At 31.6% G+C, this 140695-nt stretch overlaps 19 protein-coding genes and 3 long non-coding RNA genes across 41 annotated transcripts in view; 13 read left to right on the forward strand and 9 right to left on the reverse strand.

The window, feature by feature from the left end:
* Positions 1-29853: 29853 nt before the first annotated feature.
* On the forward strand, positions 29854-50338 carry LOC122718282 (ataxin-2 homolog). Of its 3 annotated transcripts, XM_043943179.1 has the most exons (3): positions 29854-30781; positions 44754-45133; positions 45194-50338. In XM_043943179.1, the coding sequence occupies exons 2-3, from the start codon at positions 44774-44776 to the stop codon at positions 46136-46138; spliced, it is 1305 nt and encodes a 434-aa protein (XP_043799114.1). In that variant the 5' UTR covers positions 29854-30781; positions 44754-44773; the 3' UTR covers positions 46139-50338. The 3 variants fall into 3 exon arrangements, with proteins under 3 accessions (XP_043799114.1, XP_043799111.1, XP_043799113.1); XM_043943176.1 differs by having other exon boundaries at positions 29856-30781; positions 44754-50338; XM_043943178.1 differs by lacking the exon at positions 29854-30781 and adding an exon at positions 43613-44681 and having other exon boundaries at positions 44754-50338.
* Positions 50339-50876: 538 nt separating this feature from the next.
* On the reverse strand, positions 50877-55304 carry LOC122718281 (ubiquitin carboxyl-terminal hydrolase calypso). Of its 2 annotated transcripts, none has more exons than XM_043943175.1 (8): positions 55177-55304; positions 54620-54834; positions 53775-54535; positions 53543-53673; positions 51697-51801; positions 51283-51599; positions 51069-51217; positions 50877-50989 (listed from the first exon to the last, which is right to left on the reverse strand). In XM_043943175.1, the coding sequence occupies exons 1-8, from the start codon at positions 55232-55234 to the stop codon at positions 50911-50913; spliced, it is 1815 nt and encodes a 604-aa protein (XP_043799110.1). In that variant the 5' UTR covers positions 55235-55304; the 3' UTR covers positions 50877-50910. The 2 variants fall into 2 exon arrangements, with proteins under 2 accessions (XP_043799110.1, XP_043799109.1); XM_043943174.1 differs by having other exon boundaries at positions 51283-51602.
* Positions 51900-53523, forward strand: LOC122718283. Its single transcript, XM_043943180.1, has 2 exons — positions 51900-52247; positions 52351-53523. The coding sequence occupies exons 1-2, from the start codon at positions 52080-52082 to the stop codon at positions 53521-53523; spliced, it is 1341 nt and encodes a 446-aa protein (XP_043799115.1). The 5' UTR covers positions 51900-52079.
* A 474-nt stretch (positions 55305-55778) lies between the features above and the next one.
* On the forward strand, positions 55779-57543 carry LOC122717863 (chitinase domain-containing protein 1). Of its 2 annotated transcripts, none has more exons than XM_043942319.1 (7): positions 55779-55925; positions 55988-56134; positions 56235-56415; positions 56486-56595; positions 56678-56832; positions 56931-57260; positions 57347-57543. In XM_043942319.1, the coding sequence occupies exons 1-7, from the start codon at positions 55809-55811 to the stop codon at positions 57468-57470; spliced, it is 1164 nt and encodes a 387-aa protein (XP_043798254.1). In that variant the 5' UTR covers positions 55779-55808; the 3' UTR covers positions 57471-57543. The 2 variants fall into 2 exon arrangements, with proteins under 2 accessions (XP_043798254.1, XP_043798253.1); XM_043942318.1 differs by having other exon boundaries at positions 57339-57539.
* Positions 57544-57546: 3 nt separating this feature from the next.
* Positions 57547-62765, reverse strand: LOC122717865 (estradiol 17-beta-dehydrogenase 11). Of its 4 annotated transcripts, none has more exons than XM_043942324.1 (10): positions 62010-62102; positions 61616-61822; positions 60399-60677; positions 58895-59140; positions 58698-58822; positions 58518-58628; positions 58298-58459; positions 58118-58200; positions 57924-58040; positions 57547-57837 (listed from the first exon to the last, which is right to left on the reverse strand). In XM_043942324.1, exons 4-10 carry the CDS (start codon positions 59130-59132, stop codon positions 57690-57692), a joined length of 984 nt encoding a protein of 327 aa, XP_043798259.1. In that variant the 5' UTR covers positions 59133-59140; positions 60399-60677; positions 61616-61822; positions 62010-62102; the 3' UTR covers positions 57547-57689. The 4 variants fall into 4 exon arrangements, with proteins under 4 accessions (XP_043798259.1, XP_043798258.1, XP_043798261.1 ...); XM_043942323.1 differs by having other exon boundaries at positions 60399-60701; XM_043942326.1 differs by lacking the exons at positions 61616-61822; positions 62010-62102 and adding an exon at positions 62737-62765.
* Positions 62766-65922: 3157 nt separating this feature from the next.
* LOC122717864 (epidermal retinol dehydrogenase 2-like) lies at positions 65923-77133 on the forward strand. Of its 3 annotated transcripts, none has more exons than XM_043942321.1 (8): positions 65923-66070; positions 68147-68534; positions 72745-72869; positions 73389-73499; positions 75322-75483; positions 75579-75661; positions 75742-75858; positions 76015-77133. In XM_043942321.1, the coding sequence occupies exons 2-8, from the start codon at positions 68306-68308 to the stop codon at positions 76205-76207; spliced, it is 1020 nt and encodes a 339-aa protein (XP_043798256.1). In that variant the 5' UTR covers positions 65923-66070; positions 68147-68305; the 3' UTR covers positions 76208-77133. The 3 variants fall into 3 exon arrangements, with proteins under 3 accessions (XP_043798256.1, XP_043798255.1, XP_043798257.1); XM_043942320.1 differs by lacking the exon at positions 65923-66070 and adding an exon at positions 66078-66226; XM_043942322.1 differs by lacking the exon at positions 65923-66070 and adding an exon at positions 66078-66226 and having other exon boundaries at positions 68185-68534.
* On the forward strand, positions 73507-74044 carry LOC122717867. The gene is made up of 2 exons (XR_006347259.1): positions 73507-73707; positions 73788-74044. It is a non-coding gene; the product is annotated as an uncharacterized LOC122717867 (long non-coding RNA).
* Positions 77134-80678: 3545 nt separating the features above from the next.
* Positions 80679-88854, forward strand: LOC122717850 (short-chain dehydrogenase/reductase family 16C member 6-like; the record flags this gene model as incomplete). The annotated part of the gene is given in 10 exon segments (XM_043942298.1): positions 80679-80708; positions 80711-80784; positions 81081-81235; positions 81305-81811; positions 85931-86055; positions 86574-86684; positions 87616-87777; positions 87872-87954; positions 88035-88151; positions 88299-88854. Coding segments are annotated over 10 exon segments (1545 nt in total), but the record flags the coding sequence as incomplete, so codon positions are not given.
* A 1140-nt stretch (positions 88855-89994) lies between these two features.
* Positions 89995-94515, forward strand: LOC122717848 (integrin beta-nu-like). Of its 2 annotated transcripts, XM_043942294.1 has the most exons (12): positions 89995-91047; positions 91164-91405; positions 91612-91897; positions 91976-92140; positions 92253-92711; positions 92800-92965; positions 93049-93215; positions 93284-93456; positions 93558-93757; positions 93836-93948; positions 94009-94097; positions 94176-94515. In XM_043942294.1, exons 1-12 carry the CDS (start codon positions 90886-90888, stop codon positions 94315-94317), a joined length of 2364 nt encoding a protein of 787 aa, XP_043798229.1. In that variant the 5' UTR covers positions 89995-90885; the 3' UTR covers positions 94318-94515. The 2 variants fall into 2 exon arrangements, with proteins under 2 accessions (XP_043798229.1, XP_043798230.1); XM_043942295.1 differs by lacking the exon at positions 89995-91047 and having other exon boundaries at positions 91267-91405; positions 91626-91897.
* LOC122717851 (phosphatidylinositol 4-phosphate 5-kinase 2-like) lies at positions 94338-95147 on the reverse strand. The gene is made up of 4 exons (XM_043942299.1): positions 94946-95147; positions 94799-94886; positions 94546-94732; positions 94338-94436 (listed from the first exon to the last, which is right to left on the reverse strand). The coding sequence occupies exons 1-4, from the start codon at positions 95103-95105 to the stop codon at positions 94338-94340; spliced, it is 534 nt and encodes a 177-aa protein (XP_043798234.1). The 5' UTR covers positions 95106-95147.
* Positions 95148-95375: 228 nt separating this feature from the next.
* On the forward strand, positions 95376-98337 carry LOC122717849 (dihydrolipoyllysine-residue acetyltransferase component of pyruvate dehydrogenase complex, mitochondrial). The gene is made up of 6 exons (XM_043942297.1): positions 95376-95810; positions 96202-96356; positions 96450-96865; positions 97008-97402; positions 97492-97791; positions 97862-98337. Exons 1-6 carry the CDS (start codon positions 95689-95691, stop codon positions 97989-97991), a joined length of 1518 nt encoding a protein of 505 aa, XP_043798232.1. The 5' UTR covers positions 95376-95688; the 3' UTR covers positions 97992-98337.
* A 467-nt stretch (positions 98338-98804) lies between these two features.
* On the forward strand, positions 98805-100398 carry LOC122718092 (U5 small nuclear ribonucleoprotein 40 kDa protein). The gene is made up of 6 exons (XM_043942783.1): positions 98805-99023; positions 99093-99222; positions 99332-99645; positions 99749-100021; positions 100088-100253; positions 100340-100398. The coding sequence occupies exons 1-6, from the start codon at positions 98910-98912 to the stop codon at positions 100396-100398; spliced, it is 1056 nt and encodes a 351-aa protein (XP_043798718.1). The 5' UTR covers positions 98805-98909.
* A 482-nt stretch (positions 100399-100880) lies between these two features.
* Positions 100881-102883, forward strand: LOC122718263 (serine/threonine-protein kinase RIO3-like). Of its 2 annotated transcripts, none has more exons than XM_043943142.1 (6): positions 100881-101024; positions 101371-101498; positions 101556-101737; positions 101804-101904; positions 101991-102272; positions 102725-102883. In XM_043943142.1, exons 2-5 carry the CDS (start codon positions 101404-101406, stop codon positions 102255-102257), a joined length of 645 nt encoding a protein of 214 aa, XP_043799077.1. In that variant the 5' UTR covers positions 100881-101024; positions 101371-101403; the 3' UTR covers positions 102258-102272; positions 102725-102883. The 2 variants fall into 2 exon arrangements, with proteins under 2 accessions (XP_043799077.1, XP_043799076.1); XM_043943141.1 differs by lacking the exon at positions 102725-102883 and adding an exon at positions 102342-102483.
* Positions 102884-103144: 261 nt separating this feature from the next.
* LOC122718088 lies at positions 103145-104497 on the reverse strand. The gene is made up of 3 exons (XM_043942778.1): positions 103665-104497; positions 103342-103579; positions 103145-103271 (listed from the first exon to the last, which is right to left on the reverse strand). The coding sequence occupies exons 1-3, from the start codon at positions 103852-103854 to the stop codon at positions 103208-103210; spliced, it is 492 nt and encodes a 163-aa protein (XP_043798713.1). The 5' UTR covers positions 103855-104497; the 3' UTR covers positions 103145-103207.
* A 549-nt stretch (positions 104498-105046) lies between these two features.
* Positions 105047-109057, reverse strand: LOC122718262 (FAS-associated factor 2). Its single transcript, XM_043943140.1, has 8 exons — positions 108670-109057; positions 108501-108581; positions 107916-108141; positions 107651-107837; positions 107386-107559; positions 107194-107289; positions 106817-107129; positions 105047-106746 (listed from the first exon to the last, which is right to left on the reverse strand). Exons 1-8 carry the CDS (start codon positions 108730-108732, stop codon positions 106582-106584), a joined length of 1305 nt encoding a protein of 434 aa, XP_043799075.1. The 5' UTR covers positions 108733-109057; the 3' UTR covers positions 105047-106581.
* A 353-nt stretch (positions 109058-109410) lies between these two features.
* Positions 109411-110020, forward strand: LOC122718089. The gene is made up of 2 exons (XM_043942779.1): positions 109411-109619; positions 109792-110020. The coding sequence occupies exons 1-2, from the start codon at positions 109528-109530 to the stop codon at positions 110018-110020; spliced, it is 321 nt and encodes a 106-aa protein (XP_043798714.1). The 5' UTR covers positions 109411-109527.
* Positions 110021-110111: 91 nt separating this feature from the next.
* Positions 110112-114799, reverse strand: LOC122717988 (2-hydroxyacyl-CoA lyase 1). 4 transcript variants are annotated; one of them, XM_043942599.1, is made up of 12 exons: positions 114661-114799; positions 112857-112998; positions 112665-112721; positions 112025-112206; positions 111769-111945; positions 111444-111685; positions 111198-111383; positions 111052-111127; positions 110728-110965; positions 110539-110646; positions 110345-110468; positions 110112-110277 (listed from the first exon to the last, which is right to left on the reverse strand). In XM_043942599.1, the coding sequence occupies exons 2-12, from the start codon at positions 112889-112891 to the stop codon at positions 110182-110184; spliced, it is 1521 nt and encodes a 506-aa protein (XP_043798534.1). In that variant the 5' UTR covers positions 112892-112998; positions 114661-114799; the 3' UTR covers positions 110112-110181. The 4 variants fall into 4 exon arrangements, with proteins under 4 accessions (XP_043798534.1, XP_043798535.1, XP_043798536.1 ...); XM_043942600.1 differs by lacking the exon at positions 114661-114799 and adding an exon at positions 113576-113704; XM_043942601.1 differs by having other exon boundaries at positions 110113-110277; positions 112637-112721; positions 114661-114705.
* On the forward strand, positions 113621-122755 carry LOC122717989 (vesicular glutamate transporter 2.1-like). 2 transcript variants are annotated; one of them, XM_043942602.1, is made up of 5 exons: positions 113621-113759; positions 119804-120641; positions 120811-121130; positions 121237-121481; positions 122563-122755. In XM_043942602.1, the coding sequence occupies exons 1-5, from the start codon at positions 113708-113710 to the stop codon at positions 122704-122706; spliced, it is 1599 nt and encodes a 532-aa protein (XP_043798537.1). In that variant the 5' UTR covers positions 113621-113707; the 3' UTR covers positions 122707-122755. The 2 variants fall into 2 exon arrangements, with proteins under 2 accessions (XP_043798537.1, XP_043798538.1); XM_043942603.1 differs by lacking the exon at positions 113621-113759 and adding an exon at positions 118108-118245.
* LOC122717990 lies at positions 118066-119794 on the reverse strand. The gene is made up of 3 exons (XR_006347292.1): positions 119445-119794; positions 118288-118848; positions 118066-118198 (listed from the first exon to the last, which is right to left on the reverse strand). It is a non-coding gene; the product is annotated as an uncharacterized LOC122717990 (long non-coding RNA).
* A 2257-nt stretch (positions 122756-125012) lies between the features above and the next one.
* LOC122717948 (arginyl-tRNA--protein transferase 1) lies at positions 125013-128280 on the reverse strand. Of its 3 annotated transcripts, XM_043942517.1 has the most exons (9): positions 128046-128280; positions 127702-127828; positions 127475-127608; positions 126870-127294; positions 126448-126609; positions 125986-126141; positions 125598-125770; positions 125272-125533; positions 125013-125186 (listed from the first exon to the last, which is right to left on the reverse strand). In XM_043942517.1, exons 1-9 carry the CDS (start codon positions 128140-128142, stop codon positions 125031-125033), a joined length of 1692 nt encoding a protein of 563 aa, XP_043798452.1. In that variant the 5' UTR covers positions 128143-128280; the 3' UTR covers positions 125013-125030. The 3 variants fall into 3 exon arrangements, with proteins under 3 accessions (XP_043798452.1, XP_043798454.1, XP_043798453.1); XM_043942519.1 differs by lacking the exon at positions 126448-126609; XM_043942518.1 differs by lacking the exon at positions 125986-126141.
* A 2780-nt stretch (positions 128281-131060) lies between these two features.
* Positions 131061-137733, reverse strand: LOC122718068. 2 transcript variants are annotated; one of them, XR_006347314.1, is made up of 8 exons: positions 137505-137733; positions 136865-137110; positions 136430-136746; positions 135883-136116; positions 135524-135638; positions 133488-133630; positions 132426-132605; positions 131061-132103 (listed from the first exon to the last, which is right to left on the reverse strand). It is a non-coding gene; the product is annotated as an uncharacterized LOC122718068 (long non-coding RNA). The 2 variants fall into 2 exon arrangements; XR_006347315.1 differs by lacking the exon at positions 135883-136116.
* The window catches only part of LOC122718067 (prohormone-2), an 8779-nt gene continuing 1621 nt past the window's right edge, over positions 133538-140695 (forward strand). The window contains exons 1-10 of one of the 2 annotated variants that reach the window (XR_006347313.1): positions 133538-133665; positions 135355-135472; positions 135552-135647; positions 135738-135849; positions 135935-136144; positions 138718-138819; positions 138933-139015; positions 139106-139350; positions 139466-139643; positions 139768-140695. The exon at positions 139768-140695 is cut by the window's right edge and continues 1621 nt beyond it. Coding sequence is in view for 1 of the 2 variants with exons in the window: in XM_043942742.1 (XP_043798677.1) it covers positions 135355-135472; positions 135552-135647; positions 135738-135849; positions 135935-136144; positions 138718-138819; positions 138933-139015; positions 139106-139350; positions 139466-139552 (1053 nt within the window). In the remaining variant the exon portion in view is untranslated. Of the gene's footprint in view, positions 133666-135354; positions 135473-135551; positions 135648-135737; positions 135850-135934; positions 136145-138717; positions 138820-138932; positions 139016-139105; positions 139351-139465 lie in introns of both variants that reach the window. The other variant, XM_043942742.1, reaches the window with a different exon arrangement.

The raw sequence follows: 140695 nt of genomic DNA on the forward strand, positions 1-140695 counted from the left end.
CTCGTGAAACTGTGCCGATATCCCGAAATTATTTACTTTCCTTGCTTCTTCTTTTTCTTCTTACAGGAAATGGAAAACTAATTTAACATTTTTCCCGTGACGAAATATAATAAATATTTAATCTAGAAACGAATAAAATTGGTTATGAATGAAGAAGAACGAGCAATGACGAAAAGCGTCTTGATTAATTTACAAGATTCATTTCCCGGGGAAAAGATTCGTCAATGGGGAAGACAAACGCGTAATCGTACAATTTCTTCAATGGCTAACCTTCATGGTATCTCGCTTTCACAAAATCAAATAAATCCACGTATTTCGTATTTCCTTTCGAATAGTAACCACTTCCTTGATCTTTATGCCAATTCAATGTCGTTCAACTTTGGATTTCATCGGTAAAAGAGTCAAAGACGAAATTTCTAACTCTCTAATCGATCGATCCATCAAAATCAAACCAATAAGAAGCAAATATACCCTTCATAATACATTGGATAACGAATATATAGGATAAGAGACAAAATTTTTAAATTAAAGAAGAAGCAAATACATCCCGCATAAACACTTGTATAACGCATAAATAAATAACGAATAAAACAAACATGGCAAAATTGCAAAAAATTAAACGGTCGTAAAAATCGAATCGAACGACGGGAGAGAGAAGGACGCGTGGAAAGGAAGGGGCGGCGTCGAAGCGAGGCGAAAGAAGAAACCATGACATTGATCGTCACGCGATCCAGAAGAATCGCTCGTAGCGCGACGGTTTGTTAGTTAGTGACATAACGCGCTCGTCACGGATGAGCGCGCGCACCGGCCCGTCCCCGCCTGCCCCCCCTCCCCGCCCTTGCTTCGCTGCCGGTGCAAATATTACGAGACCGATTCGGCGCTTGGAATCGCGATCGCAGCACAACGAACAAACGTAAAGGAAGTAAAGAAGGGGGTGACGGTGGTGGAGAAGAAACGGTGGAGGGGGAAAGGGAAATGGTAGTGGAGGGAGACATCCACCTGGAGGGAAAAAGAACGAAGGGAGAAGAGAGACTCTCTCTGGCTGGTTGCGGCCAGTGTCAGTGGCCTTGCTTTCTGCGACCCACTTTCTCGACCGATCTATCGCGAAAACTGATCGATCGCCTCAACCTTTTTTCCTTTTTCCACGAGTCGAAAACGAATAATAATAAAAACGAATAATAGGACGAGTAGTTTTATCCAAGAGCAAGGGATCTCGAGCGCGGATTCATTTTTTAAACAGACATAAATCTAGATACAGAATCATCTATAAATATGGTATTTTTTCACGTTTGTCTCGACGGGTTTCATTATTTCCCCCTTATTTCGCGTTCGTTAGAAGCTACCTACGCGTTTGTATCGCGATTCCCCGCGCGGAAGAATGGAAGAAAAATGGAAGAAGAGAAAAGAATGGCCGAGCATATTGACAAGCATTAGACAGACGCGGGGGTTATTGACACTTGTCCGCAAGAAGGTCGACGGCGGCCGAAGGTGACGCCGTGATCGTTAGAAAACGCGGCGATGCTAACTTTCCTATTAGCATTTCTATACTACTATAGCGCACACGTTGCATCCGATGTCGTAATCGCGCAAAGCTCGCGCCGCTATGTAATTGAGCATAATCGACGATCGAGAAAGCTTGGCGGAGCTAACCGAGTCCCTGTTATCCGGTAGAAATCCCCAATTTCTCTACTTTCTCCTCGTTACCAACTAGGCTACCCGATATAATTAATGAAACTTATACGCGAGCGGGCGCACGCGCGTAGAAACGGCTTATTTAAACAATTCTGACTGCGTGCAACTTGTTATTGAATCCTATTTTACATTGAGCCTATAAATTTAAATAATCCAAATTTGAATAACACGAATAATAACTTTAAACGTAATCTCTCTCTTTTTCTCTCCGGTGAAATTTCCTTTTAAAAAACAACAGTGTTTTTCCCGTGACTTTCTTTCGAATCTCCTTAATTCAATCTAAACCTAAAGTAAAGAAATAAAGATAACTGTTGTAACTCCTTTGTAACTGAGAGATTATATTCGTAACTAAAATTGACTCGATAAATCAATTAAAGCGAAAGGAAAACGAAATCCGGCTTGGGGAACAAGAACGAACACGAGGATACAAGTACAAGTACATGGGGACGTAATAACTTATGTACCGGGACGGAACTCGTCGCGTGTGCCGTTCGTGCCAAGAAAAGCGCAGGAGTAGAGAAGAGCGGCCGTCCCGTTCCCATTCGCGTGCTAATAGCCCGCTTGGCGTGGAAACGCGACCGAGCATGCGCGAGATCGGATATCGAGCCTCGATCGTCTTATCTCGCACGTGGCCGCGACATATCCCCCCTCCCTCCATCATTCGTGAAGGCACGAGCGACCGAGGAATTCGCTGACACGCGCCAACGCGAGTGGCTCGATAAGGGTGGCACTCGATCCTCGAATCGATCGTGAATCATATCGTATACCGTGTATCGAGCGAGTTTTTGCTTCTAGGATAAATAATCATAGACAGTATATTTGTAACTCGTAAAATAAAATATCCGTTCTACTTTGCCTTCCATCTTTTAAAAATAGAATTACATTGGAATATATACGACTATCTATTTCACGATAGAAACGATCCCTACAATACCGAGTGTATCGAGCCTTTGCTTCAAGGATGAATAATCATAATCAGATGTATCATCAGATGTATTTATAACTTCGTAGAATAAAACATTCTTGTTGATTAAAATTTTCTATTTTTCTAATCTTCTAAAAATAGAATTGTATTGGAACATATAATAAGTCTATTTATTTTACGATCGTGAAATGTATCGTGAAAAATACTCTGTGTTTAAATCGTGTTTCTTTTAAATCGTTCTTCATTTCGTTCGATGCCGTAAAAAGGAAGAAGCGGCGAAATAGAAAATCTACGAATCGAGACGATTCGATCAACCCTTCCAACTCTTGTTGATGAACAGAGAGGAGAAGATGGACGGAGCTCCTTTCACCTCGATCCTCCCTTACGTTCCTTACGCATTCTTCGCGCATTCTGAATGTACGCGACGGCTCGAGAAAGTGGGTAGGCGTGCGGGGTAGTGGTCGATTAGCGTGCACAAGCGTGACTCGTTGGCGTGAGTCGCGCGCCATCTTGCACGGGTGATGGAACGTGTTACGTAAAGAAGGAAACGTGGATGTTGTGCGTGGAAGGCCAATGTCCTGACCACGCTCGTTAACGGCCGACGTCGAATGCAATCTGGAGGAGATCCTCGCGAAAAAGCAAGGATATCTCTTTCTCTCTCTCGAGACAGAGAGAGAAGAATTGAAATGGCGGAGAGCGGAATGAGCTACTTCGTTGGAATTCGCGCGCGCTTTCATGAAAGCGCCCATCCATTTCCTGGCCTTCCTTTCTACTTTTATCGATCCCGCGAGGAAAAAAGGGAAACCGTCAGTCGAATTAGAACGACGATTATTCTTAACCTTCCAATTCTTCGACTCTTGAACTCGTTTGGAAAGATCAGGAAAGGAAAAGATTGCTCTAAGGAAAAAAAAACGAAAGCCAAACGTAATTTTGTGAAACAATAAGTGGAAATTGAGGCATCGACTGCGTGGAAGGTAAGCATAACGAAGACTCGTCCTGTCGGATGAAAATCGATTTTCGGAAGGCGAAGGTAAGAAACGTGGCTGCGTTTAAGCAAATTTAAGCGCGATTAATTTCGAATGTGTAATTCTTTATCAGATGGCTGGAGTCCTTGAAAATAAAAACCCGTTGTATACATGTGCGACGCGTATCGCGAGCTCGCGGGAAGAATTTTTATTAATATACCGGGTGTAAAATATTTCAGGAAAAATAAGCGAGCAATAAGATAAGATTACGTTCATCGTATACACGGTTTTATTTATTGGAACGCTTATCGTTGAAACGTTGTGCGATATATATACGAAATGAAACGTGCACCGATATACGTACACATACGAATATACACAAACAACGAGTATTCAAGAGAAGTAATTATACATCGATAACAATGCAAATGTAAACATTTGAAGCATCCAGATAACCGCTTTTTTTTTTTTTTTAAGGTAGAATACAAAACGACGGGAACATAAATCTCCGTAAACGAGGTCGAATAGAAAACGCATAGTTAAATTATAACGAACTTGGATAATTGTCCAGATTAATTCCATTGGCCTTGAAACATATTTTTTTCTCTCTCTTTTTCTTTTTCTTTTTTCTCTTATCAAGGTCAACAACCTCCTCCCACGCGCATTAATATCAATCTCCAAACTTTCTTCTTGTTTCTCATTTCTGAATTAATTGCTTCTTACGTAATACGCTTTGAGACAATTAGAAGTAACAAAAAAAAAAAATTTATTGTTTCAATTTCCATTTTCCAAATCGTCGAATTATTATTCATTTTCTCCTCCTCTCGTTTCTTGATTATTTTTAAACTTTGAAAAAACAGTAGATCAAAGAATGGAAGGTTTTTAGAAATTTCGTTTTCAACGATGATCAACGAGGCACTTTCGCGCGGGGAGAGGCGCTAATCGATGGGGGGAAGGAGGGGAGGAAAGGAGAGAAGGAGGAGGAGGAGGAGGAGGAGGCGAAACTTTCGAACGTTGGAAATTGCAGTCGCCGGCGGAAACTTTCTTTCACGGACGGAGAAAGAAAGCAACCGGCCGCATTTCATAACTGGTCAACGTTCCGTAACCGCGGAATAACCGACGCTCACGTTCGAGCGACGGCGACAATAACAACAACAACAACAACACAACGGTCGTGTCCCGCGATAAAGAAAGGCGTAACAAGTGTCTGGTTATTCGTATACTATTCGTTCACCGCAGAACAACCTTGAAATTTATTTTTCTTTCACCGTTTCGAATTTCGATGATTCTTTCCTAATATCGATCCTCTTCGTTCGTGATCATTTTATTAATAAAGAAATAAAGAAATCTAAATTACAAATGAATAGATGAATTTAGCATAAATCATTCGCCTCTCGAGCACAATTTTAAGATTAAAATTTATTTAACCTTTCAACTGCGAATGTGATTTATAAAATAATATATATATATTAAAATAATATATATAAATATATATATAATAAAAATATTAAAATTATGAGCGGGTATATAAACAACATGCTAATTTTTGCTAATATCAAATAACAGCTGTGGCTTGTACATCGATGAAATAAAAATAGAATAAATAAAAATCTTTTAAAATAGAATATTACTTCAATAATATTATTTGAAAAGTATAAACTTATTTTCATTTCATTTTTCTTGATTATAAAATGTATACTTTGTCGGTCGGTTTTATTTTTTATCCTATTTTTGTCCTAGTTTTTTTATTTTGACTGATATTCGAGTCTCTTTCAAAGTATATTTTTGTGAACTTTTCCTAATATGGATAAGGATAAGTGTCTCGTTGATCATCGTTGAAAACGAAATTTCTAAAAATCTTCCATTCTTCGATCTTCTGTTTTTGCAAAGTTTAAAAATAATCGAAAGATGGGAGGAGGGGAAAATGAATAATAATTCGACAATTTAGAAAATGGAAATCTACTTCTTTTTTTCAAGTTCCTCAAGAAAAAAGGCGCGTTGAACGAAATGTTGACGAATATAGCGATAAAGTTTCAGTGTAAATTTTGATATTTTAAGTAATAACAACGCAATTGTTTACGCTTTATTATACGATACTTTCTTACTTTGTATACTTTTTGTAATTTACAAAATGATTAAAATTATATCTAATATTACTATTTAATTTTAATAAAATATATATTTTTTTTTCTTGCATTTAGAGACCTCACCTGTGCTAAAAGTACAATTAAAGAATTAAACCAAATAATATCCAAGATTATACCCAAAATTAGATCGACAAAATTGTTAAATTCGTTCCTTAATCCGAATTTCTAATAAGAAAGAATCGAGGCTCGAATGAGAATCCCGACCACGAGTGGCAAGAGTGGCTCTGTTTCGTGAGAGAGCGGCTAGAATTATTATCTCGAAACCTTGGCCGAGGATCGATCGATCGATCGGGGAACGAAGGGGTCGTTAAACGGTGGTCAACCGTTTCGAAATGATCGGTGTCGTCGAGCTGACAGGAATTTCGCCGATTCAGGGTCCCCTCGGCCGTGTGTCGCAACCGCTCGTCGGGTTACAAAGTGAACGGGGTCGACGACTTTCTCCGATTACCTGCGCGTCACACTGTCACTGAAACTCGCCAATTTGCAATTTACAGCCCCCGTGGAGAGGCTAAAACGGCGGGGGGGGAAGAGGGGAGATGTTTCCAATTTCGGTAATTTCAATTGCGTTATTCGAAATTGGCGTTGAATCGTTAACGAAAAAATTAGGAATCGTTCGAACGATTGATTAGATAACAGAGAGAGCTGTTTGGATTTGCCTTTATATATATATATATATATATATATATATATACTATCACGTTGAAATTATTCGAAAATTAATTTATAATTTAATAATAAAATCATATAATACAATAAAATTAATAACTCGTTGAAAATTTGACAAAAAATTTTCTGCTTCGTAAAAAATAATTATTTTATCCGAAAAATATAAATTAATATATAAATAATTAAAGTATTTATTAAAAGTATTAAAAGTATTATATCGAATCTCTCCTCTCAAAAGATCGTGAAGAAGATGTTAAAAATAATATATAAATTATATATAGTATAATAATATAATATAATAATATAATAAATAAAATAATATAATAATATATATAATAAAAATAGGAGTAGAGTTAGGGAGGATGGAAGATGAATTCGAATTCCTCCCGCGTTGCTCTAGAAACTGCAGCGTGAAAGAGAGGAGGAGGAGGTGGCCCGGAAGGGTAAGAAAGCGGAACGGCAGAGTTACACGCAACCACTTGGTTGAAACTTGAACTGGTGGGGCTCGTGACACGATGCCTCGCGCGGACGCGTATGCAGTTTCCTTCGCGTATCCGATTGTTCTCTGCTCCCGTAACTGGCCCCAACCTCGCCCAACCTCGAGAGACACGAGTGTTTTCGAAAAAAAAAAAAAAAAAACAAAGGAAAAGTAGCCAAAAATTTTGGAGAATCGAATCAATTTTCAAAAATTAAAATCCCGAATCTGAGGCGAAAAAGTGAAAGAAAGAAGGGGGAAGGAATGCGTGGAAAGTGGAGAAACTAGAAATCGAACGCTATTACTCAACATCGAAAAACGTAATATATATATATATATATATAATAGAGTGGAGAGCGACTTTTCTCGGTCGTGACTGGGAAGAATTTCTCTCTCTCTCTCTCTCTGTCTTTCTCTCTGTTTGGGAACGGTGTTTTCGTACGCGGATCTTGGGAGAGCACGCGAACGGAAACGGGAACGAGGCTGTCTCTCCGCCATCTGTAAATGGCGAAGAATTGCAGTTTCTGGCCGGTTTGATAACGGGCCGGATAATTACGCGAGATACAACGGCCTCGCTTTCACGCCTCGCGTCCGTTCGATTGTAAAAGTGTCGTGGCCAATGAACCGTGGCGAAAACAGTGTCGCCCCCTATCGGCGACGACACGATATTTTCAATTACCGCGATACTTTTCTCTCTATGCGCTCGCCCCTCGGTTGGGACGAAAGCGGTTCGAACGATCCACGATTCAACTGGACAAAATTCGTTTTCGAATTTTCGCTTGAACAATAGATTGTTCGAGATTAAACGTGCATACGCGCATACAGATTAAACGAAATATAGGCGGAGAAATTAATTAGATAACCGATCGTATTGGATAATAGATATTGAGATGCGTTTAAATTTCGATTTTACAACATCTATTTTTAATTTGATCATAAGTTTCGTTTAAGATTAAACTTAACGAGTAATTAGTTGAGCATTAGAAATTTATACGATGTCAACGATTCGTCGATGATTTTTCATACGTTCCACATCGTTCCACGCAACGAGAAACTTTCTACTTTTTTTTTACCGCCATAATTTTGCAAAACTTGTGTTAAATAGTATATTTATATTTTTTTTTCTTATATTACTTAATATACTGTATTTTCTTTTCTTCCTATATATTAATCCTATATAATTACAAATATCTTTTTATTTACATTTAATTATATTTCTATCGTGTATAACGCAATAGATGACAAAGGATTCGAGAATTTCGAATGAAAACCTTGGACGCTCGATGCAACGCGATCAATCTCATAAATCTCTCGATCGAACGGCCAAATGTTGTTGACACGTGAAGGGAACGTGTTTAATTTCTTCGAATCGATCGCGTTAATTAATAAGAGGAGTCGAGAGAGAAACGGAGAGGCTAAACGCCAAGCGGAAACGAGTTGGCCGGCCATTCGATAATCGACTCGTCTCCGCTTCTCTCTCTCTCTCTCCCTCTCTCTCTCTCTCCCCTCATTCTCGCTCCGTCCTTTCACTCGAAAGCGTATCAAATGGAACGACGCCGCGCCACGCCGTTTTTTTTCTTTTCTTTTTTTCGCCCAACATCGTTTCCACTTTCTTGAACCTCTAAACCTCCTATAACGTAACCTTTATGGGCTCACGTTTATTCTCTCGAATCCCCCGAATTTTCTCCTCCTCTTTTCGAACACTTCTTAAAAAATTCTTACTCCAAGCAAATTTATTCCTGCTTGAAATTATCTTGTAATTTATCTTGTGCTTCTCTCTTCTTCAAATTCTTATATACGATTCCTCGAACGACGAATCATTCGAATTGTGCGAAGAGGAAAGAAAAGGAAATTGTTGAAAATTGAGAGATCAGGGCGAGGAAGTCGGGATGGTGAAAGACGAGATTGGCCAGGGTCCTTGAACGAGAACGACGATAGCCGACGTGTCTTTGCCCCGCGATGCTCGTTATCGCCGTTCTTAGTGAGGAACTCTCTCTCTCTCTTTCGCTCGCTCGCTCGCTCTCTCTCTCTCTTTCGCTTGCTCGCTCGCTCGCTCGCTCTCTCTCTCTCTCTCTCTCTCGCTCGCTCGCCTCCCGCCAGATCGCGCTCGATCCGTGGAATTTTTTTATTTTATTCTCGATTCACTCGCTCCATTGTCGAGGAAATTTCGAGGTTCCTCGCATCCCTGGGATCCCTCCGGAGGAAAGAGGAATAATTACTTGTCCCGGGCAGATGTTGAAAAATGGCAGCCACCGCCAGCCATTAGTTATTCCTATCCTGTCGACGTCGTCTCACCCCCTGTTTCGCCCGGAGAAATTATGGGCCTGGCCTCGTTTCCGTCCATGGGATTTCCTTCCCCCCTTCGCCATCTTTCTCTATTTCTCTCTCGTGGGGATAAATTTGTAAATTTTTAAAAATCGTTAAATCGGAAAAGTTCGTACGGAAGAAGTAGATGATGAGAGAGAATGGTTGGTTGATTTAATTCCAACGAACGTTGGATCGATGACAAGTGTGAAAGAAAATTTGTGCAATTGATGTAAGGATAGAGAGATTCGAGGTGGAAAATTTAAGGATTTTATTTCGAAGGAAGAGGAAGAAGTTTTTTTTTTTTCGGTTTGGAAGAAAGTGGCGAGAGCGAAAATTGATGCTAGGTATCGAGAGATAAGACTGCAAAGAGAGCGTATTCTAAGGTAAAACTTCTTCAAAGTTACTTTCCAATAGCAAACACACCGCGCTGAGAGTGATCGTTGAAGAGTAACTTTCACTCTCGCGCCACAATCCTCCTCTGTCTCGGGAGAAATACTCTCGAAAGCTTTAGAAGAAACATCGGTAATTGAACGATTCAATATCGAAAAATATTCTCAAAAAATTCTTCGAATGGTAAACTTGCGTATTATTCAAGTAATTCGAAAATCAATCAATATCGATGAAAATAAAGCTGGAGAATTTTGGAGATCGAAAGGTTTACCCTCAAAAACACTGGTAATTAACGATCGTTCCGATATCTCAAAAAATATTGTCAAAAGTATTTTCATTTAATAACGTAAAGTGTGCTCGAGTGAACTCACTGACGCAGTGCACCAGTAATTTTCCCTTTGAAAAATCAATCGATATCCCAAAATAAAATTGGAGAATTTTTAGATCGAAAGTTCTCAATCTCAGTTCACAAAAACATCGATAACGATCGAAAAATATTCTCGAAATATTATTTCGACGCGGTAAACGATCGTGATTCGCCATTTTAATTCTCCCCTCCCAAAAATCAATCAAAATACATCCCAAAATAAAGCCAAGGAAAATTTAAATTTCGAAACTCTGCCACTTTCGAAAGAAAAACACTCTCGAAAGAATCCGTCCTAAAATAAAAACTCGATAAATTTTCGATATAATTTGCGTCTAAATCGCGATTCAAAAAAAAAAAAAATAGTCCTCTCCGCATCAGGATAAAAAAAAAAAAAACTTTCTCAAAAGTACTCCAAACCAATCACTTTCCCCCTCTTTCGTTAAAGCTTTCGATCCCGCTCCACCTCGAGGAACGCTCTCTCGAGAGCGTTCTAACCATCGAAACAGATTCACCCTCCTCGCTCTTGAAATCTCGTTTCGTCCAGCTGGATCCGAGAGCTCGATCGCTGAAGAGAGCTTGAGTTGAACGACCGCGAGTTGCATCAGCTGCTACACGAAGCCGTTTCCCCGCCTTCGCGTTTATCATTACATCATCGCGTACGGACGTAACAATAATTCATTTTAGCCGCTCGATTCTTCTCCTTCTATTTCTTCTTTCTTTCTTTTTTCTTTTCCTTCTTCGAGCGAGAAGCGACGACGAAGGAGACGAGTCGCGATTGCTGCGAACCCGGGCCAATTTATCGGGATCTCCCCTTATGGGAATAACGAGAGGGAGAGAGAGAAAGAAAGACGACAACGACACGCGCGGAGAATTACCGCAACACGATTAGGAGGCAAAATTTACGGCCTCTCGTAAAACGGCGAATGAATGAATTACCGTGCCTCGTAAAAGTACACTCCTTACGCTTCTTACGCTACGTTTAGCTTTCATTCGTTGGATGAAAAACTTTGCCAAGCTTTTTCCCTTCTCACCTGTCCACGCTTATCGTTCAACGGTGGTTAAATAATTACTTACTCGTTATTGTTGCCCGTCGGTCGGATGAACCGATCGGTCGGTCGGTCGGTAAGATAATTCTTTGGAGGGACGACGGTAAACATCGATCGAGGGCAGAGGTCTCTCTCTCTCTCTCGGTGGAATCGGTCTCATCTTTTTTTTCGGGCGGGCGAAAAGAAGGGTGAAAGATGAAAGAGGGGCTACAATTTAATTAGTCTTATTATTTGTTTATTCTTATTTATTGTTATTTTTGATAACATCCCGATCGGATGGACATTCCGTCCATCCAAACAAGCGAGTTATCGTTGAAATTATATCATATTTTTATCTTAAAGCTTTGTTTTTTTTTTTGTGGCTTCGCATTCGCGTCTATTATTGTAATGTTATCTTGTTATTGTTGTTATTCTCTGCGCTCGACTCTCTTTTTATCCACCTTTCCATCGTTCTTATCGCGAAAAAAAATGGCTGCACGCTTTTCGATCATCGAAATCACGAATGGAAATCCCGAATTATATATATATATATATCTTTGTTTCATCGATAGAAACAAAGAACGACGAAGCCACCTATTTGAAAATTTTAGTTGAAAAATTTCTAATAATAATACCTCGAGTGACATTTATTCTTCCGTTACACTGCTTTATTCGTAATTTCGAACTGAATAATCGCTTCCAAAACGTGGTTCATTTTCTAAGAACTCGGGCAAAAACAAAGAGGCGGGAGGGGGGAGGCAATAAACGCAACGAACCTTGGACACCTTTTAACGGTTTCCAGACAAGGAATGTTTCCCTATCTCATCTCGGTTACGGTCGCGTTATCGACTCTCATCTCTTCTTTTTTTTCACCCGAAGAGAAACAGAGAGAGAGAGATACACATTTTTCCACGACTCGTGACACGGAAAGTCGCAGCAAGTTCCACTTTCCTCGTGGCTCAAATCGGATTCAATTCTTGCATCTTGCAATGATGGATGGAAGAGAGAAGATAGAATTTCGAGGAGCGATGGATGGAAGACAGGGAAGATATATTTCGATTCTTTGTTAAAAATTACGCAATTCGAGGTTTGGTGAGAAATAAAATATTGGCCGAGAAAGTAACGAAAGAAACCGGTTGCTTTCTCATTGCCAATTGTTGAGAAAGAAGATCGATTAAAAGAAGAGTGACCATGGAATAGAGTAGAAGAAGTGGTACGAAAAAACTAATGAAAAAGTGCATGAAAAAGTGCGCGGCAGTGGCAACCGCTAACGATCTAAGAAAAAAACTTTAAACGACTCTTATCTTTCCGTTCCCGAATTTCGTCTTTGTCGATTTTACGAAAGAAAAAGAAAGAAAAAATTGCCCGATTCGAATCGAAACACAAATAGAAAATTAAAATTTAAAAAGAAGAGATCTTGATGATGGATCTAATGATTGGAAACATTTAACAATCGAAAAATACTTCGATAATAATTATCGTATATAACAATTATATAGCGGCAAACAAACAAGATATTATACGAAAAAAGCGAATCGACTATAAATAACTAACTAATAAATTTAAATAAGTTCGATTAAATTTAAACTTAACTTTACTCGAAATTTTTAGCTTTATTATCAACTGGTTTCAATACCTGGTAAACAACTCTGCCCTGTAAACTTCGTGCAGATGATTAAAAGGAAAGGAAGAGGAAAGGACGAATTTATCCGTTCGACGACTAATAATAAAGTTTCGACGAAACCGTCCTTGTATCGAAAAGACGGGAGACAGAGAGAAAGAGAGAGAGAGAGAGATAGAGAGAGAGAGAGAGAAAGGGAGGAGTTTTACCGTTTCGAGGCGGCGTCGTCGTCGTCGATCCTTGCCGAGCGGAACGGTATTGAGGAAGGTTACGGCGAGAGGGCTCGGATGACGCAAACAACGAGCAAGGCATATAACCGCGGGCAGAAGCGGGCATAACGGAAGAAGGGAGATAGCACCCTGGCGTAGGACGAGCGGGGACGTGGGCGAGGGGAGGGGGGAGGGCGCGCGGGGAGACCCTCCCGGCAAGCAGGAAAGAGGGTGTCGGGACAGAAATAGACGGGCACGCTCGTGCTCGGGCCTCGTGAAGGCTCAACCTTCGAAAACGCGATAAATGTAAAACCCCGTGGACGCACGTGAACCGTCCACGAAGCTTTTCCAACCGACGTTACAATTTTAGCCACCGCCCTGCCACGAGCCCTCTTTTCGCTCCGTTTACTCACTTTTGGGATAACGTCCAAATTTTCGACGATAACCTTTGGCCTCTCCCTTCCCCTTAAAAAAAAAAAAAAAGTGCGTTGCTCGTGGACAATCTTGGTCTTTCGACTCGATATTTCTTTATAAATAAATAAATAATATCCTCGAAATCTTAGATTTCGCACTCTTTCCTGGCAATTGGCTAACCTCTCTCGTTGGATATAAATTGGTCACTCGGCGCGATGTAATAATAATCCGCTGTTACGGCCAACGCGCTCTTTATTACCGGCCGAGCGCAATAGTGAAAAAAACGATCTCTCCCATTTCGCTTCTTCTTTCTTCTTCGTTTCTTCTTCTTCCTTCGCGCGAACCGAGAGAAAAAGAAGAAGAAGAAGAAGAAGAAGGGATTTGCATTCCGAGAAAAGAAGCGGCGCCGCGCGCGTTGTAAAGCGGAAACGTAAGTCAGTTAAGTAGCGTAATGTATGACTGGTCTGACGTGGAAGGACCGGGTTCATCGACCACTTTCTCCGACCCCGATCCTCCTCCCCTCGCCTCCAATCGCCTCGATCGGTTTTTTCCGCGCGCCGTTTTTTTTCGCGACCGAAGCAATAACCACGCGCGTCTTAACCCCTTGAGTCATCATCCGCCCCTCCCCCTCCACCTTCTTCTTCACGTTTTCTGTTATATTCTTCAAATAGAGGACGTTAAGCATGAATTTTGCATCGTTCACAATTAATTCGTAATTCATTCGATCGACTTTATCGTAGAATCGATATTTATTCGAGTTTTTTCGAAAAAATTCTGCGATCGAATTTCGATAAAAATTCGACAGCGATTTAACACCTTGAGTCATTCACTCTTCGCGTTTTCAAATGGATGCCGACGAATTTTGTAATTTATTCGATCGATCGATTATATATCGTAGAATCGATATTTATTCGAGTTTTTTCGAAAAAATTTTACGATGAAAATTCGACAAAATTTAGAAATTTCTGAATGATGGACGCTCGATGATAGAATTATAGTTCGAAAATTCTACGATCGAGTTCTGCACGAAAATTCGAAAATTTTCTGAGGGGGAGGAGGACTCTCGTAACGAAGAGAAAGGGGGAGACGCGTTGTCACTTTCGATTACGCGCGTTGTTTCCGCGGTTGGGCCGCCCACGTAATCCGAATCGAAGCGACGGATTCATTCACGGCGAGCGGGGAGGGGAGGGGAGGGGAGGGGAGGGGAGAGAAAGAAAGAAGAAGAAGAAAGGAAAAAAGGGAAAACGGGTACGCGATAACCGTTTGGACGCCACGTGACCGCGATTTAGCGCCGAATTATCGCTGGACGATTCCGTTTATCGCGCGGCCAGCACGAGGCGGAGAAAGAAATACGGTCCAGGATACGCCAGCGACGTATTCTATCAACGACGTTGCGGACATCCTGGATGCGTGTTCGGAACCAGCCTCCAGCCAATGGTCGGATGGTCGTTAACCTTAGCTACGAGGCATGCGTTGGAAGCGCTGATAATCGGCCTCCACTTTCATCCGTTTCATCGTCGTGTATATATATATATAATTTTTCGTGGAAATATATATACACGTAGCACGCACATGGATTTTCCATTTTCTCTCGCAAGATACGACAACGATTTTTCCAAGAGGGAAAGGGGGATCGAGAAGTCGAGATGAATCAGAATTTCGATTCGATGTAAAGTGAAAAGAATATTTTTAACTACGACCTAGAAAAAAATTGGAATCGTAATAAATAAATAAATCTTGTTATATTCGGAATTCGTTCGATGGTGAAAAAGGAAAAGGATGAGGGAGGGGAGGAGGGGAATCGAGACGAGACGAAACGGTACTCGACACGATTTCCTTTTGCTCGATCGTTTTTAATCCATAGAAAAGAATTCAACGGGAGGAGTACCCACTTGACCCACGTTGGATCGAAAGGGAATCCTCCTGTGGGGGATCGATGGATTCCTCTTCGAGTCCTGACTGTTTGCTCGAAATAAATAGAGAGAGAGAGAGGCTGCGCTTGGAATGCATAACTGGCCTAACCAGGAGGTGGAATCACATTACCATTAACCTAGAATATAATACCGCTATTAAACCGATGATCGATGACTGACAGCGATAAAAAATATATATATATATTATTTTTATTTTTATAAATAAATTCTTTAATAAATGTTAATAAGATTGGAAATATTGAATAGTTAAAAATTAAGATATATTTGATCCCTCGAAAATCCCGATCCACTTAATCCTCTTCCTTTCCCCGGAAGGAAATGGTTGAAAGGGAGACAGCTATTTCAGAAATATCGAAATAATTAATCGTTCTATCATAAACGAAAGAAGAATTTTAATCAAAACCATACGCATATATATAATCCTCGAAAAAAGATCCGCCAAATATCCGAAAAATCTCCCTATATACATATATATATATATATATATGTACGTACATACACACAAGGATAACGCAGGACAAACACGAATGTTATTAGAACGGAGAATAGAGAGAGGAGATAGGAGATTCATCCCCGTCCCGATCGCCACGCGTGTCGGTAACGTCGCGTGAGGAGAGGAGCGACGGAAAGAAAGAAAGAAAGAAAGAAAGAGGCAGAGGAGGAGGGGGGAGGCGAGGCGATTTCTTGGACGGGAGGAGAAGCCGGCTCTGTGTAACACGGTGCCAGTAACGAAGGAGCTAACGGTGTTCTGCCCTCGATACCCGCCATTGTGAAACTACATATTATGACAGAGGATCCGTCGCGTGTACCGCTTCACCACGACACACTTACGCCACCTCGTCTCGTCTTACTTCTCCTCCTTATTCCGGTGAGTTCGTCCTCGCTCGCCTTCCTTCCTTCCTTCCTTCCAAACTCGTTCGACGAATCGCTTTCCACGTTTTACCACGTTCGCGTAATTCGGTTCCCCTTTCCAAGCTATACACGATTTTGAACATCTCGATGGAAGGAACGGAAGGATAATTGATTTCGGAGGATTTTAATTCGATGGATCGGATAGGCAAGATTCATCGAGATGGATTCATTTCACGTGAGAGAGTATTTGAAAAAAAGGATTGCAACATCGGTGACGAAAGAAGAGTTTCGCGAGCGGATGCGATGCAAATCCGCTTAAGAAACGCGATGACCACCTAGTTTCCCCTCTTGGATGATCGAGTTTCAACAATCTTCAACACCTTTGTATGTAAATGCGAAACGAGATTCGACGCAATTGTTTATCGATCGTTATCACAGGCCGACGTCTCGACACGATAACAATCGAATCTTTTAATCGCCATTTCCTAATCGATTTCTTAAAAGACTCGAAACCGTATTTTATTCCTATTATTCGAAATTACATTACGTATGATAGCTTCGAACAAACAAACTTCCCCTCGAAAGTGGAAACATTTCGCTTCGCCAAGCGAATTTCACGAAACTCGCCTTTTTCTTTTTACGAACGAATCGATGAACTCGAACACATCGACGCGTCTCGAATATACGCAAACTTTTTCTCCTCGTTTGCGGTAACGAAAAAAGCGGTCTTTGTGCAGGAGAAAAAGAAGAGAGCCACGAATGAAAAATATGGATCCTTGGGCTGCGAGGAGGAAATATCGTGTACGATATTTGAAAGTAACGTAAAAAAACTTGGAGAGTCGCAGCGTGGAGAAAGAGAGAGGGGAGCGTTGCGCGGTCGCGATGCCCGTTTATTTCGAGCGTTCGAGGGAGATGCCTCCTCCGAAATGCGAAGCAAGGTTAAAAAGCTTGTGCGGCTTGTGGGATCGAGAGAACGAGACCGCAACAGTAAAGGAGAGAAGATTGACGACTATTAAATCATTTTTCTTTTTCTTTCCTTCTTTCTTTCTTTCTTTCTTTCTTTCTTTTTCTTTCTTTTCTTTTCTTTTCTTGAAAGACAGGGACGACAATCGAATCGAAAGAAGAGGCATCGAATGTGGTACGAGGTACCGTAACGTATTGCGTATAAGAGGGCGACGCAACGAATCGTTCGAGAAAATTTTTCTTTTTTTTTTTCTTCGTTTCGCGATGGTTTCGCAATCGCGACGATAAAGAGACGATAAAAAAAAAAGGAGAAATCGATCATCCGACTATATATTTCAATAAACCGTGTTTAACAACCGATACGCCTCCCATTTATTCGTACGTTGATCGAAAACGAGACTTATTATATTTAATTGAGCAAACTTCAAATTCCAATCATCAAAAGTAAATATCGATTAGATTATTTTTTCGCATTATCAAGATTGCCGATTTTTTGAAAGAGGAAATAAATTAGATTCGTGTGATGACCAGGGTCGAGTTTCTTTTCAATTTTGCAAAATACTCTTGCTTCTTGCAGAAAAGGAAAGGAAAGGAAGGAAGCAGCCGAAAATCGTCACAATGCGCGTGCACGTACCTCCTCCTCCTCCTCCTCCTCCTCGTCGTCTGAAAAAACGTAACGGGAGATCGCAAGGTACGCGTGTACACCCGCAACGTTGTTTCGCGAAGAGAAGAAGCGTGCAATGAATGGCGACGACACAAAAGAGCCGATCGAGGGAGATCGATCGAAGGAGCGAAGCACCGTTCGATCTCCTCCCTTCATCCGGCCGAGATTCCCGTTCTTTTTTCTTTTTTAAAGCCACCTTCACCCTCGTGACCTCGATTTTCCTAAACAGAAGAGGAGCATCCTCTTCCGCGTGTCCTTTGTTCCTCCCCCCCTCCCCACTTTTTATTAAACCCGTATGGAACATACGGTGAGTCCAAATAAAACCGTTTCCTTCCTTCCTTCCTTTCCTTATATCGAAATCTCAAAGTGGATGGATCTCAAACTCTGATTAATTTATCCTCGATCGAAAATAAATATATTTCGATAATTTCGAAAAATTATTTATTTTTTGGATAAGTAGAGTCATATCGAAAGAATTCGATGAAAAATGGCCGGTTAAAACGAGAGAGAGAGAGAGAGAGAGAGAGAGAGAGAGAGAGAGAGAGGAGGTCGCTTTTGTGTCGCTTCGAAACCGGCCAAAAATAAAAGGAGGGGGAGGGTCGTAAATTTGGTTAGGCCGGTAGTAAACGTTCATCTCTCAGCGAATTGTCCACATTGTTACATTGGCGCGCGATATGTTGCGGATATTTCGAGGAGCAAGAGGAGTTGTTTAAAGGCTGGCCCGCGACCAGAACAACGTAAATAACAGCCCGATATCCCGCGTTACGTAATTGCGCGCCGACCTCGAACTCGGTCGAGTGTACGCTCCACGTGCTCCACGTTGCCCCAGTTTCCCCGAAATCTCGCCTCCCGTTTACCCTTTTCCCGCCCGATTCTCGCTCCTATTAATACCACGCCGACCTAGGATACCACTCCTCTCCTCTCGTGACACGGATCCCTTCCTCCTCCTCCCCCCTCCTCCTCTCCCCAGTCGACGAATTCGCACAACGATCGACACACGAGGTAAAAAAAAAAAAAAAAAAAAAGGAAAAAAAAAATATGGGGGACAAGCGAAGATCGATCGACGAATTACTTGCGAATAATTCGTTCGTTGTGAAATTATCGTCGTTGCTCGGCTTAGTCATAGTCGCCATTATCAATATTCTCGCAAACGTGACGAACGACAAGGATCCCGACACGTTCGTGTTGTGTGTAATCACCCTGAATAATGCTCACTGTAGTGTCTCTGTAGAGACATAGTATTTCCATCCTTATCCCCGCAATAATATATAATACGGGTGATCACGCGATCAGCCTCGTTTGGTCATCGTTTTTTTTTGAATCATCGTCGCAAGGTTTCCCTGTTTGTCAGCCGGAGGCGTTAACACCGGTGGCTGATTCATCCGAGAGGTCGATCGAGAGGTTAGAGATTCGAGACGTGGCTGACGAAGGCCAAGGCCCTCGAGGTCCCCGAAGGCTCTAAGAAAAATCGAAGTACGTATTATTTTCCCCTGTTGGGGAATATAAATCAAGCTTTGAATTAAAGCGGAGAATATCTTTTTCCGTAGGGTTATTATTCTTAATATTTCAGACGCGTTACAAACTATAGACAGAGTGAGAACGAAGGTTCTCGAGATCGTAAGATTGTAAGGAGGAGGTCTCTCGATGAGTCACACGGCAGACACCCTATCCTTAGGGTTAACCGGTTCTCGTGGACGATCGGGACCGAGCGGGACGTTCCCGAAATTTTTGCCTTAAAAAAGAAAAGAAAAAGAGAAGAAATCACGAGCAAAACTCCAACAACAACAGTTATCGATCGAACAAAGTTGAAAATACTCGAAATCCTATCCTACTACGTACTAACGGTTGGCTACGGCTACCTGATTCCCCCTCCCTTTTCGCCGTTTTCTTTTCTAGACGAAAAGAAAGGAGTTCGGGTTTCATCGAGTGGGCGCGCTCGAAAGAAAGAGAGAAAAAAAAATTGAATCGTGCGGCGAGTTTGCATTCGTTCAGAGCTAGCCAGCGAGAGAAGATAGCGCTACTGCTTTCTCCGAGGTGTTTCGCCTAGGATTTCCTGCCTCGCCGGCACGTGATCTTGGCGTTATATACGCCTCTGCGGTTACGAGCCGTGTTACGTGGAACGTAACTCGACTTTGCGCGACAAACAGGACCGCTCTCTCTCTCTCTCTCTCTTTCTTCCTTTCCAAGTGAACGAACGAATGAACGAACCACGCCAAAAACGAAGTTATTTACGAAGTTGAAAACGAAATGGGTAGAGCGACGACCTTGCTAATCGAGAGACGATACACGCTTCTTATTATACCGCAATTATATTGTAATCGGCGAGAAGTTGATAATTCTTATCTTTTTCGTTGCGCAAAATTATAAATTGTAGCTTATACGAATTTATTATAATTTTTTTCTTATTTATATAAGTATATATAAATCGTGAACAACGACAGTTATAAATATACTAATAGCGATTTAAATTGAGCGCATAAATTGATCATAATAAAAGCAAAAAATTATATACATTCGGAAATATACGAATGTATTGCAAAGGTGACCAAGTAAACAACGTAAAAGGAGAAATGACCCAAACGACAATAAAACTTCCTATCCGTTGGAAGAACGGCTATAAAACGATCCAAATGAACGTTTCAAAAACTTTCGTTCAAAGCACAATTTCCAACGATCCTATCGATCCTATCGAGAAGAGAGAAACATTCGCGATTTCGTTCGTTCGAAAATTGCATAATAACCGACGGTGAGCGCGAAAGGAGGGAAAGAGAGAGAAAGAGAGAGGTGGAAGTGGAAGTAAAATGTAACTTTCACCGTGCGTAGCTTCCGCGGCTTCTCTCCATCCATCCATCCACGCAAACACTTTCTTCCACCTTTTTTCTTCCACCATCGATTTTTCCGCGGGGGGGTTAAAATCCTGCCTGGTATAAAATTAGCCCTTTCCCCTCCCCAGTGGGCGAAAGAAAAACACTGTTAAAGCGGCCCTCCGTGTATTAATAGCCGCCTCTGCGTTCGATGGTGTTAATTAATCGGCGATCGCCGACTATTTATAATGAGAGAGGGGGAAAGGGAAAGGAGGGAGGAGACGCGGATCCCCGTGCATCGCGCAGCCACCTGCGGAATTAATGAGCGATTGTCGGAATGGTAAACAGGCGATGAGCAACCGTCTGTTGACCCAATACATATCCGAGGCATCGACAACCTGCTATCGCAAGCGATACATCGACGACCGGCCAGAGCAAACTACCAAACTTATTTGCTTCGATCGTGTATTCGGCAACCATTTTACCAGTTTCGTGTGCTCGTATTTTTTTTCATTCTTTTCGATTCTATTTAATATTATTAATTAATATTAGAGGTTTAACCGTGAACATAAAGTTATAAACTCGAAGAAGAAAAATTTTACGAATGATTCGGTCTTATTGATTTTGAGTAAAATTTAACCAAAACTTGATTATTAGTTTCTACGTGTTTGAGACATCGATTGAACGATTAATTTCTACAAATTTAAGTATTAATATTAGAGATTAATATTAGAGGTTTAACCGTGAATATAAAGTTATAAACTCGAAGAAGAAAAATTTTACGAATGATTCGGTCTTATTGATTTTGAGTAAAATTTAACCAAAACTTGATTATTAGTTTCTACGTGTTTGAGACATCGATTGAACGATTGATTTCTATAAATTTGAGTATTATAAATTCGATTTATGGAAATTTTTACAACTCGAGATTTCGAATAGTAGTATTTGGACAAAGTATATATATATATATATATATATATATTTTTTGAATAAAATTTAACTAACAAAGACTTGATTATTAGTTTCTACGTGTTTGAGATATCGATTGAAAGATTGATTTCTATAAACTTGATCGAGATATTTGAGTATTATAAATTCGATTTATGGAAATTTTTACAACTCGAGATCTCGAATATGGACAAATGTATGTATGTATATATATATAATAGGAAAGATGCAGTGGAGAGATGAGGGTTCGGTTCGAGGAAGGTTAAGTTTAGGCAAGTTTGGAGAACGTCTCCGTGTCGGAATCACGAGCGGTTACGGAAGGTGCCGCTCGAAATGCATTTTAATGAAAGCGAGGAGGAAGGCGAGGAGCGAGGGGGGGCAAGGATATAGCGGGCGCAGCAGAAAATAACCGCATACGTAGAAAGATACTCGTGGGTCAATCACCACGAAGCCAGCCCACGAGTATGTAACTCGAACAGAGGTGCATAACTGGAAAGCGTTAACGATTTTTCCCTTTTAATCCCGAGCGCGACGCGACTTCAAAGCCTTGTTTACCTTCTCCCTCCGAGTGCTAGAGGCGCGCGCATCGATTCGTGAAAGTGGTTGATACGAAATTCGAAGATTCCAACGGGAATTTATTGCAATTTATTGGTAACGGAACGACGCGTGGGGCGATATGCAACGTCCACTTCAAAGCGTGTTTACCTTTTCTCTCGATCGAGAAACGCTTATCTCCTACTGTGCCGCGCATAGCACCTCGATTCGCGAAAATTCTTAGAAAAATTATTATAGAGAAGTGCGTAATAATTACTGATCGAACGTTTCGACGTTTTTTGAGAAATCGAAAATTGCAACTCTCGACGACGCAAATTGCGCGCAAATTTTCAAAAATTTTAATTACACTCTTGCACTCTCGAATAGTTTCCTGAATCGATATACTTAGATACTCGAACCGTCACAATGTAATCACGGTATTTCTAGAAACCTTATCTTCCAACGTTACGATCATCATACCTGGGATGGATAAGAGCGTGGAAAGGCGTATCCCGAGTAGGAAGGAATTCTACGCAGTGTAAGTAACGTTACGTATTATTATGTAGAGGATAAACATTTTTTTTTTTTTTTTTTTTTTTGAGTATCACGAGAAAAATCCAGAGGATTTCACGGATTTATAGTGTCTAAAGGTCCGACATAGGACGCTCGAGTAATTGCACCGTCGATCGAAATCGACGATTTCGCGTAACGAGCGCGGAAGCGAGGCGAGGTAATATCGAGTCAGTATTTTTCTCTTCGTTTTGCATTCGAGAGAGAAGATTCTTCTATTTTCCTTTTATTTTTTTTATCGCGAGGGAACCATAAAAAAATATATAATATATATATATATAATATATATATTAATATATATTAATAATATATATAATAAAAAAATATATAATAAATATATATAAAGAGAGAGACAGAGAGAGAGAGAGATGTCGGATTAAGAAAAATTGGAAAACGTGATTCGTTGAAATTTTGATTTTTCACACGTTTGGGAACGTGTCTAAGAATAGTATTGGAAAAAAGAAGAAAAAAAAAAAATAAGATTAAGAATCGTTAAACGGCTTTCCCTTTCTTCTGCCCGTGGTCGAGTATTATCGAAAAAATGGGAGAGTTGTCACTGACCCGTGCTCACCCGTGCCGAATGAAATAACTCCCCTTCCCTTCCCCTCCGTCGCCGATAATTTGGTATCCAGGCCCGATAAACGCTTATCGCCCCGCTCGTTCCAATGTTACAACAATTTAGCAATTACAAATCGAGAGAGAGAGAGAGAGAGAGAGAGAGGAGATATAGCATCCCCCCGGAGCTCCGCTAATCTCCGCTTGAAAATATTTATAGTGGCACGAGAGTGGCGGAGAGGCGTTCCGGTGCAGCTATCGACGCTGTTCAATAATAATAACGCCGCGGCCTTCTCTAAAAATTAACCATCGATCCTTGCCTCCATCCTTATCCCCATACCTCTCTCTCTCTCTCTTTCTTTTCATCCATTCTTTCTCTCTTTCGAAAGAAAAAAAAGTGAATAAAACGATGATAATTCGAAGCGAGGGAAAAGATGACGCGGAGAAGTTGAATCGTGAAAGAGAAATGGAGGACGAGAGCGAAGAAAATTACGCGTGGGGAACGTTACGTAAGGAAAGTTCATAAGGAATGGTTACGTACGTGCGAGAGAAGGAACGAGGCACCGTTGACCTTAGTCACTAAAATCAAGGGCCGTAGCGGGCACTGGCTGTCCGTCCCTCTCTTTCTTCAGCCGTAATAGGCCTCATCCTTCCCCCCTCCCGTCCTCCAGCCCCGATCGCCACTGCTCCATCGCGCGAGCTGCTCCTTTCCTTCGCTCTCTTTCCCTCCTTCCTTCCTTCCTTTCTTCCTTCCTTCCTTCCTTCTTTCTTTCTTTCTTTCTTCCTTTCTTGCTTTCTTTCTCTGTTCCACAGCGCAACGCGGCTGTTCAAATGGGTCGACCGTGCGCACACACGCACACGTAACGGCTTCGCCTTTTTATCGTACATTTCACCTTTCTACTTTGCAATCAAGCACTTTCATATTGCTTTCACTTGGTCGATGAAAGTATCGTCCGCGAGCCAAGTAGGCGAGCCGTTCGTTTATACAAGGTGACCGAGAAGAAACTTTATATTTTATATTTCTTTTTTTTTTTTTTTTTTTTTTTTTTTTTTCTATTAAAGTAAAACTTTAAATTTTCTCCTCCGATTTTAAATGCGTTTTGCGTCCTTGCTTCCATTCGATTCATAAGTTTCGTAGATAAGATAAGATAATCGATTTTTTTTTTCTTTTCTTTATTTTATCCTCTCTTTTATTTTATATTTTCAACGATGATTTTCAACGGTTTTAATATCGAGAATTAATTAATACGCGGTGAAAAAAAAACGATAAATTTTTCTAATTTATATGTATATATGAAAAATCGTGATAATAAATGAGTCACTCGTAATTATAGAACGTAAGTAATTAACGCTATATTATTACGCGATTATATTTATGTCAGTTCGATTAGAAATAAAGAAAAAAAAAAAAAAGAAAAAAACGTTATATGCAAAACTTTCTTTTTTTCTCGAGGCTACGAAAGTTCATCGAAATTCATATATATATATATATATGTGTGTGTGTGTGTGTGTGCGCGCGCGTGTGTGTGCGTGTGTAGGAATAGGTGTGAAATATCACGACGAATAAATGATTTCGTACATGTTCGAACATCCATCCGATACGAATGGAAGCCGGCGTGTAACTGCGTACAGGCGAAACGTTACGTATATATTTTTCGTCCTCGAAATTCGGAGGTCGATAAACTTGTTTACGTAGCATATGCCCCACCACCGCATGCCCCAACCTTCGATATCTCGCGTAATAGATCGTATTCGAACGCGAGACTCGTTACTAATAAACAGCAGATAAGAGGAAGGTAAATTAAGGGAGCTCGGTGCATCGCTCCGGCACGTTCCGTTTATCGATCCGATGCATCGCCAATTAGATTACTAATCCTGCGCGACCACACGTTTCTCGACGATCCGCGATATGTATTAACCGCAAAAGTTTATTAATAAACGAGAGGTTTAATTGAAAAGCTTATAAGCATGCTCCGATAATAATTATTAACCTTCGTAAATGTAATACTCTACGAAAGAAAATATAAAAGTAAAAAGAGGAGTGGCAATAAATTTCTTTATACGGTTCCTCCATTTCTTTACAGAATTTTTTTTTTCTATAGAAAATAAAGAAAAAAAGAAAAAGGAAAGAAAAAAAGGGAGGAGAGAAATATTCAGATAAATCGTAATCGTTTCCCTTTTTTTTTTTTTTTTGCAGATGTCATTCCATTTAATTTGCGTTCGATTCACGGATTAAAACGACAATATCCGGATATTATAGACGGAACGATTCGATTACACGGGGACGTGGGCCAACGTTTAATTCGATAACAACGGCGCCGCGCAAAGCCAATTAATTAACACTACGTCGCTAATAAACGACACCCGTGAAATTCGCTCGGGAATCGAATTAGATATCCCGCTGGATTGATTCTACGCAGAGTTCAACTTTCGCGTGGATTGCTCGCGTTGCAGAAAGGAGGACGATTTTTGCGACGAATCAAAACTGCGAGGAACGCAATCTTTTGGTTAACGAAAACGTTATATCCACGCGATGGGGATATCCGATGGTTGGAAATTCTCCGCGATGCAAATATCACGTTATCCACGAATATCGCGTACGGTATCGCGTCATCGCGAATAATGTAACACGGCCAAATACTGTTTCGTTATTATTAATAATCCGCCATGGCTGATTCACGTAGTGACGCAAATGTCGCTAATCACCCGTTGTATACAACCAATCGTTCGCCTCTCTTAGTTACGGCCTGCTCGCAAAGAAAACCATTTACTCGCCGTATTATTTTTCCACCGCAGAAAACGGGGAATAATTGGAAGATTATCTACATGAGCGACTTTCCCCCCTTTCGTATCCAGGTGACTAAGCGTCCGACGATTCTTTCCTGCCTTCTTTTTATTATCTTTCCAGCCTCGTTATATCTCTCTAAAAAAAGTGTTGAAATATCTTTCTCCGCGTCGAAATAAAATGGAATTTCTAGTTAGACACCGTTTTCTTCGCGCACGAATAAAAATAAATGATCGAAAATTTCTCGGTACGAAACGTCGAATTCGAATCTTTTTCGGATTCGGAAAAAGAAGGAAAGATTATCCTTCGTATTTTTTCCTTTGCCTTTCGCGTTAATCTACATCGGGCGATTTCATCGCGTTTCGAGTGCGAAGTGAAGTCCGCGCATGCGCGTCCATCCGGCGTCGCTGTTTTGGAGAAGGGTGGGGGGCTGCGCACGCGGGTAATTGAAATGCAGGCGCACACGCTATCTAAAACATTCGCACGCGCAATCCGGATTACACCTGCATCGTCACTATTACTTGAACAGTTACACTTTCTCCTCCCCGACGTGTGTCCGCTCCGCGAGGAAAGAGAGAGAGAGAGAGAGAGAGAAAGCATTCGTAGTAGAACGGGAAAATTATCGTTGAAACGAGCTCCTCTTACCGGCGTGTTGATCATTCCAAATGTCCAACTTTCTCCCCCTCCCTCTCTCCCTCCGTGTAACGATGTTGCATTTGCGATCGAGCATCGGCGTCGCAATGAAAATAATTCTTAGATAATACTAAGGCAGTAAGTTTCGCTCAACTTCGTGTTTCCATAACCGATCGCGAATATATTACGAAACAAGCCGTGCGCAGAAATCGATCGATTCGAATTATCATTTTATTAATCATTCCACAACTGAACCGGAGCGGAATATTGGAAGTCGACCGATTTCCCACGTTCGGCTTCCAACACGTAGAAACTCGATTTTTCGACTCTTGTACGTACTATATTTCGATTTTCCATATTTTATTTCATCGAATAAAAAGTTCGAATCTCGAGTCGATTTCGAGATAATATTTCAGCCGGATATCATATCTGGAAAGATAAAATGGCGAAATAGTCGATGATGACGCGCGCGAGCCTGATGCATAATGCATCGGCCGCTTTCTTGCGATCGTTGCAAACTCGTAAAGCGAAGATAACCGGCGTGTTACATGTAATTATGAATCACTCTGTTTGTTTCGCGCGAGTTTCATAAATTATACTTAATATTACGTCCACCACTTCCAATAAAACTTTCATTTTTCATCATTTCGAACGAACGATCTCCCCCTCCATTCTTCTCGATCGAGGATATAGCGACGAAACGTTTCGAAAATTTTCCGGCGAGAAGAGGATCTCGTCACGCGGTGCGAATGGTTTGGACGAACAATAACGCGAGCGCTTTGGAAGACATCTGACCGTGGCGAGAAACCGGTCGCGCGCCACGATTTCGAAACGTGGAAGAAAGCTCGGTTCAATCGAGATATCGAGGTCCCTTCGCGGCCTTGCGCCTTTTCAAGAGGCGATAAACGAGGTGACTGGCCGAGCCGCCTTCGGCTGACTTTCTTTTTTTAAAAACCTGGAGAATTGAATCGAGGGGGATCGGCAGCCTCCTAACGATTTCGCGAAAAACAATGCGGAAATTTTCTCCTTTTCGCCTCTCGAACGCGGAGGATTTCAGGTATTGTTTCAGCCCGGGCGATTGTCCTCTTTGGATGAAGGAGGAGGGAGAGTAGAGAAAGGATTAATTATAACGGGCTTCTTTCCACGCGTAAAGTTGCCTCGATGCAAAATAAATCGTCGCGGATTACGCCGCCGATGAAAGTTGAGAGAAAACGCGACTCGATATCCACCTAAGGAGACTGGTACACAAGGAGGATAGGACTATCTCGCGTTTTCTTAATTAATCGGCTTTCGTGCCATTGGCGTAGAATCGTTATTTTTTTCCCTCCCCCAAGTTCTATCAACGATCCCTCCCCCCCCCCTATCGAGCGGTTAAACAGCAGTTCGAATCGAGTCACTCCTCGGCTTATGTATTTTTAGATACGCTTCAACCCTGAATTTCAACCCTGAATTTTCAACCCTTCGCGGTTACCATCGACGTCCCCGTACACGCTCGATGGTATATTTAGATTGCAACCCTCCGACGTTACCTATTTCCGGAATTTCGCATTGGGCTTAACGGAAGATTACCCGGAATAATGCAAAAGAAGCGTAAATAGTGTAAACGCGGTGCTGAAAATAACCGGGATTTACGCCCACTCGAACAATTTAGAAATTCCGATGATAATCGGGAACAAAGAAATTCTACGACTCGTGTAAACATTGTGTAATTCGCGAGAAGAGTGCCATTGTCTTGTTTATGTTTTAATTTACGATTTTAACGAGGGCTGCGTTACCGTTATCCGCCTCGTAAGTAAGACGGTATAAAGAGCCGATCACGTTCCCAAAGACGAACGAGACCTCGTTTAGAAATAGTTATTGCGCAGAAAAGAGAAAGAACAGAAGTGGTTTCGGCACCCGTAAATTTGTTACGCAGTACACAATAGAAATAAATATCGTATTCACGGGAAGCGCGCGATACGAGGTGACCGATGGTCAACGCCGTTTACTACTTTGGATATTGTCGAACCCTGCCCCCCCTCCTCCCGACGACTCTGTTTTCATCGCCGTCCGGCGAGATGCGCGGTTGAATCCTCGACGATCCATTTACTTATTCTCGCGACTGGCATCGACCCAATCGATCGATGCCGGCAACAGCCGGCAGTTTTTATTTTTATCGGCACCGCCGATTCAACGGAAAAGAAAAAAAAAAACCCGCGAAACTGCAACAACAGCCATATATCGAGGCAATGCACGTCCCGTTCTCGTCCTTGAAATTCCAAATTCGTCCGCCATAAGCACGATCATTATGCATATAAGCGATCTATGCAAATAGAAGTGTCGAATCGCTGCAGAAAGGCGACGCGATTAATGTATATGATGATTTATAGCGTGCATATACCGTTTTCGATAACGAAGCATCACGTTCAACGTGTCTATATTGGAAATTATTATATTCGAAGCGAGGTTATACACGATGAATTAACGCTTCTTTGAATCGTTGATCGACAAGAAAGAATCGAGGAGAAAAGGCGCGCTTTATTTTCTCTACAGATATTATATCGTTTCGCTTAAATTCCAGAGAAACGAGGTTTAGAATCGTGATTACGTTGCAACGCAAATTTCCGTATCGATCCTGCGTCAGAAGGCACGAAGATTCGTTCAACCGGCGAGGCCGGGTGAGAACAAGCTTACATAAAAAGTGAAGGTGACCGGCGGTGATTCATGGGGGCTGATGCCCTCGTTGTCTGGCATTCGGTTTATAGAGGACGGAGGTGGAGCAAGAGGTGGAGGGTCCTTGCAACAGACTCGTCTAAGTGGCGCTCGCTCCACTCGGCCCGGTCTATAACTCTTTGTTTTTCGTTAGCCGAAACTACGCTTTGTTTATCTCCTATCTCGTAATTCTATCGAAATAAACATTTTCTTCCCTAACGTCGTAAAAACCAAAGACTATTTTAAACGAAGCAGAAAGAATCGATTATCTCGTTCGTTGAGAGGAAGGAAAAAAACGGAAAAATATTTATTCTATAATTGTAAAACTGTTTTAGGGTTATTTCAAACGATACAAAAATTACAAAATAAATAGAGGAATTGGGGGAAAAAAAAAAGAAAAAGAAGAACGTATTACGAGATTTCAAACGACGCATCGCGGGCGAAGCGCACAACGTCGTCGCGCGACGCAATCTAATCGCGAGTACGGCAAAGCGTTGCGTGGTGTTGGGGCCGACGCGGCCGAAAGATCTGACGCGATGCACCTACTACTAAAGTATCGAGTGGGGATGACACGACGTGGAGGGGATTAGTCGCGGCACTCTGACGCAGAACGCAGAACGCTGGCACTGTGTGCGGACTGGTCGAGTGGTAGGGAGTGCACATAAACCGAGCATAAACCAGGCATAAACTTCCCCCGGCGGGTGGACCTGTTCTTCCCCCCCCTCCCCACACTAAAAACCTCGTCACTACCACGATCGAAGCGCACCGCCGGCAGACACGATCACGTACACACCGACACACGTGACCGCGTCAGCCTTCTCGCATCAAACTCGAAGCCAGACGACATTGGGGCCAAGACGGCAGTAGTCTCACGCAGCGTGCAGTCAGTTTGCAGACCGACACCGTAGCGATCGGACGTGTGTTTCTGCGCGAAAGATACATCGTTACATCTTGACTCGAGTAATCGGATGATCAGCAAGGGGCTGACATAGACCAGTAACACGCATCTACCTGTCACCTGCTCCGGACAATAGTTCAAGTTCATCGTGTTTCTCTACGGAGGAAGAAACGAGTCCGATGGATTCGCGTATTTGATCTACGCAAATTTCTACGGTTTCACGCGAAAACACGCTCAGTGCTATCATTAGTTTTTCGACGTGTGCCTTTTTTCCTATTCTTTCCATCGGAGAAAGAGAGAAAGAGATCATACAATTTCACGGAGAAACGGATACTGTTTTTTGCCGCATCGTACACACGTTACGAAGATACTCTGTTTTTCTTCGTACTTTTTTTTTTTGGTATTATAATATTTACCGTTTAGTGTGACATAAATAACACGATACGATACCGTCACTCTTGAGGGATTCGCTTGGATTTACCCGTAGAAGAGGGAGAACGGTTTCAATCGCGAGCCGCGATAACAGGCGTTATTATGACGGTGACTCTCGTTACATTGGTTCGACGAACGGGATACTCCACGCTGAGCCAGTGACTATCTCCGTGTCTCGCGGATAAACTATACATACTATTCAATCGTTTGCTAATCGACGAGTGCAGCGCACCGTCAACTTTCATCAAGTTCGACGAGGAAAAGTGGATCGCTGTTCCATCGTTCGATCGTGTTCGACAGAATCTTTCAAAATTGGTGAGTAATCTAAAAATAAATTATTTCGTCGACTTTTTTCTACTCCGAAATTATTTATCCACCTCCATTTCGATCGAGAACGATTCTTGAAGAGAACACTGATCGCGCACGGATCAAGACTGTCGCGATCAAACGGAGACCGTTGTTTTTTTCTTTAAGCGGAAATACTCGTGATTACGCGTGAAACGGCCTTGTAATAATTTGTAGAATAGAACGTTATCTACTGGCAACTTGTCACGCGCCAGGACTTTGAACTAAAACTCATTGGAATTAACTATCGCGGGTACGTGCTTCGATCGAGACGAGTCCAATTTCTCATTTCGAAAAGTTATATTATCCTTCGAATCATACTATTATAATTATGATAACGACGAATCCTCGTAATTCGTGTTAAATAAAAGTGAACTTACGATATTTTTAAATACCAATTGAAACGACAAAATGTGCGTGTTCGTTAAATCGATCACAGATCATCATTATCGATTTCAACCGGCGATATTTACGAAACGACCCTGAATGCTCGGAGACTCTGACCTTCAAGAACGATTCGGTTGACGCAACGTCTGACTGCAATTCGCGGGCACAATAAACTCGTACATTCATTGTTTTCATTCCAATCTATTTGGCGTATCTTATCTCGTTATCGACGAGATTGTATCATAAGCTCGTTTCTCGAACATCAATCCACTTTATAATAAAAATAAAAAAATAACGTACAATTGTCTTTCTTTTTTTTTTTTTTTTTTTTTTTTTTTTTTGCACTAAAGACACACGATGAAAAATTATTTTATGATCGTCGGTATTAGGACGGGTTGAAACGATCGACGAGTATGAAGCGAGGAAAGGCTGCGCTTACGAAAGTCTCGTGCAACGCGTGAGCAACGCGGCAGCGGTCGTTGCGTCATTCGTGACGAAGAGAAGAGGACTCTGATCCTTATCTCGTCTTATACCGCAAAGAATGCAACCGGACGATGATTCGTTTCCCAAACGAATTTTCAACGGGACGAATTCCTCGTTATACAAACATATTATTCCGAGACTTTTTGTATTACGTGTCATTTCCACTCGGTCGATGAGCGATTTATACGTATAATATATACGTCGATTATAAATAATTTTTATAAAAATGAAAATGACTACGATTATAACTGTCGTTTCGCACGTGGATTATTGGCATCGTTTCGAAGATCGCTCGATCGATCGTGATCCTCGTTTGAAACGGGAACTACTCGTCCATCCCCCCTCCCCCTTCTCGTTCGTGTTTCGCGCTCTGTATACTACCCTTCCCCCTCCCTCTCCCTCTCCTCGATCGATCCCACTACTCTTCTCTTGCCACGCCGCCGCCTCCGCCACAACCTTCTCTCTATCGTTGCCGAAGTGGGCCACGGCCTAATTTGCAGAACTCTCAACCTCGTCGTAGCGTAAAACGTATGTGCAATAAGCTTCACGGACTTGGAGCGAAGGGCACGCACGTGTACAAGATATAGTGGCAGGCTTCTGCTCGGTCGAACGTCGAGTCGTTTCAAACGCGGTCATGAAAGGGACTAAAACCCGGCCGATGGGAACGAAAAGTAACGGATATTCAGTTTAATTGTCCAGTTTTATGATTGTTGCCGAGTTAATGGCTTCTTTGAAATTATCGTAAATCAAATTTCATTATTGAAATTTGATTCTATATTTGATATAATTTGCACCGTTATCGATGAATATCGATAATGCAGGTTAACAATGTTATCAATGGAAATATCGATAAACGAGTATTAACCTAAAATAGAAAATTGCGAAATATGTTTAACGATCGTTGCAAGCAAATGTTTGAAAATGTCGCGTCAATCGAAGTCAAAATTACTGCAATTTTTTTGATCGATCGTGTATATTTATGAAACGTGATATCGAAATATAATGTGCACTCCAAAGTGTACATTACACTTTGTTACAAATATTTTCGTTATCGCTATAAACGGTATCAATATTATCGAGTAATTTATATATTAATAATTTATCTATCCGCACATTTAAGCCCTGAAATCCATTTATCGTGAATCGTATCGTTAACATGACGCAATCTGGATAAAATCTGGAGGTCATTATCACTCACTTCTTAATATTGCGTAAAATTTCCAAAGTTATTAATTATTTTCGAACGATATCGATTTGTTATATCTGTCAAAGAAAGGAAGGAATTAACACACGTTGCGCTCGTTATCTCGATATACCGGCCGATCTAGATTGTTTGTGGTGTCACATCAATGTGATTAGCGGTATCTACGGTTCGCGGAAATGCATGACACGGATATTATATTCGCGTGGATAGATGCGTGCGAGCGCAGTACAAGGGTATGCATAGCCGGCTACGAATCGCCAAGTACGTGTAGTATTCCCGATACGATTTCTTAGATATCCGTGCGTACGTGTAGAACACGATATACACCTATACGCTCTGGTATCCGCGAGTGCGCGCGCGCGCGCGTACGTGTGTGTGTGTGTAAGTAGCTGTCTCGGATATTGCGGATTGTGCATTGCGTCATCGGTCGTTCATCGATCATACCGAGTTGGAAGAAAATTTTCATAACGCGATATCTGAATTTTTTATTCGGATCACAATGAAAGGTAATAATTATTTTTAGATATCTAACCTCTTCGAATTTATATACGAACATTGCAACAAAAGTAAATCAATTAAATTAAATTAAATTAAAAACTAGGAAGAGAAGAAAAATAAAAAAATTCGAGATCGATTTAATTAATATTGAACAATTGCGAGCAAGGTTTATCGAATAAATATGTAAGATCGGATTGTGATCGTTCTCGTCTCGTTCACCGATCGACGTGATCGAGCTCGCTATTTATCAATCATATTAGGAAATATCAGGCTCCGTTGTTCCCGATGACCTTTTCGCGTTTCTATTATGCAACGAAGGTGAATGGTCTAGCATAACACAGCGTGCACGTGTAGGAGTCACGTGGCGGGAGAGCAGCCATAGAAGAGCGAATAAAGGGAGAGAGGGAGAGAGAGAGAGAGAGAGAGAGAGAAGGCGCGCTAGGCTAGACCCGGCGCGAATAGACGCGCGCGAATTGCGCGAGCATTTCTATGCTGTGCACCGCCGCGGCAGTTGCATCACGCACCGCGTGTTATTTCTTAAGCCGGCTGCGCATTGTTTATCAGTCGAAACGCCCACTCGGCCGGCCCGCTATCGCGCCAAGTTTCCCGTCGAGATTGATCGGGAAGCGCCGATGTAACCGGTCGATCGAAAGAAATTCACGACGCGCGCACACGTATGTCGTCGTCGCCGCCGTCGTCGTCGTTTATTCGTCATTGGTATCCGTTCCACGTGTTCGTTACGTAATACGTATTCGCGAACGGGCAACACGTTACCTCAGGTCACGTGTCGCGAGACGAGAAACGCGACCAACGCGATCACGCCGATGCTCACGTGGAACGCGTGAAAATTCAGATAAACGGGAAATTAATACCGATGACTCGTAATTATTCGCCGTATATTTGTATTCGAGCGTTCCTCGTATATCTTTCTTTTCCCATGGTGTTATTTTTACCGCCGATATATTTTTACCAACGATTTCATTATTGTTTGCACGTCTCGAGATAACGAACGAAATACACTCTACTATCATCGCGCGTGCTTCTAAATGGGCCACGAATTATCGCGGACGAAAATAGTCGAATGGTGGCAGTCAAGGTTGAGCCGGCGTATCGTATTGAAAGAACGGGCGTATAATAGAATAATACGATTTGAATTGATCGTAAGAAAGGCGTAAGGAGAGAAAAAAGATAAAAAAAAAAAAAACAAGATAAAGATATTTCGTCTAAATTCCGGGAATTTATTTCGCGAATAAATAATAATTCGATCTCTCTCTCGCTCGATTTATAAACGCACAGAGTTTTCGATATGGCGATTCTATTCGGAAATAAATGAACCGGCTTATTGAATCGATCAACGTCTGCGCTCCAACTTTCAGTTCATTGCTCGTTTATCTGGCTATTGTATAATTTCCCAGACGTCACTGTTTCTTATACACCAATACTCCACTATTCATCCCAAGATTTCAAGATCATTTCATCATCAATCGCACGTACTGCGTATATTTTTGCCCCCAATGACCATACACGCGTGAGCAGACCGTAACCGTTTCGTTTAACTGTATATAAACGAAGTGCTCCAAAATCGAACAGGATGCGCGAAGTAACGTTGCTCACCGAGGCGTGAACAATGGAAGGCGAGAACTCGAGGTAGCAAAAAAAAACGGAGAAAAAAGAGTAGAAGAAGAAGGAGAAGGAGAAGAAGAAGAAGAAGGATGTCGTTGCGTGTCGCGTGTTCTGCCTTTTTGTTTTTTTCGGTTGGCGATCGCGTTATCGCGGGCCAATTGCATAATGAGCGGGAAACGAAATCGGAGACCGGTTCGAAATGCCTGTGTCGGTCCGATAACGGTATCAGCGGTCGGCTGTTACGTGAGCGCTGACCGCAATCGTAACACGCACGGCCGAGCCGTATCGAGTGGCTGGCATTGTGCACGTGCCTTTATGTACTGTACTTAAAGTTCGACGTACTCCGAGAACTATTTCAGGCCCGCGCCGCGTTTCTATCCCCGCATTTTTGGAACGCTCGCTCTCCTCTCTATCGTCCCCTTCTCGTTTAAATACCGCCTGCCTCTAACCGCTAAAAATGTCTCGCGAAAAAAAGAAAAAGAAGAAAACGAAATACTTGCAATCCAACCGCGATAACGCCAACGCGTTATCTTATCCACGTTTCTCGACTCGATCGATCAAGATATATATACCGATCGTCGGTATAATCCTAAAATTGACGCTCGGTATGATACAAGATCATCTGAAAATGGAGACTTGAAGCAGATTCTCGACCGATGAGCGTGCGGCGAGTGAATGAAGGGATTTTGGAACACGTCCACGCACGTATAATATTACGTAACGCGTCTATCTATCTGACAAGTGTAAATCCGACCGACTCGAAAAATTTCTCCGGAAGAAATCGATCGATAATGTCGTTCGAGCACGAGGAATTTGGTAACTCGCGTGTCCAGTTTCAGGGTAATGGGATATAACGGTCGTGTCCTTAAGATAAGAGAGAGGTGGGGAATAGAAGGAATAGAAAATCTATGTCGGACGAAGAAAGAACGAGAAAGCGGAGGATGGGTAGAAGGGAGGGAGTGTGTTATATAGCATTCGGTGTATAATGCGCACCGTCACCACTGTTACGGAGAACAGCGTGCTTTTGTCGTTACATAACCGTGCGTCACGCGGCCGAGTTGAGACAATTTGGAGCAAACAGAAGAAAAGAACGCGAACAATGCGCGCCTCGAAGTACGGCAAAGGGCGATAACGCACGTTTAACCCTGCTACGTATTCTTCGTATTGTATTTCACCCAGTCGTCTGTTTCTCTATCGCTAACAGTCTCGTACATTCGAGGAAAATACGATAAGATCGTTATTATGTAATGAGCGTGATTTCTTCACTTTTGCTTTTTACGATAGTTTTTCTATTTGTTGAGCAAGGTCATAAATATAATAATAATATTAATTTCTTTTTCTGTCACATATCTTATATTAGTATATATATATATATATATATATATATATATATANTATATATATATAATCCAATTTTTCAATTTTCAACTCTGTTTAATCACGATTCGATCATCAATTCGGCCAGACGTTTAACCGTGCACCTTTTCCATGATTTCCAGTTAGATCATGCAACGTATTCGGCGAAAAAGTAATTCGTGTGGAGGAAGTGAAATAACCGTGAAATAAATTTCTTCGAAGACCGACGACTGGTGTATCCGTCTGTTCGTTGTAGTTGCATGCCGTATTCGCCGAAAAGCTGGCGTCAGAAGAGAAACAAATGCCTGGTTGGCATCGGGTCAACGGATCGTCCCTTCTTCGCGCCGAATTTCCAGTACGAGATTATTAACGAGACAGGCGTCATCTATCTATGCACCCGTATAAATATTCGAAAAAATACTGATTAACCAATCTCTTAATTTATCTAGAAGATTAAAAAAAATACTTCGAATATGGAAAATAGAATTTCCTCATCACCGTGATTCATGGGAAAAAATGTTAATACACGTCGCGTAAATTTGTTCGAGATCAGTGCGCATGCCATTATATTGCGCAATCATTTGTGACGATTCTAAACGTACACGCGTGACAACGAGACCCGTGTTCCTAATCGTGCATAATCTTTTCACTGCCTTGAAGAGATTAATCAAATATTCATTTGCCGTGTAACCGTGTTTTCCTCGTCGAAAGATAATCGGACAGATAATCGGTAAATTGGTTAATGTCCATCTTGAACCTCGAGATTTATAAAAAAAAACGTGACCGCAACAAAATTATACTCGTAAAAGCGCATTAATGGCTAATTGATAAACAGCTCGTGATCTTATTTTCCCAATCGCACTCCCCTTCCCCTCCCCTTCCCTCCTCCTATTTATAACGTTATCAGGGGGTCAGCTAATATCGCATGGAACTTGATAATGGTCTCTCAATGATAATCTCAATGCTTTTGCTTAATACGACACGCTGTCTTCAGTGTCTAGTGTGTAGCTATCGATTAAAAATAAAATATCCGCGAATCAAGATAAGAAAAAAAAAAACAGGAAATTATATATATGCAATTGCGTCGTACGATCATTCATCGTGGCCGTTTAATTAAGTCATCGCGCATTATTAATAATATTGTGGGAAACAGTGTATTTCGTTGAATTGAATTTCAACGACATTCAATTATCAATCCGTATATCTTGAATCCGTAATAAAAATCATTTTAATTAATTCGCTTATTCGTAAAAAAAAAAAAAAAAAAAAATGTCTATATCGTTTATATGTGTTTGCATATGCATATTCGTGTTTACGTATAGCGTTGTCATTTAAATTGCATCATTAACTTCTGGGGTAGTGTCACGTTGCGCAACCGAGCGACACGAGTAGGCCGGTGCACGTGACACTCGAGAATCGATCTAATTGCGATTTATAATTCAAGAATTGAACCGCGAATTCAGCGTGTTATTTTCGCTGTAAGACATATAAGAGCGAATAACGCGTGTCCATCTATGCTTTTTAAACGGAAACGTGATTCTTGCGATACGCGCAACACGTGTGTGTCGTTTACGTCACGTGGTTTGTTTCTTGCGCCGTTGTAATCTGTCTACGCATGCGCGAATCGATCCCTCATTTATCGGTCGCGATCACTTGAATCGCGATAGTCGATCACGAGTATCGAGTTCTCCTTAAATACGAAATATGAAACCGAAGAGTTTATAAGTCATTATAAATATAGATAGATTATTGACACTTCAGTAAGAAAAAACAACAAATTTTCTTCTCAATGCACTCAAAAAACAGGAATTCCTGGGCAGTACATAAAAGTATATCCTATACGCGTCGTTTCGTCGTTTACGGATATCGTGGCAATGTTATTATTTCATGGAAGCGTGATGGCCGAAATGTGAATTCGAGAATAGGAAGGAATAGTAATAACGTTTAAACGCAACTCACGCGCCAGTCGGATCAATTCCAACGCTTGCCCAATACTACGTAATTATTTTATGTGTGCGTGACGCGCGCCAAAGGTTTGCTATTATTATCTCCATGGAGAAATATTGACCCCACACGAGAACGAAAACGGCACATATACACGTACACCGTTTATCGATACGATCTTCCCGTTATAGGACAGTTTGCACAATCGAATACTAGTTTCGCTATGTTCTCGTGTTTATAATTACCATTTTCCCACCGAGACGTGGAAATTTTTGTATTTTTATCGATCGTTTGAGGAAAATTATGTACAATTGTTAACGTTGCAAAATTATTCTAATTACGATTCTACAGCCATTCGATAATTTCGCGTTCAGAATACCGGTCTCTGCGTCTATTATTCTCTAACGAATCGTTCACCAGCGTTTACGAGGGGCCATAAAGTTTTAGGTCGGGCAGCGTGTGTTCGCTGCTCTCGATAAATTTTCCAGTTTCACGAGAAGGGGGCGACAACCTCGTCCCTCCGTATTACGTTCCTGGTATATGCGCGCACGTGCGTGCGCGTTTCACTGTATTTTCATATACACGATCGCGTCACGCGTAAGTACGAGCTCTTAGGGCTCCCGTTAGTGCACGCTAATATACACATAAAGAAACATGTAATGGCTAAATATGACTCACCGAGAATGTGTCGTGTATCCGAGTCGAGTGATTCGGTTCTTCGAAGTATGTACTCGGAGAAGATGGCCGATTACCGGTGATCAGAATGGAAGTGTAATTTTCTTCTCCTCCTTCTTCTCTTCTTCGTCTACAATAAAACAGAATTACGTTAGAGTATGATCAGGTTAGGTTAGAAAACTTTTGTTACTCGAATCGTCACGCAGCGGAATTGGACGAAATTAAAAGAATCAAGCGGAAGTGCATGTGGGCTCGATTTCAAAACACGGTAACGTGTTTCGTGGACTCGTGTTACGTGGATGGAAAATTCGATGATTCAATGAGAGGTTATTTGTAATCGTTTCGAGAAATTACGCGGTATATACCGATAGAATAAAATACGTAGGTTGGCGTGCACCCTGTCTACGTGCATTTCGTCACGACAGAAATTTTATGTGGGCGATGTTTTCTACTCTAGCAAAAATCGTCGGATCGATAGAACTGGCTGCGACGATGTGAGTCACGCAAGCCCGTGTATACGTAACTTCGCGAGTGAAATTCCAGGTGATTGCTCAATTTCGAGCGGGCTTCGTGTCTCAACTATACACCTCTCGACATTGCAACGGAAATTAAGAACCCATTTACCGAACTCGATACTCTATCTTTTTGAATCACTTTTATTATTCTGCTCGTGTATTTTATCGTAGATTTTTTAAATGGGAAATAAATTAGGATTAAGCTGTGCTCTTTACAAATTTACCCGAGATTTTTCATTTTTATTTTTTTATCAATATTATAAGTAGCATTGTCACTTGTAGCATAATAAATATTATATTGGAACTATTTACATTGTATTTGCTAACAATCAGATGCAATTCGAGATTTAAGCGTCAGAATTTATAGAAAGGATAGATCTAATTAATTCTTATGAATATCAAACTGTTTCAAAGATCTTTGTTTATCGACTTGAGTTATCTCTTGATAGCAAACACCTGTTATAGCTAGTGAGTCCAATGATTTATATTATATAATATATAATTCAATAAAAAAAGAATACAACGTATACATATAGGAAAAATTATAAGAATGGCAAGTTTAAGTGAAATGAAATTGAACTACAAATTTTTCCCATGTGAAAATATAATACAATATTCGTGAACCGTAACACGACTTATACCATGATCGTAATAAATATACCGAGGTCTCCAACGTGTTTCTTTTAAATTTTTATTACTGCCCTCTAGCGAAAAATGTCGAAAGATTATCTTCAAGTACGAGAGGCGTAATTACCTTCGACTCTGCATTATGAAACGTCGATATTGGTCGTGTTTCCCAGAAATATCGAGTGGAACAGTTTCTAACTAACCGTGACGCAGCCAACACGAAGATAATTTAAGGTATAAGATACATAATCGATAGAGGGAAGGACAGGCGGCAGACTTGACAGATTGTAAAACTACAACTGTGCGAGGTCATAGAAGCACGTTTCTCGATCAGAAGTACGTGATTAGAAGAGATTCACGTATACGTCGACATATTTACCCGGATGGTAAGGGGCTTCCGCGATATAAGCGGCTGACATTCACTTCTAACGAGCGCGTACAGCACGTGGATAGAAGAAACGCACGCGTACACGATGCAACGAGACCCTTACGTAACTCTGCCCGCGTGTTTCAACGGTTAATTCACAAGTTTGCCGTTTCGATTTCTCTCTTACTCTTTCTTACGCACATGAACGTGTTCTCTCACTCACTCTCATTAAGTTGCAAGTTCGATATTCTAATCTACTCGAATCGCACATTTTGTTTCTTACCGAAGTTAAATCAATATATAGTGTTAATACAAAATTCCTTAGAAGATTAATTATTCGACAAACGTAAATAATTGGTAAAAAAGTATGATGAGACTCACCTTTTGTAGACAGATTTGATAGAAGACAGTACGAGGGAAAGTATATGCTTGCTTATTCCTTCTCCACACAATAAATACACATATTATAAATTAAATTTCATTCACATACACTTCCCGTATACGTAATACAAATGACAGAAGCGAATATTTGGATGCAAAACGGTATTTTTTCAAATTTTTTATCATAGCGTCACTATGCTGTATCCGTTAGAAATTCCACCATGACACTCCTTCGATTATCGAAATTTTACTTGATCGCGATTTTTTAATTATCGATTATCGAAGAGATGCGCGCGTCGCTCTGCAGCGTGACGTCATAAGCATAACTTTAAGCAAATCGTTTGTTTCTTTCGAAATTAGATTATTTCAGTAATTAAGAAATTAAACCGATATATAATATTAATAAAAATCCGTTAGAAAATTAATTATGAGAAAAGAATACGATAAATACGTAAAATTGAGATATATAAATATAAAAGGAAAATATTTTTCTGGTCGACTGGTAGAAAAGAAATCATAATTTATAATAAGAGTTTAAAAAAATACAACAGACGTAAATAATTCGTGAAAAATACGAGAAAACTTACTTATTCATTTAGGTGTCTTTGATAGAAGACAATACTAGGGAAAGTATATGCTTCTTTACACAATAAATACACATTATTAATTAAATTTCATTCTCACGCACTTCTCTTATGCGCAATACAAACGACACAAACGAATATTTGGATGCAAACAAACTGCCTGCAGTTTTTTCTCAAATTTTTTTATCAAACGTCACTGTGCTGTAACGACACCTGTTAGAAATTCCACCATGACACTTCTTCGATTATCGAAATTTTGCTTGATCGCGATCTTTTAATTTCGATTATCGAAAAGAATGCGCGCGCCGCCCTGCAAGATGACGTTACGAGCATAATATTTCAAATCATAATATTTCCTTCGAAAATAGACTACTTCGTTAATTTCACTTACAAATACTGAAATATAAAGTATGATTCACAAAGGAAATTAAATTTATTTAAATTTAATTCTTTTCATATTGATTGACATTGATGCATAACAATAATAAAGAATTATTGAAAAAAGGAAATTACATTGCATTTCCATTAATCAGCACGTATATACATAAAATCCAAACAATTGTATTATTTGTATTATAAATATCGAAGCTTGAATAAATAAATATTTTTACGTTGTAATCCATAAACGGCTGGTGTCATTAGAGCACGTGGCACGTTTTGCAGGGACACACGTGCTTTCTTACATAACTATCACTTGGATTATACTCACACGTTTCCTAACGATAAAGTCAACACGAAACATTCGAGCATTTTAACAAGCACACGTGAACACAAATTATATCTGACTGCTTAGAATCATATGCATTGTGTATGTAATAAATAATAAGATAGATATAAAAAATCGATAATTCAATAAATACTATTAATATTTCGTAGATCGCGGGTTATCGTAGAGCTTTATTTTCCCTCCACAAGTTACTAATGACAAAGTTACTAAATCAAAATATTATTATTCCAGACGTTTATCGTGGCTAATTAACACGTTATGAGAATCCGTCGCGTAATATTTAACCACACGATGACCGATCGCGCTTGATATCTTATATAATTGTACCGCGTGCCCTGGCAAAAGTTCACGCGTATGTCATCGTTATATCGCAAACGTTTTAAATTTTAACATCACAAACGTTATGCGAGCACCATTTTCACTCGTAACGACGCTAAACGAGACTGGTCAACTTTTGCTCACCACTCAAGTCGAATATACGCACCATATATAAAAAATGATTAAAAATATTTGTATCCTTTAATAATTTAAGAAAATTCAACACCACGTCCATACGTACAATCGCGATCAAACGATGTTGTACGAATACAACAATTCGTTTGACTCGGTTCGAACTATCGTTGCTGTAACAAAAAAAAGCGCCAAAATTTCGAACGTTCAAACGACGAAAACGTTTCTCGTCCCAATTATTCGTATTTATTTCCGTAATTTTTCCATAATTAATATCGAAAGGATCGACGGTAGATTTTTATTCCTCGTCGAATGGCGTTGGGTTCGCTGACACTCCCGACCTTGGGGAATAGCCCGACCTTACCCAAGGCTATTTTGCGACTTGTACCCGGACCGGTATTGTTGGCAGTACGGGCACGTCCCTCGATCTCTCGGAATTCTTCACCTTTGCCTTTCGTCCCGAGCCTCTCTCTCTCTCTCTCTCTCTCTCTCTCTCTCTCTCTCTCTCTCTCTCTCTTTCTTTCTCTCTCGTATAACGGTCACGAAAAACTTTACGGGAGGAGATATTCGTACTTGTTGTCGAGCATCTTCCACGTTGCCACGCCTACGCATATTCAACAAAACGATCGTCCTCGAGGGCCCGAAATATGCGGCGTATCTTCGCCACGTTGCCGGTATAGGAGATCGGTTGTGTAAACGATTTAACGCGCTCACCGTGCAAACACGGCGTTAAGGCAATGATCTTAGGTGGCATGCATTACGCGAATACAAATGGCCTCTTGATGTATACACAGTACGCGCACCTTGAACGTACACTTAACGACGCGTGACTGTACTACTACTTGCCAACCGTCCTCGGTGATTTTTTTCTTTTTCCTCTTTTTTTTTTTTTATTAATATTTGCTTTCGTAGATAAGATACTGTAAAAACGAGTATCTTATAAGTATAACGCAAACAACGTTATTTCGTTTATCGTGTAACGATGGTCAACGATGTCTATTATTTTATCTCATAGTTATATAGATCTTTTCATTCAAAAGTCATCGATAAAATGATTAATCGGAACGAAGGAGCGAATCGTTCTGGGAAATCGTGATTATCATCGAAGAGTTATTCGAAGTCGCGTTAGCTGTTCTGACGATCAGTTTTCATAAATCGCGCGTCATCGGATTAGCCAGGATGGTTTGATTACAGTTTCTAACACTTCGGATCGTTGTTATAGTTTATTACGCGGTGTGTCATAAGGAAGGAATGAATTACATTGAATCACGTCGTCGTCGTCGCGAATCGCGGTCGATCGAATTGGAGTCCCTCCGGTTTCGAATAAGGAAAGTGTACAGTGTACACACGGATCGGATCGATATGGATCGTATAATTCGAAACACCGAGTGTAATCAACGATCGACAACGGTCGGTGTGTGTGAAGAAAAATGACGACATATAGGAAGGAGGTCGGCTGTTAGAAATCTCCTCTCACGAGATTGTTTTCCTTCTTCCTGATTCCGTATCGCGCGACCTTCTTTTTCACAATGGCCGCCGTCACTCGACAGACGTTGCGTGACGGACACTTTACCGTACAAGGATTACATTTCGTACGTGGTTAGGATCGGAAACGCGTAAACGCGGACTAGACGTTTTGCGTCACTGTACACTGGTTGGATCTGGATGGAAATGTTCCATTGAAAAGAATCTTCGAAAGGGGAAATTGTTCGTGTCGAAGAGAATATAATTTTTTAATCCCCATGTATGCCAATTTGTGTAAATAAAACGAACATATAACATCGTAACGGAATGTTCGAGAAAGGAAAATGTGCAGAATTTCACGCTCGAGCGAATTATCGATTGCAGATTATACAGTCGCATCCCCCGATCTATTTGCGTCTTACGTGACTAGCCATGTCATCGAGTCGGTTGGCACGACTAGCCGTTGGCACTACTCTCGTCACCGCCGTTAATAAACTCGTGTGTTGACTCGGGAATCGTTCTCTCCTCCGACACATTGAAATCATCGTCGTAATATATACGATCCTTATTAATCCAACAGTCAGAGTTAGTTAATATATCCGTATCCGTACAGTGATATGTGCGTTCTACTAATCCATCCATTTCTCGTTTTCGCAGATGTACTAAGAAGACAAATTATGGTGGCAGAAATTGTCGCCCGTCAGAGTGGATCGCCCATCAATGGTGAGACCGCGTGTCTGAACAGCAATATGCCGGCCACTCACACGATAGCGCACACGAGCCACGGTGGCCACGGTGGCCACGATGCCCACGGGCCCCTGCCGCCCCTCACCCATCCGGTCCACCACGGCGCGCCACCGTTAACGTTGCAACAACAGCAGCAACAGCAGCACCAGCACCAGCCCCAACACCAACCGCCGCCGCCTCAACAGCAAGCCCCGCAGCAACACCATCACCACCATCAACCGCAGCAACAGACGCAGCAACAGCAACAGCAGCAGCAGCAACAGTCGCACCACCACCACGACGCCCAACAGGTGACACATCCAGAAAATTTCCCCCCGAACTTCGACATCAGAAAAGAGCTATTTTCCCAGCGCAAGCAACGGGAGTTCATCCCGGACAACAAGAAGGACGACAGCTACTGGGACCGTAGAAGGCGTAACAACGAGGCGGCCAAACGATCGCGAGAGAAGAGGCGTTTCAACGATATGGTGCTCGAGCAGCGAGTGATGGAGCTCAGCAAGGAGAATCACATTTTGAAGGCGCAACTCGAGGCGATACGCGATAAATTCGGGATATGCGGCGAGTCCGTGATCAGCACCGAGCACGTGTTGGCGGCGTTGCCTACCGAGCCACCGATAGGCGTGAAAAGGGCGAAGATACCGCCCTCTGCGGCCCTCCTCTACGCGAGAACTCCGAGCCCTGTCCACACGTCGGTCATACATCAGCCGGTAAGCGGCGCGAGATCGCCGAGATCGCCGGCGCAGCTGTACGTGGCCGAGACGCCCTCGTATCCTGAAACGGAGAGTTTCCAATACACTTACCCCCACCCGGCCATGCATCTGGACACGACGAGCGCCCTCAACTTGTCGCGCGGTCGACGCGCCCAGTCACCGTTCGAGTTGTCGTCGGGGAGCGGGGACGAGGGGCCGCAATTGGTCGTAAGCTCGCAAAATCCGGCAGCCAACAACAGTCTACCTCACAAATTGAGGCACAAGTCGCGCATAGGCGACAAGGATGCGGCGAGCGCTCTGCTGGCCCTGCAAGGTATTAAACAGGAGCCGGGGCCGAGGGCGTCACCGCCGTGGGACAACGAAGGCTCGAGCGACGAACGCGATTCGGGCATCTCATTGGGCGCCGAGTGGACCGGTTCGACCGTTACCACCGTTCCCGAGAACGAGAGGGAGGTGAAGTCGAGGTTGGATCGTCTCGCCTCCGAGGTGGCATCCCTGCAATCGATACTTCGCATCGGGAAACCGGCGGAGAGCAGTCTGGTCACGGGTCACTCATTACCCCCGAACGCCGTGAACGGGCCGTGAAACGAGCGGGCCTCGTCGTATCCTCTTCATTAAATTTTTCGAAGGAAACGGGCGAAACACGTTGCTCTTTGTATCGCGACGATTTCTCGAACGCGAGAATGGCGAGAGAGAGAGAGAGAGAGAGAGACTTCTTGATCGCACGCGCAAACGAACGTGACGATGACGATATTGATTGATAGATAATAGATGGGAGTAGCAGTCGAGTGATCGTCGCTTGATCTATACGTTCTTTCTTCATATATGCGTATAAAGGAATCGAAGCAGAGAGACGAAGAGGAAGAAGTGTATCATCTGTCGAACGATTACGATTACCAACTTTTTGCAGTATTGGATCAGCGTGTACTTGGTAACGGCGGCCAATTGAATACATTTCTTCTCTTGTTTCTAATAAGGACTAAGGAACTAAACACGATCGACGAGACGAATCGAGGATACGTTTCTCTGTTTTTTTTTTTCGGGTGCCCTGTTTGCCAAAATGGGACTCCCTCTTCTGTCCCACGGTATCGTAAGGATTAGATGATAAGATGCGATATCTGTAGGCTATAAGTAACTTATGTAAGTAAGACTTTCTTAGGTTATTTTCGTTTAATTATTATTATTATTATTATTATTATTATTATTATTATTATTATCATTATTATTATTGTTATTATTGTTATTATTATTATAATCATTGCTGTTCATTAGCGAGTTCATTTTACTTGATTGGAAAAATGGTGCGGCGACTAATCAGGCCGATAATCTATTTGTGCACTTAGATTCGAAGCAACGATTCGAATATTCGATAACTGGAAGATTCGATATATTCAATTCGATGCGACGATTCTTTGGCGAATGAGAAAACCAAACTCGTCGATTCGAAGATCTTCGGACGACTCGTTTTTATTTATCCTCGTTGAATTAAAATTCTTATATTATAATATATTAATAAACGCGTCTCGTGATGAAATTTAAAAAGAAAAAAAAAAAAAAGAAAGAAAGACTTCGAAGATCTTCCAATTAACGAGTCCGAGGAATTTCTCTTCATAAAAAAAAAAAAAAATGAATTTATTTTTCGATTAATAATTGGTCGCGCAACCGGCTATCTCACTACCGCCAGTTATCCTTAACGAGTTAACCTTTTCGTTCTCTTACAAACGTTATCGAGCAAAGCAATAACATCTTTGTATTATCGTTCATGATCTCTTCTCTTTTCTAAAAATCGTTCAATGTTTTCGATCGAATGTTTGCGCGGCGCAACATTGCCACGAATTCGTGGTAAAATCTCTGGGAGCTAGTGTTTATTGATGTTCCAATGCGTGGCTTCGATCCCGGTTTATTTACACGTCCGACGATTCTTCTTCTGTCGTCCTCCTCCAAGTCGAATGCGCTACTTAATGTCTTCTTGAAATTCAACCTTGCCACACGAGTCGATCCACAAACAACGCAAATTCCCATCCCAATATAAGTCAATTGCGCCTCGAAGACATCAATCAAAGAGCCTTTCCATTTATCAACCGCGTTACCTCGTCGATAAATCTTTTCTTTATTATATATTCTTCAAAATCACCTCTTCTTTCTCTTTTATTCTTTCTTTCTTTCTTCTTTTTTTTATGATTTCTTTTTATACATTTGTTATTAAGCTATTAACGTGACCACGTGTGTATATATATATATGTACGTATAAACGAGAAAGTGTTTTTTTGAATTTGTTCTTCGTTCGCTGGTGCTTCGTGCTGTCGTCGAGAAACGAAGGATCGAGCGGAAGAAACGAGACGTTAAACGCGTTATTTCGTCAGCCTTTTTTTTTTTTTTTTTTCTTTTCTTTTTCATCGTCTATTCGATTCTTTTTCTTTATTCGTTGAGACGGATGGACCGTTGTTGTCCGGTACCACGCGGTATCTAAAGTATTAAGCGAGCCTATAGGTGTTATGTAATATATAGGGCACATAAGCAAGGAATATACATATATACATATAGGTATATGCATATACATATGATATATATATATTTTTTTCAAATTAACGTATTTTTCGATATCGTGAAAGTATAAGAGGAACAGTCTCTGTGTATGTGTGAATGTGAGTGTGTGTGTGAGTATATGCGCGCGTACGCATGCGTGCTGTGCAACGCTTTTGTGTCATACATAAAGAAAGGGCATAACACGATTCTTTGTTTGATTTGACCGCACCGAAGAAAATCGAATCTGCTGGAAAGGAGAGAAAACCTGTAAGAGAGAGCGCGTTATATAATCGAAGGGATTTCTCTTTTCGAAATTTCTAGAGGACGGTCGGAAGGGTCGATCGAACGCCATTTTCATTGATTCGCTACGAAATTCGAGAAAAAACGATGAAAACCAAAGCGATGGATCGCGTAAAAAAATCGCGATCGATTCGTTGTAACGAACGTTTCTATTTATTAAAGTTGAAGAAAGGTGGAGAATTTCGTTCGAATCATTCGAAATGACACGTTCGTTCACGCCTCCCATCGTGCTTCAGTGTGATAAGCCACGAAACGTTAATCTAAAGCCACTATATTTGTAAAACATACCTTTATTTATTATTAATCGTCTGCGCGGAGACACGTAAGAAATAATATTTCGAGCAGAGAATAATATAAACGTATAGATCACGTTGATGATCTCTATATATATGTTTCTTCTTTCACTTATCGAAATACTATTTTTTTCGTTGATCTGTTTATCACGGGAAACAATTGCGCCAATAAAGATAAGTATAATTTAGACGAATGAACGATACAGCATGTTATTTACTATTAAACGCGACGATCGCACTACTTTATGTGGCATTTATAATGTCGGAGCAATTATATTATCATGGATTGGATTGGCTCAAAATTATGATAGCTCGATTATTTTCGAACAACAAAAATCTCTGATCAAACGTGTTACAGGGATCTGCGGCATAAGCGTGTTTCTTAAAGATTTTTAAGACGCATCACAAGACTGTAATAATCGTGATCGGCGTTATTCGCGGAAGGATCTCGTATCTGTGTTTATTCCGCATACTTTCTATACATCTTATTTTCCTATTTTCCCTTTGTTTTCACTTGTTTGTATCTTTTTTTACGTTACTTTCCTCGCGTGAATTTTCTATATTTTATACTACATGTTTATATTATTATTATTACTAATTTTCTGCGAATTATCGCCGATAACGATGCTCGATGAATTAGTTTTTCCTTTTCATTGCCGCCCCTCGAGTTACACAGTTTTGCTCAGAATGAAAACGAGTCATTATAAAGATCACACGTTGAGTAGTGAGACGAGTTGTGTACGATTTAATATTTCTTTTGTCAACTGTCGGACAAACGTGCTTATTTATAACATTTCAATGTAAATATAGTTTCTTTTCTTTCTTTCTTTCTTTCTTTAATTCGGTATTACGTAAATGTGGAACCCTCTGATTTCAACGACTCGATAGTCACGATTTGCACTGTTCCGCAGTTGATTTATTGTAACATACCACGAGTGCCTACAATAACAGCTGTATGTTCTCTCCCATAGTTCATGATAAAGTTTCAGATTTTTTAACAGCTCGAGATTAAAAGCACACACAGTTTATCGAGAGAGAAAAGACGATGTTCGAGAAGGAGAGAAATCCGTATATTTTGTAAATAATGAATGTGTTAACTCGATCACGTTTGTGATCACAGAGAGAATGCCACAATGAACTATGCGTATGTGATGATCGTCGCAAGGTTCTCACTCGCAAATTCCAAATAATCTTTTATCTCACGATTACTTGCCCACAAGAAAATGTTACCTTCGACCACGGCGACTATAAATCGATATTTGTACATAATTGCACTTTTTTTTTCTTTCTTTTGCCAAAAAAAAAAAAAAAAAAACACGCTACTCGTGCCGATGAAACTATGGCAAATATCAAAGGCGTTAATAAATATCGGCCGGAGAAGGAACTTCTACAAATAGCATTTTTGATCTATCGTGTCTCCTCTTATATATTTGTACTCCTGAAATAGCTTCTTTGAGGACGTTTCAAATACAGTTCCTATACAGTATGGTAAAGCGACTTAGAGACTCGGTCGGCCGTTGTCCACATGATAAACATGATTCCAAGACAAGTTTCGATCCTTCTTTCTCCGGCTGTACGGAGATATAAGTATTTAGATCTAAGGAACATATCCACAGCGTGTAGTGTACTTGTATATGAATAAATATTTTCAATGTTTTTGACAATACTTGGTAGCATTTTTTGTTTGTCGTTACCCCAAACATTCTGAAATATTAATTTTAAAGATATAGAATGCATAATATATAATATAAATAACATGTATTCGTATCTAAGAAACCATATATTTCATAAACATAATAAATGTAATGATAAAAATTACTAATGCATATTTAAAAGAATATGCACCAGATTTATGATATTTATAAATATAATGATAGTAGATACCATTAATGTAAAAAAAAAGATATATAAAAAATATATCATAATGTTAATTTGTACAATTCGTGCAGGGATTGCATTTATGACGAAAGAAAAATTATATTCAGTGCTGCTGATGAATATATGATTGTCTAATAAACATTTGAGTGAAAAAAATAAAACAAATATTGATAGTTCAGCGCTATCAACGTTGTAAGTATTGTAAAGAGTGATATAATCCACGCTCCATTTTGCTTTAACAATCATATAATTTTTTTATATGTTTGTTTTATCTTAAAATGTCCTTTTTTAATAGTTCCAAAATTCTTGACTGATAATTCGATAGGTGGGATAACATTCCATTTATTTATTTTACGAAGATTATTTTCGTTTTTTACATTTGGTTCTACCTCGACGTCTACGAGAGGAGTTTGGACGAGTATCTGCTTTCTTTGAAGATCTGTAAATAATTTTTATATCGAACAATTTGTCAAGCTAATTTAAATTATAATATTTATTATAATAATAAAATTTCTTACCTATGAACCCTGTTCACTGAGACGGAAGTGTGTTTCTTTAAAGTCAAGTGCTGTTGGACCAATTCTGCTAATTTGCCTTGTTGAGCAAGCATCGAAAGGAAAGTACAAATAAATTCGTCGTAATTATGTGTTCTACGACAATCATCAATCTGAAATAAAGAATAAAATAAATCTTATTCATAATATTAATAAATTTTCATTAAAATATATTTACCTTATATTTATTTCTCTTGTCATTTTCATCTTTTAAACTAGTTTCACAAATATTAATTTCATGTTCTAAATTCTTTAATAATGCTAAAAGATCTTTAGGTGCAAATGTATGCGGTTCGAACAATTCTGGATATTTCGAACATAATTTTGGATCGATCTTTTCGACTTTCTTCTCTTCGGTAACAGTATCCCCGTTACTAGTTTTTACTCTGGCATGAGGTATCCTAACTTCTCCTGACAGACAGACCTTCTTATGTAAATGACCACTGTCAGAAACTAATCTTTTTCCATTTATATTAATATTTCCAAGAGAACGACCTACTTATGGATATAAATTTTATGTACCCGCTTCCATAAAAATATGAAGATAAGTATCACATTAAGGAAACAATGAAACAATAAACAATGTACGTACTTAAACCCGCTTCATTCTTTTCATCTCCAGACACTCTAATCACGACAAATTTTTTGAAATCTTTTGTCGATGTTGGACTGCTCTGACCAGAATTCCATCCCCATGCTATAAATAAAAAAATTTATTTATTACAAAGAAGTATCTGCATTTGCTTTATTATTACATTTTATACGAAAGAAATCATGATATAATACCTTTTTAATTGTCATCGTACAATAAGAAACAATACGGAAATATTGAGAAACCATAGGTCATATAACTGTATCTCGAAGGTGTCAAAGGAGACGAAATGAGGGGGAATGTGCGAAAGTCAAATAATATCACCTACCGAACTACAAGAATTTTAGTCTGTTGTATGACAGTACCCGTGACAGTAGAACAAAATGAAATTGATAGCTTTTTTTTTATATTCTATTCTAATCACAATCGAATCATCAAAATGTCCAGAATCAAGGAAACCTCATCTCACTAGCTGTACCATATTTTATAATTGCGTGAATTTGCCTAGTGGTGGTTACGTTTGGATACCTAGTAAATGTACCGGAAATTTGGTGAGATTTCGTTAATACTCGTTAATATAATAAATAAAAACATTTAAAAATTTAAAAAATTAAAAATAAAATAATTTTAAAAATAACACGTTTCCATTTTTAGATATTTCAGCCGTATCTACGAATGTGTGTTCTGCCTGGTGATTCCTGGACATGCGACACACTGTCGACAGAATCATCTTTTGTAACAAACAGGTATGATATTCCTGAATTGATCAATCCAAATGAAACTAGTTATATGGGATCAACGGAAGATCCATGGAATTTTTCTGAATTTATTGATTCATCATATACTACTGACAGCATTCCTGATTATTTTGATCAAGATACGGCTACTCCGTATCCTTTAATTGAAGATAAAGAAACAATGGAACATAAATATAAATTGAATGCTGATGATGTTTCTGAAATTAATAATATAAAAAAGAGTTATCTACAAACGGAAGATAATAATAAAAAATATTATTCAATGTTGAATCAGTTAATACATCATCTATTAATTTATAAAAAAATTACTATTCCATTGGAACTTTTAGCATCATCGTCATTACCTTCGAAATCTGTTACAAACTTACCATTATCAAGTTATCTTGTACAAAATTATATTCAACAAAATAATAATTTACAAAATACTATTATAACTGATGTCAAATTACAAGATACAACTGAAAATAGTGCGACTTTAAAAAATGATATTAATGAATTGATATCAAACACAGAAAATTCTAAAAATTTGTCAATAACTGATGATGAAAATAATATAATCTTAATTATGGATAATATGGGAAACAAACAATATTTAACTATTGAAAGATATAGATCATTAGGTTACCATTTGGATTCGCAATTTGTTCAAGTTATTCCATGTATAAAAAATGTTCGGATGCCAAATATGACCAATTGTATTAAATATTACATATGTGAACCTGACATGGCCTCTGTAATAGAATATTCATGTCCATTATTCACAGCATTTAATAAATATTCAAAAACATGTGATGCAAGCATTTATAATAAATGTAATGAAAATGAAAATAATAAAGAAAATATAAATTTGTTAGGAAATGTAAATGATATATTTCAAACAAATAAAAATATGTGTACAGAACATGGAAAAACAAAAGATCCTACATCTGAATCTCATTATTACATTTGTTATTCAGCTTCAAATAATTCAGAAGATATCAAATCTATACGAATGTCATGTCCAAATGGTTTAATATTTTGTCAAAGTAGGAAAGTTTGTACAACGAAACGCCTCTGTAAAATATCATAAAAAATATTTTTTTATTTACCTTGTGTTGGAGAATTAAATGCGGATCCAATCTCAGATGATGTATCAGTACTAGACGAACTATGTGCTGGAGAAGTTTGAATTCTGAGAGGTGTAGCATAATCCAATGCACACATTACTACTTTTTCCATACTAATAAAATATTTAAAAAAAATATATATTATAATTTCGTTTAAAAAAATAAAGTATTTTTAAATATCATAAATATTTAATTTACTTTTTGATTTACCTACTTTGATTCTGCCTTTCCAGAAGTTACACTTGTGGCTGGCTCTTCAGTATCTATAGTAGAATCACTATTTCTTTCAACTGTAATTGTTGGTACTGATGAAGATTCATCAATCTCTGATTTATTAGGTGGAACATTTTCATCGTCAGTTTTGTTCTTTTTATCATAGGATTTATCTGATTTATCAGAATCATTTGAATTTTTTTCCGTTCCATCTTGATGACTTAATTTAACAAGTTGTTGCAATGCCTCTAATACTATTTGCCTATTAGTTTTCAACATAGTTAATTTATGCGAAATAGCGAGTCGTCGATCAGGAACAACAGCCATTAAATTAAATCTTATATCTTGTAATTGTTCTCCTGTTGCCATTCCTAAACGGTCTGTAATTACTCTTCTAAATTGTTCAGTCCATTCTTCATGCTCTTTCCACGGACCATGATCCATCGGATATGGTTTTAAACCATCTAATTCAAATAATCTACCATTAATTGGTACATAACTAACAAAATGAAAAGCTTCTCCAGTAAATCTACCAGTTGAAACACCAGTGTTTTTATCTTGACGTCTTTTGGCTTGAGGCATTGCATGAGAATTATGAGCACATGCCAATTCAGGAGTATTACCTATTGCCCATCCTTTATTTTCTGGACACATACCAGATGTATGCATTTTCAATCGGGATAAAGTTGTACCCAAATGAATATTTGGACAATTAAGTAATACAGAAAGTAATGCATGAGTTGCACAACTATTGGGCACAACCTATAAAATAATAGATTATTTGAACTTATATTTTATATAAAAACATTATAATATATAATATATAAAAGATATACATAAAAGTACCTGTTGTGCAAAAAATATATTGTTAACAATTTCTTCATCTTTTACAAAACTTTCATCTTGTTCTACAACTTTACGTCTGGATCTCCTTTCTTCTATCCAACGAAATAAAAATATAAAACCATATACTGGACCTTCCAATGATTTTTGTAAATCATATATTTCTTCTACTTGTACACCTTTTACTCCAAAATCCTCCAATAATAATGTAAATAAACCTAACAACAAAATGAAAATCTTATAGTAATATAATAAAGGTAAGATAATCTTTTTAAGAATATTATGATCTTAATATTATGAAGACAAAAGAATGAAATGATTTTTATTATTTCTTATGATAAAACTAAAATATATTATATTTATAGTAAACATATACAAGTATAATAAAATGAAATCAAATAATTAACATTATTTTATATCATATTTTATATCATTTATAGAAAGTAGAAATTATAATGTTGTATCACAGTAAATTACTTTACACTATATAATAATATATCCAGATAATGTAATGTTAATAGTTATTAAATTAACATACTCTTGTGCGTATTATTTTATACCTGGGTCACTTTCCAATTCTAGCCAACCTTCTGTTAATCGATTTATGTCAACTGGCATTCTGTGTTCAATTTCAAGTTCAACATTTAAAAGAATTTTAAATTCATTTAGAAATTTTATTATACTGTGACAATTAAAGACGCCATATTACATCAAAACACATATCATGTGACGTAGTCACGTGGTAAAAAAAGGCTTAAAAAATATGTAAAGCAATTTTTAATCATTTTTATTTTTTAATTGATTATATATTGGATAATTAACTTATTTAACTAATTTATGTTTAATAAAAGAAATAATTAGTTAAAAATTTTGCTCTTTCAATAAAAAAATTATATAAAAGGAAATAAAATATAATTTATTTAATAAAAAATTTAATATTAATATATGAGTTAGTATTTTTTTCAACAAAATTTTACATTATATATATTTTAATATATTAATATAGGAACAAAAATATAATTTTATTCAAAATACTATTGGATGTACATATATGATTATATGTATATAAATTGACTGTAGCGCATTCTATTAACAATTCTAATAAGATCTTTTGAATGAATACTTTATATATATAAACCACGTCACATATGTTATTCATATTTGCAATAAGTTTGTATTAAAAATAATTAATATGAATATTTTTTCATTAATGATTAGTCTGTTATTATTTTTTCAATTATCAGAATGTACATTATCACCACCCAAAGATAGGAATAATAAAAAAAATAAAGGAAAAATTGAAAATAAGGTAGAGAAAACAATATCGCATAATAATATATCTATGATTTAATTTTGATAATATTATTTCAGAAAGGTCCTGTAGAACAAGATGTTTTCAGCAGAATTTTAGTAATCAAAAATCCTAAAACACATGATATAATTCGAGAATCAGGATTTTATTTTTTTAATACAACTCGTCGACGATTTACTGGAGAGGTTTTGGGGTACATTACACCGGTAAATTTATTAATTTTCATAATATTTTAACTTGGTAAATATGATATTTTTTACATACATATATTTTGGAACAAATTTATTGATGATAAATTTTTTTTAGTGGAATAACAATGGATTTGAAGTTTCTAAAATATTTCATGGAAAATTCACAATGATATCACCAGTATGGTTAACATTTCCAAAAGGCAGTGCATCAACATATAAATTGTCAACTCATGATGTTCAAAAAAAATGGTTAAAAGAAATGAAAACTATAAATAATGAAACCTATCACGTAAAAAGTATGTTAATTTTTTAATATTATTATTTCTCATATATAAGTATACATAAAGATATAATTATTATTTACAGTTTTACCAAGAGTATTATTCGAGCATTGGTCAGTTAATGACATTATTGCATTATATAGTGATACTCAAAAACAAATTGCATTAATTTCAGCACTCACAGATACAGCAAAGGTATAACTATTTTGACAATATTTATAATACATTAGATATTAATTTAATAATATTAAAATAATTGTTATATACAATATTTCAGAATTTTCATTTTGATGGATATGTATTAGAAATGTGGAATCAGTTTGTATCAACAGGTGTAGATACACAGATTGTTGTAGCATTAATTCAATTTATTGCTCATCAATTGAAAAACAATAATTTAGATACAATTTTAGCAGTACCACCCTCAAGAGGGTAAGTTTTATTCTATTATTTTATAATCAAATTATAATTACATTATATTTGAAATGTTCTAAAAATATAAGAAATTATATTGTTTTTTAATATTTCAGCCCTAATATTCAATTATTTAATAGAGATCAATTTGATCAATTATCTCCATATTTGAAAGCATTCTCTTTAATGACTTATGATTATTCAAGCATTCAACGACCTGGTCCTAATAGTCCTCTTGATTGGGTGAGGGAATGTGTAGAATTATTAGTACCTGAAAAAAGTCCTAAAAGGGCTCAAATATTACTAGGTCTTAATTTTTATGGATATAATTACACACCTGAAGGTGGAGGAGCTATCTTAGGTTCAGATTATTTAAAAATTCTTGAATCCTTTAAAGGGAAAATTCAATGGGATGATAACAGCAAAGAACACTTTTTTGAAACAAAGTAAGATACAGGATCATAAAAAAATTTATAGCTTAGGTAAAATTGTCTTAGTTTAGGATAAAATGTGGGATATTTTAGGTCAACAGGAGGCAATGGAATTATCTTTTATCCTACATTATATTCTATTTTACATCGATTGGATCTTGCAGCAGAGTTAAATACAGGTATATCTATTTGGGAACTTGGTCAAGGATTACATTATTTTTATGATTTATTGTGAACATTTTGCATATATTACAAATATACATAATATTAAAAAAATAAAATTATCTAATATAATTTCCAGGTACATATAAATATTCTTAAAATTAATGAGTTAAATTTTTGTTATATATTTAAATGTAATAATTTCATAATCAAAATCGAGATAGTATTTTTATATTAATCATTCAGATCATATTCTATCATTGAATATGGAACTTTTAAACATTAATGTACAGTTCCTTTAGGCATTATTGTAATATTATTATTATTTTTTAATACTTGCACTTCTTCTCTTCCTTTAAACATCATCATACATTGAGGTCCTCGTATAATGTTGTACATTAATGCCCAGCATAATTTTGCTGGTAATAAGCTTTTATAAAAAAGAAAAAATATTATAATTGTTTTTTTTTTATAAAAATATTTTACTTAGAGTAAGAAAAACTTCGTGATATTTACCATTTTAATGGTAAAAGAAATCTAACTGATGCAGGCAATACAACAATTGCTTGATTCAACAATATTCCAGATACGACTTCTTGTGCGACATATTCAGGTTGTAACATTGACATCAATCTAAATTATAAATCTTTGCATATCATATCACCACAAAAAAGCTAAAGTTTATTATAATATTAAATTACATTGTATACCTTGGTTCTACTCCATGAAACATGCCTGTATTGATAAAGTAAGGGCAAATTAAAGTGGCGTGAATTCCATCGTAACCGTGAGTCTACGAAAGTTGCAAAAAAAAAAAAAAAAAATTATCTTACAGTACAAAAAATCAATATAGAATAAAATAAAAAAATACAATTCTAAAATATTCTTACTTTAAGTTCAGTAAAAAGACTTTCATGATAGCCGATGGCCGCAAATTTAGTTGCCGAATAATCAGTACATTTGTAGGTACCTAAAAGTCCTGCAACGCTTGCCACAGTTACAACGTGACCGTGATTATTTTTCATCATATCCTTCAGAAATACTTTGTTAATCTGTCAAATATAAATATCTAAATATTTTTGACTTAACTTAGTATTCATTTCTACTTACCCAATAATGAGAGAGAATGTTCACTTTATAAGTACGATCGATTTCAACATCGGATAATTCCCAAAATATTTTTCCGGATACATAACCTGCGTTATTTATCAATAACGTTACCTAAATATCAAAATCATATTAAGTCACTTTAATTTATTTGTTGATTATTCATTTAACAATTTTATTTACTGAGCCAACTTCGATTTGCACTGTTTTCGCCATTCTGTAAATTTCTTCTTTATTAGTAATGTCGCAATAATAACCCCAACATTTTCCTCCATTATGTCTAATCTCTTGAACTGTACTCTCTAATCCTGAAATTTCATAGAAACATAAATTAGCTTTTTTCTCTTTTTTTATATCAATTAGGATATATTAGGACTTGCCAATTCTATTAATGTCCCAGATGACAACGTGTGCTCCAAGTTTTGCTAACTTAATCGCGATCAATCGTCCGATTCCTCCGGCGCCTCCCGTTATCAATGCAATTTCTCCTTTTATAGATTTTATTCGATAACGTTTTGGAACGAACGTCAAAATAATAGCTTCACTTATGTAAATAAGTGCCATTCCCATAAATAGTAGAAAATCGTAAATTAGGATGAGCCATTCTGCTAGTTGCATTATATATTCTTGAATTAAAGAATTAAAAATGATAATTTAAACATATTAAAATAAATAAATTAAAATTATTCAAAATTTTATCTTTCTAAATATTTAAATCATGTTATGGAAATTAATAAGAGAGCACAGAGTACAAACATTCACCAAATTATTACAATATCGAGTATAAAATTTTTCTTCATTTTCTTTCATTAATTTAAGTGGTCATATTAATATTACTTAACTACATTTTATGCTATATATTCAAACATTATTGTACATGATTCCTTCTTTTTCTATAAAATGTTTCATATTCTCTTTTAATCGTCATGCTTTCAATAAAAAACCGGTTCCTTTGTTATTTCTTCATTTCTGTGAAAAATAGAAATCGGTAGGAGCCTGGTAAATTCCAGCGATGAACAGAAATTACGTGTATTACGGTATTCCTACGCAAGTAATGGTATACTCTAGTCTACAAGTCTCCGATTTACGGTTACTGGTGTTATTGGTGTCCGGTCAATGCACCAAGAGTGCGCGCGCGCAAATCCTTTTATAGGAATCAAGCAAGGATGCATAGTTTATTACAATATATTCTACGATCATCTTCTACACTTCTGTCTGAATATTTATTGAATAAATTATTTAAGTGAGGATCATTTCGCACGAGACATGAATATAAAAAGCACATAAAATAGTCGAGCTTATGCATTTCTGGTCTTTTTTTATTTTTCTTATTTTTCTTGTTTCTTCGTTTATGAAATTGAAATTCTACCTTTAAATTTTAATCACAAAGAAATTTTCTTTCGAATTTCGAATATATTTTGTGCGCGTGAAAGAAAAGATTCCATATCCGTTATCTTAAATTTAAACAAAGGCGAGACCACTTCGTAGCGATGTTTAAAAGTATTCCTATTTGATAAAATATCATTTGATTGACTTTTTACAAAAAAATTGCTTGACAATTGAAAAGTTATGTATAAAAAATATTAAAAAATATTAATAAAAAAGAAACTTGCACTTTCAAGTTTTAAATTTTTTATTTAAATTTTAGTACGTAAGTTTTTTATTATGAAAATTCTTTTAAATCACTGTAAATCAATTCAATGTACATAACGCAAAGAAAATGTGGTGATAATGTTATTATTCACACTTTTTTTTCTCAATAAAACTGAAAATAATTTTCACTATTATTATTTAAAAATAATTTTCCACTATATTACAAACGAATCATTTGATTTAAAGTAACGTGTGAAACGAATGAACAGAATTGATCAATATAGTCATTACCTTTTTATTTCTCGATGGGATTTTCTGAAGTTAGTTCCTGAAGTTCTTTTAAAATACAGTAAATGAATTTTTTTTTCTTGTATTCACTTCTATGTCAATTGATCGATTAATATTAATCAAAGCTTGATCAATATGTCCAAGATCTGCAATAGCTCGCCGTGTACCTTCAAACTTCGCTCAGTGGAATAGTCAGAAACCCTCTGGGAAGGTATTGAAGAATGTTGTTATATACTCCCCTCCATCATTATAGTCTCTTCCCTCGTATCGCGTTCATTGCATCTAAAGCATTGAAAGTAGGTAGGTCTAAAAGAAATATTTTTTTTATTTCTTCATGATATATTTTAATGTAATATAAAATTTTTTAAATATGAAGTTTAAAAGATAGATTTAAATATAGAAAAATAAGAAAGAATAAAATAATAATAGCAACTAAAACAGCAACTGAAGATAAATGATAACTTAATAATTTCCATATATTCCTGGATTTACTATAGTATAATATCTTATAAGAGACATACATATACTATGTTATACGTAAATTCTAATATCTTAGAAAGAGTCTATATCGTTATGGTGAAAGTCTAGTTACCGCTCTCTTTCTGTCTTTTTATTTGTTTTATTACTTTATATAGTAGTAGAACTTTTATAATTCTAAATAATTGTAAATCTAATAATTGTAATCTATTAATTTAATTAATTGTAAATAGAGCATAAAATTTGAAAAAAAATTTTAGAAATAACAGTTCTTCATTTAAGAAATTGATAAGATAAGAGATTTATTGTTATATGTTTTCAAGATTTACATCTATAATACTATTTGTAAATCAAATACAAAAAAATCATTAGTAATTTTTTTGAATTTTTTTATGAGAAAGTATTTTAATTGAAATTAGAAGATTTTTTTTTTAATGTAATAATTTTTTTTAATATTATTATTTCTGTTTTTTCATTATCATATATCAAAAATAATCAATTATTATTTTTTTAATTTTTCATCCTTCAGCTATTGTTAAAGCTAAACAAAGATAACGTATTATGAGAAATTACGTGAAATCATTGATTTGCAATCTTTTAGCTGGATTATTCTTCTTTGGATAGAAAGTTATGAAATCCAAGCGAATTCGAATTACGTGCGTGCAATGTAGATGGAGCATTATAATATCTCAGCTTACACAATCTGAGTGGAAATTTATTTCGTTCTTTGACAAAACACGTACCTATGTACATGCATGGGAAAATGTACACTTGTTATTCCTGGGTATAATTCGTGTAGTATACGCATGACCGTCAGTCATCTTATAAAAACCTAATTCCCACGAACAATTTTCATAGTTTTTCATAGTTAGCATAGAAAATAAACAAGAATCATCAAATATCCAGTGAAACGAACGATATTTAAAATCTAGGTCAGTGATATTTTTTTCCTACAAAAGATAAAAAAAAATAAAAAAATAGAAACATAATTATATTAATAAATATCATTTTCGAAATAAAACATATAATAAACAAAATATATAATAAAAAAATATTGCAATACTTTATTTCTTTCACATTTTTATTTCTTGATTTTTATTTTTTGATATTCAAAAATTAAAAATATTTTAAAATTACCTTTTTCGAGTCTGATTACGTTTCGAAAATCATTTTACATTGTCTTTAAAATTTTATTGTTTGATAGTGTTGTCAAGGTTTTTTCGATTGTAGTGAAGAATGAATTATATACATGTTATGGAAAAAGAAATGCAATACAATGATGAAGGTACACGGCCATTTCATTATCCATGCAATCCATTGATCGTCTTAATGAGTCGTCTGAATTAATGAATAAATAAAAGATAAAATCATGAGCAATTGTATACTTTTAAAGTGTTCTTTGAGTATACAAGACATAATAAATTCTCTTTTATTGTTTATGGCATTCAAGGTTTAATCACGTGCAATGAAAACACGAATATCTTCCGTTAAAATAATCAATTATACCGAGGATATTATTTATATATAAGATTTGTTGTAAAATTTTTTCTAAACTAACTAAAAATAATATTTCTTGATATGCGGTGATTTTTAATAGTACAAACGAAGTAAAAAATAACATTTCTTTTGAAGTTTTTTTTTATAAAATATTTTTTTATTTTCTCACTGTTTTTTTTTTTTGTTTTTCTTTTTTCAAATTTTTTATAATTGCGTCCATTGTAACATCTTTGGCATTATTTTTTAGAGACTTCATACTGAATAAGTTTTTATTTTTATATTAATTTTATTAATAATAAAAATTATTATATTTATTTATTCAAGTATTTTTGATTATATTTAGTATTTATTTTTATATTAAACTAACCTGTTATTCATAGTCATCCATTAACGGAGATCAAAACATTTTCACCATCTAGCGGTAAATAGGTAGAACTAATTGTCAAATAACAAAAATTTAAAATTAAAAATTTTTGGGATCTATACTAAATTTTTTTAATTCTCAAATAATTATAAATCAAAACATATTTTTTTAAAAAATAATTTAATTTTGTTCAAATATTCACTTTAGATTAATAATTTTTGTAATTCTAAATAATTTTTAAAAAATATATTTCAAGATATATTTGATAGAATCTAGTAAATTCTATCTAGTAAATTAGTAAAACTAGTCAGTAGATAGAACAATCTAAAGATTTAAATTTCGTAATATTTACGTTAAATTCTTTAACTTTTTATCAAATCAAAACATATTTCAAGAAATAAGTTGAGATTTATTTTATCAAAATATTCTTTTTTGTTTTAAAATTTGTAGATCAATCAGTGTTATGTTATATTATATTATAACCAATGATTTAATAGCGTATTAATAGTCATTCGAAATTAGTTATTAAAAGTTTTTATTTTTCAAAATTTTATATATAATCTGAAAACATTATTATAAACTGTAAATATAGAATTTTATAATTTATTTATAATTATAATATCATTTTTTTTATTTCATTTATTTTCAGTTCTAGCTATTAAGTACAACAATACTGAGTCGATAACATTGGGAATGATTCCAAATGATAAACAGAGTTTAAGATTATTCGAGATTTGATAATTTGATCGATTATCGATTTGTTTTTCATCTTGTTAAATTAAAGGTATTGAATGCAAAATAAATTGTTAACAATAACTTATTTTTAAAAATAATATATATATTTTTGTGATTCTTCAATCAAAATCCTATTTAAAATTCATGTAAAGATTTTAATAAGCAAAATAAACGAATAGTTAATTTGTGAGGTTAATCAATAAATATATATTCCATAGTGTGATAATATATAAATAATATATGTATACATATGTATAATATAAATATATATATGTAATATCAAAAGCAAAAAGTTCTGAAGTGTCAATATTTGTAGATTTTCGTATTTACATATTTAGTAATCGCAAACCCTAGTAGAGCAAAAAAAAAACTCTTTAATAATGATTATTATCAAGATCCATTCTGCTCAGGTTTATTTAATGGGAATTTCAGTGAAAGTACATACTGACATTAATTTCGTAATTTTTATTCTTTTAGACACCTCACATTCTGACTGACGGTTTCACTTGAATTAACTTCGAACAGATTTTTTTTAGCTATCTTTTGTAAGAATATTTATAAGAATATTGACTTAACGGTGAGTTTTCTTATCATTCTTTATTTTCTACAATCTTTCATTTTCTTAAATCATATTATAGCACGTCCAACATATAAACATTTATTAATTATGATAATAATCATTAATCATTCATTAATCATATTTTAAAGGTTAAGAAACTAATTTATCTGAATCAAAATGATAAATATTAAAAATAAAAAATTTGATTAATGTCTGATAATATAAACGGAAATAATATGACTATTAATTATTAATTGAAAAAGTTTATGATAAATACATATTATAATAATTGTCAATATTATTATCGCATAAAAATTGATTATTAATATCTGTTTTCTTTATTATAAAAATATTTATTATCATTATTTTGATAATTGATTAGGACGTAATACGAATCAGTTTTTAAAATCTTCCGAATTATTTGAAACTGGCCACTTTCACTCATAATGCTTTGAAAAGTTAATTTATGAAACAATCTGTAGTTTTGCTAAACCACCAAGAGAAAGATTTCTCGTGTTTCAAGTTCAATGGTTAAATGATTGAATATAAACTTTCCATTTCATCAAAATTTTAATTCATAATAATTTATTTATAATCACTTATCTGAGATTTTTAATCTTGCGATCAATTTCTTTTAAATTGTGGCAAATTATAAACAGATAAAATAATTTATTAAAAAAAAAAAAAAAAAAAAAAAAAAACAATACTATTAAGAATAATTTGTTTGCATAGTAAAATATATTTGAATAATTTTTATACAATATACAAAAATAACAAATTATATTAAACAAATTATATCATATTATTTATTATAATTTATATCCATTTTTTTCAATAAGTATAATTTTTTTTCTTTTTATATTCCTTTTTTTTTTACAAATTAATTTGCAAATTATAATTATAATTATAATTTACATGTTTTCATATCAACTTTGAGATTTGAAGTTAATACCAATTTAAAGTTAAAATTTTGTTCTAAATTTAACACGATATTAATATCGATATGAAGAATAAAGTAAATATTATTCAACTTATATACAATAACAAAATATAATCCTCCAAAAAATTATTATTAAATTAATTTATTTTATTTAATTTATTATCAATATCTTAAATAGGCAGTTATAATTTTTTAACGTTTAAACTAAACGTTAAAAAATTATTATCTTAAAACACATATTAATCTTTTTTTAATTAATTTCTCTAGATTTCATCTTTTTGACTGAAAAATCTATCGATTTCTGAATTCAACTTAATTATAATCAACATTATATATATATTAACAAATATCGTTCAAAAAAATCAAGAATAATTCACGAAAATTTCATTTGCCCATCAATATTCCGTTCGAGAGGCCTACTCTCTCCTTCGTTCGACTCTCGCCGTTGCGACGCCCTAGTCGAAGGAAATGCATCGATGGATCAACAGGCGTTTTGTGTAGATGTGCCGGTGTTCCAGTTTGTAAATTGCACGAACGATATTAATAAAACGCAATAAATAAATATTAATATCGATTTAATATCTTTATTTCTTATTTAATATTTAAATCTTTATAAATTATATTATGTGATTTATAAATATTTATTTCTTTTTATAAGATGTACAGGTTATCATCATAATATGATCATCAAAAAATGATTTAAAAAAAATCTTTGAAAGAATTAATTACATGATGGAAATATTAAAATAAAACCACAAGTATTTATATAATACATATATCGATATACGATAACTTTATATTTTCATTATATATTGAATCACATCAATTCTATCAAAATTAATTGAAATCTTTTTAAAAACTATTTTCACTATATTCTTATATTACATTATTGTTTTGTGATTTCAGTTTTAATTTCTATCATCAAAAAGAAGAAAGATGATATGCATTAAATAGATGATACACGTGCAATTATCACGCTCATATTAATGTTCGTTGCTCGTATATCTCATGTGATGCGCATAGTTTGTTGCCGGAGATCGTCGAGAGAGTAAAGGCGTACCAGAGCCGCCGTTTTATTCAGTTCACCAACGACCGTAGTGCCGGTAAGACGAGTATCTTTCGTTCCGTAGACAAGTTTCGCATAGGTATTTTCGTGCACCTCATTGGTTCGCTCTTTCGTTTTATTTCTGTTCCGCCTTCTTTCGGAAAGTGCGAGTGTCTTTGCAACGAAAACGTACATAAGAGATTTACATTGTGTAGTAAGATCCCTTTTTATCCTATATTTAAATTCATCATATACAATATATATATATATTTCTTAAGATATATTTACGAAAATATTCATTCAAATCTAGAATTATATCTTTTCGTTTCTATGTCTATTTCATTGAAGAATCGAAGGATTTTATAATGCGATGTCTATATAAAAGCAGAGCAACGAGGAAGACTTATAACTACTGTAAATTGAATTCGTAACGATGCTCAATAGTTCGCCGCGAGCGAACAGTTTTGAAAGTGGCCTTCTGATTTCTCAAATCGAGTTTCGATCAATTCTTTAATTAAGGAAATATTAATTTTTGCTAATACGATTTCGATCAATAAGAACTATCTTATCTAATTATGTGATATCAAGTTTATCTAGCTCTGATCTAATTTAATATTTCTCTTTGATTATTATTATTAAAAGAAGAAAAATAAATTTTGCTCCATATATTTATGGAAACATTGCTCAGTTTCGATATTAGGATCGAATGAATCAAGTAAATTAAATTGACACGAAAAGCTTCGCGCTATGTGTCACGCGACATTTTGCCATGATTGCTATATATAACTGGCTATTGCTCGTTGGTGCTCGATTATATTCTTTGGTACACGAAACGTGACACGGAAATTCACCGTTAATTGAAATCATTTGTTTGAGAATAATAATTGTGCAAAACAGAATATTATGCTATTGAAAAGAAGTTGTTTTTTCATAAAACATTGTTTTATCTATTATCTCGAGACACGAGGAAAAAATTTTATTATAATGTTTTTTTTTTATTATGTATGATTTATTTTTTGTCATTTCATCGTGTTTTTTTTTAATAAGAAAAATTATTAAATATATATACATATATATGTTCATTTCACTGCATATTTCAATAATATTCATCGAACGAAATCTAAAATAAAGTAGTTAAACTATTATTTTTAATAAAAAAAATCAACTGATCTTTCTTCAGTAACAATAATTATAATTCAATCTTCGTTTCCATTCTATTCATAAAAATCGTTTTATTCACAATCGTTTAAGTAATCGAAAAATTACGAGCTTCGTGTGACTGGAATATATGTGAATAAAAATCGAAAGTGAATTTCGCGTTTCATTAGAAAGTGAATCGATATTGGATATTTGCCCTAACGTAAATTACTTGTCGTATATTTCGTGATACAAAATATATAATATAACAATATAAGAAGAATTTTTATTCTGAAATGTTATTCGAAGAGTGAAGCACTCTTATTTTCGTTTACGAGCAACGAGATTCGGATAACATTTTACAAGAGAAGCGCAAAACCTTCGAGTCAAATGATTTCATTCAAATCTTGAACATTGATAAATTTCATTTTTTCATTTTCTGTATAATTCTTCAAATTAATTATAATACTTTAATAATAATAAAATTACAATTATAAATATTTCGAAAAGTATTGAATTTATGATCTTAGATTAAATTATTTTTATCTCTATAAGAATTGTTATATAAATAAAATGATAAAACCTATCAATTTCCAAAATTTTTAACAGTGAATATTTTTGAATTCTTTTTGTTCAATTTTTTAATTCTTGCGTGATTGTCCTCGTATCCTCTTTCTTGAGAAAATAAGAGGAAAGTAATACGAAATTTTGGAGAAAGTGTATAATAGTTTCTATATATATATATAGAATATATAGAATATATATATATATATATACTGATGTTATCATTTTACACTGGTTACTATTAAATTTAAATTAGTTATATACAAATTGTTGATAAATTTTAAATTTATCTTTAATTTCTAAATTAATTAATATTATAATTATATAGATACATACAAAATTAATACAATAGATATAATCATAAAAAAATTAATTAATATCTTTTTGCACGATCGCATTTAAAGTCACACTGGTCATAATTATGTTTTTTCAGACAAACCTCATCGTTCATAAGCCTTAATTGATACACAGGTCGAGCTATGCCATCCTGATCGACCTCAATTTCACAGAAGAGTCTCAGTGTAGTCGCGATAAAACGTTCAAACAAGTTGGAACAAATATAAAAATTTGATCAAGAAAAAACGCAACAAATATGTCGTTCTTTGTAACCGCCAAGGCTGTGATACTTTTCGTTTTTTGGGCAGTGATCTTTAGCATCGAAAATATCATTAAATTGTTCATCCCGTTGAAATATAAGATGAAGAGCATTGCCGGGGAAATCACTCTAGTGACTGGAGGTGGTGGTGGTTTAGGAAGGTTAACCGCCCTTAGGCTGGCCAATCTCGGTGCCATCGTTGTCATCTGGGACGTTAATAAGGCTGGTAAGCATCTCTTCTTAAGCATCTTAAACAACTTTATCTGAACGACTCTGATTAAAAGTTGAGATTTTCAGATTAAATCCCTAGAATTAGGGAATTATATTATTATTATTTGAAATTAGAACGGATCAAAGATGATTTTATAAAAGTCAAATTTTACAAATGGAAGTTTATGTTGAACTGTAACAAGATAACTTTTACAAATAGGCAATCGATGAACTTGATCGTATAATCAAATCAAAGATATGAAATAAAACATAAAACAGAAAACTTTTTAAATGCGCTAACTTGTAAGACAACATTTTCAATTAGCTAATATATGCGATTGTAATTTAATTCTTTCTTGTTGATTATGTAATGCTAACATTTTGCAATTGCGATATCATATTTTCCAGAAGACGCAAATATAATTATAACTTTTAGTCACTTGTGATTTGATAGTCAAAGACAGGTTCACGTTTTATAAAATACTTGTCAAATTATATTAATTCAAAATATTTATAAATTCAGTAAATTTAAATAGAATATTTCTCGAATATTTGATATAAAAAAAAATTGATCTTATATAAACAATATACGTGATTCAATTTCTAAGCTTATTTAAAATAATATGTGAAATAAAGTTTCGATTGTTTTCAAGTTTCTATTCAATTATGATTCAGCATAATTCATGATTGTTCCAGAGTACACGCTCAATGCTAAGAAAATAATTGCTAAGAAAACTTCAAAATGTTCGATTAACGATTATCACGATGTGATAATAGTTAGATTAATCACGAAATGGTTGAACTTCGATTAAAAAAAGAAATTAGAATAAGAAAAACGTTTCATCGATGTTGATAAATAATTATAATCGCCCGAATTCTACATTTCTTGATGAACATTCGAATTTCAAGGTCGTTTAAATCGTGCTCAGATTCTGAATGCGAATTTATCGAATCGAGCACGTTGCTTAATTTCGAAAAGGATATATCGTGCTTTTTCATCTCGAATATCATTTAGAATATAAAAATCTGGTAAGAATCCAATATTATCCTTTTTATTTATTTCATCTGATTATGAAAAATTTATTCATCATGTAATTATATTATACGTCTTCTTTCTGCTTCATATTTCGTTTACTTTTTTATATTTTTTTATCAAAAATTTATTCGTAATAATTCTCTTTATATTTGTTCCATGTTAGAATCATTAGTCATTACATTATATTATTTGCAAATTGATTAATTATTATATATATAAACTAATTTTCTATTAATCGTTATCTAGGTTAACTATAGAGATTAATTATTAGAGAATTAATTCGTTAATTGTTATAAACATATTTATATAACAATTGGAAATATTATATAGGAAATTGAATTGAAATGAATTTAACGAGATTAAAATTGATGATATTTATTCTGAAATATTGTCATTTATTTAGTTTATATATCACGACAATACAATAATACAATCCAGTTTCATTCGAAAATCCATTTTCCATTTTTTCAAACAGTTTTAAATTATACATTCAGAAAAATTGAGAAAAATCAAATGGAATATTAATTCATTACAAAATCTTCGTAAAGCTAAACACTTTTTTCTGTTTTCGATCATTCACGAGCATAAATCAAGATAATAATTCTAATTCGTATGGAAATTTCAATTTATTGAGTAGATTTGAATTTTTCGAGCAAGTTTTTCTATGTCGTATTATTTTATGTCGTATCGTAATCATTTTTATACTTATATAAATACTTATTATCTACTATTATCATTTTTGCATTAATTTAATGATTTATTTTACAAAAAAATGTTTTTACAAATGTTTCAGTAATATATAATAATAATTGTGTAACAATAATTATAAATGTTTTCATTTGAAAATCAAAAATAAAGGATATCGTACGACAGATCCAATATATATATATATGTAATAATAGTATCGATCTTATTCCAAATCTTAAATAATCTTTCAATTGTTAATGATCTCAGTGAAGCAACGAAACCGAAAAAAAAATAAATTGATGTTTATCGTTCATCGACTTTCTATTTTTCGAGTTAATTCGTAAATGAAACTTTATTATTAACACTGATTTTTGTTGAATCATAAAAGCAAGAGCATGGAATAAAAGATAAATTGACTGAAAAATAATAATATTATCAATTACAAAATAAATTATAGATACTTGTATCACATCTTTCAAAAAAATACACGACTTCAATGCAGATATTGCGAATTAACGAATAGAAGAATTACGTTCTATCACAACTCTTTGGATGTTGATTAATGTGAAAAATTACATCATGACATGATGAAATGAATGAGAAAAAAAAAAGAGTCATAAAGATAATAGAACATTCATTATTTTATAATTATTATAAAGAAAAGATCCCCTCTGAGGTTCACGGGCAGAGGAAGCTCGCATAATGAATTTTAAACATCGTCAATCAAAAACTTATTTTCGTGGACAGCATATCAAATTACTACATACTGATCTAAAAGTAATGATATGCGTAATTATTTGCAAGCGGGACACGTGTCGTTGAAAGCGAAACATCACATTACGAGAAAGAACAGAACTAGTAGAACTTCCACTTGTTGAATCTTTTATATATAACATGTATATCAATGATGATAGAAAAATGGAAAGGAATAACGATCAAAATTAGATTCTCTAAATCTAAGTAATTAATCACCTCATCATTATCGATATATAAATAAAATGTCACTAGCAATTTCCTCATATTTTGAAACTTTTAAACTTTATACGTTTATATGTTTCGTAACACTTTCATACGTACACCGATGAAAAATAAAGAGTAAAAGAAGCACGAATTTTACTACTATGTAGACCTTGCTTACCAAGAGAACACGAAGAACCTAGAAAAAACAGCTCTCAAGGGCGTTCACGTAAACAGAGTCGAACGATTTATAAACTGGTTTTCACTAAAAGGAAAAATAAAATCTCACGTGACCATGTAACTAATATTCACATAAATTTAGACAGTATTATAAAACTTTCATTAAATTATTATATTATTCTCACCTGTTCACTTGTTTACAATCTACACTATTACAATCTTTGCACTAAAAATGTAGGAGTTCAATGGAATATATTCAAATCAACAATAGTTTTATAAGTGTTTTAACTAGATTAATGGCGATACGATAATTCTGGTAATTAACGTTTAACATTAAATGTGACATCATCGATCATTAATATTATTAATTGATGAATTTCACCAAAAATATGAAACAGTTGTATAAAATACACCATTACCAGGAACAGGATATTTTTAGTGTTGCAATTACATTTCATATTCTATGTAAGCACGCGTAACACTTGGTCAAGAAGCGAAACAACCGTCTTTCCATGCGGTATAACTTTCTACGCGCGAAAATCTCCTTTTTCGATTAAGCAAACAATTACTATAACCAGATTTTAAAATTATTGAAACGCATATAGAAATTATATTAATTATATGAACATCTCCCTTCAATTGCTTCAACAAATTCATTAAAATTAATTCCACAAAATAATAAATTTTATTGCGATAGTAATAATAGTAAATAATAGTAATAGAGCAATATAAATATATATGTCACAAATTATCATGAATAATTTAATGTTGAGTCATTAAATTCTAAAAATTATAAAAAAAAAGACTTACATAAAATATTAATTGACAGCAAATGTATTCTCAATCGATCTTATATTACTCGTTTCTTAATAAATATTGGCAAAATATGTATATAGGACATTAGCAATCAGATCTCTTTTAATTCCATAAATTTCGCGGTATATTCGCATGTAAAATTTCGATTTATTTGTATGAAATGTTGCGTAATAAAAGTTCATGGAAAGAAATCGCGGGTGAAAAGGGTTAACATGTGATAAGTGAAATTTGTATTGAAACTTTTTATATTGATACAAAAATTCAAATTTTATAATATTCTATCATAGTTTGAAACATCAAGATTGCACAATTTTGAAACTACGTAGCAAATGATATTGAGTAATTTTTGATGTAAGCATTTTTTTCTTTTTTTAAATTAAAATTTTAATCACTCGTGAAGAAGAAAAATACTTACAGAAATAATATAATGATGCTTCAAATAAGATTATTTTTATTTTGATAATCGTTACATCTTACGATATGAGAACATAAAATTTTTGAAATTTATCGCTGACCATGCAGTTTATTGACGAGTTTCTTTTTGTTTCAGGTATGGAAGAGACTGTCAAGTTGGTGCAGACCGCGGGTGGTACTTGTTATGGTTATGTTTGCGATTTATGCGACAAGGAAGATATTTACAAGAAAGCGGAACTAGTTAAAAAAGAAGTTGGGAAGGTGAAGATCGCGTTATTGATGAAATAATCGAAGAACGTGAAGTGATTCAAATTGAAAGTATTTCGAAGATTCTTTTCTAGAATTCTTCAATCAATGCCAAATATTCGTGTATTTCGTCACAACAAATGCCATTATATTAATTTCGCCTGTAGCTCAATAATCAATTAGCAAAGGCGCATACGAAAACCAGCAGCTTTCAGGATCTCTTGTCGATTGCTTAAGATCTTGCAAATATTATATTGACGTGTAAATGTAAATAGAATTGGATAAAAAAGTCGCACTAACTAAAACAAAGTATTTTTGAATTCGATCGCTTTGACTGTATATAAATCATCAGTTTTTAACCTTAAATAGACGACATATTATGAAATCTTGTATCGAAGCATGAAATTCTAGAATCATTGTATATATTCATTCCAATTTTCGTTTCTTTTGTCTAAACATTCTAAATTACGATACTTTAAATTTAATCCTTACCAATAGCAAGCGAGTGAAGTATTCTATATTTGAATATTGCAGGTGACTATTTTAATAAATAACGCCGGTGTGGCCCAGGGATTGAAATTCTTAGATTCGCCGGACAAACTTCTTATACGAACAATGGACGTGAACGTGATGAGTCATTTTTGGGTATGTCTTTATTTCAAATCCATTACTTTTAATTGTTATCATTTTTCAGCAATTTATTTCGATAAAGAAATAAAGATGAAAACCAGTATTTTTCCTTGACAATTGACAATGAATGTGGAACGAATAACACACAAGAAAAGTTCAGTATATTCATAAGAGACAATTTATTTGCGAAAACTATTGCCGTAGATATACTAACCTTCCAAACGTAATAAGAACATTACAAAATAATCTTGACAAATTTAAATTTATCAATTCAAATTGACAAAACAATTATTCCTTTCGCAGTGTGAGGTCCAAGTGAGAGGCATTCCTTACGAGACGATGTTCTCTCCATTTAAGACTATTGCTGTAGGTCATGTGGGAAAACCGGTCGAATAGATGCAGCCACTCGTCCGTGCAGTTACAGTACGCTCGTGTCTCGTAGTTGCGACATGCATGGAACACGCTTGCTCAAACGTATTGATAATATTGAATTCTTCTGTAGAAAAACTTATTGGTGCAATGTATCGTCGAAAAAGCAAATTATTATATTATATAGCTGTCACAATTTTTTAATATAATCTTCATAAAGATAATCGTCGTCGAAAGTAAAATCATTATCTTCGATAATCGTAATAATGGCGTTGCTTGGAATCTGTCTTATTTCTGTACAAATATGATATTATTCCCGGCAGTAAAAGTATTGACGATTTCGTGAATCACGAGAGATTAGCCAAAGTAACGGGATACCGAGTGAAAGTTCAGGGAGACATCATCCATACCGAGACATCATCAACGTGCACGAGTGTTGGATCGGTAAAAGAGCTAACTTAGCATTGATTCAGAGCAAGAAGGATAAATATCATAGCACAACTGATTGAAGAATATCCGATTTCATACGTTTTGTCATCGATATTAAGAGTAATCTTTGTGATTTGATAATATATATATAAAAAAAAAAATAGAAAAGAATAAAATAGGGATAAGATCTGGCGTTGGTGTGCAGATATTTTATTCAAGGTTCGAATATTTAGTTATTTCAGTCTCCAGTCTTCGAGATATAATTATATTTAGAATTGTTATTTTTCATTGAAATTTCATCATGTCGTACGTAATCGAAATTCTTCCAAAGATAAAATTTTTCTCGGAAAATTTTATATGAATACCGTGTGTAATATGTGATTTTTAAAAACATGGTAATATGAATTATCATTTTTCACGTCAATACAATTCTTCGTAGATTTGTTTTTAGATTTTGCCTCCGCATTCAAGAATCATTTTTATGCACGAACTAAAATATTTTACTTTCGAAAGTGAAAACACGAGAAACGGGAGAAGAGGGGAGGGGGAAGGGGAAGATTGGATCGAAGATTACGAGAAATAGGTTAATAGCCAAATAGTAGATCTTTTGTTTCGTCTTTCGATTGTTTAGACAAATCTTGTTAAATCGTTTTCGTATCTGTTTATTCCATCGATCATAATTCGATCGATTATTCGAATTTTCGCATCTTTTCATCCTATTTATAATGCCTTTGTTATAATAAAAAAGAATACTTGTGTACTACAATTATATTTACTTATGTTAAACACATGTAGACTAGGCAAACGTAGCCACTTCTCTAAAAGTAGCTGACTATGTTTTTACTTTGTCAATATTCTCATTGATTCTTTTCAAGAGACTAAAAATATATTAAAATATAATTATATTATTATTTGATGTATAAATTGCTGAAAATGATATATATATATATATATTTTTGTATAATATTTTGAGTTTTAAGATTTAATCATTGAAAGATATTTGAATGTTACTTATTTAATTTAATTTTTCTTTCTCAAGACGACGAAAGCGTTCTTACCTTCGATGCTGGAAGATAACAAAGGTCATATTGTAAGTATAGCAAGTTTAGCTGGATTTGTAGGAGTACCATGCTTAGTGGATTATTGCACTTCAAAATATGCGGCAATCGGATTCGAAGAAGCTCTTCATATGGAGTTAATTGTAAATTTACTTTACTTTTTATCTCAAGTAACATTTGCTTACTGAATAAATACGTTTCATAAAAAAAAAAAAAAAAATAATTATTTTCTGTGTAGGCTGATGGATATGATATCAATATGACCGTGGTATGTCCGTTTTTCATTCGAAGCACTGGCATGTTTGGCGAAGTTTCTCCTAAGTATAACTTGATTCTTATTATATCTACATAAATGGAAATGTAAAATTGGTGATCTATATGTCTGTCCTCGCATTCCTCAGACTTTTACCGAGGCTTACGCCGAATAAAGTGGCGGATCGAATAGTAACTGCTGTGAGATGCAATGAAAAACTCGTTATAATTCCTGGTTACATACGAATTTTCCTTCTTGCAAAATGGTAAACAAAAATGCATCGGCAAAAGTATTATTATTCTAATGACTATAAAAAAAAAAGATGAAAATTTCTTAATCTTAATAAAACATTTTTCATAATTTAAAAACTGCAATTCTAATGTAATGTAATTTACATTTTTTTTTTTTTCTTTTATTCTAGCTTATTGCCATGGGCTTGCACAAATATGTTTGTACAAAATTTATTACTAAACAAAATATCGGATAATACATCAAACAGTGATACTCTTAAGAAAGAAGAAATTATTCCTGGAATGGTAACCAAAGATTCAGACACCTCAGTTATTCATCAACAATTAACCAGACGTATCTCTAGTTCGGAAAGGAAACCTTAATCGTTTTATGATCGACATGATCGACAACTTCGCAACATATCCAACTATTTTCGATTGCCTTTTTTTCCAATCTGAATAAGTAACGTGTACCTATGTGTGGGAGTTATGGAACATTTAATATATGTTATATTATAACTGTTATAATATTGCGAAACTCGTTTAATACGAGTTTTTAATAATAATGTCAATAGAGCTTGTTTCTGAAACGAGTTATTGCGCAAGATAAATCTTATAGAATTAAAAGTGAATTTTACAATCAATATTGAAATTTGTTAAGAAATAATAATATGAATAGGAATAAAATTTTTTAAAATAATCAATTAATATCTCTAAATGTTATTTTTTATAATTATAGTGTATTGTGTCTTTTGAAAATTACAAAAAACGATTGGCACTAAATTTGTTTTGTTGTTAAGAGAGATTGTATCGAATCTTGCACGATATTAAGGAAAATTTGTACATTTTAATATTGTTAATTACCATTTTTACTATAATGTTTTGTATAATAATATTTTATGGCACGATGATGAAGTTCATATAGTTACAAATTTTAATATACAATTTATATAAATGTTAAATATCATCGATATGTATGATGGGTATATACGATTGTAATAGTGTAGTATAGTAAGAATAGTTAGTGATAATTTGATTGCAAAGGAACAAACACGTATATTTATCAAATTTTTATTTTGCTAAATCTTACGAATTATTAGAAAATAATTTTCATTTCGAATAGAAAAAAATAAAGTTTATATCATTTGTAGATATTGACCCATTTGACATATTATTGCAAGATGAAACTTGTTGAATCGATAAGTTCATCATGTATGCATTATCATTTTAAAAATATAGTGCCATATATCTGATAAACTGATTGTTTGTGAAAAGAATATTGTAATAAAATTATATTTTATATTCTTCAATATTATTTGTAAATGTTAATAATTTTGAATATTCCAATATCGTCAAAAAATTAATTAAATACAACGAGATGTAAAAAACAAAATAAAACGAGCGTTTTTTCACTAAGATTTTATCTCTTCACAAACTTATCGTATGGAATATGTATATTGTGCATAATACTATTCATCATATATATAATATTATTATGCAATTATTCCTATAATTTACAAAAAAATTTTTCTATATCTACATAAATATAAATTTTATCTAGATAAATATAAATTAAATTCAGAGTTATATAATTAATTGATGATAAGATAATGATTTTATGGAAGGAATTTTATACTTTTTTTTTTATTTTTTACATTTAGTATATCAATGAAATACAATGATAAATAGAATCAAACATATTTTAGATACGTATTACACAAACATCATATTGCAATCACGTTAGAGCGAACGACTAGATATTTTTAAATTCTATTTCCATTATCTATTTAAGTGTAAGTTAAGAAAATATTTTCTAAACATGTATATAATTTGATTATAGATTTCATTGTTTTTTTTATTGATTAAAATTTATCAATTTTATTTTTCATGTTTGCTATGAATACATTGAATGTACATAAAAAGTAAACGGAATAAAGAATTGAATGGAGAAGAAAAATAAAATTTTTTGAAATTGCTTTGAATCTCAAACAAAAGTATTGTTTCTTTTGATTTCAGTGTAATGTATAATGTAATGAATAATGACTAATAAATAAAAATTGAACAAAAAAAGAAAAAGAAACGATGAAGTCACGTAAGCTATTAATATGATAAAATTTCCAATCATAATATTCTTTCCAGATTGAACAAGAAATAAAATGTATATTTTCATATATGTAGCTATTCTTCTCGAATTATATCAAAATGAATTTTTAACACATTTTCTTCTAATTATTAGAAATATTCTACATTTTATATCCTATAAAATATTTTTCAAATTGCGACAAGGATATGTTTCGAGCAATAAAAATTGCCGAATGCGATGATATAAAAAAAGCAAAATGATTTATTCTATATTTTGATGGATAGGAGAATACGTGAAAAATATTTCTACTATAAAGGATACAAAGGAAAATTTTGTGAATATTTTACATGCGATAAGATGATCAAGTTAAATATTCAAATTTTATATTATATCATTGTTTTTAATCTTCTTTTTATAAGTAGATAGAATCGAATACTCGAATAAGAGCACTTGCTAATATAATATTTACCAATGTATAGACGGAAAGGAAACGTTTGTCTATCGATCGATTGTATCGCACTAAAAAATCAAGAAATTTGCAGTGGTTATTTGTAGTTATTATGGTTATTTGTTATGGCTTGGATATTATGACTATAAATAATATATATCGGTTTGTATCTGATATTTGTAAAAAATTTCGTTTCGGTATTTGAAAAGTTTCATAAAATTCTTTCATAGTTAAATAAGGTTACTGTTACTATAGCAAATGAACTCAAATATCGAGATCGAGATTGTTGCGAGTCATCGATAACCAGCGATAGTAGCGACTACTATCGATCCATGCATTAATACCACAATTGAAAATCTGGACAAGGTAATCGAATTTTATCGAATGACTAATATCGATTATAACACTGAGAGAGTGCAATAATAATGGTGAATCAAAAAATTATTATATTAAACAATATAAATGAACTAATATTTATTTTAGGAAATATATTATTGTTTCGTGAAGAAAATTCGTTATTTCAAAAAATAACGTAGTTATTTTAAAAAAATAAAATACATTACAGAAAATGAGGTATTTATATTTGTAAATATTATTATAATTATAATTTTTTTCTTAAATCTATTAGATATGCGCTACTCCAAAATGAAGTAATCGTTAAATCCGTAATTATTATCATTATTACAATAATATTATCTCTCGGATTTATTTTGTTGTTAATTTGAAAATAAAAACTGCATAATAAAAATTAATTGAATTATAATTCATTAAAAATAGAAATTTATTTATTATTTAATATGTTGGATTTCTAAAAGACAAAAAAGAATATGAGAAGTTCAAAATAGAGCAAGAAAAATATATTAGAGTATGATGAGTATATGTATCAAAATCCTTTGTTTATACTTGCCAAAAAAAATTATTATTGAATTTTATTTTATATAGAAAAAAGAACATTCTCGATCAATTAGATTCATTTTGATCGAAAGAATTAGTGGATTGAATGACATTTTGATCAGATCTTTTTGATCAGTCCAAAAATGATTTCTGATTCAGCAAAAAAAAAAAAAAACTATCATGATGAAGTAATGAATTGCAATATTCGAATTTTTTTTAACTCGAATATAAATTATTAATATTTTAACATAAAATTTTTTATTTTTTGTCATTAAATATTGATATGCTTGATTTAAAAATTAATTAATTTTTTATATCCGTTGATAAATTTTCAACTATTCAATTAAAAAAGATATATCTTTATAAATAAAATTTATAGATGGTATGTCATCATGCCATATGGTTTCAATGGCTTCGATTCATATACGCTTTTAAACCATTCATTGTTCCATTCAGTTTTATTTCTACGATATTGAGCATCGTTATTATCTTAAATAACAAATTTTACATGATTTTAATTATTTTTAGATCATGAAACGAACTTTATTACTTAATATGAATATCAGCATTAGGAAATCTCAATTATCATAATAAAGATTAAAGTTATCAATAATTATATGATTCTTTATCTAATAAATGAAAAATATAATTAGTAGTATTTAAATAATAAATTTAATAATAAAACAATATTTTATAAACATTATATTGTTTAATTAATTGAAATTGATTAATAATTTATTTTATATTCCTCATCATAAATATCTGAATTCTACATTTTAATTTATAATTATTTATATTGGCTAATTTGTTATTTTGTTATTTTCATTTTGAAAAAATAATTTTTTTACAATTTCTAAAATCTGTGCACGTTTTTCAGATGAAAAATTATTAAAATTCGAAAGAAGTTTCAAAATTTAAAATTTGCAAGGAAATAAATATCGATAAGATGTTAAACTCTTTTATTTTCGATATCATTAGCACTGAAGTGCGTGAACATAATCAGACTACTTTGATTTAACGAATCACGGTATCCCCTTTATTTCATCAATAACATAATTTATTATAAGATAGAAAACTTTGATATAAATTTTTACTCGATCAAAAACAAAAAACGATTTCTATTTATTTTCATTCTCTTCTTTTCTCTTCATTTCATAATTCATTTCATAATTAATAAATGATTTCTGCAATAAAATTTCTACTTTTAAAAACTATCTTTAAATTTGAATGTGATCTTGTAAACGACCTTCAATTTAATAATTTTTAGACATATTTTACAATAAAAATATCCATACATCATTGACATTCTTGGAACATTGTTGGAAATGTTTAAGCAAAACCTCCAGCTAATATCAAATGATTTTCTATTAAAATCAACAATAAAAGATTCTCTAATAATAGAAATATGATACGAATAACAATGAATATATTTGTTTAATGAATTGATATATAAATATATATATTACGAAGTTCTCTAAACATGAATACTGTAAGATCGATAGTTATACAATGGCTTCACAGAAAATATTTACAAAGGTATTTCATTTTATGTTATTATCATATTTACTCATGAAATTAACTTTTGCTGTTTTCTAAATAAGATTTATATTGCTGGTTATGTTGAATATTCCTTATGTCAATAATTCTATTGAAAATTTTACAGATGATATTTATTTTTAATAATTCTATTACATTTGATTTACTCTTTCATAGATTTGTATTTACAATAAGGATAAGATTGAAAAATGAAATGAAAAATTTTATTTTATTCTTTAATTTTAAAGATTTTTTTAAATGAAATATTATAATTATAATTTTTGATTAATATTTAGAATTCAGGTTCATAATACTTTATATCTTTCGGTAATTCCATGGAAGCAACAGCTAAGATTTTATGCAGATTATCCAATCCATGTAAAAGTACAATTTCCTGCATTATCATCTACTATGGAAACAGGTACCATTGTCAGTTGGCTCAAAAAGGAAGGTAATATGAATATTTATTGTGCCCTCTATATAATTCCATTAATAATTCTCAATATTATAAATTCTTTAGGTGATAAATTAAATAAAGGTGATTTACTTGCTAAAATTAAAACTGGTGAAGCAATAATAATCTTTGAAACACCAGAAGAAGGGTACTTAGCAAAGATTCTAATACCTGCAGGAACAAAAAATGTTTGTACTGGCAAATTAATTTGTATAATCGTGTCAGATGAAGATAGTATTGCTGCCTTCAAAGATTTTAAAGATTCTCTATCTCCAACTGTTTCTGTTCCAAGATTAATTGCCTCTACCCCAACATTACCTTCTGTCCAAAAACCACTGCCCATAGTGTCATTCTTCATCGCTGCCGGGGCTTTCGTCATTTTTCTTTTTTGGTCTGTGATCTTTAGCATCAAAAATATATTCAAATCCTTGATTCCATTGAAATACAAAATGAAAAGTATCACCGGGGAAATCATTCTGGTGACTGGTGGTGCTGGTGGTATAGGAAGGCTTATCAGCCTCATGTTGGCCAATCTTGGTGCTATCGTTGTCATTTGGGATATTAATAAGACTGGTAAGCATCTCTTCTATCTCAAAGTGAACAAACTTTGATCAAAAGATCAAAAACTTGGTTGAAATTTTTTGATTAAATCTCTAAAATTAGATTATTAAAATTATGCAATTATGCAAAGTCGAAATCAGAATGAAACAAATTAATTAATTAAAGATGATTTTCAGAGGTTTTTTATAGGTGGAAGTTCAAAAATTGAATTGTAACAAGATAACTTTTAAAAGTAGGCAATCAAAATCTCTATTCATGGACTTGATGATATTATATCATCAAAGATAAATGATGACATAAAACTCTTTAAATGAGCTAATACTTATAAGATACTGTTTTCAAATAGATATCACCAGTGTATGATTATAATTTAACGTCATAATTATATATAATTCAACTTCTTCTTGAACGTTGATTTTGCAATGCTAACATTCCATGATTTTATCTACGATAACATATTTTCCAGAAATTTCAACTATAATCATAATTTTCATTTTCCAGGTTGGCGTTTTATTATTTATTAAATGCAAAATTATTATTCAGATTAAATATATTCATAAATTTAATTAAACGTCCTTGTGCAAATAATAAAAAAATATACATAATTCAATTTCTCGACTTAAATATCTAAGATTTATTTAGAATAGATATATGAAATAAATTTTATTTCGTTTTTTCATAATTCAGCATACTATACAAGAGTACAGCACATTTAATATCGAGAATGATGGAAAAATGATTAGGCGAAACTTTATTATGTATTCAAAATATTCGATTAACGTTCAGATTATTCACAAAATGCTCGTATCTTGATTGAGAAAGACATTAGAATAAGAAAAACGTTTCATCAATGTCACAAATGATTATAATCTTCCGAATTCCACGTTTCTTGATGAACATTCTTATTTCAAGGTCGTTTAAATCGTGCTCAGACTTTGAATACGAATTCATCGAATCGAGCACGTTGCTTAATTTCGAAAATGACACATCGCGCTTTTTCATCTCGAATATCATTTAGAATATAAAAATCTGGTAAGAATCCAATATTATCCTTTGTATTTATTTCATCTGATTATGAAAAATTTATTCATCGTATAATTATATTACACGTCTTCTTTCTGTTTCATATTTCGTTTATACTTTTTTATACTTTTTAACAAAAATTTGTTCGTAATAATTCTCTTCATATTTGTTCTGTGTTAGAATCGCTAGTCATTACATTATATTATTTGCAAATTGATTAATTATGAAACTAATTTTCTATTAATCGTGATCTAGGTTAACTATAGAGATTAATTATTAGAGAATTATTCGTTAATTGTTATAAACATATTTATATAACAATTGGAAATATCATATAGGAAATTGAATTGAAATGAATTTAACGAGATTAAAATTGATGATATTTATTATGAAATATTGTCATTTGTGTAGCGTTTATATATCACGATACAATAATACAATCCAATTTCATTCGAAAATCCACTTTCCATTTTTTCAAACAGTTTTAAATTATGTATTCAGAAAAGTTGAAAGAAATTAGATGGAATATTGATTCATTACAAAATTTTCGCGGAGCTAAACACTTTTTTCTATTTTCGATCATTCGCGAACATAAATCAATATAATAATTCTAATTCGTATAAAAATTTTTATCTGTCGATTTAAATTTCTTGTGCAAATTTTTTTCCATACTTCGTGTTGTAATCATATCTTTATTATTTATATAATTATCTATCGTTCATTCTTGCATCAATTTAATGACATATTTTTAAAAATACCAGATTATATATGCAATTCCTTCTATCTAATGACCGGAAAAAATTAAATGTTCCATAATATTGGAAAAAAGATATTGAAATATTTTACAAAAAAAATAATAATGACAGTTATATAATTATAAATGTTTTCATTTGAAAAGCAAATTAAAGAGCAAAGCATACGAACAGATAGATTCAACTATATTTATATGAAATAACAGTATCGATCTTAAATAATCAAATAATTAAATAATCGTGTTAACGAAGCAACGAAACTGAAAAAAAAATAAATAAATAAATCGACTTTCTATCTTTCAAATTGGTTCGTAAATAAGACTTATCATAAATCAATGATTCTTATAATTCGTAAAAGCAAAAACAATGCAGTAAAAAAACAAAATATATAATTTATTATTGATTGTAAAATATTACAGATACTTGTATCTACATATTTCAGAAAAATACACGAGTTCGATGCAGATATTGCGAATCAACAACGAATAGAAGAAAGAAAGAAGTTTAATGTGAAATATCGTAATGAAAATGGATGAAAGAAAAAAAAAAGAAAGAAAGAAAAAGGTCATAAAGATAATATCAAAGATTCACGGGCAGAGGAAGCTCGTATAATGAATTTTAAATCTTGTTAATCAAAAACTCGTTCTCGTGGACAGCATATCGAACCGATTTAAAAATAATCATATGCGTAGTTATTTGCAAACGGGACACGTGTCGCTGAAAGCGAAGCACCGCATTACAAAAACTAGTCCTATCCTCCACTTATTGAATCTTATATATATATATATAAAATATCCATTTCGATGATGGAAAAATGGGAAGGATTGAGAAACGATAAATAAATAAATAATTAGTCATCTCGTTATCTGTATAAATAGAATTGTTATTAACAAGTTTCTTTATATCTTGAAATATTTAAACATCGTACGTGCTTAATAACCTCAACAAGTTTTCAAGTTGAATGATAGAGAATGAAAGAAACATCATGAATCTTACTGTAGATCCTATTCATTAAGAAAGTATCAAGAGTTTAGAAAAAAAGATAATATCACACAATTCTCAAGGGCATTCCTGTAAAGATCAAATATGAACTGATTTTCGATTAGATTAAAATAGAATTTCACGCAATCGTGATTATGGTTGAGGTTATAATTCACAATAATTATTAAGCAATACTGTACAATTTAAAATGTTATTTTATTATACTTGTTCAGACATTCATTGATTTTAACATAAGAGATGTAAATGGATTTGAATAGGATAGAATTCGAATCAATTAGTAATTTTATAAGTGTTTAGATTAGATAAATAATAATATGGTAATAATATGAATATATATAATAATATATAATGAATAATATGGTAATTTTTAAGATAATTATTAATAATAATTCTACTAAATATGACATCACGACGGGATTATTATTAATCGTTGAATATTATCGAGAATATAGAAATAATCACAAATATTATTATTATTGTAGAATATTTTCAGTATTACAATTACATTTCACATTCCACGTAAACACGTCTTTCCATGCGATATAACTTTCTACGTGGAAAAATCTCTTTTTTCGAATAGATAAACAATTGTAAAGATATTAAAATTATTGAAACGCGTATAGAAATTACATTAATTATATGGATATCTTGTTTCAATTGTTCACAAAGTTCATTAAAGTTAATTCCACGAAACGATAAGTTTTATTGCGATTAATAATACGGTAATATGAATGTACATGTCGAGAATTATCATGACTAATTTAATGTTGAATTATTTTTAGATTTCACGTAAGAAAACGATTCACATAAAATATTAACGGATAATAAATGTATTTTTCTTAACCGAACTGTAGGCCTTGTATTAGTCGTATTTTGCCACATATATATTGGCGACATATATTCCTGTAATAATCGTAGATCATTTTTAATTCCATAAATTTCGCAATACGCAGCATGCAGGCATTCAATTTATTTGTATGAAATTTTCCATTGCATAACAAGTTCATGAGAAAGATTAATATATGATAAATGAAATTTGAATTTTGAAACTTTTTATAATGATACAAAGATTCAAATTTTATATCCTATCTAATTTGAAACATCAAGATCGTACAATTTCGAAACTATGTAATAAATGATATTGAGTAATTTTTGATGTAAGCATTTTTTTCTTTTTTTAAATTAAAATTTTAATCACTCGTGAAGAAGAAAAATATTTACAGAAATAATATAATGATGCTTCAAATGAGATTATTTTAATTTTGATAATTTATATCCTACGATATGAGAACATAAAATCTTTGAAATTTATCGCTGACCATGTAATTTATTGACGAGTTTCTTTTTATTTCAGGTATGGAAGAGACTGTCAGATTGGCGAAGACCGCGGGTGGTATTTGTTACGGTTACGTTTGCGATTTATGCGACAAGGAAGATATTTACAAAAAAGCGGAATTAGTTAAAAAAGAAGTTGGGAAGGTGAGGATTGCGTCATTGATGAAATAATCGAAGAACGTGAAGTGATTCAAATTGAAAGTATTTCAAAGATGCTTTTCTAGAATTCTTCAATCAATGCCAAATATTCGTGTATTTCGTCACAACAAATATGCCATTATATTAATTTCGCCTCTAGCTCAATAATCAATTAGCAAAGGTGCATACGAAAACCAGCAGCTTTCAGAATCTCTTGTCGATTGCTTAAGATCTTGCAAATATTATATTGACGTGTAAATGTAAATAGAATTGGATGAAGAAGTCGCACTAACTAAAACAAAGTATTTTTGAATTCGATCGCTTTGACTGTATATAAATCATCAGTTTTTAACCTTAAATAGACGACATATTATGAAATCTTGTATCGAAACATGAAATTCTAGAATCATATATATTCATTCCAATTTTCGTTTCTTTTGTCTAAACATTCTCAATTACGATACTTTTAATTTAATCCTTACCAATAGCAAGCGAGTGAAATATTCTATGTTTGAATATTGCAGGTGACTATTTTAATAAATAACGCCGGTGTGGGGCACGGATTCAAATTCTTAGATGCGACGGACGAACTTCTTAAACGAACAATGGACGTGAACGTGATGAGTCACTTCTGGGTATATCTTTATCTCATACCCATTACCTTTAATAGTTATCGTTCTTCAGCAATTTATTTCGATAACGAAAAACAAGAATCAAAGAATCGTTTCCTTGATTTTACAAAATAAACAATACACGGAGGAAATTTCAATATTTTTATCAATAGAACTAGGAATTTTTCGAATAGAACAGTTGGAACAACTTCTCTTAACAAATTCCACATTAGATTCATCAGTTCAAACTCAGAAACGATTCTGCCTTTCGCGGTGTAAGTTCCAAGTGAGAGGCATTCTTATTGGTAGATTTGTGCGACACGTGACATTCTCGCCAAACCTAATTTAATATTAAATTCTTCTGTATGAAATTATTACTCGAATACATGAAAAAGTAATTATTATTTAGTAGCTATTACAGTTTTCGAATATAATATTTAAAAATATTTCTTCTAGTCGAAACTTCAATAGTCGTTCAATAATGTTGCTCGTCGAAATATCTTATTTCTATATAAATAAGATTATTTCTTGTGAATCATTGTGAATCATTGAGACATTGGTTAATTAAAAATTGGATAATTAAAATTCTTAGACATCATTAATGAAATTTGAATAAATAGATGAAGATGGATTCAGAACACGAGTATAAATTGTGATTTGTGCTATTATTATATTTATTTATCTTAATTACATATATAGATTAGGAAAATATAGTACTATATTGTAAAAATAGCTCAATATTTTAATACTTTTAGATTATTATATATTTAGATTTATAGAGATTATATAGATTTTAAGAGGAGTCAAAAAATATATTGAAATATATTATATTATTATATGATGTGTAAATTGCTGAAAGTGATATATATATTTTTGTATAATATTTTGAGTTTCAAGATTTAATCATTGAAAGATATTTGAATGTATTTATTTAATTTAATATTTCTTTCTCAAGACGACGAAAGCGTTCTTACCTTCGATGCTGGAAGATAACAAAGGTCATATTGTAAGTATCGCAAGTTTAGCTGGATTTGTAGGAGTACCGCATTTTGTGGATTATTGCACCTCGAAATTCGCTATAATCGGATTCGAAGAAGCTCTACATATGGAGTTAATTGTAAATTTACTTTACTTTTATTTATCTCAAATAACATTTGCTTACTGAATAAATACGTTTCATAAAAAAAAAAAAAAAATTATTTTCTATACAGGGTGATGGATATGATATCAATATGACCGTGATATGTCCGTTTTTCATTCAAAGTACTGGCATGTACAGTGAAGTTCGTCCTAAGTATAACTTGATTCTTATTATATCTACATAAATGGAAATGTAAAATTGGTGATCTGTATATGTCCTCTTCGTTTCTTCAGATTTTTACCGAGGCTTTTGCCGAATAAAGTGGCGGATCGAATAGTAACTGCTTTGAGATGCAATGAAAAACTCGTTATAATTCCTGGTTACATACGCTTTCTCCTTGCTGCAAAATGGTAAACAAAACTGCATCGGTAAAAGTATTATTATTCTAATGATTATAAAAAAAAAAGATGAAAATTTCTTATAAAACATTCTTCATACTTCAAAAACTGTAATTCTAACGTGATGTAATTTACTTTTTTTTTTTTCTTTTATTCTAGGTTTTTGCCATGGCCTAGCGTAGTTATGTTTATACAAAATTTATTGAATAACACACCAAATACATCAAACATTACTAAAAAAGAAAAAATTACTCCAGGAATGGTAACCAAAGATCCAGACATCTCAGCTATTCATCAACAATTAACCAAACGTATCTCCAGTTCAAAAAGAAAACTTTAATCATTTTATAATCGACAACTTCGCAATCCAACTATTTTTGATTAGCTTTTTCCCAATCTGAATAAATAACGTGCAGCTGTATGCGAGAGTTATGAAGAGAATATTTAATGTATGTTATATATAGTAATAATATGTTACTATAATATTACTATAATATTGAGACTGAAGTTTTAAAGTTTAGAGTTTGTTATACAAGATAAATCTTAAGAAACGAAGGTAGATATTTTTAGAATTAATATTGGAATGTCAATAGTGATAGAAGTTAAGTAAAATATGAGTTTGTAATCAAAATCTTATTATTTATTATTTATTTATAAGTACTATATTGTATCTTCTGAAAAAAAATATTTTGCTAATTAATCATTAATCGAGACAAAATTTGATTAGTTTGTAAGAAAGATTGTAGTAGGAATCTTGCAAAATGTCAATGAAAATTCGTATATTTTAATATTATTGATTACCATTTTTACTTTAACGTTTTGTACAATGTTATTTTATATTTTATATTACAATGTATGAAGTTTATATAGTTACAAGTTTTAATATTTAATACAAATGTTAAATAATGTAGTTGCAATTTTTATTTATTCTTAGAAAAAAGTAAACAATATATACATATATATTTGTAAGAAAATGAACAAATATATTTATCAAATGGATTTAATAAATTTTACAAATATTTACAAAATAATTTACATGTGAAACAGAAAAAATAAAGTTTATGTAATTTTTAAATTTGACGCATTTAAACTATATGTTGTTGTAAAAATTTCTTTATCAACAATTTTATCATGTAAACATTATCATTTCGAAATAGTACCATGTGTTTGATATACAAATGATTATTACATTTTATATTATTCAATATTATTCATAAATATCAAATTTCAAAGTAATTTTAAAAAACATAATATACGTGTTGGTAATTTTGAATATGCCAATAATTCAAAACATTTAATTAATTAATTGAATACTAATAGAGAGACAATAAAAGATAAAATTTAAAATTGTCTCCATAAATTTATCATAATAAATAATTTGTACATAATAATATTATACATTTATGTTTAGTAATTTTTTTGTAATTAAACTTTATTATCTATAAAAATTTCTTTTTAAAATATAAATAAATATCTTAATAAAAATAATAATGAATTAGAAAAATCAAGTATACTATTTAGAAAATAAATTTCACAATTATATGAGCAATTGATTTCATGGGAGAAATTCTACACTGTGATTTTTTTTATTTTTTTTCTTTAGTGTATCAAGAAAATACTGTGATAAATAGAATCAAATGTGATTCAGATATATATTACACAAAATATCAAATTATCAATCATTTATTTAAATGCCAAAAAATATTTCCTAAATAATATATATGTAGTTTATTATAGATTTTATCTTTTCAATTTTTTATTAATTAAAATTTACCAATTTTATTCTTTATACTTGGTATGAATATATTAAATGTGTATAAAGAGTAATGGAATAAATAATTAAATGGATAAAATTTCGAAATCGCTTTAAACTTCATATAAAAACGTGTTTTCTTTACTTCGATTTCAATGCGATAATATTGAAAAATAAAAAAGTGATAAATAAAAATTGAACAAAAAAAAACAAGTCACGTAAGCTATTGACGCGATAATTTATAAATATAATTTCCAATTATAATTTTCCTTTTAGATTGAACAAGAAATGTATGTATTATTCATATACAACTATATTTCTCGTAACTATGTCATCAAACAAGATGAATCGTGATTACACAATTTCTAACTAACTATTTTCTCGAACACCCTATACATAGCACATATCGATATTGTCTATCAAACATATGTACATATCACAGTAGACAATGTTACAATTTACAACTAGAATCGTATATCCACGATGAAACAATAACGATCTCGATGCCAGTTTTACGCGATGCATCTAGTTGAAACGCGTCAACAAATAATTCGTTAAAAGTGATATACAATAAACGAAATTTATTAAATTGTGAAAAAAAAGAAAAGAAGAAGAAATTAACAAGATCAATGATAGATCGTTAGATACTATACTACTGATTGTACTATTTCGTACTTGTTATGTTTAACGTTGACAATCTAATCGGATTCACGAAGATAAAATCAAACTTTTACTGCGAAACGATATCAGATCAACATAACCGTTTTACCTTCTTTTTTTTTTTTTCTATCCGGCGTATATCGTTATCATAGTGCAGATAAGTCACATTGAGATTCTAGTCGATTAAGTCGTATCACTTTCGTATTCGTCATCTGTTGGAAGAATTAAAAATATATGCCGGCGAGCATGAACCTTTGAGATTTTTCTCGAGAAGAAGAAACGTAAATAAACTTCCGTGTTTTTTCCGTATCGTAATTATATTTTTTATCGAAAATGAGAAATCTGTTGGAATCGTTGTTGTTCCTGATTTTCCTTTGTCGCGAGTGGAGAGAGATCGAGAACGTGAAAACGAAGATACTAAGATTGTGCATATCTCAAAACACATGCGAGAATTGTCTGCAGGCCAGTTCCTCTTGTGCTTGGTGCAGCGATTGGGTAAATTAATTTATGATTCATTGGTCGATGAAATTATTGAAATTCAGAAAAAAATGAAAGAAATGAAAGAAGCTTCCTCTTTAGTTTCGACTTTTCTCTTTTAAACACGCTTGCAGTTTTACTCGAACTCAACGATTGGAAAACCACGATGCAACGTACCAGAGAGATTGAAGGAATTCGGTTGTTCGCCAGAAAAAATCCGTACAACTCCACTCGAATCGATGACTTTACTCGAGGACTCGGATTTTCAAGACATGGAAGCTGACCGTACACCGATACAGTTACGCCCCCAAAGAGTAAACATTAGAATTCCGCCATATTCCAAGATGACGATCCCAATTCGTTATCGACTGGCCAAGTACGTTTCTTTAATACCGACTTATTATTAAATTTCAAAATAATTTAATTCGAAGTCGTGAATCAAATGAACAAAAACAAGAGAGTATTAATTAATTAAATTTAATTAATTAAATTTAAAATAATGTTCGTACGAAAATGTTGTTAAAATATATCATAATGGAATATCGAGCAGTCTATTATCTAATAATTTTAAAAATGATTTAGAAATTATCCACTAGACTTGTATTATCTTATGGACTTGACGTGGTCTATGAAAGATGACAAAGAGACTCTGGTCAGTTTGGGAGGAGATATGAGTCGAAGAATTGGCAAATTTACCAATAAATATCGTCTAGGTTTTGGTAGCTATGCCGATAAACCTGTGATGCCATACATTCTTCCAGGACATGAGAAAAATCCTTGCGTGGGCGAGCACGCTATTTGCTCTCCCATTTATTCGTATTGGCATCATTTAAGGTTAACCGACGACATTCAACAATTCATCACCAAAGTATCAAAGATATCTGTCTCATTTAGTTGGAAAGAGAAATTAGGAATCAGAATGGATTAAATATCTGATAAATTTCAGGTAAATAACAGCTTGGTGACAGGAAACGCAGATAATTTGGAAGGAGCATTAGATGGAATCGTACAAACGATCGTTTGCACTAAAGAAGTTGGTTGGGAACATCAGGCACGAAAAATTATTCTAGTTGTTACGGATGGACATTTACATTTCGCTGGTGATGGAAAGGTAAGTATATAAAATATGATAATTGATAATAAATAAAAGAAAAAAAAATATCAATGATATTTCAAATGCAAATATACATATACATATATATATATATAATATCGCTAATCAGCTAGGCGGTATTGTAAAACGCCAGGATTTCGAGTGTCATCTCGACGAACATCAACAGTACTTTTTAGCTTCAAAATTCGATTATGCCTCATTGGCAGAATTGTCAAGGTTGTTACAAGAGCACAAAATCAATTTGATATTCGCTGTGACGAGAGATTTGCTCGATGAATACGAAGAGACTGTCAAGTTGTTGAGGGAAAAGGCGAGGGTGGCAATCTTGACAAGTAACAGCTCGAACATTTTGGATATCATTGAGAGCTCATATCACCAAATTACATCCAAAGTGATTTTAAAAGATAATTCATCGAACCCATTGAAAATGAAATATTTTTCAAATTGCGGCAAGGGAAATGTTTCGGAATGGAACATTGCCGAATGCGATGATATAGAGAATGGGAAGGTGTACGATTTCCAGGTTGTTCTGTCTTTCGATGAATGTCCAAAAGATGAGAATCTATGGGTACATAAAAAAAAAAAATTATAAATAATTAATACAAAATTCGAATCGTTTATATTAATTGCACGATTATATTACAACTTTTTATCAGAAACAAACAGTTATAATCGAGGATACATTAGCTTCTGAAGCATCAAAAATAATAATTGACATTGAACTTTTTTGCGGTTGCAATTATTGTAAAAATACTGAAAATTCTTATTGCCAACATGGAACGAACGAATGCGGCTTATGCGAATGTGACATTGGTTGGTCCGGTAAGAAATCTTGATTTATTTTTTTTTTTTTTTTCAGTGAAAGTTTCTTTTAACACCTTTTAACATCTGGATGGAATCTGTAGGCGAAATATGCGATTGCGACGAGACTTCACCGGTGAATAATATACAACAATGCATTGAACGTGATTCGACCAAAATATGTCATGAGAGGGGGGAATGCGTTTGTGGAAAATGCTTCTGCGATGAAGGATATAAAGGAAAATTTTGCGAATGTTCTGTATGCGATAAGGTGAAGCAGGATTTCGTTAAATGCCCAAATTTTATATTGTATCATTGTTTTTGATCTTCTCTTTGTAGATAGATGGAATCGAATGCTCGAATAAGGGCACTTGCCAGTGTGGTATTTGCCAATGCATAGACGGTTGGAAAGGAAACGCTTGTCAATGTCCATCAACTGACGATCCTTGTATCGCGCCGGGAAGTCAAGAAGTTTGCTTCGGTAACGGATACTGCGATTGCGGAGAATGTCGGTTCGTATGTAAAATCGATATATTTTTGTAAAAAAAATTTTTTTTTTTCCCCATTGAAAAATTTCTTTCGTCCCATACGTTAAAAGATGTTTAATGTTTAGATGCAATGCCACCGCTACAGATACATTCAAATATCGGGGTACTTACTGCGAATCATCGATAAGCAGCGGTGGCAGTGGCCTCTGCGTTCTTTACGATGCATGCGTAAATGCCACGGTTGAAAATCCAGATAAAGCAGATGAATTTTGTCGGATGAATAACATCACTTATAATATTGAAAGAGTAAAATCTGTCGATAAAGGTGAATTAAATGAAAGATCATCGTATTAGATAATACGTTAAATAATATAAATTTGTTATCAGCTAACATTTATTTAAGGAAATGAACATTATTGTTTCGTGAAATCGGTGAAGGAAAAAACGACTTGTTCTATAAGTTACATATATGAATTTAAAAAAAATAACATAGTTATTTTGAAAATTGAAAATAAGGTATGTATTTATATTTGTAAATATTATTGTATGTTATAATTTTTTTTTTAAATCTATTAGCTATGCAATACTTCGAATACAGCAGTCATTGGATCCGTAATTACTATCGCAACATTATGTTTCGGATTTATTTTGCTACTAATTTGGAAGTAAGAATTACATGATAAAAATTAATTGAATTATAATTTATTGAAAATGGAAATTTATTTATTATTTAATGAATACAGATGTTGGATTTCTATAAAAGACAAAAAAGAATATGAGAAGTTTAAAATAGAGCAAGAAAAATATACTAGATTGTATCAAAATCCTTTGTTTAAACCTGCCACGAGTTATTATCAAGTTCCATCAAGATTGAAAGAAAACTAAAAGAGTAAACACATTCTCGATTAATTTGATTCATTTTGATCTAAAGAATTACTGGAATAAGTGGCACTTTGATCAGATATGTCAGTCCAAAAATGATTTCCAGCGAAAAACGTAATGGACTGCAACATATGAATTTTTTTAATTTAAATATGAATTATTAATATTTTTTTTATTTTTTATCATTAAATATCGATATGCTTGATTTAATAATCAACAAATTTTTTTTACATCTGGTGATAAGTCTTTGACTATCCATGCGAATCCAAGAGGTTCTCTGTAAATAATATTCATAGATGGTATGTTATCATGCCATATGGCTTTAATGGAGGATTTATCGGGAAATATGTACGTTCCTAGACCATTCATTATTCCATTTGAATCAATTTTACCTTGATATTGAGCATCGTTGTTATATCTTAAATAACAAATTTTATATCATTTTAATTATTTTTATAGATAATCATAAAATAAATTTTATTACTTAATATGAATATCAGCATTAGCAAATGTATCATTATCCCAGTCACCGTGATAAACATCAAAATTATCAGTAATATATGTTCCTCTACCTAAATAAAAAATTCGATTAATAACATTTAAATAATAAATAATGTTTTGCAAACATTACCTTGTTTAATTAATTGAAATCGATCGTAATTTACTTTATATTCTCCATCATAAATATCTCCGTTCCAAAATGTGAATTTTCCAACTTTACGTTCTGTATTTTGATTTATAATTTCAGAATTATTTATATTTATTAATTTATAATTACTTTGTTTTTTCATTTCAATTTTTTTACAACTTAATTTCCAAATTCCTTATATTCTTATATTTTCTTAAATAAAAAAAAAATTATTAAATTTGAAAATTTGATAAAAAGAAATAAATGTTGATAAAACATTAAGTTCCTTTATTTGCAGTTGATATTAGCGCTGAATTAAACCGTAAATCAGACTATTTTGATTTAACGAATCACAGTATCTCTTTTATTTCATCAATGACATGGTTGGTTATAAGCCAGAAAACCTTGACATAAATTTTCATTTAGTCACCAACAAAAAACGATCTTGTATCTCAATTTATTTTTTTATTTTTTTCTTTTCTTCCATTTTATAATTCGAAATAAATGATTTCCCGCTTTTGAAAACTACCTTTAAATTTAAAATCACGTAACCTTGTAAACGACCTCTAATTTGGTATTGGTATCGCTAGTTTCTAGTCGTGTTTTACAATAACCCATACATCATTGTCACGCTTCGAACACATTCCTCGTTCAGAGTGTTCAAGCAAAAGTTCAAATTAATATCAAATTTCTTACGACTTTTTACTAACACTGGTACAATAAAGGATTCTCCAATCATTCAAGATATGATACGAACGACAACGGGTGTACGTAATGAATTGGCACGTACAATATTACGAAGTTCTGTACGGACGAATATCGTAAGATCTGTAGTCATACGATGTCTTCACAGAAAATATCTACAAAGGTATTTCATTTTTTTGTTATTATCATATTTGCTCATCTATTTAGATTTTGCCATTAAATTTTTTAAATAAGATTTACATTCCTAATTATGATTAAGGTTATCTTAATGAATATTTCTTATATCATTCTATTGAAAGTTTCCCAATATGATATTTCCACCTGTTATTGACGAACATAATTAAAATTATATATGTAAAGTTTTTACAAAAATTTTATTTTTAATTTAATTTTTAATTTTAAAAATAATTTTACATTTGATTTAATTGTTTTTTTTTCATTTAAAATATATTATAAATTGTTATTTACATTAAAGATAAAATTGAAAAATAAATTTTATTCTATTCTTTAATTTCAAACATTTTTAGAATAAATTACTGCTTTTTGGTATTTAGAATTCAAGTTCATAATACTTTACATCTTTCGATAACTCCATGGAAGCAACAGTTAAGATTTTATGCAGATTATCCAATCCATGTAAAAGTACAACTTCCTGCATTATCACCTACTATGGAAACAGGTACCATTGTCAGTTGGCTCAAAAAGGAAGGTAATATGAATAATTTATATATATTATAATATGTATAAAACTGTTAATAATTCTTAATAAAAATATTTTATATTTATAATTTTATAACTTTAGGGGATAAATTGAATGAAGGTGATTTACTTGCTGAAATTGAAACGGATAAAGCAACAATGGGCTTTGAAACACCAGAAGAAGGGTACTTAGCAAAGATTCTAATACCTGCAGGAACAAAAAATATTCCTATTGGAAAATTAGTTTGCATAATTGTCGCAGATGAAGGTAGTATTGCTGCCTTCAAAGATTTTAAAGATGATGTTGCACCACCACCAGTTTCACCAACACCAACACCAACACCAACACCACCTACTCCTGCCCCACCATCAATTGCTCCTACACCAACTGCTCCACCAATTGCTCCTCCATCTATTGTACCATCACCTACAGTACCTTCTGTTCCACTACCAGAAACTAGAATATTGATTAGTCCATGGGCTAAAAAACTTGCAACTGAGAAGGGTCTCAGTTTGGAGGTAATTTTATATAAAAAGTATATATATATATATATATATATAATAATAGATTCATAGATTTTATTAAATTTTATTATTATTATATTATATATATATTTTTTATTTAATTTAAAAATTTAAAATAAATGAATTTTTTTTGTAGGGTATAAAAGGTACAGGATTATATGGAAGCATAACATCTAAAGATTTAGAAGGTGCACCACTTTTAAGTGCAGTTCAACCTGCAGTAGCACCTGCAGTAGCACCTACAGTAGCACCTGCAGTTCCACCTGCAGAAGGAGTTGATATTCCTGTGTCCAATATTCGCGCAATAATTGCAAAACGTTTACTAGAAAGTAAACAAACAATTCCACATTATTATTTGACAGTAGATATAAAAATGGATGCTGCTCTTGAAATGCGAGAGCGATTTAATAAGATATTGGAAAAAGAGAAAGTAAAACTTAGTGTAAATGATATTATCATCAAGGGAATGGCAATGGCTTGCAAAAAGGTACCTGAAGGTAATAGTTCATGGCTGGGAGAAGTTATTAGACAGTGAGTAATAAGCAGTTATTATTACTAACTATTATTATAACAGAAATTATAATTATATGGTCTCAATTTAATATTTTCTATGTTTTTAGATATAATAGTGTTGATGTAAGTGTAGCAGTAAGTACAGATACAGGTTTAATTACACCAATAGTTTTTGGAGCAGATACAAAAGGTATAGTTCAAATAAGTAAAGATGTAAAAGTATTAGCAACGAAAGCAAGAGAAGGAAAATTACAACCACAAGAATTCCAAGGAGGAACTATTACTGTGTCGAATTTAGGAATGTTTGGCATTAAAAGCTTTTCTGCTATTATAAATCCTCCTCAATCAATCATTCTAGCTGTAGGTTCAACTGAAACAAGATTAATACCTGCCAAAAATGAGAAAGGGTAAAATTTTTTTTCTAATTTCTTTTTATTTAATCTCTTTTATTTTATTTCTTACTAATTTATTTTTTAGATATACAAGTTCTCAATTTATGTCTGTAACTGCCAGTTGCGATCATCGTACTGTAGATGGTGCCGTAGGCGCACAATGGTTATCAGTCTTTAAGAATTTTATGGAAAATCCAACATCTATGTTATTGTAGTAAATTCAACCATTAAAATATTCAATTGGGTAGTTAGTAAAGATGCAAATCATATGAAAAATATTTTATAAAAGGAAGGCAAAGACGAATATTCTATATATCTGTGTATAGATATTACGTCATATATTTGGAAATCATCAATTTTTGATAAATTTGAATTTTCAAGGACATTTTTCTTTTTTTTATATAAAAGTATCATTGAGATTATAATTCAACTATCGAAGTGATATTTTAATAATATTAATAGAATTTTTTTAGTCCGTTCTAGAAAATTTAAATTTATATTATATGTGGTTTTTAATTGAATATGAAGTAAAAGACTGCCAATAATTTAATTAATTACAAAAAAATATTTTGTAATCAATTTAATAAAAATTGCATTACTTTATTATTCATATAAAAAACCACATTTTCTTCTCAGCAATAGTAATGACTATATGTAAATATGTATTTATGAAATTTATATATATATATACATATATAATGATAATATATATATTATATTATATATATATTTTTTTTTATATATATATATATTGATTATCATATATTTCGATATTATATTTCGATAATTTAATTTTAACTAAGAGAAGTTTAAGAAAAATATATGAAAATATTTATAGTAAAAATGTATATCATATTTAATAAATTTTAATTTATAAATTCAATATTATTTTTATTTTTAAATTTATATTCATATATGTATGGACACGTAAAATAATATTAAATGAAATTATATAACGAAAGACATTGATTATATGATCTGTGTTATTGATGAAGATTTAAGAAAGGAAATGCAATATTCGATTATAATGATCAGAGTGCCATCTAGCAAGTTTACATTTCTATCTGTGATACATATATATAAATGTGTTTATAAAATATCGTAAATACAATTGAAAATTAAAATTATTCATTATGCCAATTTTAGATAAACGTAAAGGAGATGATATTTTAGCATTAGTTCCTGCTTCAAAAAGGACTAAAAATGAAGTGGTTTTTAGTAGTAGAGAAAAAGCGGTTGTACAAAATGTAAGTTAAAATAACCTTACATTTATGAATTCTAATCAATTTTTTTAATAAAATTATATTGCTTTGCAGGGTCCACCTAGAACATCTTCTTTGTTTGCACCTATTATGCTTCTTGAAGGACATCAAGGAGATATATTTTCTCTTGAATTTCATCCAGAGGGTCAATATCTTGCCTCAACTGGCTTTGATAGACAAATTTGTATGTTATCAATAATTTAAGTTTCAAATATATTTTAAAATAATAGTTTCAAATAATATTTCTATATAATAATTCTATAGTAAATGTGAAAATAATATTATATTTACAGTTATTTGGAATGTATATGGAGAGTGTGAAAATATTTCTGTAATGACTGGACATAGTGGAGCAATTATGGAATTACATTTTAGTCCTGATGGCAATCATTTATATACTGCTAGTACAGATATGACATTGGGTTTATGGGATATAGCTGTTGGAACTAGAATAAAAAAGCTTAAAGGTCATACCTCTTTTGTGAATTCTGTATCTGGAGCAAGGAGAGGTCTTACACAACTTTGTTCAGGAAGTGATGATAGCACAATACGTGTTTGGGATCCCAGAAAAAGAGGACAATGTTATACTTTAAATAACACATATCAAGTAAACAATACATAAAAATATTTCCAAATTATATTTATATATTTTTAAATTCTTAACTAGATTTTAATTATATTTTTTATTTTTATTTTTATTTTTCATTTAGCTCACTGCTGTAACATTTAATGATACAGCAGAACAAGTAATAAGTGGTGGAATAGATAATGATATAAAAGTATGGGATTTAAGAAAAAATTCAATTCTTTATAAATTAAAAGGGCATTCTGATACAATAACTGGATTAAGTCTTAGTCCAGATGGTTCTTATATATTATCTAATGCTATGGATAATACATTGAGAATTTGGGATGTAAGACCATTTGCTCCTTATGAACGTTGTGTAAAAATTCTTTCTGGACATCAGCATAACTTTGAAAAGGTATTTTTAATTTTAATTATATGTATTATTGAGATTTTATGATTCTATTTATTTAAATAATTTTAGAATCTTCTGAGATGTGCATGGTCATTAGATGGTAGTAAAGTATCAGCTGGATCATCAGATAGATTTCATTATATTTGGGATACTACAAGTCGTAGGATATTATACAAACTGCCTGGTCATAATGGCTCTGTTAATGATATTGATTTCCATCCAAAAGAACCAATTGGTAATATAAAGTTATGATTTTGATAATTGATATGTTATATTATATATAGTAAGCTAATTGCAAATATGTTTTTTTTTTGTTTTCAGTTTGTTCTGGTTCCAGTGATAAACAAATATATTTAGGTGAAATAGAAACTACACAATAAATAAATTAAAATTATTTTTTATGATTTTTGTATTTAAAAAACATGTATAAAATAAAATATATCATATCAGTAATATTAAAATTAAAAAGATTGATCATTTTATATTTCATTCTTACTTTATTATTAATTAGATATAATAAGATTAGATAATTTAATAAAATATTAAAAATAATAGTTTTTATTAATTCATTTGATAAATAAAATATTTTAAAATTAAAAAGATTGATCATTTTATATTTCATTCCTAGTTTATTATTAATTAGATATAATAAGATTAGATAATTTAATAAAATATTAAAAATAATAGTTTTTATTAATTCATTTGATAAATAAAATATTTTAAAAATGAAAAAAAAAAATATTTTTTTATTTTTTAATTAAACAAAATCTATATATAATATAGATTATATTTAATCTATAATTATATAATATATAATAATTTCGATAAATTTGTTAAATTTTCTACTGTATTTTTAGTTTATTTTGAAACGTTTATCGATCATTCTATTATTTGATTCAACTTCACGTGATAGATATATATAGTTTAATATACGTACTGACATTTCTAATTCTTTATTCGTTTATCTTTTACAGTCTTCCAAATTTTTATTTATTTTAGTTTTAAGGTATATATTCTAATTTTAATTTTCTTTTATGAAAATCATTTTAAATTTTATATTAAAATTATTTGAAAATTGTTTGATAATGTTACTTAAATCATTCAGATGAAGTGTAAAATATTGAAAAAGATCTTCCACACAATAATTATATATTACATATAACATATCATAACAAATAAAACAATCGATAAATTTATTCAATATTAAAATTTCATATTTTTTTTATATCATTTTAATTATTTATTTTAAATGAATTTAACCTTTCTTTTAGATTGAATTTTAAATTTAAGATAAACTTTATTTATATTTTCATATTATATTAATAAAAATATACTTGTATTCGTTTTTCTAGATTTGTAATTTATTATTCATACACATCTAAGAAATGTCAACTCCATGGGCAAAAATTCAACCAGTAGAAGGACCTATTAATTTGTTAGAGATAACTTCAGAACAACTAGCAAAAAGTTTGCAAGAAAAGTAAGTGTTCTAATGTTTCCTGATTTTCATTGAATACAAGTATATTTTTCATAATAGAGAATTAAAAAAGTATCAAAATGAGACAGAAAATGATGTAAACATTCAAGACTGTACAATATATGAAACCAATGATACAGATAGCGATGAAGTAATTGCACATATGTTACAAGATCAATTTAACAAAGAATATGATTTAATGTTAAAACGCACAGAGGAAAAATTCAATCGTGATTCTAAAGGTATATTTAATTTATATAGATTTTTAATATTATATTTTCAGTGTTTTGATTTCTTTTATTTTACAGTTAATATATCATATACAAATTATCGAACTTCTCTTTGTGATGATCAAGATGATAAAGATACAGATATTGAAGATACAACTAAAGATTTTGATAGATTTGTGGTAAATATTTTTTGATACAATAAAAAAAAAGTTTTATATAAAATTTTCTTTGTAAATTTTGTGTTTACATATTTAATGGCTTATAGAGTATAGAGAAAGAATATGCTTCTATACCACGTTGTGGATATAGAAAAATGGGTGGTGAGGGATCTCAAATTGTTACAAAACATGATATGTTGATGTCTTCAAGGATAAATGCCTGCAGAGTGTTACAATTCCCACCAGGAATTCATACAGGAGACACAGGAGGATTTGATGTTAAATTAAACAATAAAGTATTTAACAGTTTAAGGGCTCATAGTCATGCTCAGTGTTCTAAACAAAAAGCAAAAGCACGACCACATACAAAATAAATAAATAAAATATTTGTAAGTATAAATATATTGTAGTAATACATTTATAAATTTAAATCTACAACACTATTTATTATTGTACAGGCTTTTTCTTCTACGTATAAACACAAATTGCTTTCTATTAAAAAAATTTGGTCTTAGATATATTAAAATATTATTTTCGATATTACATTATCAAATGTTATAATATTGTCAATATTATTCTATATTATAATATAAAAGTACAAAAAACAAAATAAATAAATCTCACCAATTGCTATTTTTACTTTCATATTTTTAAATTGTATTATTTTTATTTGAAATGAAATACTATGTGAAATAAATAGTGTAACTTTCATTATTATTTTATATCATTATTATTAAATTTATTTTAATCATATAAAAAAGTACAAAAATTTGATTTAATATAAACTATTATACTTTTCAATTTAAGTTTTATTATTATTTTGTATTCTTATTTTATTCAGGTTAATTCTTATTATATTCTCTAAGACTAGATTGGGATAACATCACAATATCTACACAATATCTACAGTAACCAAAAAGAATATAATTAATGAATATAATTTAAAAAGATGTAAATATTTTTCTTTTTAAATAAAATAAAATATTTGGTGAATCACAAATTTGTTTGTATCAAGATATATTATTGATAATTCACAAATTCAAAGACATAATAGTTTTTTTTCATTCTTTAAATCAAATATCAAATTATTTTATCATAAAAAAATTGTTTTGTATTGTTTATAAGTGAAATGATACTTATAAAAAAAATTATTTAATATATCTTTTTGAAAAATTAATTTTCTTATAATATATTAATTTTCTATAAATAATATATTAATATATAATATATAGTTATAAATAATAATAAAACACGATTTTATGTTTTTTAAGGTATATTTTTATTTTTGATATACATTACTTTTTAAAATTTAATTACATTTCGATTATTTATTTATATTATTTTCTAATTCAGGTTTATTTTCCGACGATGATGGAAGATGTTCCTTTCTATAAATTAAATCATGAAATTTTTTTTAAATTAAATTAATGAAAATGGAATTATATTGGTGTATCTTACATTTCGATTGGCGACACTTCATTGAACTTATCATTGTCGGACAATTTTTGTCTCGCTTCACTTTCTTTCAGAGTTTCTTTCAAGATCATATTATATATTTGTCTAGTATTTAACCGAGGAGATGAATAATTACTTTTTTCAATAGAATTTTTTAATGTTTCAAATATACTCTCCTTTCCTTCTTGTTTAGTTCGTATAGTATCATCTTGCATTAATTCTAATTGTAGAGTTCTCATGACTATAAAATATTATTTTGTTAATGAACTTTGTTCTTCGTTATATATTTATTTATATTCTTTTTAAAAATCTAAAATTTATTATACCAGGTAATCCAAGATCTTTATCTTTTTTCTCTGATATTATATCTTCAAACGAATATCGTGGTAGATTTACATTTCTTGATTTACTTCCGGTTTCTCCCAAATGGATATCTGATAATCTTTCATTATTACTAATTGTTAAGCTTTGTGCTAAAAGATCTTCATATTCTGCCTTATCACTGATTACAGCCATAGGACTCTCAATTGTTAAATTACTTTCAAAATCTTCATTTAATGACGTTTGGATGGCAGGTCTACATATCAACCCATTGTATAGAGTCAGCGAACATCGTAAAGATGCTAGTAACCAATTATATCTAAAGAAAAAATATTTTTTACTAGAAAAATTGCTTGAAATATGGTATAATTTCACTTACAAACACTTAATGTTTAAGAGTCCAAAAATAAAAAATAATGTAGCCACCGGAGCTATCAAATAAATAAACATTTTTTAATATGTTTATAAGAAGTATGATACTTCAGTGGATCATTTTGTCAATTGACTACAGTTTTTGACAAAAGACAATCGAGTTAGCCTACTAGAATTTACTGCACAAATCCAAAACAACATATATAACAAAGTAAAATAATGTAAGTAATAATAAAGAAGAAATAAATTTTTTTAATCATCTAAAGATTTAAGATATAATATATTGAATTTATACATTTATCATATATTTAAATTTATTCACATTTAAAATTCACAATATTCACAAATGAAGAAACTTTTTTGAAATGTTGTAAAGACATTACTTTTGCTTCTTCTTTTTTCCTTTTCTTTATGATAAGACTAGACATATTAGAAGATATATATGTATGTTGTTCTGTATTATATGCAAAACAAAAAATCTAATATTTATAAAAATAATTATCTTTAACAAATTATTCACTTTTATCATCATTATTTATCTTAAAAAAAAAACTAAATTTTATATCTAATGAAAAATATTAAAGATAACAAAATATATACTGTCATATAGATATACATGAAATGCTTCAAGATTAAATGTCTTCAAAATCAGTTTCTAGAAACTTGTACATCAATTACATATTTTCTTATACAGTCTTAATTGTTATATATTTTCATATCACAAAAAAATTTTTGTTATTGTAAAGCTATTTGTAACATATTTATTTTAATATTATTATGTAATAATTATATATATTATATAATTATATATTATTATATAATTATATAATAATTATTTGTTAAATAATTCCTTAATTATATTTTATGCTATAGATGTACTTACATCTGATGCTTGATATTGACATAAAAATTATAGTATACAAATATATAATATTTAATTAAAATTATTAAGGAATTTATAATGAAATTAAAAATATGGTTAACTATATAATAAAATGACAAAATGAAAAATATGTATTCTCAAACATGTTTATTTAAGCATTAGATATTAACAAAGAAACATAGCAATATCCAGCATCAGACATTTGCTGGTTTACGTATATACAGAAGAGTATCTAAATGAAAATAAAGACGTATCAAAACTAGATCACAAAATGTGTATACAAAAGTTTACATTTAATGATTAACAAATCTGTTGCATTGCACAGATTGTTATATTCATTTTATCAAACGATTTATATGCATATGTATATATATGTGTATATTTATATATGTATAAATGCTATATAGATTGCTCTTGAATATTTTATATTCTTCCATAGAACATTTAGAAGGAGCAATACAAATTCGTATGCTTGTTTTTGTTCAGTTTAGTTTTCTACAAAAGAAAAGCATAAAAAAATTAATCATGAACGCTTCAAACGAACACTTTAAAAATTATACATATTTGACTTCCAATATCCCAACATTAATAAATCAATAATAACATATGTTCTAAACAATTTCCTTACAACCCAAAAATAAAGCAACAAAAATTATTTGAACTTACAATGATAAGAAATTTTCTTTAAGATATTCTTTAAAATATATATGATAACATTTAATTTAGACTTTCATCACAGAAAAATATTTCTGAATGAAAAGAAAAAGAAATAGCTATATTTATGTGCACATTTATAAAATTGTGATACAAAAAGAATTTGATTATCTTCTAAGATAAACTATTTTCATTCAACTTTTCTTTTTCTTTCTGATACAGAAACTTGCATTGGATATAATTTAATGTGATTAGTAAATCTATTGCGTTTTTGCATCTAATAGCATTTTTAATAAGACTGACCAGAATTGTGAAGTAAAATGCAAAAGGAACCATACTTGTTAAAAATTTTTTGTTGATTATATTTAAAGTACAGATTTAAGACAATGCAAAATTATTGTAGTTTCAACATTCATAAAATTTTATGAAGTGTGTATATATATATATATATATATATACACATACATGAATTAAATCTGTACTTTAATTATTTATTATGTTCGGTCATTTGTTTTATAAATTATTTACATTTCTTAGTCAGCTTATTAAAAAATTTGTTTGTAAGCTAAAATGTTAATTAAGACAAATATAATAAATGTTTGGTGTACAGCTTTTGTGAAGTCATATTATATATATATATAAGTTCCTTTTTTTAGTTTCTACAACAAAATCTGTTGTTTTCTATTCAATGTGTATTTTAGTGAGCGTATTATTCACAGTATATAATAAATGTACTCATAGTTGATACGATAGTTCTATGCAGAAAATGCAATACAATTAATCATTCTTTGATTTCTTTTTTTAACATATTTTATAGATCTGTGATAAAACTGCATTTCTGACAATGTACTACGCTTCACATAAAATACTCGAATGTATCAAATATATATATATTTTTATGTGTATATATATATATATTATTTTTTTTTTATAAATGTCTCTTACGACAGTATCATTTTTCTGTGGAATGATACTTAAACATAAAGAATGCAATATTCAAATATCAATAAAGGTTAATCATCTAAATCATTGACATGGAGAACTTCTCTGTGTGTTAATCCGACGTCCGATAATGTTAAAATTTCTCTACACGGATATAGAATTCTTTTCGGAAAACTTGTAGTTATTTCAAAACTCACTGGAGAATCTGGCTGACTAAATATCCAATAATATACATCCTAAAAAAATAAAATAATTTATTATAATATTAAAATTAATAATAAATAAATTAAGAATCAAACGACGTACTTCTACTGTGTCAGACATTAGAAAACGTCTTTTCATTGTCCTTTCTCCAAGTTTAATTTGAAGATGACATGCATTAGGATTAGTAGGCTCTGGTTCGAGAGGCACTTTACAAATAGTAAGTTCTTTCTCACGACGAATGCGTTGAATTTCCATTTCTTGTGCATTTAATTGTTCTTTTTCTCTAGCCTCTTGTTCTTCGCGCGCTTTTCGTTCTTCTTCTCTTCTACGATCCTTTTCTTGATCTGCGCGTAATGATTCTTCATATGCCTGATCTTGTTGTTGACGTAAAGATTGCGCGGCACTACGTTCAGCTCTATGATAAAATAAATTAAACAATATAATACAAAAAAATAAAAAATTTAACTAATTTTTCTTACCTTTCTTGACGAGCTTGTATTAAATTAATTTCGTTGTGATCTATAATCGTTTGCAAACGAGATATTATATCAGATGGTGATGGCGTGCCTTCCATTCTGCAATATAAATATAATCTTTGATATTATAATTACATTCATTAATTTAAGAATTAAAAAAATTATAAAATAAAATATATATACATAGATTATTACCTGCCAACTATTGTCATTCTATTATCTTTTAAAACAATAATGGCTAAGAAAGGATAAGAACCAGATTTAAGAGCTTCTGCTACTTTATATCCTTCACCTGATTGTACATTACATGCCCAAAATAAAGTATGTGTATTTATATATCGAACAACTTCTAGATTACCCAATGTATTTCTATATAAAATTTATATCAAAATTTAATTTTAATTATTTTAACTTTTCTTTAAAATTTATTTTCAATTCAACAACAATCTAAAAAAGTTACCTGCACCATTGATCAATATTTTGAGCTTCATCTTTATGTAAATATACCAATAAAAACCTCAATTCTTGTTTTGCATCAGAAAGAGCTTGACTATAAGACCCTTGATAAAAAACAGGATGACTACTACCATAACATTCTTCATAACTTCGAATGAAGCTAATCACATCTTCCACAGGATCAGAAGATACTTGAAATGCAATTAATATATTAGTTTTTCTTATAGAACTGTTTTCTAAAAATTAATCATTATAAAATTGAAACATACCAGGTCTAACATTTCTCCTAAATATTGAAAGAAGTAGTTGTAAGATGCTGATCACTCTTTCATAACATAATGAAAAGATATACCATAAATAACTACCCCTGCCATTAGAGCTTCCAGAATAATGAAAATATATTCTAGAACTACTGTCATCAACAACCTGAGGTGGTCGTGATCTTGAGTCCTGTGCATACATTGATGGTCTTCCTTCATACAAATTTAATTGTTCCTAAATAAAACAATAAAACATTTTTTTTTACAATATAATTATATTTATCTATTTTTCTAAAAATTTTCTAAAGTTTTCTAAAATTTAATTAATAAATATTAATTGTTATATATAAAATAAATAATATAAAAATATATATTATTGACATTCTATAAATAATATATAATATTTTTTAAGAATCTTTTATCAATCTATAATGAATTATTAATAACTTCTGTTACACAATTGACCTATATATGATATAAAAATCAAATATATCAAAATTATAAAACAATTATATATAAATTTCTTTTTGCAATTTTATTGCAAATATATAATAGTTAATAATATTTAAAGAATATATAGCAAGAGAAATTTACCTGAACAGCAACCTCCAAATTCCAATTATGCCTTTGTAAGACATCTCTGCAAATTGACAGATCCTCGATGCCTGTCAAGTCCTAAAACCATCACAATATTATTATTTCATTGTAATTACAAAAATTAAATTGAAAATTAAATAATTTAGCATATAATATGATGATTCACCTGAAATTGAAGGATTTTCTCAGTCTGATCACTGCTAAATCCATTTAACGCAAAATCTGCCATATTAATATATTTTGTCAGCAAAAGACTAGAAAAATCTTAATAATCTTTTAGTTACGCGGTTCCACAAAACGATTCTGAATTCATCAGCTAATAGAAAAACCAGGCACTCGAACAAAATTACGATCAAACTGCGCAAGCATTTGGAGCGTGATACCAAGAATGATTAACCTCAAGTGTACACGATCTCCAGTTTATGGACCTCTGTTCATTATCATCACGACACGTTTTGTCTCGTCGCTCTGTTCTATACTCAATGTTTTCGGTGTCATGACTTTTTACGATAATTTACAGTTTCAAGGTTCTATTTCATGCGACACGATTTTAAGTGACGTCAGCTGCATGCATTGGTGAAACGACAGTCAACAGTCCTTCTATATTGTCATTGGTAGAATGTTACTCTTGGTAACAACCAATAATATATATTTTAATTAATTACTAGATATATATTTAAAAAAAATATATAATAATAATGTAATAAAATTTTTATACAAATATATATATATATATAATAAATTTAAATTTGTTATATATGTATATATAACGTATATCTAAAATATAAAATTAACCAATGAAAAACTAGTACGCAATAAGATTTTGGACCTATAATTTTTTACCTTTAATTTTAAAAAGAATCATTGGTTATATCATTGGTTATAATATTTTTTGTATACGTATAAATTATATTCAATTTTCATGATGTGTGATATTTTATAATTCATTATTTTATTGAAATTTTTATATAATTTTTATATTATTATTCACCTGTTATTTAAAGTTCGTAAAATTTTGGTGCAAATGAGTACGGAATCAGATGAGAATCGTGAAATCGATATTAAAATTGAAATTCAAAAAACACTGATTTCTATTAACAATACAACATTAAAAATGTAAGATTTTTAGAAGATTCAAATATTTCTAAAAATTAAATATTTATTTTATTATAAATCTTCGTTATTAATAAAAAATTTATTTCAAAATATGTCCTAATAAATAATTTTATTTATTGCATAAATAATATATAATAAGTAATTATGTAATTAAATTTTTTTTATTTATTAGAAAAAATGAATTGGACATAATTAATGATCTTGTAAAAAAGAATGGACAACTTCATATAGCTGTAATTGATGCAAACAAGACATTAACCACAATAGCCCAAAACATGGACATAAATGTTAAAAATATTTTAAATAATGATGAAAGTGAAAGTGAATTGCAGTTTAATTTAAATAATTTATCTTCTGCTGCTTTTAAAGAAAAATTACTAGCGTATTCAAACAATATGTAATATTTAATTTTATTAATAAATATTTTGTATATTTATATTTACATTTGTTTTTACAAACAATAGAAATAAATTTAAAATTTATATTTTTTTCATTTCTTTTTACTATTATTTATATTTTTCATCATTAATTATATGTTATAAAATTTATAAAATCAATAAATTTAAAGTTTTGATTCTGTTAACCAAGTAAATTTTTGTTGTTTACGATCTGCCTGGGGATTAATCATGATATTTAACAAACTAGGAGAATCAGTAGTCTGTAATAAAGTTATTTTTCTATTAAAATTGCTAATTTTATAAAAATTAAATGAAAAATTATTTTACCTGAAGACATATCTTAAGTGCCTGTTGTATATCTTGTACAGTAGTACAAAAGTGTCCTTTGCGACCAAACATTTCTAACATTTTTTCATAATGTGTTTCTGATGTTAAACAATTTGGTGGTGTTCTAAAAATCAATATATTTGTAATATTTCTATATATCTATTTCTATATGAATATATTTTCAAAAAACTTACACTTGTGTTGATTCACCTGAAGCTTGTATTTGCCTAAATGTTTCTTTATCAAAACCACTATAAATACCATTATTATTTATAATAATGATAATAATAGGCAATTTATATCTAAAATATTGAAAATTATCAAAAAAATTAATCTAATCTTATTTTTTTTAATCTTTGTATTTGATAACTTAAATTATTCACCTAAACATTGTTTCAATTTCCATGCCAGAAAATCCAAATGCACTATCTCCTTCTACACAAAGAACTCGCTTTGTAGGAGCATAATTTTTACAATAAAGAGCAGCTGCTATACCAAAACCCAAACCAACACCCATAGTACCAAAAGTAGCAGCATCTAATCTATGTCGCGGCTTATTATTTAATAAAATCATCTTTCCGATATCCATAGTATTAGCTCCTTCTGAGCAAATAATACAATCTATAAAAAAAAAAATATTTATTATTTATTTCATAATCGTATTATTAAATTTATATATTTTGCTTTATATAAAAACTTTTACTAGCCAGATGGAAGGATATCTTGAATATGTTTAAAAGCAGCATAATAATTTAATGGTACTGAAGTATCCATTGACATTTTCTATAAAATAAAAAAAAAAAACAAAAAAATGTTTTATTTTGTAGACTAGTACTATATACATGGCATTTACCTGTATTATTGTTTTATTTTTATTTGATTTAGCTAATAAATCTTTCCACCATGGATTATTTTCTGTAATAGACCATTTGTGCTCTTTCAAAATAGTAACAAGACTTTCTATAGCTGTAGATATATCAGATTGAATTGCAATTGCAGAAGAAACAGAATTATGTAATTCTTCTGGACACAAATCGATCTATAATATGAATATATTAAGCTTTTTTTAATAAAAATTATTCGAGCAATATTATAATACCTGTATCATTTTAACATCAGGTTGGAAGCGAGGCGATTTACCAAAGTGTAACATCCAATTTAATCTTGCACCTAACAATAAAATGACATCGCTTTGTTGCAATACATATGTTCTAGCGCTAGAAATACATCGTTCATCGGTATCCGGAACAACACCTTTAGCCATTGGCATAGGAAGAAAAGGAATTTTGGTTGAATATACTAAACTACGAATTTCATTTTCTGCTCTTCCATAGGCAGCTCCTCCAAAAAAATTTTGTAATTGATATAAATTTTTTCTTAAATCTATGTGATAATATTATTATTACAATAATTTTTACAACTACCTTTTCCTATAATTAACAATGGTTTTTTTGCTTGCATGAGCAAAGTAGCCGCTTGTTTAATAAGTCGATAATCGGGAAATATCAATGGCGGTGGTGGACATTGCGCTACATTATATATATTTTCTTCGTCAACTGATTGATTTAAGATAGTAGCTGGTAAATCTAAATACGCGACACCTGAAAAAATTCATAATATAATAATAAAGACGTATATTTTTTACTCTAATTAATTGTAAATTCTATATATCAAATCTACCTGGTCGACCATAAATAGAATTTCGAACGGCTTTTTCTACGTGAAGCGGTATTAATATTGCAGACGGCGGTCTGACAGCATATTTACAATAGGGTTTACTAGATTCTACCTGTGGCCATTCCTGAAAACCTCCAATACCTTCATGGTCTTGAGCACAAGATCCACCAATTACTATGAGTGGCCTATGTAAGAGCATGGAACAAATTACAAAAATCAAAAATAAGAAATGTTAAAAGAATAAAAAATCTTTTTTAATGTTTTTACACTTTTTAATACAATTCTACGAAACATGATTTATATAATCATTATCTAACTTAAAAATTATTTTTTTTAAATTAAATTAAATGGTACAATGAATGTAAATCAAATTATATAATTATAATCATTTCATATAAGATTACTATTTTTATGAGATGAAAGATTTATATATTAATAAAAGACATGATAATTATAATCCAATACAATAATATAAAAATTTTAATTATTGTAATATGTTGTGTCAATGAATTTTGCATGGAATATATTTTTTTCGAATAGAAAATACTTTTAATTTAAAATTTATAAAATGAAAATTAAACTATATTATAATTATATAAACAAAACAAGATTTACCAGCAATTTATTTGAGCGTTTGCCATACCTCCGATAACATGAAGCAATCCTGGCCCAGAGACGCATAAAACTACTGCTGGTTTTCCTAATTATAAAAATTAATTAATTCGTGATATTGGCATAAATAAAAGAAAAAACCTTTACGTAATAATGAATATTTTAATTATATCTTAAAAATCATTTGTTTCATATGTAACAATTCTTCCTTTTTGCCGCTTACTCGTTAAATATCCATAAGCTTGCGCAGCATAACATGCAGCTTGTTCATTTCTAAATCCAAGATATTGAAGGCCCGCAATTTGCATAGATAAGGCTAAATCGATCACAGGATGTCCCATTATTCCAAAAACATATTCGATACCCTAGAAATATAAATGAATTTTGCATATAAAATTTGTTCAAAACGAAAAATTATATTTTCATATTATATTGCACAGTTAATATGATATATTTATATATATGATGAAAAATTATCTGAAAATGATAAATGTATTAAATTTAATACATTTCATTTTTTGTGTTTTATATTAATATAATATAATAATATAAATATTATATATATAAAAATAATAAATAAAAATATTTTTTATAGTAACTAATTGTAAATTCAGCTGTTCAAACTGGTTTGAATCCAAACTTTAGATAATTTACATATACTTATATATATATTTATTATATATATATATATAGTATATTACATATACTTATATATATATTTATTGTTACAAAAATTCATTGTAGTGAAAATGGAAAATAATTTTATTTTATATATATTTTATTTTATTTTTTTTATGTAAAAAAAAGGATAAAATGATAAGGATAAAAGGAATATAATTATAGATAAGATAAGTTTTCTGTGATAATGAACATAATAACTAAAAATATTAAAAATTAATCACTATATATGATACAAAAAACATTTGTAAACATGATAAGTACAGAATTGCAATTGATTCACTGATTAATTTTCATCGATGCACATTTTAGTTTCAGTTGTGCACTGTATAGCCGGTCTAGCCTGTTATACAGCACGAATACGTTAACTAAAAAATTTATCTAAACAAAAACGCAATGTTCCGTTACGAAGAGGAGGGAATTCCCCTTATATCGCGAGTAAGAAAACGTAAGTATTTATTTATTATTTAAAATCTTAATAATTTAATAAAATAAATAAAATTTGAATAATTTTATATATGTATTCTAAGTATAGATTCTAAGTATAGATTCAAAAATAAATATTGTATGTAAATAATAATAGTATATATACATATATATCTACAATAAAATAAAATTTACGTATCATCAATCATAAATTTTTACATTTTTAAAATAGTCCCAATAATTTTATTTTTGAAATAAGAACAAAATAAGAATATAAATATATTTTCAAAAAATTTTTAACATATTATATTGTATTTTCTGAATTTTATAAATTTAATAAATTAATTGTGCATTTAATAATTAAACGATTTGATTAAAATTAATTTTTTTAAATTAATTTATGCCAATGTTTTTTTATTAATTTTAATTTGAATTGAATTAACTTGATAAATATTTTATTATATAATATCAATGAAAATTTTTCTTTTCTTCCAAAAATTATTTACGAAATTTGTGTAAATTTAATTTCATAACATTCAATATTTATATTTTTAAGTAATATATATATTTATATTATTAATTTTGTTAATTATTCAAAAACAATTTAGTTAAAGTACTATTTACAAAAATAATGTAAAGTACTGTTTACAAAAAAATAAAATGTTAAATATTAAATCTAGATATTATTATTATATGAAAATAAATATATTTTAAAAGATTAAATATCATTAATCTCTAATTGAATAACTAGTTTTTATTATTTACATTTTTTTATTTATTTCTCTTTCATTTGTGAATTTTTGACAATAACATATATAACACTAATAAAAAATCACATAACCTTAAATGTCACTGCGAAAACAATTAAAAACCATAAACAAGAAAAAATGAATAAAAAGAAAAAAATGAAAAAATTCAAATACCTGTTGCTTCAAAGCTTCGGCGGTTATTTGATTCCCGTTTTTCATTTTCAAATTAATTTTACCAATTTAATACGCATACGATATTAACTGTTATCAGAATTGTAAGTAACTGGCTAATCTATAAATATGCCTTCGCAGACATCAGTGATGAACTTTGAAACGAAAAAAATATGATTCAAGGTTTTAAACATTTATTCAATATTTAAATCATTAATTTCTAAATATATTATCAATTTTAATTTTATGAAAAAAGAAACAAATACAATCGATATATTTGTAATACATATTTAAATATATTTAATTTACCATGTAAAGTTTTCCCCAAAAACGGAACATCTAATTATCTCCTTTAATTACTAATGGTTTCAAGGTCATTGTTGCCGACTGTTAAGGTTGCCGATATCCTTTAAAAGAAATAAAGATTTCTATTTTATAAATATCAGAAATAGCACTGATTAACATTTGGTTATGTACCTTAATGTGAATTTTTAATTAACAAAAAATTGGAAAAAATAAAGTAATCTTGAACCATCCTAATGAACAAAAAAAACATAATTTCATTTTATTGCAATAGTAAGGATACGTCGTTTGGATGACAGATTCATTTTCAAGCTGTTTATTTAAAAGTATAGGGTCAGCGTTTCTCAAATTGTATTCTACAAAAAAATGAATAAATGTTTCATGAATTTAATTAAAATTAATATTGTGTTTTAAATATTAAGGCAAATTCAAACAAATTCAAAAATATTTAAAAATCAGATGCTCTTTTTTTCGCGTTCTTCTGTTCCTCCTATCAAAACCAATGTTTTAATTTATTTATATCTATCCCTTATTTTATAAAAATCTTATAAAAATAGCAATCGTTCTGTTAAAATTTCAGGATTTGTGAAGTGTTCTGTAGAAAAAGTTTGAGGAACGCTAGTGTAGGATATACCTGAACGAAATTTAGTTTGAAAAGCATGACGAGTCTAAGAGTTATGACTTTCAGGGTACCTGAAACACGGCATTACAAAGTATGCACAGGCCCCGTTTGAAAATTCGTTTTCACCATCTTCTTTCGAACCTCATTGTCAATACCCAACCTTTGAAAAATTTGCTTGTCCAACGAAAGTTCGTGATTTATTATTACACTGTACCACGAACCACCATGAATATCTTCAGATTGTGAAAATTTCCATTTTTAATATATTTTTTCTTCATAGAATAAATTAAAAAATTTATCTATGAATTAAATTAAAAAATCTTAAACACTTGAATTCTTAAATTAAGATAAATAAATAAATAAATAAAAATAAATAAATTCATTTGTAAATTTGTTTTGAATTTTAATTACAATGTTTCGAATTTTTATCAAGTAAATTTTATCAAATAATAGTAAAAAAATTTATTTTAAAATATTATATTTAAAAATTATTTTTAAGTATAATAGACGTAGTTTGCTTGCTAGTCACTCAATTGCCCGTTGACCTTATCTAACGCTTGAAAGTTTTCTGCAGGTAGGTAGGTCCATTGAACACTTCTGTACATAGATTTATTTGAGCCCAAGGATTTTGCTAAGAAATGCACAAAGTTTATTGTCGAAGGGTACAGAATAGTCTCCATGGATAAGGGCTACCTAACCATGGAAATGTATAATTATTCTTCATGGGTCAGGATAATCCGTGTAATTTTTAGAAAGTCTGCATGCTACCTGGAGCATTTGGAAATATTTTAAACGTAAAACGTATTTTTAACAACAAACTATATATTTACTTTCTACTTTCATATGTAATCTTCTTGATCGTATAATTATCGTTGAATAATTATTTAATCATCAATGTAAACTCAACAGAGAGATTCACACTGTTTAAATAAAATTTCCAAAAATAAATGAAATTAAAACGTTTAACAAATTATAAATGGGAAATCTTCCATATGAATATAATTATCTTTACAAAGATTTATTATTATAATAAATATTTATTATATATTTTTTATCTATAAGTTAGGGATCAAATTATTATTCAAAACTGCAACAACTATCATCAATCGATGCAGCATACCGATATATAATTTAATCGTTTCCTGTTGTTTACAATGACTCGTCCAAAAATATATTTTGTTGAATAAAAAAATCGAATAAAAAAGAAAAAAAAGAATTATTTATTTTTCTTCTAATTTAATTTAATTTTATTTTACTTTTTCTAATCTAAAATCAATTCACACATCAATTCATACATCGCGTATCTATAGATCATTGGGTCGTATTAATATTTTTTATTTTTTCTATTTTCTTCAATACTGATTCATAGTGTCTTCTTTCAATTAACATCGCGATTCATGTCAACAAGAGCACCGATAATTGGTAGCCTGTTACCGATGGACAAAAGTTTATCGATAGCCACCGAAGACAATGATCTTTTTGCATAACAGTGATCGAGTTAATGTACTGTAATTACTTTGAATACGCGCGATAATTCGAATCGATGCATTTTTTCTTGAGTCACAAGTGAAATCCGACCGTGATGTTTCTACAAAACAAGATTTCAAGATATTCGTTTTAATTAAACATATACATTATTTAATCGATCGAAAAATATGGTATCTTCGAGTTAAAAAAAAAAAAAAAAAAAAAAAAGAAAAAGAAAAAAAAATAAAAAAAGAATGACACATCACGGAAATTCCGTAGCCGGTGCACAAATTCGCACGTGTATCTGTAAACCGCAGAATTACGTAAAATGTTGGCAAATTATTGAAAATTAAGGAAGCCGCATCCCACGATGTTGAACCGGAATCATAATGAACACGCGACAATAACAGAGAATAATATAAGATTTTTTTACGTTCACGTATCGTTTTGTCTAATCTTTTTTTTTTTTTTTTTACCGTCAAATTGGATATAAGCAAACGAGAAATATTTATCTTATCGAAGAGCACTTATTTTATAAATTTTCATTAAGCGTTTTTTAACAAAAGTGCAATCGTGTAATTTTGCTGGAACGGCATAATTCGCATACCTGACCGATTATTTACGATTTTCTTAACTTAAACTTGGTTTAATTCATAATAGACAAAAAGTTATGGCAAGTTAATGATATATCTAATTATATGTAAAATTATTCTAGTTTTAAAATATTTGAATAATTTTTCGTTAAGAATATCTTTCGAAAGCTTTCATTCGACCAAGAAATGGCGAAAACAATGGTGAAAAAGGAAAATGATGGTCAGCAGACCTGCAAGCTGCAGGAGTAACATGGGTTCAATCCCTAAAATTCGATGTCCTTTCCATGTTATCCTATGGAAGGGATGTACCTGGCTTCCCCACTTACTCTCACCTACCGACCACTTAAATAGGCAGCGGAATAACCGATGTCATCAGTTAGTTCTTAGCGGTTTCTAGTTGGTTCTCGTGTTCAGAATTAAACTTTTGCGGAATCCATAAATCCATCAACTTCGAGATCAATTTTTCCTTCGAATAATGTTTTTCTCTTGAACAATGTTTCGAAGAGATCTTTCGAATATATAACAACATAACTGGTGCGTGTCGAGAATTCTTTTGCTGAAACCACAGAATGTACAAGCAGTATTACAAGAAATTCTTCCCACGTAAGTAGAATATCTTTGTTTTATTTAATTTATTTTTCTTACGTGTTAAACCTGATTTTCTGAAACGACCGGTTTAGTTCAGCCGTTTGTATTCTAATCAATTTCCAATTACTTTTTATCAATTCTTTCAATTGAAATAATTCCAATTAAAATTATTAGAATACCGGTACCAAGTTCGTATCATTTTCGACCAACAATTCGAAATTTCGATACGTTTCGGTACGTTTAGTACGATTTAGTATAATCGGTGTATTTCATTCTTACCGGCATAGATTTCGAATCATGCCCGTTATTTAACCTTGTTACAAGATTATCGTTCAAATTTTATAGTTAATTCTCTTTTTGAAAAATCAGCGTTCTCCACTGCAACAAAATAATATTCTGTATTTGTCTCTCTTTTTCTTCGTCTTTTTTTTTTTCTTTCTTTCCTTCTTTCTTTCTCCTTTATATAGTCACTTAAAATATTCATAACTTTATTGCTCCTTTACGTGCCTCTTCGATATCGTATTAGACATTATATATTTTTACATAGATAGGGTAAATCGAATCAAATATCTAATAAGAAACTTTTCATTGGAATAGTACACGAAACGGGAGTAGGATCTGTAACCAGAGCAGTATCAATTTTGTAAATAACGGCACACGGTAACGATAGTTTGTAAATACAGTGTGGAATGCTTGGAAAGTGGTCGAGAACTTTCTTTGAAAGACGTACCTACTATATATGTGACTAGGAATAATGAGTATTATGGGAAAGATCTTTACACTCAAATACAACGTTGTCCTCTTTTTCGCGTAAGAAGATAAGTCACGTTACACGTAATTTTTGCATATTTTTATATTTAATTTCATTTTCAAACGCTCAAACTCTTCAAAAGTATTTCAAAATATTCTTTAATGATTATATAATTTTTTTCTTTTTTTTTTTTAACAACAAATTGTTATTCTCTCTAGATATTCATAAAAATTTAATCGAAATTCAAACGATTTAAAAATAGATAGAAAAATTGGTTGATATAATGAAAACTCGAGCTCGAATAGAAATTAATTAAAAATAGAAAAACAAACGGTAAAATTTACAATGTTAAACATCGAGCGATCATAGTTGGCATGACATATTGATTCGACAATTTGTCAATTTGTATCTTATTAAACATTAGTCAATTAGCCAATTAATTTTTTAATGTTCATTTACATACGTTATCCTTTTTACGCTTGAATCCTTTTTGGCGTCTTATTCCGAGATCTATCCAGGAAGGTATGCCCTTCTGGTTTTTTACCCACTCCGATTCTCCAATTTGGAAATGTTTAAGTAAGTAAAGAAAAAAAAAGTCGCGAGCGACAATTTCAAAATTTCCTAATATCTTTCCCCGAATATTCTTCAATCTCTACAAACAAACGATCCATACATTTTTATCAAAAATTAAAAAATCTTGTTTATCCTATTCCTATGTGAACTAAATATACGAATTAATATAATAATAATAATAATAATAATAAAAGCGAAGATTTCATCGAACTCGTCGAACATTCTTTACCATACCGTACATTTTTATAGGATGGCTCCCGACGCGAGTTTTGATCGGTATAATGATGTTCACGGCCTGCTGGACCAATTACATGTTGAGGTTACAAATGCCAATCCTGGCCGTGCCGATGATCAAGGCTCGGCCCACAGCTGGTGTCAACATGTCGGGCGCCGCATGTGACGTTAGAATACGTCGCGCCATCGCCTGGCTGGATCCCGGCATATATCTCGAAGATTATATCCTTGCGGAGAGGTTAGAAGCCGCTCAGAATGCACTTGCCAATTCAAAGGCGAACAACGTTCGCGTAAGGAGAGCTGATACGAAACCGATCAGGCCGAGTGGTATATACATATTCAACGGTCTACCTTTCGATTGGAGGCCCGAAGTTCGCGGCCAATTAATAGCCGCGTACAGCTACGGTAATGTTCCTGGAAATTTGTTGGGCGGTATGATGGCCGTTAAATGGGGCGCAAAGAACGCGATACTCTGGACATCAATTCTAGCAGTTACGATATCGTTCTTCAGCCCAATCCTCGCACAATTTCACTGGGGCATTCTTTTAGTCTCGAGGATAATCATCGGTGTGACCGGTGGTATAACGTTTCCGGCGTGTCACAGTTTGGTGGCGCGTTGGGCGCCTCCGAACGAGAAGGCACGTTTTGTTTGGTCGTTGCTCGGTGGCACGTTCGGTACCATTTTCACGTATCCATTGGTCGCTGGTATAGCAGAATCCTTGGAATGGGAGAACGGATGGTACATTCCATCGTTGTTAATGGTGATTTGGATATTTTTCTGGGCGCTTATCGCATACGATTCTCCCGAAGAGCATCCTGGTATCTCGGCTGAAGAAAAGGATTACATTATCACGTGAGTGTCTTGTGTGAAAATTATATTATTGAATACTTAATACTTTCTCTCTCTCTCTCTCTCTCTCTCTCTCTCTCTCTCTCTCTCTCTCTCTTTCTCTCCATCAGTTTTATGAGAGATGTGTTGTACGCTTAATGTTTTTTTTTCCTCTCTGTTTCTTTCTTCTCAGTGAACAAGCGGGCACAGTTCGCAAAGTAAAGCCGACGTTGAAACAAACACCGTTAAAAGAAATATTTACTTCAATACCGTTCCTCAGCTTGATCGTGTGCCATTTCGGGAATATGTTTCTCCTCTTCTTTTATCAAAACGCCATGATGATTTATCTAACGAAAGCTTTAGGATTCGAATTGACCAGAGGTGGTATCGCAGCCGCTCTTCCCTGGCTTTTCAGAATGGTCTTCGGCTTCTTTTTCAGTTGGGCTGGTGATACGTTGAAGAGAAAGAACATCTTTCGTGTCACCACTATACGTAAAGGCGCAACGTTTTTCTGTAAGGGCGGCCGATTAATCTTGAATCTTATCGTTTCGTTTCACCGATAGAAGAAAATGTTTTTCTTATTTTTCTTTTCTTTTCTTTTCTTTTTTTTCTTTTGTAGCTCACTTCCTGCCTGGATTCTTCTTCATTTTGGTCGGATACGTTGGATGCAGGTTCGTGCTTGCTAACATATTTCTTATGTTGGCGCTTGGCTTTAACGGAGCGGCGAGCATCTCCAACCTGTCCAACAATCAAGATCTTTCCCCGAATTTTGCCGGTTTTCTATACGGTATCATGAACACTATCGGTTGTACTTCCGGTTTTATTATTTCTCCTCTGGTCGAGGAGATAGCTGGAAAATATGGAGTAAGTAAGCTTTCTACGCGACTTCTAAGTGTAAGAGTGTCCGCTTTTTGCTTTCGCTTATTGCTTCCTAATCACAGCGGCAATTATACATGTCAAATTATTCGCATAGAGAATTATGTAATTTTTTATTCGTGTGCTCATCGTATGCGATAGAGTAACGAATATCTTATTACAGTTGCGCACGGTAAAGGTGCTCTTGGCATATTCGAGACCTCAGTCCAGCCTTGTACTGTGTTGCGTAACTCCATAGTACGGGCAGTACTGGGAAATCGTGTGTGCGATGTATCCAAAATGAAATTGCTTCAAAATTTTATGCGCGCTATGCGATCGACTCCTTGCTTCACAATATATGCTCTACTTTCATATTCATGCATTTGCAATTTCTCTGCTGCAAACGATACGATAAATGTTTTTGAATTCTATCTAGAATTATTAGAACAGAATTAGAGATATATACGCGATACAATGAATACGATATATAATAATATACATACATATATATGCGATCTGTAATTTTCGCATTCGTGCATAAAGTACTAATTAATATGTCAATATCAATAAACCAATCCGGTATATAAGAAATCGCATAAGTTAAACAGCAGATGGCCTTGCTAAGCTAATCTCATTCGCATCTATTCAGATTTTTACGGTGGTGACGACTTGTGGGTACATCTCGTCTCTATATTATCAAATTTTATAGTACGAGTTATACCTACTGGCCAATACTATTACATCTATTCAGATACTCGTGGTGATGACGACTCGTGGGTACTACTCGTCTCTATATCATCAAATTTATAGTACGAGAAGTACCCACAAGACGCATCATCAGGTAATCCATCCATGCAACGCAGTAACATCTAATCGTACAGCATTTTATCGTTTTCCTGCATCTGTGTGGGTACGTGTGGTGTATTTTTTTTTTTTGTATATAGCACATTAATCAACGCTTATGCTTATTATGAATGTTATTTTCTATTAATCTTATTATTATTTAAATTTGCTAAATGTGTTTATTCATTGAAAAATGATCTTGCAAATATTATACGCATATATAATTTGTCTTTTTAATTCTTTTTAGAATCCTATCGAAAGATGGCAAACATTGTTCTGGATTGGTGCTGGGGTGTGCATAGTTTGCATGATCGTCTTCTTATTCGGAGGAAGCGGAAACATTCAACCTTGGAACGAGGTTCGAATCGAAACGGATGAAAACGAAACTTAATTATATTTAAAATTTTTATTTTTATTTTTAACGTTAAATATTTCTGCGACAAAAAAAAAAGTTAAAATAAGTATTAATTTAAATTATAAATTACGTATGTTGAATTTTTATAAAACTATAATTTTACTTATATTTTTATCGTACTGACAAATAGATAGAACCATCGTGGATGCATAAGAAATATTATTGTAAATATTTTATAAATTTCTCGATGCAAATAGATAAGTTCTAGTAGAGAGAGAAAAAATAGCGCAAAATTTTATTAAAATTTCAAAAATTTATGCAATTATGTATGCAATTATGTGAGAACGAAGTTCTTAAATTTTTTATATGATTTAGAATGTTATAGAATATAATCGAGTGTTTCTTTATTGAATAAATATATTTGAACCAAAGTTAATTCTCATCCGTCTTTCGTGTCAATTTCGTGACACATTTTTTTATGTAAAAAATAACGTTTTTCTGTTATTTATAAAAAATATTAATTTTTGTGATTTTTATTTTTTTAACATGAAATATATGTATCTTGTATTATTAATAGTAAAATATGCAATAAAAGCAAATGTGATACGAAATATATTTGTTACAAAAATGTTCTTTGTATGTTAATTTAGTATAATTTAATAAACTATATATTTAATAAATAAAAAATAAAAATAAATATAATTTAATTACAACGTATAATTTTTGTTTTGCCAAATCATTGATGGCAAGATCTTTGTAAGATTTTAATTGTCGTATGATAATTATGTATCTTTATTAAATTGCATAATTATGCATTTGTATATTGATATAAATTGAAAGAAGAGAAAAAAAATTTTATATCTATTTTCTCTTCGTTCTTTTTTATATGGCAAAATTAAGAACAAAAATAAGATTGAAGTAATACAAAGTCGAATGCATGCAAATGAAATCTTCGAAAACTTCAAGTAACTTCTATTATATTATAAATTTTTATTTTTGATAAAATAATTATTTTTTCATTTTATTGATTATTGATTATGTCAATTTGAGAAACATATTATTAAAATAAAGGATGGATGAGAGTTAAACGTTGATTTCATCATTTATAAAAAATATGATTTAAATTAATGTTTTAATTTAAATTAATGTTTTAAATAATTTCAATAAATAAAAAAAATATCTTAAATTTTAATAAAAAGTCAAGGTAGTTCTATACGTGAATATAAGCAAAAAATATAGAATAAAAATTTTATCATTTAAATCCTTATTTTTGACAAAAATCTAAATTAAATATAAAATCGTATAATCGATTGGAAATTTATTTTTTCGAAAATTAATTTTTTTTAAATAAGAAAAATTTATTTTATTTGAAATACTTTTTGCTTATTTTCACATGTAAAATAACTATCTGTTAATATTTCATTCGTTATTTAATTAAGAATAGCAATTTTAATTTAGTATTTAAAAATTTTTCAAACTTATTTTACTTAAAAAAGCGAAACCTCAAATAAAAAAATTTTATTGTCAATTTATTGTTTCGCATAAAATAATCCATTGTTCGATCACTACAAAATATTCTACATATAAAAATAATATTTATGAAATTGAAATATTGCATATTTCATATGCAATATTTTTTTTCAATTAATTTCAATACAAATAAATTCTAATAGAGAAAAAATAGCATTTATTAAAATTTCAAGTATGATTTAAAATGTTATAACAATTTAAAAAAAAATGTTTTCTCATTAAATAAATATATTCTGAATCAAAGTTAAACATCGTTTAGTAAACATTTTTATTTTTTTTATTTATAGAAAATATATTTCAAATTAATATTCTAATTTTAATAAATAAAAGATATTATCAAAATTTTAATAAAATTTTTTATATATATTATAAATAAAATTTATATATCATTTATATATAAAAATAAAGTATTTATGCATGAAATTAAAATATTGCATATAAAGTATGCAATATTCTTTCAATCAATTTAACGTGCTGTACATTAATCAAACTTGAAATTATTATACAATTAAGATATTATTAATAATATTTAATTATTTTTCAATTTTGAAGAATATTAATAATTTATTTCTTTATATAAAATAACAAAGAGGAAAGGACAATAAATATTATATATGTACAGCACAAAGAATCATTTTTATTTGATAAGAATTTGTTAAGTTATTATACATTTATCATCACAAATACTTTATTCAAAACTAATTTGATTAATTTTGATTATTAACTTTTTTTGTTAATTCATAATAATTTTCTTTTGATAAAACATAAAATTGTTCTTTATATATAAAATGAAATATATGAATTAAAATTTCTTACAGATTTGCAAGCATTTAATAACGATAAAGTAACAATCTCTGTGCACATTTCATTCCAACCAAATTAGCATATTCTTTAATCTCATTCTCCTCTTCTTGTGTTATTGTTTGGTGAACTTGTTTTGTATATATTTCATATGGCATTGCAGTTTGCTGATATAAAACTAGTATCTTAAGAAAAATAATATTTGTTATTAATGAAAATAAAATAAAAAAATTTTGTGATATGAAATATAAAAATTACCATGTTTATTACCTTATGAATATCAACTATACCATCTTCATCAATAGCATTAACATCATCATTCAGTCTACTGTATTTTTGTTTATCTAATTTTAATAAACATGGTTCTATATCAAACCACATATAAGTTTCAGGACATAATAGTTTTGATGGTTTCATTCGTGCTTTATACCGCATTTTGGGACATATATGTATATAAAATCCCATATAGTAATATTTCAAATCTTTTGCTATTTTGTTTAATTGTCTTGTCAAATAAACTTCTCGAAGGGAACTATATAAAATATAAAATGTTAACAATTTATTGTAAACACAAAGTAAAAAAGCTTTTTACCAACCTAAATGTTCCAAGTGATAGATGAGAATATGCCGGATCATAAAAAAAGTAAACGCTTGAAACGCAAGATGGTAAAATATCTATTACTCCAACTGCAATTAATTCATTATCTAACCAATATTGTTCATGAAATGAACCATATCCACTTGGTGGTCCGTCATCCGGAGTCCATGGCTTCAAAATTATAAACTCCTTATTTGTATATATTCTTTGTCCAAAGCAATGAAATTTTTAAATGGAAAGGAAGCGGTATTTAATAAAAACGATTATAACAATACCATACATAATTTTGTTTAATTTTTAAATATATTAATTAATAATGCAAAAGTGTTATTGTAAAAAATTAAATTATAAAATCAAATTGAGACCATCCTGAATACAAAGTGTACCTGTAAAGAACTTTTTACAAGGAAGTTGAAGAATGATTCATCATCTGATTCCTCTTCTGATTCACCATGAATAGTCATTTGATATTTTTTAAAGAGATTTGCACTTACTTTAAGAGTTTTAATAAACTCATCCGACATTGTTCTCACCAATTTTATCTGATGAATTTAAATATACAAATTATATGTAATAAAGAAATGTATAACATGCACTTTGCAAGAAAGTCCACTTTGCTCCAATTATTTATCACAATAATTTATTTATTTTTCAATATAATAATACTTTTTATAATTTTTTAAAATTAATATTTAATAATATTATATAATTAATTAATACAATTAATAATAATTATGTATGATATTATGTAAAAAATAAAAAAATTATTATAATCTTATTTTGATAAATAAAGAAATTTAAAGATAACTGATCAGAATAACAAAAAACTATAGAAATTGTAAAATTACCTGTAAAGGTGATTTCACAAGAAATCTTGTATATTGCTTCTTTGTAACCTTTTCTGCTAAAACTCCATGTATTGTTGTTTGATATTTTTTATATATCTCATAAGATTGTTTTGAAGTGTTTAGGTATCCAGAGCTCATTGGTGAAGTTCTAACTAGTTTCAGCTAGTAAAAGTTAAATTTTACATAATTTTATCAAATCAAATTGAACTATAATGAAATGTTGCAACTAAATTGAATGAATAAAAAAATATGAAAAAAATAAAATTATTATTTAATTATTTTCCAATATATATATTTCCTACCTAATTTTTAAATATTAGATAAATTGGAGAAAAGAGGACCAACTTTTGTAAAAACCATTTTTATGCAATATTTATTTATATAATGATGAAATATATAAAGAAGTAAATGTACCATCCTACCTGCAATCTATTATTTTCATTATATACTTCATCAAATAATTCCTCCAAACTTTTAACTTGATTCTCTTGCTTACTTTCTTTGAAAATAGCTTCTATTTCTTCTTGAGATTTTCCTTGTGCCATTAATTTATTTTGTTTTCGTTGTTTACGCAAAAATTTTGCTTTCATACAAGGATTTTGAGAAGGATTCATTCCTGATTCTAGATTTTGGGAAGTATTGTGGCTATCATCCTCAAGATTTGATATAACAGGTATACTTTCAGAATTTTGTTTGATATTTAAATCACATTTTTTCTTTCCTTTGTCTAATGTATTAGGTTGTAATCTTGCATTAATATCATCATTAATAAATTTTACATTCATATCAGAAATATCTTTACTAGCTTTTAGAAATTGTTTATCATGATTAGGAATTTCTTCAATATCTGCAATAAAGTATAGACAAATTATTTTTAAACAAAATAAAATAAATTAAATTAAATTATATTATTAATATTTACATTAATATAATATACATTAAAATGTTTTTAATGTATTTTATTTTAATTAAAATAATTATATTAATTAATTATAATTATATTAATGAAAACTTTATATATCTTTACCTGTATTATCACGATAATCTCCTTCACATATATCCATAGTATCATTTTTATGTAACTCATTTTTTAAAAATTTTGCCATTCTTTTCAAAACTTTCTTTTGTGATTTAGAAATTTTAAATTCTAAAGCTTCACATCTATTTTTAGATATTTAAATATTTAACATTTGTTATTATTTCTCATATATATAAAAATTAATTTTTAAAGCAATTAAAAATTATCAGTCTTACTTAATTGTATACATTGGACAACATGTTTGATCCATAGTAGATTTATAACAATAAGAACCACATCTTCTCCAACCTCTATCAATTAAAGCTTGATAGTCTTGAACAGTCAATATATGTGTGCCCATACCTAAAATGAATTACATTTAAGTATATAAAAAGTATTTTTTAAATAGTATAAATATAAATATATATCTAATGATATAATAAATATATGAAATTTAATAAGACAGGAACAAAAATTACATATGTTTAAAACAATCAGATATAACATAACCTTTTGACATAAGTATCAAATTTTCCATATACATGATAAAAATGATTTTAAAATAAAATTTAATACTTGCCATGACTGAAATTTGTATTTGGACTCTTACAATAACCACATCTATATTTGTCTTGTTCACCATAATACTCAACAATACTATACGATTGTCTCGCCATTTTTTCGCTATATTTATTCGTTTTATTATTATTGCATTGGTCACAACGATTCAATTATCAACAAAGATCATGCAATGTCTTTATTTATTATACCATATAAATTTTACATTAATGATATTGACAAAACATCATTACATATTTACAAATTCTCACTACTAAACAGGAAGTGCTACTGTCATCTTACTTTATTTTTGAATAAATTTGTATAAATATAACATTATATTTTTTCATTGTTCGCACTTTTATTAAAACTTTATTAAATTTTTAAATAGTTTAAATTGTAATTTGTATAATTTCATTTTAAAGAAATATTTATGGAAAATTAAATAGATAGAAATTTTTTATTATTTACAATTATGAAAATATATTTAATATATTTAAAAATGAACATATATATTTACACATTAATAAAGATATAAAACAAACATCATCTAATGTTCATTTTTTCATATAAAAAAGTTTATATAATTATATGTTAAAATATAAAAATATAAATTTTATATAAACATAAAATAATAATAATAATAATATATATATATATATATATATATGGAATATGAAAATCTAAAAATTTTAAATAACATATTCATTATTCATAAGCAAAAATTTTCATTATTCAACAAATTATTAATAAAAAAATATTGACTAATCAAATTGTGATAAAAAAAACATCTTAGAACATTTTTAATAAATAAATGATAAATAATAACTTTTGGAGAAGAAAAACAAGAATAATAAAGAAAGAAAGAAGGGAGAATTAATAAAGAAAAAGAAAAAGAGAAATTGATAAGGAAGAAAGGAAAATTAGAAGGAAGGAAGAAAGAGAAATTGGTGAAGAAAGGGAAGTGAAGAAGTTAATGAAAAAAAGAAAGAGGAGAAATTGATAAAAGAAAGGAAGAGGATATAAGAGAATGATAAAAAAGTGGGAAGAATGAGGATAACAAAGGAGAGTGATGGCAAAAGAAGATTCAAAATGACAAAACAGATGAAGAGAAGAATACCATAGAAAGAAAAGAGATGATGAAAAGAAGAATGAAGATAAAAAAAGAAGGATAGATAAAAAATGGATAAAATCCTATAAATGTATTGTACGAATAATAATTAATTAATTCGAATATGAATAATAATTAATTGTTTTAATAAATCTAATTCGATATATTTTTTTGATAAAAAGATTAAAACAGATGAAAATAGATCTTTTTGGACATATGTTGCTTAAATATTGTATTTAATCGATAGCATATACTTAATACTATCTTCGCGACTTTATTAATCTATATGTTTCGTGATTGATCAATATTTTTGTTAATAATTCGTTCACAAGACCGAAGTAAAAAAATTTTTGCAAAAAAAAATGTTGCTTAAAATTATTAATTAATCCAATTTGTAATTAATTAATATTCTCACATTTTTGTATAATTTTGTATATTTATAATATATAAAAATTGGATCAAATAAATTCTGTTAAATTTTTAATCAATAGTTTAAATAAAGAAGAGAATAAAATTAGTCAAAAATCAACATTATTTTAAATGCCTGAAAAAACAAAGAAAAAAAGCAGAAATAATTAAAGAAGAAATAGAATAAAAATTATGAAATCAGCGCTATTTTTAGAATACCTCAAAAATATAATATATATAGATAAAAAAACTAAATTATAAGAATATAGATATAAAATAAAAATTGATTTCTAGCGCTATCTTTTAAGAATCAGAGATATCTTTTTAACAGTAAGAATTCATTGCTGGCGCTATCTCTTAAATGCAAAAGATATCTTTTTAAAAATATTCAAAAGATGATATAGGTCATCAATTCTTACTCTATCTTATCTTATTTATGAAAAAATATTTTTAACATGTTTACTTTAGAAATGGCGTTGAAAGTCAATTCTTACTTTATCTTTTTTTATTATATGTTCTCTTTGTTTATGTAGCATTCTAGAGATGGCGCTGATTCCATATTTTTTATCCTATCTCTGTCTTTTTCCTAATTTATTGTTTGTAACGTCAGTAAAATGTCGTTTTATGAATGCGATGTAATAATAAAAAAACAAAAATATGTAAAAAATATAAAAAAAATATATATATATATAAGAACACATTAAAATCTCTATTTTTTTTAAATATAATCATGGAACATAAAATCTCAAAAAAAGACTAGATTTATTTCGTATTTTGTATTTTATTATAATATTTTTTAACGTAATTTGAAAATTAATTGTATGCAAATAATTGAAGTAATATTATATATTACGTATATAATATTATTATATATATTATATTATTTTTTATAGATTTAAATAAATAATTTAAAATAATAATTGCATAATTATTATCAATAGTTACAAAAAATTTATGAAAAAATGAATTTATTCTTAAAATTAATTAATAATTACAATAATTTTTAATTATCATGGAAATTTAGAATGATACATGTGTTCACGTTTTGCCGTTTTCATGAATGAAGCTGCTCCTGTTTTACAGCAACAGGCGTCTCTTACTACAGAGAGTGAAACATCGATCTATTCCTTCGGGATACCTCTTCTAGTTATAGCTAGTCCGCAGGATAGTATCAATGATTATAAATGCCTGTCCTAATATAAGTTTACATTACTGTCTTTATATTTTATGGATATAAAATTTATTATTTATGTATTAATAATTATTCAAATTTTTTACATTTTTTTGTTTTTTTAATAAATAATATTAAAAATAATATTAAAAATTCTATTTATTCTCCTTATATCTAAATTAATATTTGCTTTAATATATATTACACAGAATATAATGTGTTTTGAAATAAAAAAATCGATGATTTCTATATTGTTAAATAGAATGAGAATGCATATAAAAATTTAATAAAATTATATTTAAAATATTTTCATACGTGGAATTAAAGTTTAATGATTCGATATTTTAAGTCGCCGATAAAAATAGATATGAAAAGATTTTATTGTTTAGCTATTATCTGTCGAAAAATTATTTTGATCCTGGAGTTGTGATGTTCATGCAACGTCCCTGGATACAATATCCATGCTCCCCTCCTACGAATCATTTCCTCACGACGCGTATGTCCCCCACTAAGTTTTCGAAGCACGGGGATTCGTCGTTTCCAGAACCAACGGCTGACGTCAATGGGAACCAACCTTCGGATCGAGCACGTCGAATTATATTATTTCACAGAATTTGCTCCCCCGTAATTACAACGACGGCTGGGTTCGGATGTATCCTCTTCGGAATAGCTTCTAGTGAATTTACGAAAATTAATTTTCCCATTTGCTTCTCGAGGAAATACAGTCACGTGTCTCTGAACAAGTATATTCTCAAATTCAAAGAGAGAATATATGTTTTGTCAGTGGTTGAGGGTGTGGCGTTAATTGCTCCCGATATTTCGGCAAAAATTAACAATGATTGCATGCTTTTATTTTATGAAATCCATCTCGGAATGCAATCGAATACAAAAATATTTTTCCTTATCTCTCAGATGTTAAATAAGCTTCATATTGAGCATAGTAAAATGAAAACTTTTTATTTCTCTCAATTGAATGTTTTTAATGTTCTTTTTTTTATCGTTAATATACAATAATTAAATAATTGCAATTAAAATAATTGCATTAGAATAAATCTCCTCGTGTTTATTAAGATCGTTTTCGAGCATCTGTTACCATAAAACGTTTCCATAATATTTTACGAACATTGTTACTTTATGAAAACTCCAACGAGGCGAGTTGCGCTTGTTTTGTGCAACAACTACTTTAATTCGCGCAAGCGTGCAGCCGATTCTTTGGAAATAGGTCAATTACTGAAGCACGTAGTGCGCTAGGATGCGTCGTATCTCAAGTAAACACTTTGCTAAAGAGTGGTTACTTCCGAGAATTTTCCGGCTTCTCTCGCAAAATTTTATATATATCATCTAACTCTGCAATTATTCTTTTCTGCCATCTCACTTTACTCCTCCTTTCCTGAAATAACGATAAGAGAATGCAAAGAATATTATATCCAAATTAAATGAATTTCCATATTTTTCCAGAGTAAAATACTTTTCCTTTTCTCGTCGAGCACATCAAATCTATGATTATTTTGCAAAAGAATGATTAAATAAAAAAAAAAAAAAAAAAAAGAATGGAATTTTGAGAAAATCTCAAATTTTATCTTAGAAGATAAAATTATTTAAAAAAAAAAATCTTCTTTCTTGATTTAAATTATTTCATATTCGTAAGAACGTTTATTAGTAGACGTGAACGTAACAATGAGAAGAAAAAAAAAAAAGAAAAATTTTTGTACTTTGGTTGGTTCGTTTTCTCCTCTCTCTCTTTCTCTCCCTTTCTCATATGCGTGGGCGTTGGGTGGTCGTGGGCGTTATACGATGGCGTGGGCGTTTGGCCTGTTGCGGGGGTTGAAGAAAAGTGGCCGGGGACTGAATACGGAAAACGGTGCTACAATTCCTCCTGCACAACTCTGACGCTGTTCCAGACATGAAAGAAAATACGGATTTGCGATGAGAACCACACGAGGGAAACAAGCCATGATATCTCGTTGAGAAAATATTTTTTCTCGAAAGCGATAAATTGTAAGAATAATAATTAACTTTGAAAAAATCTTTTTTTTAATTAAAAAGGATCTATGCTTCTTTCTTTCTCTGTTCAATAAGAAACTATATATCCTATTGAAATATTTGATCGTAAATATTCGACAAATAATAGATAATTAATTGAAAAGAAGAGATCCACGGTTTTTCATAGAATGTACTTTCAACGTATGAATGTAATATATTGAACATAGAGGAAAAGTTTGAAGGAATGTAATTCAATTGAAATATTAAAACGAACATATTAATTAATCAGCATCTCCCCAGAAGATCTCCATTTTAATTAATTAAATGGATACAAAGTACTATGACATTGAAAAAATTTTGAAAACAACACATTTTCATTTTTTCGCGCATACAACCGTGCGAGATCTTTCTTAAAACACAGTTAACGTTAATAGAATAATTATTTCATCGAATGGAATCTTAATCGAAATTATAGAAAAATAATTGTCACGACGCTTTAACAAGGCCGAATTTTTAAAACAATAAGGGACCAAGACGCGACGATGTAAGAGAAGATTTTCAAAGATAGCCCTAAGATCTGATCGGGTCATCGCGTGGGCAGACGTATTTCGTGGCACAATAGGTGTGTGTATATATGTGTATATGCGCGCGCGTGTGTATGTTCCATATAGACTGTCCATGTAACCGTGCGCGTGTGCGTCACGTCATATCACTTCGTAGAGACGCGGTAGGGGTTGCTTTCAGGGTAGGGGTGCTCGTTCACTAAGGTGGGGGTGGTTGATCGACCGTACCCTCTCGCCAGTTTTCTAGCCGTCCTGCTCAGCCCCAACGTTCATTCTACCTCGATCAGCCGAACCCGCTGGTTCTCTTCATCCTCCTGGGAGAATCGCATCCCAGATAAGAAGAAATCGTCTGAAGATCGACCGGCAGAAATCTGTAGAATAAGAAGAAAACAGTCAACGGTGAAAGGTGAACAGAACTCTTGGTTCAATCGTTCGATACTTATTATTATCATTCGAGTACAAATAGTTCTGTTTGAGGGAAATTCGAATTAGAAATTGGTGATCCCCGTCGATCGATTTAATTTGCCCTAACTTTCGTGAGATAAAGGCCCGTGTAAAATTGTTCGCGTATAAATAGAAGTACGAGAATAGAAATTGCTTGGTCACGAAGATCTCTTATCGGCGATATATAGTGTTTCCTTGAACCTTCGAATATATATATATATATACGTAGAAAATTCTTCTCAAAGAGTTTCAAAGAGTTTCGTATATGCGTTGCATTCGTTCAAAAGGAAGAGATATCCTTAAATTTTCGTAACACGTAGTACGAAAATCTAATTAATTTTTAAAATGGTCGATGATAAAGATTCGAAAGAAGGTATATTTTTTTTTTTTTTTTTTTTTTTTTAAGATAGATAATATCGATGTTTTTACTAGCCTTTGAGTGTCTGGATTTGTCAATGAAAGCACAGTCAATGAAATGTATTTTTAATTGCGAGTTACATAGACGCGTATACAACGCGATAAATGACTATAGTATTTCTAGATGCAACAAGTGTGCGATTTCTGGGTCTACTATATCCGATTTACCTTTATTTCCTGGACAGTTTTTAATTGTTCAACGATATCAAGTATTAAATCTCAAACTTTTTTTCCAGATTTCTTCATCTTTAAAATCTTTAGGAAATATTTGTATTAATATTTTTCAGTTGAATTTTTTAAAACGAAAAGAAAAAGGAAATAATAAAAAAGAAGGAAAATGATATGAAAAAAATAGATTAAATAATATTTGTGTTTTATTACATTATTCGTATTAATCACGTAACTATGTGTGATTAAAAAAAATCTTTTTGAACTCTGACATTTCAAATTAATGGAATACCTGTTACGAAATAGATTATGAAACAACCCTTTGCTGAGATTTGCTTAATTGCATTTCTAATTAACTCCCGTGCATCGATGTAAACTAATTGAGCGTATGCCGCTTGTGATTAAATTATCATCTTTCACTTGTTAACACCATAAAGTTTCCAATCATCTGAAACTCGCTCACTTGTGAAACGTAATCGTAATAAATAAATAAATAAACTCAAATTAATTCCACTCCAAATTTAATTTACTTTTCATCGTTAAGAAAAAAAAAAAAAAAAAACATAATTGAAATAGCAGAAAATTAAATTTTTTTATTCTAATATCATAAATTAAATTCTTCGCCTAATCTCGAAATCAAGATATAATTTTCCATATAAAATGAGATTTATTATCCCTGTGAATTGAAATTTGTATAAAATCGTATAAACATTTACAATCTCCTATGGAACTTCCGACATATATGCCCTTTAATTTTTCACATGCAATGGAAATAGATTCCTGACATTTCGCATTATGTGACATTTAAGATTCTTTCGTTGTGACCTGCTATCTTCGTTTACTTGCGCTTGCAAGGGGTGTAAACGTCAACGTCTGTGCACGAAGGAAACACTTTATAGCAACCCTACTTCTTCTAACTACAATCAATTTCATGTTTGATTAAAGGGTCAAGAAACCTTTGCATAATCTTAGTCAATAAAGAATATATACTTGTATCCTCTTGTTCTTCAAGTATAAAATTAATTAAAGTTTAAATTATTAATATAAAAAATCAATTTTTTTACAGATGATGTGCGATTGGGTGTGGTTACTAACTCTGTGCTCTCTCCTCATGATTGTCCAATCTTTGCCAACAAATCTGGCAGAAGATACAAAAAAGACTGAACAAACGATGAGACCAAAATGTAAGGCAAAATGTTATCTTATGTTATTTATATAAAATCAACTGATGATACTTATTGATGATATTCGTTTTGACTCCAGCTAAACGGGCACAGGAAATGTTGATGTTCGGCAACCAACAGAATCACCAACCAGAGAATAATCCGAGCTCATCGTATTCGTCTACCGCTGAAAAAAGTAAGTATCCAAACATTTAAGCAAATATTTTTAGCCATTTTTATCAATCTTTAAGCATTTTGATTTATATTATGATGTTATTTATCTAAGGAACTCTAGCTGCATCGGGATTAGGCGGATTAAAAGCAGCCCTTATCGAAGAAGAGAAACCCTCTCATTCTAATACACCTAACAATGCCTTCTATGATCATAAAAATTACGAGTAAGTAACTTTAATAAATTTAACAAATTTTACCTTTAAAATTTAATATTAAAGTTAAGCAGTGTGATCTTTATTTCTGTTTCAGTTATGGAACAATAAATGAACTGGGATACGAAATACCCCAGATATGGGATAGTTCGCCCTACTCTCGTTACTACACGAACGAAGATCGTCGGAAAAGATCCGAGAAATCAGCGGTTGTCACAGGATCAACAACTATAAAACCATCAACCACTTCGTTCCAGTCTCCAACATCTACTCAGCAATCTGTGCAGACGCAAGTGAAGAGTAAAAAGTAAGTCAAACTTAATTATATTGCACTTTTAGATTAATGCACAAAAAGAAAAATAAAATAAATAAATAAAGATAATGAAAGAAGAAAGTTGTTCATTCGACAAACAAAATGTTCATTGTGCAAATTCTTAGTTCAATTAACAATATTTAATTCCTTATTAATCCGTTTAAAATTTTTTTTTAAATTTTGAATACCGTTTATAATGTAATTGTATCATATTGCTTACATTTCGTTGAATGCATTTTCATGCAGATTCAACATTTGTAATGTATTGGGTAAATTCACCTGTAGAACGAACTGCCTCGAGCACAGTGAATCGACTCGCTAACTTGTCTGTAATTTCCACCCCTGCGAAAGCTTCCCTTCCCGTTCTCTTACTCGGAACATCCCTCTTTTTCTTCCACGTTTCTTCTGAATGGGGATGAGAGGGCTGGCGAGGGCGTTGCCCTCGGCAGAAACGCCAGTAGACTTGACGACCAAGTCGGTTCAATACGAGGAGAAGCTGTCGTTATCAAAGTTGATCACAATCGATTCCTCTCATTAATTTCGTCATAATAATTCGTAGATTGTGATGAAGAGGCATTATAAAAAGACTAGAACACCTGTAAAAAAAAAGAATATAATTTATATAGTTTTCTCTATTTTCCTTCTTTTTTCATCTTCTTTTTTTTCTATTTATTATATTTTTATTATTATCGTTTAACAATCTATAGTACACACGTTCGATGCTATAAGAAAAACTCTAGACGTTCCAATTCAAATCGGAAGTCGATAGTTTTATAACGAAGGCTATCGATGGTATTTATAGCGCACCACGTTTACATAGAATCGTCATCATTAACTAAAAGACGTAGAGACAATGACGTTCTATACTATACGTCACAGCATGATCAATTACTTTTAAGTTTCTTACGTCAAACTTTTATTTTTATGCGCAAACGTACTTCCAAGTGTATATTACTTGACCTGTAAATAAATGTCACAGGTTATTTTTACTTATAATATTATAAAATAATATAAACGAAATAATTTCTATTATATAGAAAAAAAATGCCAAGATTTAAAAGGTTATAAATCTTGTAAAAATCGCATAATTGTAATAACGAGCTTAATTTCCATTATTGGTGTTAAAAAAAATACGAAAAATTAACTATTAAATCTTAATTAATTTATATTCTCAGTAACAGATAGAAAAAAAATAATATTAAAGCTATATCTAATTATATTTTTAATGAGTTTTTCATATCTCAGAAAAAAATTGAATTAATTAAAATTTGCAAAAATCGATAATGGAAATAATAAACTTGTCGCAAATATACGTACATTTGTGCATAAATATAAATATTAAGAAAAAAATTACTTTCGAAAAAAAATTGTATAAATTTAATCACAAAATGATCACGTCAGTTGGAAAATTTTCCAATAAATTGTCGTGTTCACGTGGGCGTGTACGTGTTTTCGAACGCGTAGGTGGACGCGTGAACTCGCACACAGACGAACAAATACGTATACATATACAGTTTGGTGCAGTTATCGGGACGTTCGATACTTGTGACGCAATAGGGTAACTTCTAAGGGGTGGGTCCACGAAAAGCTGAATGGAACCAGCCAGCAAAAGTAGGTCAAACTTGACTGTTACTTGACATATCACCAGTTAATCAACCGACGAGAATAGACTTCTAGTTAGCGTCGATACTTCCATGAAATGCATAATAATTCTCGGAGTTTTATTCCGAGAATTTATATTCAACCGGTGACAAGATTATGCGATAAGCATTATAATTAACAGAAAACGTGAAAAATAAAAATTTATATTTTGATATGCAAATTATAGAATTCAAAGTTAAGTTTCAAACAAATGATGTTAAATTTTTTTAATATGTCTGCGATTCTGTTTCTTCGTTCTTCGCTATATCAACGAATATATATTAAAATTAAGAATTGAAAAGAGATTACTTGTTTCTATCTATTTAATTTTTAAATGTTTCGTTATATTAAATGATTATTTATATTGAATCTGAACACCCTGAACACTTTTCTTTTTTTTTCGGCTTATCTTATATATATATATATGAATGTACTAATGAAGTCAGTGGAAAAGCTGAATGAAACCACCTGACGAATCGAATCGTTTTGGCATATGACCAACCAATCAGCTGATGATATTAGCCGGTAACCATCATATCGATCATCCGTAACAGTGCATGTACCAAGCATGCTCGGTGGACCTGACCTAGGACAATATCCTATCAGCGCAAACGCGTGCAATCTCCTCTTCGTATATTATTTCAATATATCATTTTCTTATTCATCTTTTTTTATTCAAAGTATTATGACACATCATACGATCTGGTTACGTGCAACAAATTTACATTAAACTCGAACCAATAGGAAATCGATGTCGAGAATACGGAATCAAGATGCTAATTACTGCCAACATTTTAAAAATTATCATTCCTTTTCTCGTGAATCGAAATGCTAGAACTATTGCCAACATTTTAAAAATTACCATTTTCTTTTTCTCGTGAAAAAGAAGAATATGATAAAAATTTTATCTAATTTCAAATTTTCAGCGTTCCCATTTATCAAGAACCACGATTCAAGAGGGAATTGGATATCGATCCGGAAGACGTTTTAACTCTTCTCTCCTTGTGGGAAAACGAACGTCGCAAACGGTAAGGACAATTAATACCATTGACATCTCTGATACGTGCTCAGTAACTGAAAAAAGTTTTTTAAAAAATAAATTTAAAAAATCTTAGATCTATCTTTAAAAATATCTTCGCAGAAACTGGCATAAATATATGAACGAGGAATACGAAAATGTAGATGACGAAGACAATCTTCTCGAGGAAGAGGATTCTCGAAACAGTAAGTCCAAAAAAAATATATATATCTTCATATCTTGCATATCGATTTATATCTTGATAAATTAATGTTACGACTTTTAATATTACAAAGTTATTCCGTGGATGGATTCCTCGGTGTATCCTCCTCGTCACTACAGCCTAGATTCTTTGTCACCATCGGACATCGGGATCATTCGTACCCATCCATCCAGTTATTATGAACAATATGAAAATCAGTACGGGCAGCAATACGATACATCTCAATACGGCAGCCCTCAATACGGTTTGGTTTATCCTCAACAGACTTATTATAGTGCTCCCGAGAAGAGGTTTATGATCTCCAGGAAACGCTCGCAGGTAACATTTTGAAAAAAAATTAATTGATATCGGTTCGTCTTTTTAAAGAAAAATTTAAAAAGAAGATTAAAATTCATATTTAGAATTGTATTGATATTTATTTTTCGTTTTACAGGCGTACGATCCTTACTCTAACGCGGCTCAATTTCAATTAAGTTCTCAATCGCGGGGATACCCTTATCAACACCGACTCGTCTATTAAATCGACATTAACTCGACGAACAACAAGTGATCGAAAACATATTATATCGAAAAAGGCGAAAGATCCTAATAAATAAAGCTCGAGAAAGAGGGTAACGAACTGACGTTTTCGGACTCACGTATACGAAACCGAACACAAATTTTGCGCTTTCTTGGCAAACGTTCCCTCTCTAACGTTCTCTTTTTTTTTTACTATTTTGTTTTTTGTTTTTTTAGTGAATCCAGCGATACGTGCTCGAGAGTGAACAAGAAAGACTACTTTTACTTTAAGAAATACGGTGCTCAAAAAAAGACTCATTCACAAGATTTATAAGAACCTGCTGAAAAGACAATAGACCTCTTGATTGAAACGTCTCTATCGTTTGGTCAATAATATAACATTTGGAATAAAAATTCATATTTTTTTTTTCGAATTTCTTTGAAAACTATTGCAAAATTCGAATATTTTCAATGGTTTCTCAGTATGTTTTTATATATTTTTTGCAAGAAAGAAAAATCTCAAGGCCCTTCTCGCTCGCAAGAAAGGAAACAGAGTCTTGAAAGCGACGACTGAAATCGTTGAAAACTGAAATCGTAGTTACTCGAATCAAATTACCCTCAGGCTTAGTTCACGATTTCTCTGACTGATTAAATAAAAAAAAAAAAGAAAAAAAGAAAAAAAGAAAAAAAAAAGTAAGAAAAGATGACGAATAGAGTTCTTTTTTCATGAGTTAGCTCGAAGATAGATGTAGCGGAAGTGATAATGAAATGAGATGATAATCGAAATGGAAAAAAAGAAAAAGGAATGATGATTTAATTCGATGAGAGTAGATAGAGTAGACGATTTCCTAGGGAAATATAGAACGAAAGACGAGGCTGAAGAAATGTAGTTTTATAACTTTTATCATTCGTTTCGCATATGGATTGTTATATACATATACGTAATAATACATTGACAAAAGATGATGACAAAGTGACCGAAGTTCGATCAAGCTTGTTCATACAACTATTTATATATTTCATCTCCCTTAATTTACTTTGCAAAAGGTAAGAGAGAAATATTACACACACACACACACAAGTACATATATACAAAATCAATAATATCAAAGCACAGTGTATATTGAGTACTGAAAATACCAGTTTAAATCCAATGATATAGTCG

Source organism: Apis laboriosa, unplaced genomic scaffold (genome assembly GCF_014066325.1).
Source record: "Apis laboriosa isolate Shangri-la unplaced genomic scaffold, ASM1406632v1 scaffold5_cov152, whole genome shotgun sequence".
Lineage (NCBI taxonomy): Eukaryota > Metazoa > Arthropoda > Insecta > Hymenoptera > Apidae > Apis > Apis laboriosa.

What these genes read in the sequence shown, in the direction of transcription:
- LOC122718262 (XM_043943140.1), bottom strand. Translation starts at nt 108,732, where the DNA reads ATGGCAGATTTTGCGTTAAATGGATTTAGCAGTGATCAGACTGAGAAA. An exon ending in AGAAAATCCTTCAATTTCAG is followed by an intron (nt 108,582 to 108,669) that starts GTGAATCATCAT and finishes TGATGGTTTTAG; the next exon opens with GACTTGACAGGCATCGAGGA. An exon ending in ATTTGGAGGTTGCTGTTCAG is followed by an intron (nt 108,142 to 108,500) that starts GTAAATTTCTCT and finishes TGTTTTATTTAG; the next exon opens with GAACAATTAAATTTGTATGA.
- LOC122717851 (XM_043942299.1), bottom strand. Translation starts at nt 95,105, where the DNA reads ATGAAAAAACAAAGTAATTATAAATTAATAAATATAAATAATTCTGAA. An exon ending in ATTTCAATTAATTAAACAAG is followed by an intron (nt 94,887 to 94,945) that starts GTAATGTTTGCA and finishes TTTTTTATTTAG; the next exon opens with GTAGAGGAACATATATTACT. An exon ending in AATGCTGATATTCATATTAA is followed by an intron (nt 94,733 to 94,798) that starts GTAATAAAATTT and finishes TTGTTATTTAAG; the next exon opens with ATATAACAACGATGCTCAAT.
- LOC122717863 (XM_043942318.1), top strand. Translation starts at nt 55,809, where the DNA reads ATGAATATTTTTTCATTAATGATTAGTCTGTTATTATTTTTTCAATTA. An exon ending in TGAAACCTATCACGTAAAAA is followed by an intron (nt 56,416 to 56,485) that starts GTATGTTAATTT and finishes TATTATTTACAG; the next exon opens with TTTTACCAAGAGTATTATTC. An exon ending in GAACACTTTTTTGAAACAAA is followed by an intron (nt 57,261 to 57,338) that starts GTAAGATACAGG and finishes GGGATATTTTAG; the next exon opens with GTCAACAGGAGGCAATGGAA.
- LOC122718263 (XM_043943142.1), top strand. Translation starts at nt 101,404, where the DNA reads ATGTCAACTCCATGGGCAAAAATTCAACCAGTAGAAGGACCTATTAAT. An exon ending in GCAAAAAGTTTGCAAGAAAA is followed by an intron (nt 101,499 to 101,555) that starts GTAAGTGTTCTA and finishes TTTTCATAATAG; the next exon opens with AGAATTAAAAAAGTATCAAA. An exon ending in AAGATTTTGATAGATTTGTG is followed by an intron (nt 101,905 to 101,990) that starts GTAAATATTTTT and finishes AATGGCTTATAG; the next exon opens with AGTATAGAGAAAGAATATGC.
- LOC122717989 (XM_043942602.1), top strand. Translation starts at nt 113,708, where the DNA reads ATGTTCCGTTACGAAGAGGAGGGAATTCCCCTTATATCGCGAGTAAGA. An exon ending in TATATCGCGAGTAAGAAAAC is followed by an intron (nt 113,760 to 119,803) that starts GTAAGTATTTAT and finishes ACATTTTTATAG; the next exon opens with GATGGCTCCCGACGCGAGTT. An exon ending in AGATAGCTGGAAAATATGGA is followed by an intron (nt 121,482 to 122,562) that starts GTAAGTAAGCTT and finishes AATTCTTTTTAG; the next exon opens with AATCCTATCGAAAGATGGCA.
- LOC122718088 (XM_043942778.1), bottom strand. Translation starts at nt 103,854, where the DNA reads ATGGCTGTAATCAGTGATAAGGCAGAATATGAAGATCTTTTAGCACAA. An exon ending in TAAAGATCTTGGATTACCTG is followed by an intron (nt 103,580 to 103,664) that starts GTATAATAAATT and finishes AATATTTTATAG; the next exon opens with TCATGAGAACTCTACAATTA. An exon ending in GAAGTGTCGCCAATCGAAAT is followed by an intron (nt 103,272 to 103,341) that starts GTAAGATACACC and finishes TTTAATTTATAG; the next exon opens with AAAGGAACATCTTCCATCAT.
- LOC122717988 (XM_043942601.1), bottom strand. Translation starts at nt 114,705, where the DNA reads ATGAAAAACGGGAATCAAATAACCGCCGAAGCTTTGAAGCAACAG. An exon ending in AACGCTCAAATAAATTGCTG is followed by an intron (nt 112,207 to 112,636) that starts GTAAATCTTGTT and finishes GCTCTTACATAG; the next exon opens with GCCACTCATAGTAATTGGTG. An exon ending in GAAATTGAAACAATGTTTAG is followed by an intron (nt 110,647 to 110,727) that starts GTGAATAATTTA and finishes TCAATATTTTAG; the next exon opens with ATATAAATTGCCTATTATTA.
- LOC122718281 (XM_043943174.1), bottom strand. Translation starts at nt 55,234, where the DNA reads ATGCCAGTTGACATAAATCGATTAACAGAAGGTTGGCTAGAATTGGAA. An exon ending in TCTGGAAAGGCAGAATCAAA is followed by an intron (nt 53,674 to 53,774) that starts GTAGGTAAATCA and finishes ATATTTTATTAG; the next exon opens with TATGGAAAAAGTAGTAATGT. An exon ending in AAAGAATGAAGCGGGTTTAA is followed by an intron (nt 51,603 to 51,696) that starts GTACGTACATTG and finishes TATATCCATAAG; the next exon opens with TAGGTCGTTCTCTTGGAAAT.
- LOC122718282 (XM_043943176.1), top strand. Translation starts at nt 44,774, where the DNA reads ATGGTGGCAGAAATTGTCGCCCGTCAGAGTGGATCGCCCATCAATGGT.
- LOC122717849 (XM_043942297.1), top strand. Translation starts at nt 95,689, where the DNA reads ATGATACGAACGACAACGGGTGTACGTAATGAATTGGCACGTACAATA. An exon ending in CACAGAAAATATCTACAAAG is followed by an intron (nt 95,811 to 96,201) that starts GTATTTCATTTT and finishes TTTGGTATTTAG; the next exon opens with AATTCAAGTTCATAATACTT. An exon ending in CAGTTGGCTCAAAAAGGAAG is followed by an intron (nt 96,357 to 96,449) that starts GTAATATGAATA and finishes TTATAACTTTAG; the next exon opens with GGGATAAATTGAATGAAGGT.
- LOC122717864 (XM_043942321.1), top strand. Translation starts at nt 68,306, where the DNA reads ATGTCGTTCTTTGTAACCGCCAAGGCTGTGATACTTTTCGTTTTTTGG. An exon ending in CTGGGACGTTAATAAGGCTG is followed by an intron (nt 68,535 to 72,744) that starts GTAAGCATCTCT and finishes TTTTTGTTTCAG; the next exon opens with GTATGGAAGAGACTGTCAAG. An exon ending in CTCTTCATATGGAGTTAATT is followed by an intron (nt 75,484 to 75,578) that starts GTAAATTTACTT and finishes TTTTCTGTGTAG; the next exon opens with GCTGATGGATATGATATCAA.
- LOC122717948 (XM_043942517.1), bottom strand. Translation starts at nt 128,142, where the DNA reads ATGGCGAGACAATCGTATAGTATTGTTGAGTATTATGGTGAACAAGAC. An exon ending in AGATTATCGTGATAATACAG is followed by an intron (nt 127,295 to 127,474) that starts GTAAAGATATAT and finishes ACTTTATTGCAG; the next exon opens with ATATTGAAGAAATTCCTAAT. An exon ending in ATGAAAATAATAGATTGCAG is followed by an intron (nt 126,610 to 126,869) that starts GTAGGATGGTAC and finishes AACTTTTACTAG; the next exon opens with CTGAAACTAGTTAGAACTTC.
- LOC122718092 (XM_043942783.1), top strand. Translation starts at nt 98,910, where the DNA reads ATGCCAATTTTAGATAAACGTAAAGGAGATGATATTTTAGCATTAGTT. An exon ending in TGGCTTTGATAGACAAATTT is followed by an intron (nt 99,223 to 99,331) that starts GTATGTTATCAA and finishes TTATATTTACAG; the next exon opens with TTATTTGGAATGTATATGGA. An exon ending in ATCAGCATAACTTTGAAAAG is followed by an intron (nt 100,022 to 100,087) that starts GTATTTTTAATT and finishes AAATAATTTTAG; the next exon opens with AATCTTCTGAGATGTGCATG.
- LOC122717865 (XM_043942326.1), bottom strand. Translation starts at nt 59,132, where the DNA reads ATGCAACTAGCAGAATGGCTCATCCTAATTTACGATTTTCTACTATTT. An exon ending in GTCTTTTTACTGAACTTAAA is followed by an intron (nt 58,201 to 58,297) that starts GTAAGAATATTT and finishes CAACTTTCGTAG; the next exon opens with ACTCACGGTTACGATGGAAT. An exon ending in TTTCTTTTACCATTAAAATG is followed by an intron (nt 57,838 to 57,923) that starts GTAAATATCACG and finishes TTTTTATAAAAG; the next exon opens with CTTATTACCAGCAAAATTAT.
- LOC122718283 (XM_043943180.1), top strand. Translation starts at nt 52,080, where the DNA reads ATGAAATTGATAGCTTTTTTTTTATATTCTATTCTAATCACAATCGAA. An exon ending in GTAAATGTACCGGAAATTTG is followed by an intron (nt 52,248 to 52,350) that starts GTGAGATTTCGT and finishes TTCCATTTTTAG; the next exon opens with ATATTTCAGCCGTATCTACG.
- LOC122718089 (XM_043942779.1), top strand. Translation starts at nt 109,528, where the DNA reads ATGAGTACGGAATCAGATGAGAATCGTGAAATCGATATTAAAATTGAA. An exon ending in AACAATACAACATTAAAAAT is followed by an intron (nt 109,620 to 109,791) that starts GTAAGATTTTTA and finishes TTTATTTATTAG; the next exon opens with AAAAAATGAATTGGACATAA.
- LOC122717848 (XM_043942294.1), top strand. Translation starts at nt 90,886, where the DNA reads ATGAGAAATCTGTTGGAATCGTTGTTGTTCCTGATTTTCCTTTGTCGC. An exon ending in ATTCGTTATCGACTGGCCAA is followed by an intron (nt 91,406 to 91,611) that starts GTACGTTTCTTT and finishes AAAATGATTTAG; the next exon opens with AAATTATCCACTAGACTTGT. An exon ending in ATTTCGCTGGTGATGGAAAG is followed by an intron (nt 92,141 to 92,252) that starts GTAAGTATATAA and finishes ATCGCTAATCAG; the next exon opens with CTAGGCGGTATTGTAAAACG.